Consider the following 144,179-nt stretch of genomic DNA (forward strand, 5'->3'; position numbering starts at 1 on the left):
ACCTTCCTAGGTAGGACTTGGAAAGGCCCAAGCAACGGGATCTTCGCCAAGAGAGACCAATGGACTTCCTAAGTCAATCGAATGGCTCAGGAAAACATCGAGAGACAGGTAAGGAGCAAAGGGACACCCCATGTGGGCTATGCCAACTCTGTCATGAACGACGAGCATGGATCCTAGTCGGACATTTCTGATTAGAGCTCTTCAAACCCCATCACTTGAGTCATTAAGGTAACATTATCAACCCCCAGTATTTCCATATATAATCATTCATACATCGATACATGCATTCATTCCATACACACGTGCCCCCTGGACGATTCTACCCGAATCGACTGGGGGCTCAGGTGCTAAGGCATCGCATATGCGGTTAAATGCATCACAATGCTCTGTGTTGCGTCACAAAGTGGCAGTTGCCTCATTCAACATGAGCAACGACCAACCGAGGTTCAAAGGCTGGCCCACAAAGGGCTTGAGGCCACCTCACGTCAAACAGATCTTGGGGAGAAAACACAGATGAGCCCTAAGCGGCCCTCGCCCAGTCTGCCCTAAAGCAGACAGGGTCATCTCAACCTTCTCATTCGATCCTAAGCCTCTACCAAACCCACAGAATCTCCATCAAGGAGAGGCCAACAGGCCACCTGGGTTGGTCTTTAGAATGACCTAGGCATCTACCGGGTTGTAGGTTAAGGAGCAGTGGAATGTCCTAAGAGGGCTATGCCGACCCCATCATGAATGACTAACCCAGATTTCACTCGATCATACTGAAAGGGTCGAGATGGCGACTAGAGGGGGGGTGAATAGTCCTTTTTAAAACTTAATCACGTTGGCTAACTGAAACAAGTGTGGAATTAAAACTATCGGTCTAGCCAAGACTATACCCCTCTATCTATGTTCACTAGCACCTTGCAAAGATACCAATCAAGCAACAAAGGTGTCGGGCTAGCTAGAGCTCTCCTAACCAATTCTAGAAGCATGGTCACACAAATCGATGCCACTAGTACTTAACCAACAAGGGAGCTCCTACACATGCTAGTAACCAAAAGCACAAAGCCAACTAAGCTCACTAGCAATGCTCAATAACAAGGCAACCAATGCCAAATTAGAGAGCGCAATTACTTAGCTACACAAACTAAGCAATGTGACTAACAAGGTTACACAAACCAAATTGGCCACGCAAAGGGAGCTACTTCTATGCTACACAAGCAAGAAGGTAACTAGTAAGCTACACAAGCTAACTAATTACAAAAGCAACAACACAAGCTTAATATATATGAAAGTAATCGCAAGCTTGTGTAATTGGGATGCAAACCAACAGGAAGAATAAGGTTGACACGATGATTTTTCTCCCGAGGTTCACGGTTTGCCAACATGCTAGTCCCCGTTGTGTTGACCGCTCACTTGGTGGTTCGGCGGCTAACTGGCATCACCCACCAAGCCCGCACGTTGGGTGCCACAAGAACCTACCCCAAAGGTGAGGGTAGCTCAATGACACGCTTTACTAAAGTTGCTCTTCGCGACTCCCGCGGGGCAAGCACAATGCCCCTCACAAGCTCTTCTCCGGAGCACCGCACAAGCTTCTTGCGAGCTTCGATGGAGACCACCACTAAGCCATCTAGGAGGTGGTAACCTCCAAGAGTAACAAACACCACCGGCTTGCAACTCGATCACCTAGTGCTACTCGATGCAACCTCATGATGCAATCGCACTAGAATCGCTCACTCACACAATCGGATGATCACTATCAAGTATGTGTGAGATGGAGGGCTCCTAAGCACTCTCAAGCATGGACACAAAGTCCTCCAAGGTGCTCAGCACCAGCCATGGCCGAAGGCCACTTCTATTTATAGCCCCAAGGGCTAAACTAACTGTTACCCCTTCAGTGGGCAACTGTCGGGTCGACCGGACGCTCCGGTCGTGTTGATCGGACGCTGGACCTCAGTGTCCGGTCACCCAATAACAGCCACGTGTCACTATGTTCAATGGCATTCTTCCGATCCCAACGGTCATCTTCTGACCAGATGCAGCAGCTTCAACTGACCGGACGCAGCAACCCCAGCGTCCAGTCATTTCTAGTAAGGTACCAGACATGACCGGATGCGTCCGATCTCATGTGATCGGACACAGCCCAGCGTCCGGTCACACTCTAGCTTCTGCATCACCATATGTCAGCCTAACCAGACGCACCCTGCCAGCGTCCAGTCACTTTAGTGCCAGTGTCCGGTCAAAGACCGACGCTGCATGCTCTCAGCCACCACTGACCGGACGCAGGACCCCAGCGTCCGGTCACCACGTGACCAGCGTCCGGTGCACTCTGTGAGACCCGGTCTTTTCTGTCTAGGGTGCCAATGGCACCGTCGGACTGTCCACACTCTATGGGTGGACACTCCGCCGGTAGAGTTTCTTCACCAAGTTGATCCACATCAACTTCAACTCCATCTCCTTTGTAAATGTGCCAACACCACCAAGTGTACACCACCATGTGTATGTGTGTTAGCTTTTCACAATCATTTCTCAAAGGATGTTAGCCACTCAACTTGCCACACCACTCGATCCTAGCGACGATGTAAAGTTAGATCACTCGAGTGGCACTAGATGACCGATATGTAAACAAGTTTGCTCCTCTTGATAGTACGGCCATATATCCTAAACCCGGTCATAAACTTCTCTACACACCTATGACCGGTGGAATGAAATGCCCTAGGTTATACCTTTGTCTTGTGCATTCCATTCCATCTCCTCCAATGTCAATGCAACACATGCACCAACACGATCAACAATGATATGATCCACTTCATATCATCACGTGATCATATTGGTTCATCGATCTTGACTTTACTTGCTCTTCACCGTTGCCATCGTCCATCGGTGCCAAGTCTTGCTCAAGCTTCACCGCCATGCGGTCCATCACTCCAAAGCCTTCGACTTGCCCTTCACGCTTGCAACCGGTCCATCAAGCCAAGTCTTGTCTTGATCTTCTCCACCTTGATAATATGACTCAATGTCATGTCTCATGTGCATTTAAGCTCCTTCATCATCACATGTGTGAGCTTTGCAACATCTCCAAACCATTTTCACCTTCATGGCATATGTTGCTCACACACATGTACCTGTGGACTAATCACCTATGTATCTCACATAAACACAATTAGTCCACCTAAGTTGTCACTCAATTACCAAAACCACACAAGGACCTTTCAATCTCCCCCTTTTTGGTAATTGATGATAACTCTACAAAGATATGGAAATTAAGCTCTTTTGGATTCATGTTGCTTGCCCAAGCAATTTTACCATGTGAAAATGATTTTGGATAAGTACCACAAACCCGAAATGGTAGTATTAGCTCCCCCTACATATGTGCTAGAGTAATTAATTTGAAGCTTGCACATATGTATAGATTGAAATTGTGGGAGAGTAATTACTACCGAATGATGCTAAGGTGTATAGAATAAACCTTTGAAGTGTGATACCTATCAGAGTTGCACCTTTAACTTCATCCTTAGCACCATGGTTAGCTAGATGTCACTTGGAAATAAAATCACTAGATACCTCGTGAGATCAACTTTAAAAACAAGGTACTAGCATTACTTGTAAAGCATACCAAGTGTCTAGCTATCATCCTATGCATGCTAGTTATCAAATCATCATTCAAGTTCTATAACTAGTATACACCACACAAGCATGCATTTTGAATTTAAGAACTTATGCAATGCAAGCAAGCACATGAATATGCACATATCAATTGCAATCAATCAAAGTTCATGAGCTTGCTCCCCCTATTTGTGTGCTTCTCTTGCCTAAGAATTTTGATCCTTCTCTTTTCTCCAATGTTGCTCCCTCTTTGTTCATGTCCATGTCCTATCTATTCCCTTTGTACTTATGTTTGTACAATCTCTCCCCCATATCTTTCATATCTTTGTACAATTTCTCCCCCTTTGTCATTAATTTCCATAAAAGATATGCTTCTTATTGATGCAAAGGTATGCACTTTGGGGTAGATGGTTGAGACTTGAATTTTGCATTTTTTATGGACATTACTTGATTGTTGGAATGACACTACTTGTAGATACCATTTACAACTTGTAACTTGTACTACTTGTATCTTATCATTATTTGCATGGGTCATCCATTTTATTGCACTTAAGCTCTTGTAGGTGAGGGATGCATTCTTTATTTGATGATCACTTAAAGTTGAAGATCACTTGTGGAACCATCTTTTGCATGATAGATATCACTTGTATAATTGATACTATATGTAGATGTGATATCATTTGAAATAATTTTCTATTTTGGAACCACTAGTTGGATTTATCAATTTTGATCATTTTCTTGAACATTTGTTATCTTTATGAGTACCACCTATAGGATATCACTTGTGGGTTGATCTAGACATTACTTATGAATTCTTGATGAAATACTTAAGTCTAGATACCACTTGAAACATACAAATTAGATATTGTTGTCTTGTGCTTGTACTCTTATCATTATCATGAGCTTCTTATGTGACTTGAACTAAATTGATTTGCTTAAGCTTTCAAGTCCGGTCTGAACCAATGACAAGCTTCTTCACACCTCATGTAAGGGTTATCTTGCCAATGTTGTACTTGTTACTTGTTTAGCAATTCAAATTGAGTCAAGTACTTGGGTTCACTCGCTCATGAACAGATTCTCATACTAACCACTAGATCAAGTAATCATTCAAACAATAGTGGTAGGCTATGAATTTAAGCATTTCATTTGTTATGCATGATCCTATGAAGCATGTACTATATGCACTATCCACATACTAGTAAGGGATGAAATGATCATGCACATTACAATGATACCTTTGCTATGTTGGAGTAGAGGATAGTCACATAGATTCCAATTTATTACTCCAATAGCAATATGAAGTCCAATTATAAGTTTGGTGAAGACCAATTGATACCATGTTGACTTTCATTCTTCACCCATATGAAATGAATACCACTTGTGATCAAGTGCACTTTCTTGTTGTGGTTGACTTGCTTTATCTTTTGATCTTTGCTTGCATGAGAGCATCAATTTGAGAATACCACTTGAAATATCATGATTAGCTCTCTTTTGGGTGTTGCTTGCTTTTCTTGATCATCCCTTTTGATTGCTTCAACTAAGCATCTCAAATGTTCCTCGGATCACCACTTCCATGTTAGCCTTCCAAGTACCACACTTGGTTTACCTACACATAGGCGGCAAGCCTCTATACTAGGGAGAAGTGACCTCTCTCCAAGAACCATTCTTGACACTCACTTGAAATAACTTGATTGATTGATCCAAGTGATGGACTTAACTTGATGAGTAAACTTGATTCCTTCTTTAAGTCCTTTTCTTTGTTCTTGTTTAAGTTCTTTTCTTTTTACCAAATGATTTCCAATAATCACTAGAACTTACATTTCAACTTCATCTTGAGTTTGATCTTGATCTTCCAATTTAAGTACCAAATATGTCCAAGGTACACTCCACAATCAAATGACCTTGTACTCTTTGCTTGTCATGCTTTTAGATCATCTCAAAACCAAACTTAGGTACCTCAAACACTTGTAAACATGTTTTCAACTTGAGGACCTTGGTTAGTTCATGATCATCCAACTAGGCAAGCTTCAACTCGATTATTTGCAAGTCATCAAATATATCCAATAAATCACCAACAACTTGAAATTTACACTTGTATGTTGTAGCACATTTGGACTTCATTCAATTTGTCATGGCATTGGGATAATGATCATCACTTAGCAATACTTGGCTCAACTACATGATCAACAAGATGAATATCATTTGAACCAAGCCTCCAATGCCGATGGTACCTACAATCAATCATCCACTTTTTGATGGTACCCAAACAAGTTTGGGTCCTCTCAAGTTAGGAGCAACATACTTAGGCAACACCTTAGTATGAGTAGCGGGATGTTTTGCAATTGCAACCAATGAGGTACCATTGCCATCCTTTCTAAGCACATTATTATCAACAATTGAAGTAGGCTTAGAAATATCACCTAGGGGACATGAATGTGCCATGTGTCCCCTTTCTCGGCATGAGTAGCACTTTCTCTTTGCGTGAGCCTTCTCTTCTTTGCTCATGTGGTGCTTCTCATTGCCTTGTCTCTCATGGATTACTTGAGCCTTCTCCTCAAGCTTGGTAGGACACTTAGAGGCAAAATGTCCCATACTTCCACACTTGAAACACTTGATGTGAGCATGATCTTCATTCTTGCTCATCATCTTGGCATCTTGGGTTTGCATTGGATGCCTTGCCTTTCCACCTCTTCTTGTTTTCTTCTTCTTTATCATCAAGTCACCACCATCTTCATGGTTCATCTTGATTTGAACTTGGGGTGTCTTCTCTTGCTCAACTTGTGGCTTTGGTTGAGGCTCCACTTGTTGCTTCACCAATTGCGTGGTTGGGCACATTGAGGTAAGATGACCCCAAGTGCGGCACTTGAAGCACTTGACATGCTTTAGCCTCTCTTCTTCTTTCTTCAACTTGAGCTTTTCTTCATTGGGGCAACCATTTGCAAGATGTCCCACTTCATGACACTTGAAGCACATGAAATGAGAGAGCTTCTCTTGTTCTTGCTTCTTCATCTCTCTTTCATACCTTCTCTTGCCCCATCTTTTGCCCTTGATCTTGCTCTTGTTGAAGCCAATGCCACTTGTGTCATTGCGGCTTTCTTGATGATTGAATTTGCTAGTCTTGAAGCCGACTCCATTCTTGTCATCAAAGTTTCTTTGAGTCTTCAACATATGCTCAAAGGTGACTTGAGAGTTGTAGCACCTCTCTAACTTGTTGCTCAATTTCTTCACTTCATTTTTGAGCTCATTGTTCTCTTTCAAAAGGTTAGTCTCACAAGACATAGAAGTAGAACAAGCATCTATATGTGAAGAGCATGGCATATCTAATAAATCATCACAAGAGGTGGATACATGCTTCTTGCCTACATCACAAGGGTTAGCAACATTTTGCAATTTACCATTTGATCCATGTGATGAGCTCTCATTATTTTTAAGTTTCTTTGTAAACACTTTAATGAGAGAGGCATGCTTTTCTAATAAGTCATCATGAGATGCAAGTAGTGTCTCATGATTCTTATTTAGCTCATCATGTGAAGATTTATAAGCATCAAGTAATTTCTTATGTTCTTCACAAGAGTTCTTTAGAAATGAGTTTTCATTTTCTAAGTTCAATGTTTTAGCTTTCTCATTTTCTAAAGACATGGTCATGCTAGCAAGTCTACTAACAAGCTCATCATATGAATCAACATGATCAACCACATTATCATTTGTTACCTTGGTGTCATCTTGTGACATGAAGCAATGTGGTGATGTAGTTGGAGAGCTTGCAGTAGCATCTTCATCATGGCTTGAGCATGAACCATCATCACCATCAAGTGTGCATGGGGTAGCATCATCACTTGCAACACTTGTGGCATCATCATCAACCTTGGCAAGTGAACTTGTAGTGGATCGATCATCATCATCACTTGACCATGAGGTGGAGCAATCTTTCACAATCACCAAATTGTGATCATGCTCGACACACTCATGCACCTCCTTCTTAGGCTCATCCTCCTTCTTGAATTTGCTATCATCCCATGTGGAGGAATCACCAAAGGTTTCCTTGATGGACTCCCATATCTCACGAGCAGTTCCCTTGATGTTTACTTGTTTCATCAAATCAAAGCTTAAAGCATCCATTAGAAAACAATAAGCATGTGCATCAAATTCATAGAGAACTCTTTGAGCTTTGGTGAGATTTCTATGGTCCAAGACATGGGTGAGACCGCTTGTGACAACCCACCAAAATTTAGGTCCCTTTGCATGAAAATGATCAAGCATGTGATTTTTCCAAAGTGCAAAGTTTGTGCCATAAAAAATGTGTGCCTTACAAACATCTAGCCCATTAGACGCCATCCTCTCGGGTCGGTGAAGACCACAAATGAGAGACCGGGCTCTGATACCAATTGAAAGGGTCGAGATGGCGACTAGAGGGGGGGTGAATAGTCCTTTTTAAAACTTAATCACGTTGGCTAACCGAAACAAGTGCAGAATTAAAACTATCGGTCTAGTCAAGACTACACCCCTCTATCTATGTTCACTAGCACCTTGCAAAGATACTAATCAAGCAACAAAGGTGTCGGGCTAGCTAGAGCTCTCCTAACCAATTCTAGAAGCAAGGTCACATAAACTGATGCCACTAGTACTTAAGCAAACAAGGGAGCTCCTACACATACTAGTAACCAAAAGCACAAAGCCACTAAGCTCACTAGCAATGCTCAATAACAAGGCAACCAATGCCAAATTAGAGAGCGCAATTACTTAGCTACACAAACTAAGCAATGTGACTAACAAGGTTACACAAACCAAATTAGCCACGCAAAGGGAGCTACTTCTATGCTACACAAGCAAGAAGGTAACTAGTAAGCTACACAAGCTAACTAATTACAAAAGCAACAACACAAGCTTAATATATATGAAAGTAATCGCAAGCTTGTGTAACGGGGATGCAAACCAATAGGAAGAACAAGGTTGACACGATGATTTTTCTCCTGAGGTTCACGTGTTTGCCAACACGCTAGTCCCCATTGTGTCGACCGCTCACTTGGTGGTTTGGTGGCTAATTGGCATCACCCACCAAGCCCGCACGTCGGGTGCCGCAAGAACCTACCCTGAAGGTGAGGGTAGCTCAATGATACGCTTTACTAAAGTTGCTCTTCGCGACTCCCGCGGGGCAAGCACAATGCCCCTCACAAGCTCTTCTCCGGAGCACCGCACAAGCTTCTTGCGGGCTTCGACGGAGACCACCACCAAGCCGTCTAGGAGGTGGTAACCTCCAAGAGTAACAAGCACCACCGGCTTGCAACTTGATCACCTAGTGCCACTCGATGCAACCTCACGATGCAATCACACTAGAATCGCTCACTCACACAATCGGATGATCACTATCAAGTATGTGTGAGATGGAGGGCTCCTAAGCACTCTCAAGCATGGACACAAAGTCCCCCAAGGTGCTCAGCACCAGCCATGGCCAAAGGCCACTTCTATTATAGCCCCAAGGGCTAAACTAGCCGTTACCCCTTCACTAGGCAACTGTCGGGTCTACCGGACACTCCGTTCGTTGTTGACCGGACGCTGGACCTCAGCGTCTGTCGCCCAATGACAGCCACATGTCACTGCAATTCAACGGCATTCTTCCGATCTCAACGGGTCATCTTCTGACCGGACGCAGCAGCTTCAACTGACCGGACGTTAGCAACCCCAGCGTCCGGTCGTTTCTAGTAAGGGACTAGACATGACCGACGCGTCCGATCGCACATGATCGGATGTAGCCCAGCGTCCGGTCACACTCTAGTCTTCTGCATCACCGTACGTTAGCCTGACCGAACGCACCCTGCCAGTGTCCGATCACTTCCAGTGCTAGCGTCCGATCGAAGACCGGACGCTGCATGCTCTTGGCCACCACTGACCGGACCAGGACCCCAGCGTCCGGTCACCATGTGACCAGTGTCCGGTGCACTCTGTGAGACCCGGTCTTTTCTGTCTAGGGTGCTAATGGCACCGTTGGGACTATCCGCACTCTATGGGCGGCACTCCGCCGGTGGAGTTTCTTCACCAAGTTGATCCACATCAACTTCAACTCATCTCCTTTGTAAATGTGCCAACACCACCATGTGTATGTGTGTTAGCTTTTCACAATCATTTCTCTAAGGATGTTAGCCACTCAACTTGCCACACCACTCGATCCTAGCGACGATGCAAAGTTAGATCACTCGAGTGGCACTAGTATGACCGATATGCAAACAAGTTTGCTCCTCTTGATAGTACGCCATATATACCTAAACCCGGTCATAAACTTCTCTATACACCTATGACCGGTGGAATGAAATGCCCTAGGTTTATACCTTTGGCCTTGCGCATTCCATTCCATCTCCTCCAATGTCGATGCAACACATGCACCAACACGATCAACAATGATATGATCCACTTCATATCATCACGTGATCATATTGGTTCATCGATCTTGACTTTACTTGCTCTTCACCGTTTGCCATCGTCCATCGGCGCCAAGTCTTGCTCAAGCTTCACGCCATGCGGTCCATCACTCCAAAGCCTTCAGCTTGCCCTTCACGCTTGCAACCGGTCCATCAAGCCAAGTCTTGTCTTGATCTTCTCCACCTTGATAACATGACTCAATGTCATGTCTCATGTGCATTTAAGCTCCTTCATCATCACATGTGTGAGCTTTGCAACATCTCCAAACCATTTTCACCGTCATGGCATATGTTGCTCACACACATGTACCTGTGGACTAATCACCTATGTATCTCACATAAACACAATTAGTCCACCTAAGTTGTCACTCAATTACCAAACCACACAAGGACCTTTCACATACCCGTTAGCGAGCTCACCGAGCACGTCACTCGAGCCCGAGCCATCGAGGCAAGCGACATTAGCTCAGCCCCTCCGATTGTGAGAAATCGAGGACGAGATAACGCAATAAACTCAAACCAACCCCTACCAAGCCCAATGGGACTCACGGGCTCAAGACACCCAAAACGCCTCGGCCACGCTTAGGGTCCATGACTCTGACTCACCCCAAAATCCCTCGGCGCGCCCGACGCCTGGATCCGAGAGTCCGTCTCTTCTGATCCTCTGACACGCCCAACGCTAGGATCCGTGAGTCCGTTTCGATCCCTCGGCTGTGCCCGACGCCAGGATCCATGAGCTCCATCACGTCCAATCCCTAAAAACCACCTTAGTTTGCACATGACACCTTGGTTGATGACTCTGTCTTGACTAAAATGCATGCACACATGCCCGCTGACAAAAAAAACCCAGGCAATCCTACCCGAATCGCCCGGGGGCTCAGGGGCTTACACCCGCGGGTGCGCTCGCGCACACCCACTGACAAAACAAGAACTTCCCCCACTGGCAACACGAAAAAAACCCCAGACGATTCTACCTGAATTGCCTAGGGGCTCGGGGGCTACACCCATGGGTGCGCTCACGCGCATCCACCATCAAGACAAAAAATCCACCAGACGATTCTATCGGAATCGCCCGGGGGCTCAGGGGCCCCTGTTGGGTTCATAAACCCGGGGTCCCTCTTGGACCGGCTTCTTAGCAAAGGCTCAACCCAGCAGGCGACATTACGAATGACTCGCAACTACTAAGCTGGCCCAAAAAACCTAAACGATAGGCCAGAAGGGCGATCCAAATCTCCAATTGGAAGGCCTGGCCGAAGAGGAATGGCGCCTGCTTCCAACTCCGGCCCGCCTCTCCTATCGAAAGAAGAACAGTACTCGCTTCTAACTCTAGCCCGCCTCCAGATGGCCTCTTCGACCAGAAGCCTTAGCCAAAAACACTACTTCTGACTCCGACCCGCTTCTCCGATCAGGGAATGCGTTGAACCCCTGCTTATAGCTCCTCCCCGACTGGCGCAAACAGAGCCAACTGAGACCAACCGACCAGGGATGCCCGCTTGGTAAGGACCATGAAACAGGCGGAGAAAGTAAGGCAGGGCACTCAAGTCAAACCACAATACCAAGGACCATACCCTGCACACCTACAGGACAGTACCCTACGACCTTCCTGGCATGATAGAACCCAAGTAGTATTGTAGGTGCCAACATTTTCCCTACAGTGTTGTGGGCGTCGTCAACTCCCATACCAGACAAACACGGTAAGGCTCCGCCCACATGCCTCTAGGCATCAATAGTGTTGTGGGCACCAGCATTTACTGTACCAGGCGAACATGGTAAAACCTCTTGCATGCCTCTCGTCATCAATAGTATGGCAGGCACCGACGTCTGCCATACCAGAAGAAGACGACATAGCCTCCCACGTGCATCTGACGTTAAACAGTATTCTGGGCGCCTACCATCATCTTTGTACCCGCCGGTGTGGGCAACAAGACTTAGTAGCATACGTACTCTCTCCCTCTCACTTGTAAGGCCATCCCCTTCAACTAAAAAAGGGGATGCGCTCTCTCCCAACAGATAGATCGATCAGTTCACTTACATTGATTCACCCTCTGTAACTTTAGACACTCTAAAGATATATAGAGCACACGCTCGAACACTTATCACATAGTGGAGCTTCTGTCACTCTCGGCCCTTCAGACAAGAGTCCGACCAGACCTCTTGTACCCCCCCCCCATCTTTCTCCCTTTTGTTTGTAACCCACAGCAAACTTCGAGCACCTAGTCTCAGGAATAAAGTCGCTGACCGACTCAAACTAGATGTAGGGCATGTTGCCTGAACCAGTATAAACCCTGTGTCATTGAGTGCTAGGCCACCTCGATCACAACGTACAGCAAAACTACAAATATTTATGTGTTGGTCACTTTTCTGCACCGACACAAAGTTTCATAGGGTAGCCACATCATTTAATTGTGATATGGTTCTATGATTAAATATGGCGTATGAAATTATAGCCTTGCAATAATTGCATACAATTATTTTGTTATCTCACGTAGAAGATCCTGGAGAGCGCATGAAAATGAAACAAAACGGTGGTCTTGTGGAGGTTTCATTGCATTTCATTGTGTAGGTAAAGTGATGGATGGGTTTTAATCCTAAGAGCAAGCAAAATAATGGGCCTATAGCTAAGCTAGCCACAATGTGGAGGAGTGAAGGAGAAGAGACATGAGAGCTTGGCTTTCATGCAAGCAGCAAGCTAGATACAAGAGCCTATGCACTGGTGGACCTAAAGAGCAAGTAGATGTGAGGAGCGAATAGAGAAGAGAATGTGAGACATAGGTAACCAGTAGTGCCATATAATAATAAAAAATATTTTATAGACAAATATAAGGCTTGACTATTAGGGCGTTCGCAACGGTTTGGGGAAATCTCCAGCTGACATGGCAACATGACAGAATAAAAAAGTAGAACCGTGGAGGTGCACAGGTCCCATAGAGGAGAGATACAGAGAGAAAGTTTATGGAAAACTGTGCGAGGCTATCTACTTGGCGGCCGCTGGTGACTTCGTTTTTATGTTCTCTCTCCTCCACGTCATATAAAAAATAATATTAGCTAGATATTAGACAGCTTGTTGGGGACCCCCTTACAACTTGATTTATAGCCACGCACTTGACTCTATTATTGGACTTGCTCTAATAAGAATCTATTTTTCTCTTTTCTCATGAATACCATGCCAACTAAGCAAATTTACTAATGTATCATAGCTTTAAATAAGAACAAACCCATGTGAAACTCCCACAGAGGCTGACCTTAGAGAAAAGGAAGCTATAGTTATTGTATGAGTTAGTTGTTTGATGTCTATCTTATAGACCCATTCTTCGCCTAAAAATAGTCGTTTAGTTGGTTTCAACAATGTTTAAACAGTAAATAAATAAAGACAAATCATGCCATTTAGTCCCTAAATAGTGAATTAAACCATTGGACCATTCCGCCACCAAGGCCATGTCAGTTGTTTCAACAGAGTTGGGAGGTTCATGGTCCGTGGAGATGCAAAGGAGATCAATATAGCGATCATGAGTTGCTCAATGACTAGCAACTCATGTTCAAAGAAGATGAAGAATATGTAGCATACATCAAGATCAAATACCGCATCTTCGAACATACTCGAGCATATGACACAACATTCCTAGTAAACATAGGTATGACTCATGATTTCAAGATAGTTTTGTGGGCTGAGAAAATGTCTAGAAAATTCATGAACAATGCTCACATCTCCTTACTATGCAGTTTTTATGCATGCTCAAAACTTCTGCTATGGGCATTACATTTTGGTTTTTTTTAGAAGATCATTCTATTAATTGGAATAATCTTAGAATGATGATTGGCTTCAATAGTAAGTGTGTAATAGGCTTGGATAGTGTTGTGCCAACTTTTAATAAGAATGGTTTTCCGTTAAAAAATTCTAGGCTAGGCAAACTGATTCAACTTCACCGCGAACACCAATGGCATCCACAACCCCACTCTTCAATTCATGCATCTTAGATTGCAACGACTTTGTTTCCTAGAGCTGATATGAGAACTTTAAGAAATGATGAACTAAAATTGTTGCTTCCCATGGTAAAGAAAACACATGTTTCACCAGTAGAATGCACATGATGCATCAATAAATAGATGTTTCAATAGAATGGGTGCAATCAAATGTACATCTTTGGTCACTCAAATTGTCGATAAACTTGGAGTTTTAGAAAAAGCTTCAATTGAATACCTTCCTACAAACCATGTGTAGCTGGGTGAAGATCACTTCATCCAAGCTCATGTAATAAAAAACTAGATCGATCTCTTGTTATGATTTATCACGCGCGTCTATACAACTAAAATTATTTTGCCTGCACCGGGATATTGGTTGTATAGAGCGTGATCATTAACACTTGTTTTGGAGAAACAAGAGAGGCTGTTTGCATGAGAGTTTTAGGGAGATTGACAAGGAGTATGCCACGAGCTCGAGCCCAATGTGAACTACTACAAGTCTACAACAATAGTAGTAGCAAGCATCGTACCATCCTTCATATGATCAACCATTTGCTAGACAAGCAAGTTGGCAAAAACCAAGCTCATATCTGTTAAGTAATCTACTGCTCCCCTTGTGTGAACGCATGGTAGGGACAAGCGACACCGAAAAGGGCTCCCTACTGTTGCACTATAGCAGCTGCAGGGGTAGGCGCCGAATGGCTCTCCTGCTGCACTGTAGCCACAGTAGGGGCAGGCGCCAAAGTCAGCCATGCTGTCACATCTAGTCACTGTAGCAGCATGGCAGCCTAACATGTCTATGTACTAGGATTAGATGGGTAGAGTTGTATATATAGTTTGCCACTGCAACTCAGTAAAGAGCGAGTTCAATTTTGCCATCTCCTCTGCTTGTGTTGTGTGTGTGTGCTACATTCTCCCTCCTTTCTTCTACCTCTAGCCATAGTGTGTGGTCGGCAATGATAGTGCATGGTTGGCAATGGTGGTGAGTGGTTGACTCACCCGTTCCAGTGATCTAGTGGGCTAACAAGTGGTATCGGAGCCGTACAAGCGTCGTTGTCAGACTAACCGCTAGCGATGACGGACGGTTTGAAAATGGGCGACAATATCGATGCTGCTATGGCTGCCTAGCCATGATAGGAGGTCATTGTGCGCATGGTATGGGAGGTCAGCGGCACCAATTGGTTGACACTGACTCGCAAAAACTATGGCGAGTGGTCGGTGACCATGAAGGTTAAGCTTAGAGCCCGACAGCTCTGGAATGATGTAAACAAGGGCCCCAACAACGAAGAAGATGATATGTCAATGTTGGAGGCTATCATCACTGTTGTACCAGTGGAGTATAGGTAGCCATTGGGGGCGAACAGCTCTGCTAAGGAGGTGTGGGAGGCCATTGCGGCGATATGCATCAGGTCCGACTACGCAAAGAAGGCGATGGCCCAGCTTCTAAAGTAGAAGTACGCCAACCTCAAGTTTAAGGATGGTGAATCAGCGGAGGACTTCTCTCTCTGCCTGTAGATGCTCATCAGCAAGCTAAGGAGCCATGACATCACCATCGACGAAGAAGAGGCGGTCTCCAAGTACGTCCACTCCGTGCTGGCGAAGTACATCTAGATTGCTCTCTCCATAGAGACGATGCTAGACTTGTCCACCCTCACCATTGAGGATGTGACAGGCCATCTGTGGGTGGTGGACGAGCACATGGAGCAGCCCACAGCAACGAAGGACAGCGGTAAGCTGCTGCTGATAGAGGAGGAGTGGGCTGCCTGGAGGAACTCTGGGGAAGCCTCCTCTAGCTGTGGTGGCGATGGCAAGCACCACGGCAAGTCTTCTTCGGAGAAGAAGAAGAAGGTTGACCCCAATGCCTGCCGACGCTGTGGGAAGATGGACCATTGGGCAAAGGAGTACCCAAGTTGGAAATAGGAGAAGAAGGCTGAGGCTCATCTGGCGTAGGCTAATGATGATGATGAGGCCACTCTCCTAATGGCGACATTCTGTGCATTGCACGACGTTGAGGCCAAGGAGAAAGGAGAGGTGATGGCGGTGAAAGAGCTTGGGAAGGCTTTGAAAGCTATCTACCTTGACAAACTGCACGCCCAAGTCCACCTCAGACGTGTGGGTGGCGAATAGGAGCAGCGGTGGTACCTAGACTCCGACGCCAGCAACCACATGACAGGCTCCAAGGAAGCCTTCTCCGAGCTCGATGGCAACGTGACTGGCACGGTGAAGTTCGGTGATGGCTCAAGGGTGGTGATCCGAGGGTGCAGCACCATCATCTTTAGGTGCCCAGACGGCGAGCATCATGTGCTAATAGATGCATATTACATCCCATAGCTGTGTTCAAGCATGATCAGCATTGTCTAGTTGGATGAGCATGGTAGCAAGGTACTGATCAAGGACGGCGTCCTCAAGATTAGGGATCAAGAGCAGTGCCTTCTTGCCAAGGTGAAGAGGTCCTAGAACTGGCTATACCTACTCGACTTGAAGGTGGAGCAGCCGGTGTGCCTGGCAACACGGCACAACGAGGAGCCATGGCTATGGCATGCCCGGTTCAGCCATCTCAGCTTTGACGTGCTTGGTCGGCTAGAGAAGATGGTTCGAGGGCTACCCCACATCAAGCATGGAGGCGAGCTATGTGACAGCTACCTAGCCGGGAAGTAGAGGAGGCTGCCGTTCTCAAAGGTGGCCAGTATCACGTAGTGGACAATCTCGAGCTCGTCCAGGCGATCTCTGTTGGCCAGTCACGCTAGCCACAAATGGTGGTCGATGGTACTTCCTCCTACTCGTGGATGATTGTAGTCACTATATGTGGCTGCAACTCCTGATGAGCAAGGACAAAATAGTGGAGGTGATCAAGAACTTCAAGGCACGTGTGGAGGCGGAGAGTGGCAAAAAGCTGTGCGTGCTAAGGACTGATCATGGCGGTGAATTCACTTCGGTGGAATAAGCTACGTACTACGCGAATCAGGGTGTGATGCAATGCCACACCGCGCCGTATTCGCCATAGCAGAATGGCATGGTGGAGCAGCAGAACCAGACGGTGGTCGACATGGCTCCATCCATGACGAAGGCTAAGAGCATGCCAACAAGGTTTTGGGGTGAGGCGGTGACCACAGCAGTGTTCATCCTCAACCGTGCACCCACCAAGGCCCTAAAGGGCAAGACACCGTTCAAAGCTTGGTATGGGCGCAAGTCGAGCATGTCCTTCCTCTAGATATTCAGTGGCATCAGCCACATCAGTCATACGAAGTTGGTCCTCACCAAGCTGGAGGATAGGAGCACACCGATGGTGCTCCTAGGCTACGTGGAAGGTACCAAGGCATACTAGCTCTACGACCCACACGGAGGCAAGGTGTTTGTCTCGCGCGACGTTGTGTTCGACGAGAAGGCGGCCTAGGACTAGAATAGTCTAGGCATGGGGGAAGCTGGTGGCTTCACCAGCACCTTTGTCGTCGAGCACTTGGTCATCTATGGTGGTGGAGATGCTAGAGAGGAGGTGCCGACCACTCCAGCAATAGAGCCGAGCACTCCTGGGCGGTGCTGACCACTCTAAGAGGGGTGCCGAGCACTCTCAGAGTGGTGCCAAGCGGTCCTATAGTGGTACCGACCACTCCAGGACGAGTGCCGAACACTCCCATAGCAGAGCCGGGAAGTCCTGCATTGATGTCGACCACTCCAAGATTGGAGCTGAGAACTGCAGTGGTGCCGAACACTCTAGGAGTGGTGACAAGTGGTCTAAGAGTAGTGCCGAGCACTGTAGCCAGGGTGCCGAGCACTCCAGGTGCCATGCAGACCACTCCAGCAAAACAGGAAACTCCATCAACGCCGATCAAGTTTGCCTCGCCTCCAAGCAACATCACTGAGTTCATGGATGCCTTCCACGACGGTGAGGAGGTGTGGTTCCACAGGCTAGACAACATCGTCGGTGGCACAGGGCCCTCAGGCCTGGTGGGTAGGCTGCTCAATGACCTAGAGCTACTTCTCGTCAATGCAGAGGAACCACTCACATTCACGCTGGCCAAGCTCGATGCAAATTAGCGACGGGCGATGCTGGAGGAGATGAAAGCGATCGAGGAAAATGAGACTTGGGAGCTCATCGATCCACCTCCAGGAAGTCGTTCGATCGGCCTGAAATGGGTGTACAAGGTCAAGCGGAATGAGCACGGCGCCATTGTTAAGCACAAGGCGTGCCTCGTCGCCCGAGGCTTTGTCCAGCGCGAGGGCATCGACTTCAAGGAAGTTTTTGCGCTGGTAGCATGCATGGAGTCTGTCCAACAGCTTCTGGCTTTGGCAGCAGCGAAGGACTAGCGCGTCCATCACCTGAATGTAAAATCGGCCTTCCTTAATGGCGAGCTGGTGGAGACAGTCTTTGTTAGGCAACCTCTGGGTTTTGTTGTTAAGGGAGCGGAGCATAGGGTGCTCCGACTATGCAAGGTGCTCAACGGGCTGCGGCAGGCCCCACGAGCGTAGAATGCCAAGCTTGACGCCACGCTGGGCGAGCTTGGGTTCACGCGGTGCGCAACCGAGCACGCTCTCTATACACGATGACGGGAGAAGGAGGAGCTTATCATCAGCGTGTATGTGGATGACTTGATCGTCACCGGTGCCCATGCAGAGGACATCGACAGCTTCAAGCACGAGATGGCGGCTCATTTTCAAATGAACGATCTCGGTGCGCTCTCCTACTACATCGGCATCGAGGTGAAACAGGGGAAGGAGGCGCTCATGCTTGGTCAGAGCACGTATGCCTCGAAGTTGTTGGAGCAGAGCGACATGGCTGAGTGCAAGTCGTGCATGACTCCGATGGAGGAGCGGCTGAAGCTGATGAAGGCCAGTACTGTGGCGAAGGAATATGCAACACTCTACTGGAGCATCGTCGGCGGTCTACGCTACCTAGTCCACATGAGGCCGGACATTGTGTTCGCCATGGGCTATGTTAGCCGCTTCATGGAGGATTCCCGAGAGGATCACTGGGCTACGGTGAAGCGGCTGCTGCGCTACGTCAAGGGGATGGTGGATCAGCGGATCGTCTTCCCCAAGACCGGCGAAAGTAGGCTACAGGTCACTGTGTTCAGCGATGTAGACATGGCGGGGGACATCGACGAACGGCAGAGCACCTCTGGCGTGCTCGTCTTCCTCGGGTCGGCTCCAATCTAATGGTTGTCGCTGAAACAGAAGGTAGTGATGCTATCCACATGCGAGACAGAGTACGTGGCGGCGGCCACAGCGGCGTGCTAAGCTGTATGGCTGCAATGGTTGCTGGGCGAGCTGACCAGTGTAGAAGCTCACCCACCAGCACTGATGGTGGACAATTAGCCCGCCATCACCCTCACGAAGAATCTGGTTCTCCACGACCGGAGCAAGCACATCGACATCAAGTTCCACTTTCTTAGGGACTCTATCGATGGAGGGCAGATCGTCATCGAGTTCGTCAAAACTAGTCGGCAACTCGTGGACGATCTCACCAAACCGCTTGGCCGTCTTCATCTCATGGAGCTGAAGAAGATGATCGGCATGGAGGGGGCTAAAAGGTTAGCAGCAGGATTAAGGAAAGAATTGTTAAGTAATCTACTGCTTCCCTTGTGTGAACGCACAACAGGGACAGACGGTGCCGAAAAGGGCTCCCTGTTGTTGCACTGTAGTAGCTACAGGGGCAGGCGCCGAATGGCTCTCATGCCACACTGTAGTCACAGCAGGGGCAGACGCCAAAGTCAGCCATGTTATCACATCTAGTCATTGTAGCAGCATGGTAGCCTGACATGTCTGTGTAATAGGATTAGATGGAGAGAGTTGTATATATAGTTTGCCACTGCAACTCAGTAAAGAACGAGTTCAGTTTTGCCATCTTCTCTACTGAGCTTCGGCCAACGCTAATGCTTGCGCTATGTGTGTGCTCTGTTCTCCCTCCCTCCCTTCTTCTACCTCTAGCCAGGCCCGGCCCTGGGGCAGGGCGAGCGGGGCACACGCTCCAGACCCCTGACGCCAAGGGGCCCATTAGCGGCCAGCAGGTATGTGTCCTGTATACGTATTTTATATAGTTGAGCAGAGGACGTCATAGCACCATCCATCAATACTCGGATATTGCTTGTACTGGTAGATACGTGCTGGTTGCCGACTTGCCCTACTACACTATAATCTATCATTTAATCTTAAAATCTTTAGAACTGAGATTTGGGATCCACGAGTCATTTCTAGTGTTTATTGCAAGATCAACGATTGGCACAGCCAAAGGCCACAGCAAGCCTAATCTTATGAGGATGTTTATGTGATTCATTGAGCGTTTTCTCGTCATTAAGACATTAAGTTGCAGGTTTTTGCTCCGTTGTAAGTTGTTTTTAGTTCGTCTTAAGCCAAACTCTAACAAGCTTACAAATCTGCTAAGTAAAAAATCTACTAAGTATTATTACTACTAGTACCGTGTTTATGTTGAGAGGCCCTGCTTGCCAGTTTCGCTCTAGGTCTGTGAAAACTCAGGACCGGCGCTGCCTCTAGCCATAGTGTGTGATCGACAACGACAGTGCGTGGTCGACAACGGTGGTGAGTGGTTGATTCACCCGTTCCGGTGATCCAGTGGACTAACAATATCAGTCTGATTGGGACCAGACATACCACCCATAGCCCTACGAAGCAGAAGGATCTAACTGAGAGAGTGCGAGTAATGCTCAATGGGCACAACCCATAGGTTCCTCCAACCACCCTTCGGTGGGTTGTGAGTATTCTACGAGTTCAAGTGGATACCCTCCTCACATTGGTGCATGACGCTCCTTTTCGACACGTGGCTACTCCGAGCTCCAGCACGACATCACTCAACTCACACATCAATTGGGTGATCTAACATTAGAATGGAGAAACTTCAGAACATGCTAGATCACTAATATTTCTAATAGCAAATAAGTATCATTAGATTAATTATAAAATACTCGAAATTCCAATATTTTTCTTTACTTTGTTAAACTTAAAAAAGTTCGACCTGTTCTATACCTAGCTAGAATTACCCTCTTTTTGGAACAGGTGAAGTATAAGCTCGAGAGCATGTAGTTGTAAACATCAGGGGCCCGTGCCCTGAGCTTAACCTGAAAAGTCAGCACGTACGTAGGGTGCAATCAAGAAGATTTGAGCGTATAGCATCCCATTCTCGCCAAAACTCTCCTGTCGTCCTGTGCAAAGACTGCACAGTCCAATTAACTCACACACCAGCAAATTCTCCCAGTCCCATCGATCGCGCTGTGCTGTAGACACAGTACCGGGTTGGATTCTGCCATTCTGGCGTTTAAAGGGCCGGGTGGACCCTGGACCGTGGGTGCCCAGTTGCATGCCCACCAGCTCGCCGACGCCGAGTGCACAGTGGCCCCGCAGAAAAATCAAATCCGGCGTGCGTATCACCCCATTGGCCCTGGTGCGTCCAGCCCGCCCCGCGCTGCCGCCAGCCTCACAAACACGACCAAAAAACCCGCGAACCTATGCTACGCGCGCCACCGCGGCTTTACCTGCTGTGACGAGTAACCAGGCCTCCGTCCACGTCGCGCGGCACGGGCAACCACATGTACGCGCGCAGGCTGGAGGCAGCAGGCCACGCTCCCCTCGCGGCCACCATAGGCGCCCCGCGCCCTCCCCCGCCTGGCGACTGGCGACTGGCGATCGCCCTTCCCCCACCTCTTCGGCCTCTACTAATTCCTAACGTGTCCGCCTCGTCCCCCACCTCCTCGTAAGTGCTTGAAGCCAGCAGGCAAGAACAGGTGCTAGCTGCTACACTGCGTACGGCCGGGTTGATCGATCGATCGACGAGCCACCGCGCGCGGCGGTTCTTGGTCGCGTGCATAGTAGCTTGATGGAGATCGGCTGCATGGCGTCATTCAGCGACGTCGAAACGGTGCGCGAAATTGAGGAGGTCGTCGATCAGCAGGCCAAGGCATGCACCGCTGAAGCCGGCGCCTTGGCAGCAGCAACCGTGACGGAAGAGAATGACGAGGCGACGCTGCAGCAGGAGCAGCATGATGGCAAGGCGCCCGTGCTCGATCCCCAAGAGGCATCGGCGCCCGAGCACGCCGCAGCAGTGGCACCGGCGGCACCAGCGGCGCCAGAGGAGCACGCCGCCGCAGAGGCACCGGCAGCACCACCGGCGCCAGAGGAACACGAGGACGAGAAGCAGGACCAGGCCGAGGCGAAGAAGGAAGAGGTGGAGCCGCCCGAGGCGGCGGCGGCGGCAGATGATGAGGACAGCACGCGCGAGAGGCTGAAGCGGCACAGGCGGGAGATGGCGGGGAGGGTGTGGGTCCCGGAGATGTGGGGGCAGGAGAAGCTGCTCAAGGACTGGGTGGACTGCGCCGTCTTCGACCGCCCCATGGTGCCGACGGGGCTGCTCACGGCGCGCCGAGCACTCATCGCCGATTGCTGCACTACACGCCTCCCGGACCGAAGAACGTCGCCGCCGTCGTCCACCGCCAGCTCCAGCCCGCCGCTCCGGGTGCGGAACGGCTGCTCCTGATCGGGTGCTCCTCTCCCTCCTCCAGACCTCCACACTACTACCTCCCATTAGCTAGCTAGCTATCCTGAATCAACAAAGCCATCTTTTTTTGCTCAAATAAGGGGGTCCTTCTTGTTCATTGAGTTGTGATGTGAGAAGGTCTAGTCTTTCTTGTTTAGCGTACTTCTGAATGAACAAGCATGCATGTGAATTACATACGAACTTGATTAGCTTAAACACTGCTAATAATCCTGAGATAATTAAAGATCTGTTTGAATCGATGAATGCAAAGATCTTGTGTTTTTCATCACCCTCTCTTGCTATTGTTGCCATTGCTAACTGTTACTATCGTACGTACGCATGCAGTGGCTTTGGTTTTATTTGTCAGCACATCATACATCGATTAACTGGACAGTACTACGCACACTGTGCTGTGTTTGGTTTGCGAGGAAAAAATATCTAAAGCCAATCTTACGATAATACACTACAGGATTGCCGACTTAGATCGCCATCTTGGATTTAAGTGTGCTTGTTAATTAGGAGTTGTTTGTCATGTCAGGTGATCGAGAGCACATTTCTTGGTGTCGTAACAATGCATGACGTGGTTTCTTGCCGTTCTTTCGTTTCCTCGATCTCCGATCCTTCAGATGAAAATATTCGATCTTGTTGCGTCCGTCTTTGGCTAGCTGTAGCAGTTCATGCATTGTGCATTTCTCTTTTCAAGGAAAACGTGACCACATGCAAGCACCTCGATCATGATACTTGTATATACCTTTGCTTCGAAAAGTTTAAAGAATCATTACTGATGATGTGATATGTTGCCGCCGTTCGATCTATACCATCAATAAGTTGAAGCTAGCCAACTAGCAAGCTACAGGAATCTTTGATGGCAAATATGTGGGTGCTGTGTTTCCGGAAGATGGTGCGTGCACGGTCGATTCGATATGATCGTGGACTAAGGTGTGCCACCAAGTCCTGTCCTCTCCTCACCACTGTACTTTCTAGAGGGTGGAGAGAAAGTAGAATAGCCCCGTAGCTCCAAATTAAGTGTAGTACTCGTGTACGCTTTGCTTGAATTAAGCTGCCGATATATATATATAGTCTTAACTTAGAACTCGGATCTGGACAGTAATGTACACACTAAGTACATAGTGTGTGCCTTTGTGGAGATAGCGTTAGTACATTTATCGACAAATATTTCTAGGATAGATGTGCACACGCTAACTATAACACATGTAGGCAAATTATTTGGTCAATATTGCTAAATACTAACACCAATCTGCATATATAGGACCTAGGATGTTTTTTATAACTCCTATTTTCAGGTCCTATTTTTAAGTTGTTCCTGGATATCATGTATACTATCTTAGTATTTAGTTGGTAAAAGAATGTGTGTGCATACATTCATAGGAGTGATAGTACATGCATCACTACTCTAGATCCATGGATCAGTACCGGATCCAAACCCGATGTCGATATGATCCTGGACTCTATACTAGTAGCTTACGGGTGTGAAGCTCTACGTGCTACCATTGAAGCAAAAAGTATTGAAATGCACGAGTGTTGCACAAATGTGTTTTGTTGATGTTGAATAAATGAAAAACATACACACCAGACGATCTCCATCAAATGAGTCATCGCCAGTAATCTGTGCATTGCCCACGTCACACGGGACCCGCATTAGTTGTTGCCTAAACATGTCCCGGGTCAATATATAGGATCTCAATTATTGTCCAGATCTTAGACTTATGACCCGACAATGAAGCTAGATCACTGCCAGTTATAGGTCGGCGGCAGCGATTATGTGTTATGTAGTAGTGTGTGATTTTTATTTTATTTTTTAAAAAGCATCCACATTAACTCTCAATGTCTAAAAAAACACCAAATTAATTAATTAGAGAAAATAAAATCAATGTCCCCACTTATATGTTAAAAAATGACCCACCACTATCATTATGAAAAAAACGACACATATCTATATTTATTTTTATATCACTTGCAGCGGCAAGGCGTGGACCTCGATCCATCATGGCACAGAGGCCCTGTTCGCTTATCTTATAATCCGTCTTTTTCGATTTGTTTTTTTTTTCAGCCAGAATAGTATTTTTCTCTCACAACAAATCAGCCGGAAGAGAGTTTTGGTTTCTTTTTTCAGCGAAGCGAACGGGGCCGGAGCTAGCACATATTTCTTTTAATTTCTCTCCGTGTACCTGCACATGAAGGCATGTTGGTGTTCGAGTATTATGCTCTGAACGGCAAACCTGCACGAGAGGCTTCACGACACGGCAAGGCGACGTTCCCGTGGTTGTGGCGCATGCATATGGCGACCTGTGACTTCGGGTTCATGCGCGTCGAGTTCTCCTTCTCGGACACGCTCCAGCCACTGGAGGCGGTGACAAGGACAGCGGCGAGACCTGCGGATGGGCTGCCCAGCCAGCCACAGGCCCACAGCCACCCCCGTCCGGACGCGGGCTAGCCCACCTTTTCTCCGACACAAACGGGCCGAATCTGTGAACCGTCCACAGGATAGGATGGTGTTGGCGTGACTTGCAGAGCCCGCCGCCGCATCACGAGCGGACCAGCACCCAGACTCCTCCGGAGCACGCCGCGGCAGCCGGCATGGGCGTGGGACCCGGGTGCCACGCGGGTGGGCACGCCCGCTGGGACGCTGGGCGCTGGCTCGGCGCCACGCCGCCATGGTTAAAGCCGAGAAGAGAACCAGCTTCCGCGCTTCAGTCGCAGCAGTTTCCACTCTAATCCGTATCCCATCCCAATTCCCTAGCTGCCGTGACCGCTCCATTTCTTCCGCACCCATCCCCCGCCGCCTCGCCTGACCAGTGCCCGCGCACCTGCGAGGTAAGCGTGCTCTGCCCTGCTCGTACTATCCGTCTCTTACGCGATACTCACTATGTCCTATATTATCTATCGTTTTCGATTTTCGTGTCACAAATTTAACTCAATTTATAGAAAATACGTATATCTCTAAATAAATTTATTAAAAAACTAGATTTAAAAATCTTTCCAATGATACGTACCACAAATATTAATATTTTGTAATATATATTTTATCAAAGTTGTTTCTCGAGAAACGAAAGCAACAGATATTTTAGAACGGAGGGAGTAAGCGATAAGAAGGTTTCTGGCCTTCTGGGCGAACCGCCGCACCGGATTTTCTGATCTGTGTCATGCACTTCTAGTGTCTATGCGTATTTGAGGTAGTGTCTACATCAATATCCAGGTCAGAACAGCTGGTAAATGTTATTGGTTAGAACTTGGATTCTTTTCTTGATATTTCTACTTTAAGGAAGTGTAGGCCACATATTTATATTTAGGTCTTTTCTGGAAAGAAAAAATCTGATATGCTGCCACATCCTGCTTCAAAACCTGCTGTGTCCACTTTTTAGTGCTTAATTTTAAAACTTATTGCTTTTAGCCATCCAAAAGGTGGCCAGGGGAAGCACAATATGGACTGCATGTATAAGCCAAGCTTCTCTCTCAAAAAAATGATATTTTTTTTAAAAAAAATACTCATTTCTCTTTTCTATAGCGTTACCGGCTAACGTTGCTAGAACTCATCAGTCTCATACAAGCAGATGCTACTGCCTAATTCAGTAGTGCACTAGGGCCTACCTTCAACTGTACACGTTAGTCAGAATAAAGGCCTACTGGTTGCTTAGCAGCACTGTGTAGCTAAGCTATTCTGCACCGTATATGCATTACTGAAAATGTCGTCTGTTCCCCTAGGGTGGCTTGCCGTGGCAAAGCTGGAGCTGCTTTGATGTGGAGTTCATCAGAGCTCGGCAACAATGACATGTTGTGATCTCTTTCTCGGGAAGTTGGGGATAGTCATGTTTAGGTGGTGTGGCTTGGGGGCTTTGGCTGATGTGGCCATGTGGGGGTCGGAGCTGCTTGTCGCTATCGTGACAAGCTTGGCAACGATAACGTGTGGTGCACTTCGTCGGTTGTAGGAAGTGAGCCTACGCGTGGTGCACTTCGTCGGTTGGAGGAAGGGAGCCTAGTTCAACTGGTTGGGTGAGAAGTGTGGCAATGTACTCAACCATCCAGGTTTAAGTCCTGTCTTTATTGAATTTGGGTGTTTATTTTCTCTTGTTAATGAAAAATCACCTAGTTCCTCCTAGGTTGGATCTCTTTTTTTTTCGCTTCGTCGGTTGTGTTGTCGTTGTGTGTTAGTGGGTTGATTGGGTTTGGTCATCTGGACTGGTGTACTTAGGTTTTTGTTGGGTTTTCCTTAATAAACCGTTCATTGTATGCTTGTAGGCCCGGTTTTTCTTATAAACCACCTCTTTTCTACCTATAGTGAATAGCGGGGACTCCTTACTCTCTCCCCTTTTTGGAGGTTGCTTCGGAAAAAAAAGAAAATGTTTATGTTGGGTAGTTGCTCAGAACTTTGTATACAGTTTCAATTCATAGTATGTACTTTGTGACCCGTAATTTTTGCAGTTATATGCTGTTGAAGCTATCAACTATTACTTAGAAACAATAAAACCCCCAATAACTTTTCTGATAGTGAACATGGTAGTTTTGGGGCGTATGTTCTTATTTTTCTAAAAAGTTCCACGGTCATAAACACCTGTTCACAAACATGTTTTTGAGTTCCAACAAAGCTCAGAGTCCCCTTGCTACCCTTATAGAACAGGTCCTTACCTGACTTAAGTTCTCTGACTTGCATAGTTCTCTGAGAGTTGCTGAGTTTCATACGCATGGTGGATGCTAATGTAATATTCACCTCTCGCCGTTCTGATTACGTATTTTACAGGTATCAAACACCCAAAGATGGCAACTTTCACATCCCCAGTTCTCTGCAACTTCATGACCATCGAACAGAAGAGCGCGCCTCTGCTGAACAACAGCACAAAACAGCCCCTGCACCTGAGCTTCCCAGGGACAAGGAGCGTGGCGACATTGCCGGGCTTCAGAGCGAGGCAAGACTTGCGCGTCGCCGCCGTCTACAAGGTGAAGCTCGTCGGCCCCGAACTCCTGCCGCGCTGGTGCGTGCTCCACGTGCGCCAGCAAGGTACTGGAGGGCTCCGTCGACCAGTCGGACCAGTCGTTCCTCGACGACACGCAGGTCGGCGCCGGGTATGCGCTCACCTGCGTCGCGTACCCGACGTCTGACTGCATCATCCGGACGCACAGGGAGGCAGACCTGTACTAGGTAGTCCGGTCCTACGCATGGCATGGATCAACCTTGCACTTCCATTTCCATAGCTCCATTCGGATTCGATCTTGAGTTCTTCAAACTGTGATTCGCACTTGTGCTCTTGTCCTTGCAGCTTAGCTAGAACTAGTACATTCTTAATCGTCATTGTGCAAGTGTAGGTTGTTATGGTATGATTCGTCCTGTGTATTGTTCTCTCTAGATACGAAACGACTAGCGCTCAGACGTCTAGCGCGAGATCTGCGTCCGGACGCCGCTACCCCCGCCTCGCACCTACTCTGTTCTACATGTCCCACCCGCTCCAATTCTGCGCTGCTCGAACGACTCGCCCCACTCATGCCACCATCTCATGCGGGCCCACGTCTTCCAAACATCATCGGCATCGAGAAGAGCAGACACTAAGGCGAGGCAGCAGAAGACGAGGAGGGAGATACAATACCCGATCTATTTTTGAAACATTCAAATGAAACATTTACAACATACGTCTGAAACACTCGTAAAAACACCTGAAAAAGCCATTGCAAAATATATATGCAATATTCAGAGAAAACACATGCAACATATTGTGTGAAACACCTGCAACATTCAGATAAACACACTTGCAACATACGTCTAGAAAAAACATCTGAAAAATTTGGGAACAAAAGCTTGCAACATACGTGTACAACCATTGCAACATCTGCAACATCCTGATCTACTTTTGCAACATCCAAATAAAATACTTGCAGCACAATGAAACACTTGAAACATACTTTTGCAATATGCGTTTCTAGCGCGCATGTCACCTTTCTACTTGGACAAATCACGGAGCTTGATGTCGTCGCGGTGCATGGAGCTCGTCGGCCTAGGTGAACACCTGGACGAGGTACATGAGCACTCCTGGGCGAGCACCTGCTCCGCGGCCTGGGCCAGCACACCCTAGACGTGGCGGGGGATGAAGGCATCACGGAGGATGGCCTCGGCGGCGCGCCGGAGTGGCCTGGCAGGGTCGATGCCTCAGAGGCGGTGGTGTGCTGGTTTGGCCAGCGGTCGAGCGCTAGAGGCGGCAGGCGAATGGATAGGAGCCAGTGAGCGGATAGGAACAAGTACATGGACAAGCTAATTTTTTATTTAGGAACGGAGGAGCGGAGGGGAGGGTCTTGGTCTATTGTCGCGCGGACCACCAACGGTGTGTCCAGCCGCCCGGACGCCCGCTTCCTGACATTAGCGCTATATCTTGGAATTTGCCAAGCCAAGCCCTGTCTCGAAATCAACGGCAGCTCCGTGACCAAGTATCGATCTATCAGTTTCAGTTTTTCATCAACGCAGGCGGCAGGCGTTTGCGTCACCGGTAGTGTTTAGGCCGGGCCAGAGCAATAATTTGGGTGCTACTCTTTTATTTCAAAGAGCACGTTACGCTCTGTTCGGCTTACTCCATATTCAACTTGTTCGGCTTATTTTTTCAGCCGGAACAGTATTTTTCTCTCACAACAATTCAGTCAGAATAGTATTTTTCAGCCAGTTTTCAGTTTCAGCCAAGATTCAGCAAGCCGAACGGAGCGTACATGGACACACTAAAATACACACGCATACATATTTCTATGGACGCCTTCGAGTACGTTGTCTGTTAGGCCAGTTTCAGCGGAGAGTATTATTTCGTTATTTCTAAGACTGACACGTCATATAGAATGAAATAAAATTTAAATGAAAGACACACTATCAATGTAAAGTTTTATTCTATGGTTATATGGATATATTTAGAGAGTTGATAATCATGCCAAGAGAGTTTTATCCCCATGAAACTCAATTATTCTCTCTTTTCATAAAAATGTTGCTATGTCATCAAAAATGCATATGTGGCAGGCTATTAAATGTAAATGAAACTCTTATAAAACTCCCGCTGAGACTGGCCTAATTGAAATGATAATATTGTTAAATCTTTTAATAATTTTGAAAATAAAATACAAGCACATGTGCAATGTCATTAAATTTTATAATAAAGTTGAAAAAAATACAAGTGTCAAGTGAAAAGAACCCAACTAGCCACTGAGCTACACTCGCTATTTGGTTGCTACTCAATAGGAGCTCAAGGACGTGTACCAAAAAGGAAAAAAAAAAGAAAAGTCCTTCGATTCTTGACAAAATGAGAGAGATCATTGGTTAGTAGATCTGACTTATAAAAGCAAGGTTAATACGTCACAGGGATCGATCTTAAACTTTGATATTATGGGTTTGCTAGAACCACGTGTGAATGGTTGTATCAACCATTCAATTTGAGTAACCCTAAAAGAACCATTCAATTTGAGCCCGTGTGTCGCATATGGGTGAATGATTATCATGTGTTAGATCTGTTTTTTTTTAAACATCCAAGGGATGAGATTTAAAGTGCGTAGAAATTAATTAGGTGACATGTAATTATAAATTCTTTCACAGTTTTACTATATAATATATATTAGTTAGATATATTAGAATGTTTTGGGAATTTTCTATATATTTTTTATTTTTATATAAAGCCAAGTCTATTTTTCTGAAGTATGTAAAGATACTTTTATGGTCTTTAAATATTTTATTTAAATTTTTTGTATCCTAATATATCGCTAGAATGTTTTTTGATATTTTAAAAGCTTATTAGACACACTTTTTGTGATATAAAAAGATCTTATGAAGTATTTATCAGACTTCTTTAATAGAAGGGACAAAACTCCTTTCCAAATCACTCTCAAGAAGAGACGTAATTTGAACAGTTGTGAGAGTTAAATGGATAGGACGTCTAATTTTGAAGTTAAGACAAAAAATCAAAACGATAGTTTAGTGACAGAGATTTTTGTTTTTTTGAGCAACATAGTGACACAGATAAAATGAACTTCTTTTTCAAATCTGAATCCCCCTGTAGTTTGCCCTTTTCAGCCCATGAAAAATCCGCCTTTGAAGGCCCAGCCCCAGCAGACCTAATAACGCACAGGAGCAGGCCCGCTCGGCCGCTCTCCCTCCCAATCCCCGCCGCTGCCTCTCCCAATCTCCCGCCGTTTGCGTTCGCTGAATCGGCGGTGGCGGCGCCATCCGCACCTTGCCGCCACCTCGTCGCTCGGCCATACCCCGTCCGCCGCCTCCCACCTGCTCCGTCCCAGCCGGCTGCCGGCCGCAGCCACCGGCCACCGGTGCTCGGCAGTCGGCCGACCCCCAGCCGGATTTCCCCCAGGTGGCAAGCCCCAAGGCCTCCACCCGGCCACCGCCCCAGTCCTCAGGTGTCATCCTTGTACGGGGCATAACGGCTTTATGTTGGTCTAGGGCGCTTTGCTCAGCCCCTCCTATATACTTTTTCTTGACCTACCGGATGATGATCTCGACCGCGTCGTGGCCGAGGTGTTCGGCAGAATGACACGCCGGGAAGTGGCAACCTCGCTGCACCGATCACTTGCCAGGTTCTTCGTGCATGACTACCCAGAGAAATTCCACTCGCTTGTCGCTGCCAAGGCTAGCCATCACAGAGCCCTGGGCTCTACGGACCTCGCGTGTGCCCTGCAGGCGTGCAGGGGGCGAGGCAACCGATGGCCGCTCGTGCTGGAGATCCACGCGACGTCAGTCGTGCGTGGGCTTGGTGCTGACCGCCTTATAGGCAACCTGCTGATTGATTTGTACGCCAAGAATGGGCTCGTGTGGCAGGCAAGGCAGGTGTTCAAGGAGCTTTCTGCGAGGGACCATGTCTCATGGGTTGCCATGCTGTCAGGGTATGCACAGAATGGTCTTGGGAAGGAAGCTTTCAGACTTTACAGCCAGATGCATTGGAGTGCTGTTGTTCCTACGCCGTATGTTCTGTCTAGTGTGCTGAGTGCTTGCACTAAAGGAAAACTTTTTGCACAAGGTCGGATGATCCATGCCCAAGTTTACAAGCAAGCATTCTGTTCGGAGACCTTTGTGGGCAATGCACTTATTGCACTTTACTTAGGATATGGATCCTTTAAGCTAGCAGAAAGGGTATTTTGTGACATGCTGTTCTGTGATAGAGTGACGTTCAATACATTGATCTCAGGACATGCTCAATGTGGACATGGTGAGCGTGCTTTGCAGATTTTTGATGAGATGCAGTTGTCAGGGCTCAGGCCTGATTGTGTGACAGTTGCTAGTTTGCTTGCAGCCTGTGCTTCTGTGGGAGATCTTCAAAAGGGGAAGCAGCTCCATTCGTATTTACTGAAGGCAGGTATGTCTTTTGATTACATAACGGAAGGCTCACTCCTCGATCTGTATGTGAAATGTGGTGACATTGAAACAGCACATGATATCTTCAATTTGGGTGATAGGACAAACGTGGTACTATGGAATTTAATGCTTGTGGCATATGGGCAGATTAGTGATCTAGCAAAATCCTTTGAAATCTTTTGTCAGATGCAAGCTACAGGTATACGCCCCAACCAATTCACCTACCCGTGTATTTTGAGGACTTGCACTTGCAGTGGGCAAATTGAACTTGGAGAGCAGATTCATTCATTAAGCATAAAAAATGGATTCAAATCTGATATGTATGTTAGTGGTGTCTTGATAGATATGTATTCTAAATACGGCTATCTTGATAAAGCTCGAAAAATTCTTGAAATGCTTGATAAAAAAGATGTGGTTTCTTGGACCTCAATGATTGCTGGATATGTGCAGCATGACTTTTGTGAAGAGGCTCTTGCAACATTCAAAGAAATGCAGGACTATGGAGTTTGGCCAGATAACATAGGACTGGCTAGTGCTTCAAGTGCCTGTGCTGGAATCAAAGCAATGCGCCAGGGCCTGCAGATTCATGCTCGGGTTTATGTCTCTGGTTATGCAGCTGATATTTCAATTTGGAACACGTTGGTAAACCTGTATGCAAGATGTGGAAGAAGTGAAGAAGCTTTCTCTTTGTTTCGGGCAATTGAACACAAGGATGAGATCACATGGAATGGATTGATATCTGGTTTTGGGCAAAGTCGTCTTTATGAACAAGCTCTCATGGTATTCATGCAGATGGGTCAAGCAGGTGCCAAGTACAATGTGTTCACATTTGTTTCCTCTATTAGCGCTTTAGCTAACCTTGCAGATATAAAACAAGGAAAACAAGTACATGGTAGAGCTGTTAAGACAGGACATACCTCTGAAACTGAAGTTGCCAATGCTTTGATTTCACTATATGGAAAGTGTGGCAGTATTGAAGATGCCAAGATGATCTTTTCTGAAATGTCACTGAGGAATGAGGTTTCATGGAATACTATCATAACAAGTTGTTCACAGCATGGACGTGGAGTAGAAGCTTTGGATTTATTTGATCAGATGAAGCAAGAAGGTCTGAAACCAAATGATGTCACGTTCATAGGTGTGTTAGCTGCTTGCAGTCATGTGGGTTTGGTTGAGGAAGGCCTTAGTTACTTCAAATCCATGTCTAATGTCTATGGACTTAATCCAACACCTGACCATTTTGCTTGTGTTGTGGATATTCTTGGACGAGCAGGTCAACTTGATCGTGCAAGGAGATTTGTTGATGAAATGCCTATCACTGCTGATGCAATGGTTTGGCGAACACTTCTCAGTGCCTGTAAAGTACACAAGAACATAGAAATTGGGGAGATTGCAGCCAAACATCTCCTGGAGTTAGAGCCCCATGATTCAGCATCGTATGTCCTCCTATCAAATGCATATGCTGTTACTGGCAAGTGGGCCAACAGGGATCAGGTCAGAAAGATGATGAAAGACAAAGGAATTAGAAAAGAACCAGGTCAAAGCTGGATTGAAGTAAAGAATGCAGTTCATGCGTTCTTTGTTGGTGATCGGCTGCACCCCTTATCTGATCAGATATACAAGTTTTTGTTTGAGCTAAATGATAGGTTAGCCAAAATAGGATACAAGCAAGAGAAGCCTAATCTGTTTCATGAAAAAGAGCAAGAGCAGAAAGACCCTACTGCTTTTGTCCATAGTGAGAAGTTAGCTGTTGCATTTGGGTTAATGACTTTGCCTCCTTGTATTCCTCTTCGAGTGATTAAGAACCTTCGTGTGTGTGATGACTGCCACAGTTGGATGAAATTTACCTCTGAAGTCACAAGAAGAGAAATTGTATTAAGAGATGTGTACAGATTTCACCATTTTAACAGTGGCAGCTGTTCATGTGGAGATTACTGGTGAATTGGGCTGTAGTAAAGTATTTACAGCACTTTTTTGATCGGAAATCCCCCCAATACTATTCCTAATGGTTTCCATGTTAAGATATCTGGGACCTACACTTATATCTGCTATTGTGACATGTATATATCTGGAAAGGGATTCGCCATGGCAAAGCCAGCATGTCTAGATAAACATGTACAGCAGTACAGGGCTTTGGAAGAGTCATTCATATCTGTCGCATGAAATTGAGGTTTTCTATCTTTGTGGGTGTCATTATTGTCTCAACTCATTTCTTTAACCATTATAATTTGTCTTGTCCTGAATGTCACCAGCTCTTTGTTCCTTGCAACACTTGCTTGTTTCAGGCACCATTCATTCAGAGTCAAGTGTCTAAGATTCACTGCGTTACATGACATCATCTGTAATCATGACGTGCATAAATTCCCATTGTGGGCATGGATTAAGATACTTGTCAGATTGCAGAAATGCAGATCAATATGCTGTTTACTCACTCGGTCAGGATCCCTTGAAGTGGTAACATTTACAAATTCTGATTTCTGTGCCTTCATGTTCAGAAGTTCTTGTGCTTATTTCAGATTGAAGAGAGTGCAGAAACAGATCTCGGTGGTGATCTTCTTGAACTGAAGAGTGAAATCTGGGTGTGCTCTGCTCTGATCAATTGGTTGCAGAATATGTCATACATGGATATTACGTGTCACATCTGATTTTAAGGACAAAATCGCATGCATAATCCTATGTGTGCTTAGGAATTAGTCACACACATAAGACGACAAATTACAATAGTATCAAGAGACAAATGTTTGTTACATAATGAGTATTGTCAATTATATAGAGACAACTATTTATCATATTAGCGGAACTTAACATTCTAATCATCCGGTGAAACCTCCAAACACCACAGGGACGGTTGACTGGGGGTATATACGCCTAGCACTCCTCAAGAACTTTAATCAAGCTTCATCTTCTGTTACCCATCCGGAATTTTTGTCCAAGTAGTGAAAAGTAAAGCAAGCGTAAGTGCATGTCGTACTTAGCAATTAGCCTGTTCGCTGGTTGGTTTCTGGGCTAATAAGCATGGTTGTTGTTGTTTTGTTGTGAGAGGAAAATACTGTACCATGGCTGATAAGCCAGAAACCAACAAGCGAACAGGCTGAATATAACATGGGGTTTATGAGGCTCAAAACAGGTTGACACTGGTTTACTGCAATTATCTTTTAGTGAGTCATAATTTTTAGCAATTGAGTAGCAACAAGTTTAGCTTAAGCCCCAAATAACCACATGATCATGTAAATAAGATTAATGTGTAGCAAAACAATAATCATAAGTGAGCATCTGCATCATCATTATCATTAGTGTTCATCATCTATTCAGTAAGGAGCCCAGGCCGCTCGTGATCATGAGCATGGCTGATATACCAGTTTTATACTTTGCAGAGTTTGTACACTGAAAGGATCAAGATGCCAAAGAGGGGGTAAATTGGGCTAATGCTAAATTTAATGCAATAATTAAGTTCTACACTTAGTCTACTTCACCCCTCGTGCCTAGAATGTGTTTCTATTTTTCTACCGCACAAAAGTTTTGCACCCTAGGTTCCAATCCTATTCTAGCATAACAATTCTAGGAATGTAAAGACATGAAATAAATTGCTTAAATATAAATTATCAAAGTAAAGAGAGGGAAAAGAACACGGCGATGTTTTCTCGATGTATCGGAGAGTCGCCACTCTCCACTATTCCTCGTTGGAGCACCCGCGTAAGGGTGTAGCTCTTTCTTGATCCGTGTAAGGATCAAGTGCTCTCTACGGGCTAATTCTTTGACACTCCGTCGCGGTGAATCGTCCACAACCGCTCATAACATGACTTTCATCCACAAGCTCTGTCGGATGATCACCAAGCTCCCAATCATCAATAAACCGTCTAGGTGATGGCGATCACCAAGAGTAACAAGCACAAACTCTCACTTGATCAAGACAAGCCTAATGAGAAAGGTGGATGCATACTTGCTACTCTCTATTCACTAATGAGGTCCTTAATCTTGGATTCTCAAATCTCAATCACCTCACTAGGCTCTTGCTCTCCTTTGCACTTTAAAGGTGTTTCTCAGCTGAACAAATAGACAAGAGACCTCCTATGGACGAGTGGAGTAAGTATTTATACCCCTTCATTCAAATCATAATGTTTGGAGACTGAGTCATCACTCTACGGGCTGATCGGACTCACCGATCAGGGTGACCGGACGCTCCAGTCAGTTATGCGCGCTACTATGTCAGAAAGAGCCGTTAAGTTCTGATCGAACTCTAACCAGCATTCGACCAGCACCAACCGGACACGTCCGGACAAGAAAAACCTTGTCTAGAACCTTACTGGAGTTGACCGGACGCAGGCACCCCAGTGTTCGGTCAGTACCCACCGAACACGTTCAATCAAGCAAAAGCCTCTCTGGAGTTGACCAGACGCAGGCACCCCAGCGTCTGGTGCTCCTCCACTCAGCGTCCGGTCAGTACCAGATGACTGCAGTTGATCAAATGAATTGACCGGACTCACCCTCCAGCATCTGGTCATAACCAGACCAGCGTCTGGTCAGTTATTTAACCCTCCATTCACTTCCAACTCGAAATCCTATGTGAATGAAGTTGACTTCAATTGATCTTAGGGCTATCCCTGAGCTACCTAGTGCTAGGTTTGACAAGTGTGCACCACATCTAACCCACTAGACTCACCTAGGTCAAGCTACTAGTTCATACCCCCCTTAATAGTACGACCAAAGGAAAAATAAAGTCATAAACTACTCTAAGTGTCTCTCCAACATTAAACGACACTTAGAACTAGTCCGTCCTTAACCTTGTCATCCATCCTTTGAAAACTGAAATGATTTTCATCGTTAGGGGCATGACCACCATGATTGCCCAATCAATTTTCATTATCATAACCTAACTCAAATTGCCTCTGCAAAACACACGTTAGTCATAGTAATCTCGTGTCGTCATTAATCACCAAAACCCAAGTAGGGCCTAGATGCTTTTAATCTCCCTCTTTTTGGTGATTGATGACAACACAACCTCGAGTATGTAAAAGAGATGAGTGAGGTTTTCAACATGCTTGGTTCATATAAGCTTTTAACAATAAAAACAAAGGGGTTAGACATGCTTATATGATCTAAGCCAACATGGTGTACTCAAAAGATATGAAATAAGCATGAGTACATAAAGTAAAGCTCATTTGAATCGGAGTAAAACGCGGAGCAAAGCAAATGAGTATAACCAAGTGATATGACATATATATATAAATGTAGAGAGCACACGTCTCATAAGTCTCACTAACACATGTATATAATATAATGCATGAAAGTAAACGTGAATGCATGAAGTATCACACACAAAAGACCAAAAGAATCGTATTGAGACTATCTCACACGCTCCCCCTAGATCTAACACTTCCCTTAGATCTAACATACTCGCTCACTCTTCCCTTTTGGCGTTAAGCACCAAAACCTAAGGGTCGGACGATGGGATAGGAGCAGTCGAGTCAGGCACTGAGGTGCGGTGAGAAATCTAGAACTGAGCCGCATCATCCTCTGATCCTAAACTCTAAGCTGTCTAACCCTCGGTAGCTAGAAGTAAAGATGAAACGGTCTGGGTCTACTCAATAACTGGCACGGCCTGTGACTCTGAGGGTGTCACTGTAGGAAGTGGAGCCACAACTGCCGCTGTCACTATCGCTGAAGCCTCAAGTGTAGGAGTGACTATCTGAGGTGGCTCAGATGATGCAATAGACGACAGAATCATCTCAGTAGTCTCGGTAACTAGAGCAGCTGTGCTAGGGACAGGGACTCATAACTCTAGAGGTGTAGGCTACCTTGTAAGCTCACTGAAGGTAACACCGAGATTCCTGGAGACTGGGGTATCCGTCACTAACACTGAAGAACTCTGAGTCGGAGTGAAGCCCGTAACAATGGAAGTAAAGTGAGGACCCTGAGCAGTCACTGGTGAAGCAAACCACTGGGACACCTGCTCTATAGGTGAAGCAAACTAAGTAGTTGGTTGTCCTTGACTCTAAAGCCCAATGGGCTATATAGCTAGAGTCACTAAAGTGGAGGTGGTAGGCTAGCCGATCTGATGTGTAGACTGCTGAGGAGCAACCCTAATAGCAGTGAATACTTGCTGCATGAAGCCAAGTAACTGCTGCTAAATCATAAGCTGCTGCTGCTGCATGGCCTGCTACTGCCTCTAAAACTCATCCTATCGTGCATGAACCTGAGCAAGTGCAGCTACGGTCTCCTGTGCCTAGCATGCCTGGTCCTGCCTCATCCGCTCTAGTATAGCTAGGAGTGTCGGGTCTATCTGCGGTGGTTGTGGTGGAGCGGAGCTAGAGCCACTGGCCTCTTTGTCGTGTGGTCGAGGAGCCATCTATGGAATTGGCTGATAGTCATCATTAGAGCTGTCACTCTGGTCGCTCTCGACCTCATCTGCCTGCTGTGCATCAAGCTGCTCCTCCTCTATCGCTGTAATGGCCCTGATGATCTCATCCTGCTAGGCTGCTGTCTCTGGTACCTCTAGGCATTGGCTTGGCTGGATGAGATCCAATGAAGATCATGACATGATGATGGCGATGCCATGGTGATGATCAAGTGCTTGGACTTGAAAAGAAGAAATAGAAAAACAAAAGGCTCAAGGCAAAGGTATAAATGGTAGGAGCCATTTTGTTTTGGTGATCGAGACACTTAGTGAGTGTGATCACATTTAGGATCGATAGCCGTACTATTAAGAGGGGTGAAACTCGTATCGAAATGCGGTTTGTCAAAGTGCCACTAGATGCTCTAACTCATTGTATATGCATTTAGGATCTAGTGGAGTCCTAACACCCTTGAAAATGTTTGTGAAAATATGCTAACACACATGTGCACAAGGTGATACACTTGGTGGTTGGCACATGTACCACCGGCACCCTAGACACACATGTGCCACCAGTGCCCTAGACAGAAAAGACGAAGGTCACTATAAGTGACCAAATGCTGGTCTCGGTAGGACCGACGCGTCCGGTCAGGTGAAGCATGAAGACGCTAGCATCAGTCTCTGACTGGACGCTAGGTCACTTAGTGACCGAACTATCGGGTACCATAAAACGGGGTACCCCGAGCGTCCACCAAAAGAGTCACTTAAATCCAATCAACAACAAAGCCAGAAGGTAAGCCATGGTTTCATCACCAGCCCCATCGAGACCCACCGGCTCTCCGCCTTGCCTGAGGCCTCGCACGAGAGGTCTCGACACCCTGACGAAATCTCCGCCTCGGGCGAGGCCTCTTGTGAGAGGCCTCGACAAGGATCCCAATCTCCATCTCACCCGAGGCCCCGTGCGTACAGCCTCGAACAGGACAGCTATTCTTCGTATCGCTCGAGGCTGGCTTGTCAATAACCCGTCGCTCCCACCTCGACCAGCCTTCCCGACAGCATGTCGCATCCCATTAATGCGTCAACCACTCCCGCAATCTCAGCCGGACGATGGCTCGACACCACGGAGTGGCTGATGGGACAAGAGGTCGCATCAACGCCATACCGGCTAAGACAAGGCGCAGCGGGGATTACCGGCCACTGTGTTCTAGCACTATGCCCACAATCAGGGCCGGCGCTACGCTGTGCCCCATAACACACGCCCCAAAGACAGCGCGGCATGGGAAGTCTAGCCCGGGCCATCATTGCCTCTGAACCAGCGTACCAGATCGACCACTCCCTCCAGGCCTCGGCACTCTACGTCAGGGCCTTAGCCATCTCGAGATTCACGTCTGCCGAGACCCCCACCACGGTTCGACCTCAGCACCAACCGAGCCTCGGCCTCGCGCGTAGTCAATCCACGGCACCCCGCACGCTGACCGCCGCGCCCGCTTCGAGGCAGCCCTAGAGCTCCCATGATGCACAGGATCGGATGTGACCAGCACGTCGCCCCAACGCTTCAAGGACAGACCACTCCGACGACCATGCCACCACAGGAAAAGGCTATAGGGCTCGGACACACTGCCTCCGTTCACACGACGCCGTATAGTTAGCACATGTACTACCCTTGTCCTCCCTTCAACTATAAAAGGAAAGGACTTGGGCCATTTCTAGAGAGGACACATGCACTCACAAAAACAACACCCTATAACACGCATACACCCGGGCCGCCTGAGAGCAACGTCTCAAGCAGCCCGCATCACTCCATGCCGAGACCTAGGACTAGCTCCCTCTCTCACCCAGCTTGTAACCCCCTACTACAAGCACTTCGGTGCAAGGAATACAAGATCGATCTCTCAGACTGGACGTAGGGCACCAATTGCCTGAACCAGTATAAGCCTTGTGTCTCTTTGCATCACCATCAGGGATGGGGAACACGCAACACAAATTCAATAGTTGGTTGAGGACCCCCCTGGTCTGAAACATCGATAGTTGGCACGCCAGGTAGGGGTCTCTACGTGTCAGTTTTGTCATCCCAACAAGTTCCGGATGGCAGACCCCGTATGACCGCTGTGTCTCAGCACGGTGGTCTGGTTTGGGAGACTGGAGTTCATGTCTCTAGGGCACGAGTACGACATGGTACTCCTCACACCTCGAGCCTCGCCTGCCGATGACGACATCACGCACCGGCAGCCCAGGCACAGGTGGCGCCCGGGCGGCCGCTCTCACCGTGCTCGCCGGGCACAACGCGAGCAGGATCACCCTAATGCTACGTGAACCTAGGGCGACCCGCCACTCTTCGCCGATATCCTACGACCAGCTGTTGGTGCGAGGTCCCTGGTTGGGGACCTATCTAGCCTAAGCCTGGACAAGGGAAAGACGCCGGTGGCACCCGACGATGTCCCGACATCATGCTCCACTCCACCACCCCCTGAGGAGCCAACCCCAGCGGAGCAGAGCCAGGCGACAACACCATCTCCCTACCCCTTCGGGTTGAGAAATGCCACCACCTCTTATGCTTATGTCTACGCTTCCGCTCATGTGGATCTCTCAGGGCACCGCCAACACTTCGCTCTCGACTTCGACACCACCGCGTCGACCCACACCCATGCTGACTCCTCGGAGGAGGACGAGGCATGGGCTAGAGCGGATTTCTCTGACCTCCATGACCACAAAACCATGCGCCGCTTCTTGGCCATAAGTGACTATTGCTTTGGCTACTCCGACTCTGACAATGAAGGTACTTACGATCCCACTCGTGAGTGCTTCCATGTCGGACTTGGGATGCCAAGCATGGGCGACGAGGACGAGGGGGTAGGCAACCGTACTCCGCTTCATCAGGGAACAGGTGATGCCACACCCTCATGAACTGTCCCACTGGTAGCACGGAACGAGAAGCTTGCCCTCGGACAATTTCGATGCCCAGACCTAGAGCAGCTCCGTGAGCTTCAGGCCAAGGTCGAGCAAGATCAACTCCTTCTGCAACAGCTCTAAAACACTCTCGAGTAAGAGCAACAGGGCCGCGGTGACAATGGAGGAGCCCAGCGACGGGCCCACGACATGCACCACCGCATCAACGACGACGAAGGGGACGATCGTCCCCCAATCTTCAATCGTGCTAGCCAAAATGTCGTGGCTGTAGCAATGCTAGTGCGGGCGATGCCTGAGCCCTCTACCATAGAAGGGCGATGGGTTCGCGGCGAGCTTCGGGATCTCCTCGAGACCGCCGTGGTGCAGCAGGCCGAGAGTTCCGCCTCCCGGCGGCATGGAGCCGCCTTGGACCTCCCCTTGGCACCGCATCGGCAGGATAGGGAGGCCTCGGTTCGTCCTGAGCCTGCTCGGGCGCCAATAGCCCACGGGGTCCCCGAGCGGCTCGACCGCCTCGGCAACCAACGCGAGGTGCTGGCAGACCATGAGGTGGTCAGTAGGCGATGACGCCACGATAATGAGGGGCCCGCCCGGGGCTACCATCCACATCGAGGTGGCCGTTATGATAGTGAGGAGGATCACAGTCCCTCTCCTGAACCGCCTGGTCCTCGGGTCTCTAGTAGGGCCATCCACAGCGCTCAGTTCCCAGCCTAGTTTCGACAACTAGCCAACCTCACGAAGTATAGCGGCGAGACCAATCCTAAACTCTAGCTTGCCGATTATCGTTTGGCTTGTCAACTAGGTGGTGCGGACAACGACCTGCTCATCATCCACAACCTCCCCTTGCTCTTGTCAGACTCGGCGCAAGCCTGGCTCAAGCACCTTCCTCCCTCTCAGATCCATGACTGGCACGACTTGGTTAGGATCTTCGTCGGGAATTTCTAGGGCACGTACGTGCGCCTTGGAAACTACTAGAACCTTAAGAGCTATCGCCAGAAACCAGATGAGTCTCTCCGAGACTTCATCCGGTGCTTCTCTAAATAGTGCACCGAGTTGCCCAGCATCGGCGACTCAGAGATCGTCCAGGCTTTCCTCTCTTGCACCACCTGCCGAGACTTGGTCCAAGAATTAGGCCAGAACATGCCGCGCTCGGCTGCCGCGCCCCTCGACATCACCACCAACTTCGCCTCGGGTGAAGAGGCTGTAGGGGCCATCTTCCCCAAGAGCGACACCAAGGGGAAGCGGAGGGATGAGGCCCCTGAGGCCTCGGTTCCCCACCTCCCCAAAAGAAATAAAAAAGATCGCTAGGGGAAGCGGGCCATCCTCGAGGCTGATCTGGTCACGGCCGCAGAACGCAAGAATCCCCAAGGCCCCAGGGGCCTAGGCCCTTCGACAACATGCTTAAGAAACCCTGCCCTTACCACTAGGGCCCAGTAAAGCACGCCCTTGAGGATTGCTCCATGTTGCGGCGTTACTATGCTAGGCTCGGACTCCCCAACGACGACCCCAAGCAGAAAGGTGCCGACGGCCAGGACGATGACAAGGACGATAGGTTCCCCGAGGTACACAATGCCTTCATGATCTTTGGTGGACCCTCGGCGTGCCTTACGATGTGGCAGCGAAAGAGGGAACGCCGAGAGGTCTTCTCGGTCAAGGTGGCCACTCCCCGGTACCTCGATTGGTCTCAGGAGGCAATTACCTTTGATCGAGATGACCACCCCAACCATGTCCCGAATCTTGGACAGTACTTGCTCATCGTCGACCCAATCGTAGGCAACACCTGGCTCACTAAGGTGTTGATGGACGGAGGCAGCGGCCTCAACATCCTCTACGCCAGCACCCTGGAGCTCTTGGAAATCGACCGGTCGAGGCTCCGAGGTGACACCGCACCTTTCCAAGGCATCGTGTCGGGGAAACGCACATGACCCCTTGGGCGCATCGATCTTCCCATTTGCTTCGACACCCCCTCCAACTACCGCAAGGAGGTCCTTACCTTTGAGGTGGTTGGGTTCAGGGGAACCTACCATGCCATCCTGGGGCAGCCGTGCTATGCCAAGTTCATGGCAGTCCCCAACTATACCTACCTCAAGCTCAAGATGCCGAGTCCCAACGGTGTCATCACGATTGAGTCCACGTACGAACATGCATACGACTGCGACATCGAGTGCATCGAGTACACCGAGGCTCTTGCGGAGGCCGAGACCCTCATCGCCAACCTCGACCAACTCGGTGGCGAGGCGCCTAACTCCAAGCATCGTGCAGGGGCGTTCGAGCCCACGGAGGCCATCAAGCTCATCCCGGTCGACCTCGCCTGCCCCGATGACCGGGCGCTAAGGATCAGCGCCACCCTCGACATCAAATAGGAAGTCGTGCTCATCGACTTCCTCCATGCAAATGCCAACATATTCGCATGGAGTCCCTCGGACATGCTGGGCATACCGAGGGAGGTCGCCGAGCATGCCTTGGACATCTGGGCCGGCTCTAGACCGGTGAAGCAATGCCTACGCCGATTTGATGAGGAAAAGCGTAGGGCTGAGGAAGTGCAGAAACTCTTGGTGGCCGGGTTCATCAAGGAAGTGTCCCACCCAGAGTGGTTGGCTAACCCCATGTTAGTTAGGAAGAAAAATGGGAAATAGAGGATGTGTGTAGACTACACCGGTTTGAATAAAGCTTGTCCAAAAGTCCCCTTCCCATTACCTCGAATCGATCAGATCGTTGACTCCACTGTGGGGTGCGAGACCCTGTCTTTCCTCGATGCGTACTCTGGTTACCATCAAATCAAGATGAAAAAGTCTGACCAGCTTGCGACTTCTTTCATCACCCCATTCGGCATGTACTGCTACGTGACTATGCCTTTTGGCCTCAGAAACGCAGGGGCCACGTACTAGCGGTGCATGACCTAGGTCTTTGGCGACCACATTGGGCGAACCGTTGAGGCCTATGATGACGACATCGTGGTCAAGATCAGAAAGGCCGAGGATCTCGTCGACAACTTGAAGATAGCCTTCAAATGCCTTAGAGAGAAGGGCATCAAGCTCAATCTCGAGAAGTGTGTGTTTGGGGTCCCCTGAGGCATGCTCTTGGGATTCATAGTCTCAGAACGCGGCATCGAAGCCAACCTAGAGAAGGTCTCGGCCGTAACCAGCATGGGACCAATCAGAGACCTTAAGGGAGTGCAGAGGGTCATGGGATGCCTTGCCGCCCTGAGCCACTTCATCTCGTGCCTCGGCGAAAAAGGCTTGCCTCTGTACCAACTCTTGAGAAAATCCAAGCGCTTTTCTTGGACCCCCGAGGCCGAAGAAGCCCTCGACAGGCTCAAAGCACTGCTCACCAATCCTCCCATCCTAGTACCACCGGCCAGGGATGAGGCCCTCTTACTCTATGTCGCCGCAACGACCCAAGTGGTCAGCGCTGCCATAGTAGTAGAAAGGTAGGAAGAGGGGCATGCTCTACCCACCCAATGACCTATTTACTTCATCAGCAAAGTGCTCTCTGAGACCAAAACACGCCACCCCCACATCCAGAAGCTGGTCTATGCCGTAGTCCTGGCCTAGCGCAAGCTGCGTCACTACTTCGAGTCCCACCCAGTGACCGTGGTATCATCTTTCCCCTTGGGAGAGATAGTCCATAACTGGGAAGCCTCAGGCAGGATAGCCAACTAGGCCATCGAGCTTATGGGGGAAGCCTTGTCTTTTGTGCCTCGAAAAGCGATTAAGTCTTAGGTCTTGGCTAATTTTGTGGCTGAGTGGGCCGACACCCAATTACCACCTGCTCAAGTCCAGACAGAACGCTGGACCATGTACTTCGATGGGTCTCTGACGAAGACCGGGGTAGGCACAAGTCTCCTCTTCATCTTGCCCCTCGGAGTACACATGCGCTACATGGTGCGGCTCCACTTCGCCACCTCCAACAACGCAGTCGAGTACGAGGCCCTTGTCAACGGCTTACAAGTCGCCATCGAACTTGGGGTACGGCATCTTGACGTCTAGGGCGACTCGTAGCTCGTCGTCGATCAGGTCATGAAGGAGTCAAACTGCCTCGACCCCAAAATGGAGGCGTATTGCTAGTTGGTACACCACCTAGAAGATAAGTTCGATGGTCTCGAACTAAACCACATCATGTGGAAGTACAACGAGGCCGCCGACGAACTGGCAAAGATGGCCTTGGCACGGGCTCTGGTCCCCCCGAACATCTTTGCTAGGGACCTCCACAAACCTTCCATTGACCACATCTTGGTAGCAGAGGAGGGCCTACCTGTCGAACCCACGACAGGGCTCGATGCCCCCTCCGCTGCCAAGACTCTCTCGACCAAGCCCGAGGTCATGGAAGTTAACACCGAGCCTCCCCAGACCGACCAAGACGTGGACTGGCAAATCCCATTCCTTGATTGGCTTGATCGGGGGGAGCTTCCTAGTGATAGGACCGAAGCCCGACGGCTTGCGCGCCGAGCCAAGACTTACGTCCTCTACAATGACAAATTGTACAGGCGAAGTCCCTCCGGTGTCCTCCAATGATGCATCACCGCCGAGGCAGGCCGAGCCCTGCTTTGGGACTTGCACGCAGGGGCCTGCGGGCACCATACGGTGCCTCGGACGCTCATAGGAAACACTTTCTGCCAAGGGTTCTACTGGCCGACGGCGGTTGCCGACACCACCAAGCTAGTACGCTCCTACGAAGGATGCCAGTACTATGCTCGGCAGACACATCTCTCAGCCCTGGCCCTCCAAACCATCCCCATCACATGGTCGTTCGCCGTGTGGGGGCTCGACATGGTCGGGCCTCTGCAAAAGGCCCCTGGGGGCTACACCCATCTACCAGTAGCAATCGACAAGTTCTCCAAATGGATCGAGGCTCGTCCGATCAATCAAATCAAATCCGAGCAAGCAATGTTGTTCTTCACTGACATTATCCACAGGTTTGGGGTCCCTAACACCATCATCACCGACAATGGGACACAGTTCACCGACAAAAAATTCTTGATGTTCTACGATGGCCACCACATCCGTGTGGCCTGGTCGACCATAGGACACCCAAGGACCAACGACCAAGTAGAGCATGCCAACGGCATGATCCTACAAGGCCTCAAGCCATGAATTTACAACCGGTTGAAGAAGTTTGGCAAGAAATGGCTCGCCGAACTCCCATCGGTCATCTAGAGCCTGAGGAACACTCCAAGCCGAGCCACAGGGTTCACGCCTTTCTTCCTGGTCTATGGGGTCGAGGCCATCCTCCCCACTAACTTGGAATATGGTTCCCCAAGGCTATAGGCCTATAACGAACACAGCAACCGCACCACCCGAGAGGATGCCCTCGACCAACTGGAGGAAGCCCGAGACATCGCGCTGCTGCACTTAGCTAAATACCAGCAAACCCTATGGCGCTATCAGGCCTGGTGTATCCGAAAACAAGACTTGAAGGTAGGCGACCTAGTGTTGAGGCTGGCGCAGAGCAACAAGGGTCGCCACAAGCTGACCCCACCAAGGGAAGGACCGTACATCATCGCCCAAGTGCTGAAGCCCGGAACCTACAAGCTAGCCAATGAGAAGGGTGAAATCTTCACCAACGCTTGGAATATAGAACAGTTACGTCGCTTTTACCCTTAAAGTTCCAAGCATTGTATATATTGTTTTTTGGAATACAATTGAAAAACGTTCTTTAGTTGTTCTAATTTTTCGAGAAACCCCCCCCCCTGAGCCTATCGTTGGTCTTGGCAATACGATGACACTGTAAGGGAGACTTGGCTCTACCTCCGTAGAACCGAATCTCCCTCGGGGGCTAGATGGGGGATTCCCCCTAAGTACCATGCACCATTTTTTAGTCGTTTTTTGAAAAAATTCCTATGCCAAACCCTCTAGCACGCTCTGACGAATCGGTTGCGGAAAACCCAAGGACCAAAAGCCCATCTCAGGGCTAGAAGGCTGGTAGAGTCGCGAGATGGCCTAAGCCTCCGAGCTACGGCGCTCCCTCACCACCTTTCGCCTAGGGGACGGCTTAGGCTCCAAGGAGGTTTTTTGCAAAGAAATCAGATCGGAGACAACAAGAGGGCAGAGGCTCAGAAATACAAGACAAGCAATTGAAGAAACATGAGTACTTTAAAAAAAAGGCCTCGGCGGCCACAAGCGTTACAATACAAAGTTAATTCCTACTCTATTTACATGGCCGCTTGGGCCTAGGTCAGGGCTCAGGACCTCCGGCATCAGCAGACGGCGGGGGAGGGACCACCTCCTCTTCAAACAATGTTGCCAGCGCTATGCCAGGACCTTCCGCCGCCTCCAACAACTTCGTCACCACCTCGTCGGCCTCATCGTCATCATCGGGCAAGACATAGCCATCACTGATGGCTTGGAGGTCAACACCGATGTAGTGCGAGGCGATGATGGCCAGTGCGCGCTTGATGCCCGTATGCAGCGCTCCTTGGAGCCGCTCACACACTTGACCGCTCAGCGCAATCAGACGGCTCCCAAGGGAGCTACCTGACTGAACCCCCTCGACCACCAGGGCCTCGCAGGCGGCACGGGCAGCACCCTTCAGCGCGTCGTGCTCCCTGATCTCAGTCTCGAGCACCGTCTGCACTGCAATGGAAGCCTCAGCGGCATGGGTGACCTCCGCCTTCGACTCTGCACCACAGGAAACGGAATGGGGTTGAATGAGAGGAAAAACAAGCCAAATAAGGACGGAAGCCTACGAAACTCACCCTTGGCCTTCAGCTCCTAGCATCGGGCCTTGACCCGAGAGGCCTTGGCCTTCTCCTTCAGGCACTAGGCCTCGACCTAAGAAGCCTCGGCCACCCTGGAAGCTTCACTCCCCAGCTCTGCATCACACCACGAAGTTAGTAAGCGAACATAAGAAAAAGCGAATAAAACGAGGGAACTAGGACTCACCCTCGGCCTTTCCCCTCCAAACCACAGCCTCAGTTCGTGAGGCCTCAGCCGCTGCAAGGGCCTCATCCAAAGCGCCTTTCATCAGCTGGTGCGCACTCTGTTCTGCTCCTAGCTGCCTAGCAAGAGCCTTGCCCGCGGCCGTGGCTTCTTTGGCTCGAGACCTGAAGGCATCCCGATCACTGGCCATGTGGGTGAGCTCCTCCTCCAACTCCTTGACCCGCGCTGCCAGAGGGGCGAGCTGCTCCTAAGCCATGGCCGCCTCAACCTTCTTGTCAGCACAATGAAGGCGGAGGTCCTCCACCTCTGCGCTCCGTGCCGACAGGAGCTCGTTGGCGCTGGCAAGAAGGCCTTTCTACCGCTGAAGCTGGTCCCAGACATCCCTCTCCTACCGGAGAAAGACTGACTTCCCAAGGGACCGGGTCTCGTGCTCCTAGGAGAAACAGAACAGGGGGTCAATCCCTACAAAGAAAACTCAGAAAAAGACCACCGCATGAGAAAAGAAAGCACGAACCTGGGCGACTCTAGGCAAATCGTTGGCCACCACGGACAGCGCCGTTCATAGTGACCGCTCTGCCAGCTGGCGATACTGCTCGAACGTGTCCCAGCGACTGCCCTCGGTCGCATCCTCAAGGGCAAATAGAGGCTCTACCCCAAGGTATTCCTAGCTCTGCCATAGGACACGCGGGTGATCCCACCCGCGGGGCTCGGGTCGTACTCGCACAAGGGCCGAGCTTCCCTCACCCGGCGTTAGAACCGGCTGTTCCACGACACCGGCCACCTCGGCGCCGGCCATCTCCTGCGCCCGGGAAGTATCATCGGAGGAGATCGAAAGAACTTCCACCTCCCGGGCGCTCTCCCACAACGACGGCGGGCCTTGAACGAAGGGTGCCGCCGAGGCCTCCGCGGCCCCTATCTCCACTTCCTGGGCTGATAGCCTCGCCACAATCACGTCAGCCTCGGTGGTCCCGGGGGCTCCAGCCTCCGCCATCATGGCCTCGGTGGTCCCGAGGGCTCCGGCCCCCACCACCGTGGCCTCGGTGGTCCCGAGGGCTCCGGCCCCCACCACCGTGGCCTCGGCGGTCGTGGGGGCTCTGATGCCCACCGCAGCGGCCTCGATGGTCCTGGGAGCTATGGCCTCCGTCGCCTCAGCCTATGAAACCATGGGGACCTCGATCCCGGTGACCTCTGCTAGCAAGGGAACCTCGGCCCCATCTGACCCATGGGCCTCGCCATCATGGGGCGGAGGCGCTCCCTCCCCTGCCTGTGTCAGGGCCGCCCTGGCAGCCCCTCCTTGGGTGGCCGGCTCCTTTAGGTCGGCCCTCGCCGACGCCACGCCACGTTGCAGGGTGGCTTGCGCCTCCGCCACCCAGTGGGCGGTGGAGCTAGGGTTAACCTTGAGCGCTTTTAGGGGCGCCAAGGTAGGCACCTCCGCAGGCCACTTTCGGCTAAGGACAAAGTGTTTACAAGGTCAGCACAAGACAAAAGAACGGATGGAAAGCACTACAACTCCACCAAAAATACACCTACCTCGAGTGGGGCGGCAACCGCTTCGCCATGGTGACCCTTGTCCGTACAGGTGGTGGCGGCAGTAGAGGCACAGCCTCTGTGTCCATTGGCGCCGAATGGTCCTCGACGGACCCCGACGCCCCCTCGGTCCTTTGTGGGGGCAGTTGCATCGCCCCCGCCGCCACCTGCTCCACCGCTGCCGCTGGGCCCACCGGGCTGACAGCACACTTGCCCAACGCTCGCTCCTCGGGCGTGTTGGCCTCGGCCTCGAGGTGGGCAACCGCCGACCCCGGGGCAGCTCCTCCTCCTCATGGGAGTGCTAGGCTGCTTGCCAATGCCCCGGGCACCGCCTCCCCTACGTCAGGGAGATGGTCTAGGGGACCCCGCCCCGTCTCGCCCTCATCATCCTCGTCCGAGGCATCCATCGATATCGACGGCGATGGGGACTCCTCCAACGGCAGACCATCCTTCCTTTGCTGGCAGCGGTGCTTGTCTAGTTCCTCGCACGCGAGGATCTTCTTCATGCGCTTCGCCGCCTTGGCGTCCTTCCGCTTTTTCTGCGCCTCGGCGTGTGCCTGGTTGATCGCCCACCGCCTCGCGTCCTCGGGAACGGGTGGTGGAGAGGCACGCACGTCCCTCATCCCTTGTAGGAGCGGTGAATAAGGGAATGAGAATTAAGGAGAAACGGAGAAGGCTCGAGGGCTACAGCGGCGCGCGACTTACCAGCGAGAGGAACCCCCACAACGGGCGCATCGCGATGGGGGTTAGGTTGCCGCCCCTCAGCTTTGCCTCCACCGTCTCCCCCACCCGGCGAAGAATTTCCTCGTTGGAAAGGGCAGAGGAGGACATCCGGATGCCCTCATTTGGCTCACCCGGCCTCATCTCGAACAGGCGCCGTCGTCGAGCCATCAGCGGTAGCACCCTTCGGCTATGGAAGGCAGCCATGACCACGGCCGCAGTAAGGCCACGACTCTGTAGCCTCTCTAGCCCCTCTAGAAGCGGCTGCAGCTTGGGCTGATCCTCCCTTAGGACGCCGTACTTCCACCTCTCTGGCCGCTCCCCACAATCCACCCAGTGTAGGGGTAAGTCCTCCATCATCGTTGCGAAGATAGAACTAGCTCATGTACCATCGACGATTGGATGACGCGAGCTGGGCCGAGATGTAGAGGTGCTGGTGGTCCTGACGCACTTGGAGAGTGCAGCCGCCGGCCCTCACCGCTTTCCTCGTGCCCGACATGCCCATTGGCTTAGTGGTGTGCCTCGCGCGGAATAGATGGAGCCACAACTCCCAATGGGGAGCAATCCCCAAGTACCCCTCGCAGACAGTGATGAAGATGGCCACCTGTGCGATGGAGTTGGGGTTGAAGTTGTGGAGCTCCACGCCATAGTAGTGTGGGAGCGCCCGCATGAACCGATCCACCGGAACGCCAAGGCCACGCTCATGAAAGGAGACAAAGCTCACAACGTAGCCGTCATGAGGCCTCGGCTCCAGCTCGCCTGATGGAGCGATCCACTCCAGCCTATTGGGGTCTGTCACTGGACAAAGGAGTCCACCGTCGATGAGCGACTGGAGCATCTCCACGGTGACATCTAATGGATCCCAAGGGTCTACCTCGATGACAATGATGTCGCCAGCCATGAGTGCGGTGGAGGGTTCGGATGCGGCGGTGAGTCTCTCTCTCTCTCTGGCTTGCCCTTCTCCCTTCTTCTTCCTATCGCCCGCTGCTCTAGCGACGGCTCGATGGGGGCAGAACTAACGCAGGAAAGGTAAGGTAAGGAGGGGCGAGGCTCGTTGCGTATTTATATAGGGTAAAGGCGAAATGGATGGGCGATGAAATCGGGGAAGTTTCCCCTAGATCCAGTGCGGTTAACCTCGATCTAATTTTACCGCCCACATGCCCACCTTTTTCTCATTAATTACAGGAATAGTTATGTCCCATCCACCACGTCGCGCCCGACCGCTGCGGCAGCAGGCATCGTTCCGTCTCCCCAGAAAACCGCCTCAAAAGGCGTGCCAGACGTTGCCGAGCTGATGGAGGAGATATCCCCCCCCCCCCGCCCTATTCCTTTCAGATGAAGAAACCGGGCTCTGAGCCTATTACGGTCTAGGGGTTCGAAGGCTGGGCCCCTAGGGGTTTCGATAGCTGCCCCAGGACAATAGAGTCAGGGATGACTATGGGCGAGCCCACACGAGGCCAAGGCCCAAGTAAGCGAAATGCTTGGGATGCCCTAAGTCGTGTCCGAGACCGGTAGGGAGGTCTCCGAATGGGATCCCACCGTAGGGAGGTGCCGAGCCACCGAGGCCTAGCGAACGGCCTCGGCACCCACTAGAGAAACCCTCTGGTACCCTTGGTGTGCGTCTCTGGACCACTAGCCGTCCCCTAGCAAATGGGGCACGGGCCTCCACTCGGACTTACCTGATAACAACTCACCGGAAGTGCCAACGCTCGTGCCCACCGAGGGTGGCCTGGCACATTCCACCCCTCCTTCTGAGCAAAAAGGAAGCGTGAGGGTCGTACAAAAAGCCTGGGGAACCCCTGATGGACCTCTTGCTCCGTGCAGAGGCTAGGGGGCTCTTCCTGCAACCTTGCCGAGACCTAGCGACCCCGGCTCGCACTTGAGGGGGCTCAGCAAAACAACCCCTCCTTCCGAGCGAAAAGGAAGCGCGAGGGTCACACAAAAAGCTAGGGGAGCTCCTGACGGCCATCTCACTCCATGTAGAGGCTAGGGAGCCCTTCCTGCAGATATGCCGAGACCCTACAACCTAGGCTCACACCCAAAGGGGCCTCGGCAAACAAACCCTCACACGCGAGGGGCGTACAAAAAGCTAGGGGAACTCCCGACGGCCCTCTCGCTCTGTGCAGAGGCTAGGGGGCTCTTTCTACAACCTTGCCAAGACCTAGCGGCCCAGGCTCGCACCCGAATGGGCTTGGCAAAACAACCCCTTCGTCTGAACAAAAAGGATATGTGAGGGTCGAACAAAAAAGCCAGGGGGCCCCTGATCGTCCTCTCGCTCTGGGCGGAGGCTCGGGGGCTCCTCCTGCACCCAAGACAAAGACAAACGACCTAAGCCCACGCTAGAAGTTTTGCTACAAACACGATAAAGGGCATTGAGCCCGTTACGGTCTAGGGGTTCGAAGGCTGGGCCCCCTGAGGTTTCGATAGCCGCCCCAGGGCAACAGAGTCAGGGACGACTATGGGCGAGCCCATGTATGGCCAAGGCCTGAGCAAACAATCACTCGGGGCATCCTAAGTTGTGTCTAAGACTGGCAGGGAGGTCTCTGAATGGGATCCCACCGTAGGGAGGCACCGAGCCACTGGGGCCCAGCGAATGGCCTTGGCACCCACTAGAGAAACCCTTTGGTACCCTTGGAGTGCGTCTTTGGACCACTAGCCATCCCCTAGCGAACGGGGCATAGGCCTCCACTCGGACTTACCCGATAACAGCTCACCAGAAGTGCCACTGCTCGTGCCCACCGAGGGTAGCCTGGCACATTCCACCCCTCCTTCTGAGCGAAAAGGAAGCATGAGGGTCATGCAAAAAGTCAGGGGCACCCTTGATCGCCCTCTTGCTTGGTGCAGAGGCTTAGGGGCTCTCCCTGCAACCTCGTCGAAACCCCGTGACCCGAACTCGCACTTGTGGGCTCAGCAAATACGATAAAAACTCCTCACTCAAACATGAAAAAAGCCCCTAGAGGAGTAAAATCCACTCCTCTAGGGCCTCAGGGCTACACCCGGTCGGTGCGCTCGCGCGCACCCACCGAAACCTCAAGAAGTGAGACACAATCCCTATAGGAGCAGCTGCAATCCGAGTCTCGACAAACCCTTAGGGAGAGTGCACGCACCCCCCCTAAGGCTCGAAGGCTACTGTCGGGTATCATAAAATGGGGTACCCCAAGCGTCCACCAAAAGAGTCACTTAAATCCTGTCAACAACAAAGCCAGAAGGTAAGCCATGTTTTCATCACCAGCCCCATCGAGACCCACCGGCTCTCCGCCTCGCCTGAGGCCTCGCACGGGAGGTCTCGACACCCTGACAAAATCTCCGCCTCGCGCGAGGCCTCTCGCGAGAGGCCTCGGCAAGGATCCCAATCTCCGTCTCGCCCGAGGCCCTGTGCGTACAGCCTCGAATAGGACAGCTATTCTCCGTATCGCTCAAGGCTGGCTTGTCAATAACCCATCTCTCCCGCCTCGACTAGCCTTCCCGACAGCATGTCGCGTCCCATTAATGCATCAACCACTCCCGTAATCTCAGCCGAACGATGGCTCGACACCACGGAGTGGCCGATGGGACAAGAGGTCGCATCAATGCCATACCGGCTAAGACAAGGCACGCGCAGGGATTACCGGCCACTGTGTTCTAGTACTGTGCCCACAATCAGGGCTGGTGCTATGCTGTGCCCCGTAACACACGCCCCAAAGATAGCGCGGCATGGGAAGTCTGGCCCGGGCCATCATTGCCTCCGAACCAGCGTACCAGATCGACCGCTCCCTCTGGGCCTCGACACTCTACGTCAGGGCCTCGGCCATCTCAAGATTCACGTCTACCGAGACCCCCACCATGGTTCAGCCTCGGCACCAACCGAGCCTCAGCCTCGTGCATAGTCAATCCACGGCAATCGAGGCAGCCCTAGAGCTCCCATGATGTATAGGATTGGATGTGACTAGCACGTCGCCCCAGTGCTTCAAGGATGGACCACTCCGACGACCACGCCGCCATAGGAAAAGGCTATAGGGCTCGGACATGCCGCCTCCATTCGCACGACGCCGTATAGTTAGCACACGTACTACCCTTGTCCTCCCTTCAACTATAAAAGGAAAGGACTTGGGCCATTTCTAGAGAGGACATAGGCACTCACAAAAACAACACCCTACAACACGCATACACCCAGGCCACCGGAGAGCAACGTCTCAAGTAGCCCGCATCACTCCACGCCGAGACCTGGGACTAGCTCCCTCTCTCACCCAGCTTGTAACCCCCTACTACAAGCACTTCAGTGCAAGGAATACAAGATCGATCTCTCAGACTGGACATAGGGCACCAATTGCCTAAACCAGTATAAGCCTTGTGTCTCTTTGCATCACCATCTAGGATTGGGAACACGCAGCACAAATTCACTAGTTGGTTGAGGACCCCCCAGTCTGAAACACCGACACGAACGCTGGAAGGTCGCGTCTGGTCTTGCTGACATGGCAGCGCATAGGGGAGTCACCGTGTGACCGGACGCTGGGTGTGTCCGATCAAGCATGACTGGACACGTCCGGTTGTGAAAAGTCATCTCTGGATGCTTACTAGAAACGACCAGACGCTGGGGTTCAGCGTCCGGTCACTTTGATCTGTTGTGTCTGATCATCACTTGACCGTTGAGATCGGGCAATCGACATTTGAAGAGAGGGGACACGTGGCACGCATCGTGTGACCGAACACTGAAGTCCAGCGTCTGGTCAATATGACCAGAGCATCCGGTCACCCCGGGTTGTGCCCAGTAAAGGGGTACAACGGCTCTATTTCATGGGGGCTTCTATTTAAGCCCCATGGCTAGCTCAAGCTCACTCTCTTGGCCATTTATATTGACATATCAACCTTGTGAGCTTAGCCAAAGCCCTCTCATTCATCTCGATCATTGATTCATCATCTTTATGAGATTAGGAGAGAATCTAAGTGCATTGCTTGAGTGTTTGCATCTAGAGACACTTGGTGTTCGTGTTTCGCTATGGGATTCGCTTGTTAGTCTTGGTGGTTGCCGCTACCTAGACGGCTTGGAGGAGCAAGGATCATCGAGCGGAGGTTGGTGATTTATCTCTAGCTCCGATCGTGGTGATTGTGAGGGGTTCTTGACCTTTCCCCGGTGGAGAGCCAAAAGGTACTCTAGTAGATTGCTCATGGCTTGTGTGATCCTCATCTTGTGTTGGTTGTGTGGCACCCTATTGAGGGTTTGGCATGTGATGCCAATTAGCGCGTGAACCTCCAAGTGAATGAATCGCCACAACGAGGATTAGCTTGCCAATAAGCAGGTGAACCTCGGTAAAAAATCATTTTGTCATCATTTGATTCCGAGGTGATTGGTCTTCATTGTTATTCATTCTTGTGATTGATTGGCTCCTTCCTCGACACGGCGGTATAATCTTCTTGCTCACTCTCTTTACATTAGCGCAAACTAGTTGTCAAGCTCTTTAGTGTAGCTAGTTGTGAGAGCTTGTTAGTTTGGTTAGTGTGGCTCTTTAGTTAGCCTTTGAGAGCACACTAACTTAGTGTAGTGACATAGCTATTGTGTGGATAAAAACTATGTCAACTAGAATTATGGTAGATGGCTTGCAATTTTAGTAGGCTAGTGCAACACTTACATCGCCTCATATTTGTCTAACCGGTTTGCTAAGTGTTGTTGTAGAATTTTTTATTATGCTGTTCACCCCCCTCTAGCCATTAGGACCTTTCAAGTGGTATGAGAGCCGAGGTCACTGTGATTTAAGGCTTAACAACATTCGGTGTAAAAATGGCTCAAATCAATAACACCAAGAAGCCACCTCAATTTGGTGGCACAAATTATCTGTATTGGAAATCAAAGATGACCACACATATCAAATCAATCAATAGAAAAGTGTGGAAGGTGGTAGAAACCAAAATTGAGATTGGTGATCCGGAGAATCCCACCACGGACGAAGAAGTGCTTCTCCAAAACAATGACATTGCTCTAAGTGCCATTCATGAAGCAATTGATGAGAGAACATTTGAGCAAATCAAGAATATTGATATGGCTCATGAGGCTTGGAAGAAGTTGGAAGAATCATTTGAGGGCACTCAAGCTGTGAAGGGTGCAAAGGCATATATTCTCAAAGAGAAGTTTGCAAGCTTCAAGATGAAGGAGGATGAGAGTGTGCCAGAGATGTTTCATAGGCTTCAAGTGCTTGTCAATGATCTCAAAGCACTTGGAGAAGAGGTGAAGGACAAGGACTTCTCCCACAAGTTCTTGAGAGGCTTGCCTTTAAGATTTGACATATTAGTCACTATTCTAGTGAGGAGTGGTTTGGACACTATGACACCAAACCAAGTGTTGGGAGATATAATGATTGATGATACATCTAGTAGTGATGGTTTGACTTGTGATGCCTCACTAATGGTTGAGAATGAGAACCTCAAGAAGGAGGTCAATAAGCTCACTCACACCTTGGCTAAGGCCTATGGTGGTGAGGACCACTTGCTTATGTGCTTAGGTAGCCAAAGAGCTTTGTTTTACAAAGAGGGATTGGGCTATATCCCCAAGAAAGGCAAGGCAGCCTTTGCTCCTCACAAGACTAGTTTTGTGAAGAACAATGGTTGGTTTTGCACTAGTTGTAAGCAAGTTGGTCATGTAGAGCAAAAGTGCATAAACAAGAAGTCACAAGCTAATGTATCCTCCATTAAGCTTGATTCTTTCTATGTGCTTACTAAAGGTACAAATGGTGTGAAGGCTAAGTTCATTGGTAAACCATGGATGGGCTCAAAGAAGAAAGCCATTTGGGTGCCAAAGAGCTTGGTCACTAACCTTCAATGACCCAAGCAAGTTTGGGTACCTAAAAAGAATTGATCTTCTTTTGTAGGTCAATTACAAAGCCGGAGGAAGACATTGGGTTCTTGATAGTGGGTGCACTCAACACATGACCGGTGATGCAAGAATGTTCAACTCAATCAACACCAATGGCAATGATGGTTATGATAGTATCACATTTGGTGACAATGGCAAAGGCAAGGTCAAGGGGCTTGGTAAGATTGCAATATCCAATGACATGAGCATTTCCAATGTGTTGCTAGTAGAGAGCTTGAATTTCAACTTGCTATCCGTGGCTCAATTGTGTGATCTTGGATTCAAATGCATATTTGGGGTAGATGATGTAGAGATCATAAGTGTAGATGGCTCTAATTTGATCTTCAAAGGCTTTAGATATGAGAATCTATACTTGGTTGATTTCAATGCTAGTGAAGCTAGATTATCTACATGCTTGTTCACTAAGTCTAGCATGGGTTGGTTATGGCATAGAAGGCTTGGTCATGTTGGAATGAAACAATTGAATAGATTGGTTAAGCATGACTTGGTTAGAGGCTTGAAAGATATTGTGTTTGAAAAGGATAAGCTTTGTAGCTCTTGTCAAGCCGGCAAACAAGTTGAAAACACCCATCCTAAGAAAAGCATGATGAGCACTAGTAAAGCATTTGAGTTATTACACATGGACTTATTTGGACCAACACAATACACTAGCATCGGTGGTAACAAATATGGCTTTGTGATAGTGGATGATTACACTAGATACATATGGGTATTCTTTCTAGTGGACAAAAGTGATGTGTTTGCAACATTCAAATCATTTGTCAAAGGCATTCACAATGAGTTTGAAACAACCATCAAGAGAGTTAGAAGTGACAATGGTAGTGAGTTCAAGAACACTAGAATTGATGAGTTGTGTGATGAATTTGGAATTAGACATCAATTCTCATCCAAGTACACTCTATAATCAAATGGCCTTATTGAGAGGAAGAATAGAACACTTATTGATATGGCAAGGTCTATGCTTAGTGAGTACAATGTGAGTCAATCTTTTTGGGCCGAAGCTATCAATATGGCTTGCTATTGTAGCAACCACCTCTATTATAATCCATGGAAAGAGAAGACACCATATGAGCTCTTGAATGGTAGAAAGCCCAACATTGCATGTTTTTGGATCTTTGGTTGCAAATGCTATATCTTTAAGAAAGGCACTAGATTGGACAAGTTTGATAAGAAATGTGATGAATGATTCCTACTTGGTTATTCCACCTCAAGCAAAGCATATATAGTTTGGAATTTGGATAGTGGCACTCTTGAGGAAGTTCATGATGTTGAATTTGATGAAACCAAGGGTTCACAAGTAGAGAATGAGAACTTGGAAGATGTTAGAGGCATTCAACTTTCAAATACCATGAAGAACATGGATGTTGGTGAATTGAGACCTAGGCAAGTGAATGATGATGAAGATGATCAAGTACAAGTGCTCTCTAACTTAAATGTGCAAGATGATACAAATCAAGCTAGTACAAGTGGCTCTCATGATAATGAACAAGATCAAGTGGCTAGTACATTATCTCAACCTAATGATCATGCAAGTGCAAGCAATCAAGTTTCAATCCTCCAACCAACCAATGTTACAAGGGATCTTCCATTGGACACTATCATTGGTGATATTTTAAGAGGTGTGCAAACTAGATCAAGATTGGCTTCATTTTGTGAGCACTTCTCATTTGTGTCATCCATTGAACCAAAGAAGATAGATGAAGCATTGAAAGATGTTGATTGGGTGAATGCTATGCATGAAGAATTGAATAACTTCACAAGAAATCAAGTATGGGAATTAGTAGAGAGACCAAAGGGACACAATGTGATTGGAACCAAATGGGTCTTTAGAAACAAGCAAGATCAAGATGGGATAGTAGTAAGGAACAAAGCAAGATTGGTAGCACAAGGCTATACACAAGTTGAAGGTCTTGACTTTAGAGAAACATATGCCCTGATTGCTAGATTGGAAGCAATTAGAATCTTGCTAGCCTATGCTTGTACCCACAACATCAAGCTCTATCAAATGGATGTTAAGAGTGCATTTCTCAATGGTTACATCAATGAAGAAGTATATATTGAGCAACCTCCTGGTTTTGAAGATGATAAGAAGCCCGACCATGTGTATAAGTTGAAGAAGGCATTGTATGGCTTGAAGCAAGCACCTAGAGCATGGTATGAGAGATTGAGGGACTTCCTACTCTCTAAAGGGTTCATGATGGGCAAGGTTGACACCACTCTTTTTATCAAGAAGATTGGAAAAGATCTATTTGTATTGCAAATCTATGTTGATAACATCATATTTGGATCAACCAATCAAGACTTTTGTGATGAGTTTGGAAAGATGATGGCTAATGAGTTTGAGATGTCCATGATTGGAGATTTAAGTTACTTCCTTGGTCTTCAAATCAAACAATTGAAGAATGGTACATTTGTGAGTCAAGGCAAGTATATCAAGGACATGATCAAGAAGTTTGGCATGAGTGATAGCAAAGCTATTAGCACACCAATGGGAACAAATGGCAACTTGGATAGTGATGCAAGTGGCAATATGGTGGATCAAAAATTGTATCAGTCTATGATTGGAAGCCTACTTTATGTGACCGCATCAAGGCCGGATGTCATATTTAGTGTATGCATGTGTGCAAGATTTCAAGCCTCACCAAGAGAAAGTCATTTGAAGGCTACAAAGAGAATATTGAGGTACTTGAAGCATACACAAAATATTGGTTTGTGGTATCCCAAAGGAGCAAAGTTTGAGCTAGTTGGTTACTCCGACTCAGATTATGTGGAATGCAAGGTTGAAAGGAAGAGCACCTCGGGCACATGTCAATTATTAGGAAGATCACTTATTTCATGGACATCAAAGAAGCAAAATAGTGTTTCATTATCAACCGCCAAAGCCGAATACATATCCGTCGGTAGTTGTTGTGCACAAATACTTTGGATGAAGGCCACTTTGAGTGACTTTGGAATCAAGTTCAAGAAAGTGCCATTGCTATGTGACAATGAGAGTGCAATCAAGTTGACCAACAATCTAGTTCAACATGCAAGAACAAAGCACATTGATGTCCGCCACCATTTCATAAGAGATCACTAACAAAAAGGGGACATTTGCATTGAGAGTGTTGGCACCGAAGATCAACTTGCCGATATATTCACCAAGCCATTTTGTTTTGGTGATCAAGACACTTAGTGTGTGTAATCACATTTAGGATCGATAGCTGTACTATTAAGAGGGGTGAAACTCATATCAAAATGCGGTTATCAAAGTGCCACTAGATACTCTAACTCATTGCATATGCATTTAGGATCTAGTGGAGTGCTAACACCCTTGAAAATGTTTGAGAAAATATGCTAACACATGTGCACAAGGTGATACACTTGGTGATTGGCACATTTGAGCAAGGGTAAGAGATTTCACCGGCGCCCTAGACAGAAAAGACGGAGGTCACACTGTAAGTGACCGGACGCTGGTCTCGGTAGGACCGATGCGTCCGGTCAGTGGAAGCTACGAAGTTGCTGGCGTCAGTCTCTGACCGGACGCTAAAGGGGTGCATCCGGTCCTACTGACATGGCAGCACATAGGGGAGTCGCCGTGTGACCGAACGTTGGGTGTGTCCGGTCGAGCATGACCGAACGCGTCCGGTCATGAAAAGTCATCTCTAGATGCTTACTAGAAATGATCGGACACTAGGGTTCAATGTCCGGTCACTTTGAGCTGCTACGTCCGATCATCACTTGACCATTGAGATCGGTCGATCAACATTTGAAGAGAGGGGACACGTGGCACGCATCGCATGACTGGACGCTGAGGTCCAGCGTCCGGTCATGCCGTGTTATGCCCAGTGAAGGGGTACAACGGCTCTATTTCCTAGAGGCTTCTATTTAAGCCCCATGGCTGGCTCAAGCTCACTCTCATGGCCATTTACATTGACATAGCAACCTTGTGAGCTTAGCCAAAGCCCTCCCATTCATCTCCATCATTGATTCATCATCTTTGTCAGATTGGGAGAGAATCCAAGTGCATTACTTAAGTGTTTGCATCTAGAGGCACTTGGTGTTTGTGTTTCGCTGCGGGATTCGCTTGTTACTCTTGGTGGTTGCCACCACTTAGACGGCTTGGAGCAACGAGGATCGTTGAGCGGAGGGTGGTGATTGTCTCCGGCTCTGATCGTGGTGATTGTGAGGGGTTCTTGACCTTTCCCCAATGGAGAGCCAAAAGATACTCTAGTGGATTGCTTGTGGCTTGTGTGATCCTCATCTTGTGTTGGTTGTGCGGCACCCTATTGAGGGTTTTGCATGTGATGCCAATTAGCTCATGAACCTCTAAGTGAGTGAATCGCCACAACGAGGAGTAGCTTGCTGGCAAGCAAGTGAACCTCGGTAAAAAATCATTGTGATCATCATTTGATTCCGAGGTGATTGGTCTTCATTGATATTGATTCTTGTGATTGATTGGTTCACTCCTCGACACAGTAGTATAACTATCTTGCTCTCACTCTTTACATTACCGCAAACTAGTTATCAAGCTCTTTAGTGTAGCTAGTTGTGAGAGCTTGTTGGTTTGGTTAGTGTGGCTCTTTAGTTAGTCTTTGAGAGCACACTAATTTAGTGTAATGCCATAGCTATTGTGTGGTTAAGACAATAGAAACTAAAATTGTGGTAGGTGGCTTGCATTTTTAGTAGGCTAGCGCAACACTTGCTTCACCTCATAACTATCTAACCATTTTGTTAAGTGTTGTTGTAGATTTTTAATAGGCTATTCACCCCCCTCTAGCCATTAGGACCTTTCACTCTCCTTTGAGCAATCCAAGGTAAAAGATGATTGGCATGGCATACATCCTTGATAAGGACATGTTTAGTGCATCTAGACATCTTTTGCATTTAATAGGCTCATTCATGAAAATCAAATGAATTTGATGATTGTGTGGTACCACTATTGCTTCTATGCTTGACTTGATCTAGTGGTAGCATATGACATGTTTGTGGGCTTGTAAACCTAGTGTTTGATCTAGAAAATGAGCTCTAAGTGTTTAACTCAACATGGTACAAGATAACCCTTATTTGAAGGTGTGAAGAAGCTTGTCCTTGGATCAAACCGAGTTAAATATCTTTGGCAAATGATCTAGATTGAACCAAATTTGTGAAAATGATCCTCATCCCATTGATTAACATTGACATTCTCAACCTATCTACATTTTGAACCTTTATAGTCATTGATGACAAAGGGGGAGAAGTCGTGTACAAAGATAGTAAAAAGACAACAAAGGGGGAGAATTTGACATAGGGGGAGAAATATGACAAAGGAAGGGGGAGAAATATGACAAAGAAAGGGGATCAATTAAAATTTTGAGCACACTAGTAGGGGGAGGAAGCTCATGAACTTGTATGGTGCATTTGAATGTGCATTTCATATGTTTGCTTGCATGGCACAAGTTTTAAATTTCAATATTCATGCTTGTTTGGTGTATGCTAGTTATAGGTTTGAACAATGAAATGAAAATCTAGCATGCATAGATTATCTAGTGATTTCATTTCCAAGTGTTTCCAAGTGGTATCAAGCTAACCATGGTGCTAAGGATGATATAATGGTGCACTTCGATTGGTATCACGCTTCAAAGGTCCATCTTTTATACCTTAGCATCATTTGGTAGACATTGTCTCCTATATTTCCTATTTAAGCATATGTGCAAGCTACAATCCAAACTCTTAGCACACATGTAGGGGGAGCAATTGCTACCATTTGGAGTTCATGAAACTTGTCCATATCATTTTACACATAGTAAATATGCTTGGTAAGCAACATGGATTCAATTGAATTTCAATTCATATCTTTGTGAAAGGGTTGTCATCAATTACCAAAAAGGGGGAGATTGAAAGCTCTAGTTTGGTTTTGGTGAATTGATGAAACCCAAAGTGCTAACCTATTTTATCAAGTGATCATGAGATAGGTAGCACATTCCAAGTGGTGAAGCAAATGAAGATCATGACATGATGATGGCGATGCCATGGTGATGATCAAGTGATTGGACTTGAAAAGAAGAAAGAGAAAAACAAAAGGCTTAAGGCAAAGGTATAAATGGTAGGAGCCATTTTGTTTTGGTGATCGAGACACTTAGTGAGTGTGATCACATTTAGGATTGATAGCCATACTATTAAGAGGGGTGAAACTCGTATCGAAATGCGGTTGTCAAAGTGCCACTAGATGCTCTAACTCAGTGTATATGCATTTAGGATCTAGTGGAGTCCTAACACCCTTAAAAATGTTTGTGAAAATATGCTAACACACTTGTGCACAAGGTGATACACTTGGTGGTTGGCACATGTGCCATCGGTGCCCTAGACAGAAAAGACGAAGGTCACTGTAAGTGACCAGACACTGGTCTTGGTAGGACCGATGCATCTGGTCAGGTGAAGCATCAAGACGCTAGCGTCGGTCTATGACCGGATGCTGGGTCACTTAGTGACCGGACGCTGTAAGGTCACATCTGGTCCTACTGACATGGCAGCGCATAGGGGAGTCGCCGTGTGTCTGGTCGAGCATGACCGGACACGTCCGGTCGTGAAAAGTATTCTCTGGATGCTTACTGGAAATGACCGGACGCTGGGGTTCAGCGTCCGGTCACTTTGAGCTGTTGTGTCCGGTCATCACTTGACCGTTGAGATCGGGCGATCAACATTTGAAGAGAGGGGACACATGGCATGCATCGCATGATCGAACACTGAAGTCTAGCGTCCGGTCAATATGACCGGAGCGTCCAGTCACCCCGTGTTGTGCCCAGTGATGGGGTATAATGGCTCTATTTCGTGGGGGGATTCTATTTAAGCCCCATGGCTAGCTCAAGCTCACTCTCTTGGCCATTTGTATTAACATAGCAACCTTGTCAGCTTAGCCAAAGCCCTCTCATTCATCTCGATCATTGATTCATCATCTTTGTGAGATTGGGAGAGAATCCAAGTGCATTGCTTGAGTGTTTGCATCTAGAGACATTTGGTGTTCATGTTTTGCTGTAGGATTCGCTTGTTACTCTTGGTGGTTGTCGCCACCTAAATGGCTTGGAGCAGCAAGGATCATCGAGCGAAGGTTGGTGATTGTCTCCGACTCCGATCGTGGTGATTGTGAGGGGTTCTTGACCTTTCCCCGACGGAGAGCCAAAAGGTACTCTAGTGGATTGCTCGTGGCTTATGTGATCCTCATCTTATGTTGGTTGTACGGCACCCTATTGTGGGTTTAGCGTGTGATGCCAATTAGCGCGTGAACCTCCAAGTGAGTGAATCACCACAACGAGAACTAGCTTGCCGGTAAGCAAGTGAACCTCGGTAAAAAATCATTGTGTCGTCATTTGATTCTAAGGTGATTGGTCTTCATTGTTATTCATTCTTGTGATTGATTGGCTCCATCCTCGACATAGTGGTATAATCTTCTTGCTCACTCTCTTTATATTACCGCAAACTAGTTGTCAAGCTCTTTATTATAGCTAGTTGTGAGAGCTTGTTAGTTTGGTTAGTGTGGCTCTTTAGTTAGCCTTTGAGAGCACACTAACTTAGTGTAGTGACATAGCTATTGTGTGGATAGAAACTATATCAACTAGAATTATGGTAGGTGGCTTGCAATTTTAATAGGCTAGCGCAACACTTGCTTCGCCTCATGTTTGTCTAACCGGTTTGCTAAGTGTTGTTGTAGAAATTTTTATTAGGCTATTCACCCCCCCTCTAGCCGTTAGGACCTTTCATGAGATCTATAGGTGGCACAAGTCTGTTGTGAGGGCATCTCGGAGGCTCTATCTATCCATAGCATATCTTGTGAAGGCGAATGGGTGACTCTGGAATCTTCAGTATCTCTCTAACCCTCAAGCTCTAGAGCCTATAGTCATGGCCTCTGAAAGCAAAGTGAATAAATCTGTGCCTCAGGTCAATCCACAAAGAGGAGTAGAACTCATGGACCCATGATGGAGCATAGCAACCTGTCCATCCAAGAAGATCTGCCAACCCTGGCAGATAAGAGAGATGAGGATGAATCTGCTCGCCTGCAGCTACAACTAAAGACTCTATGGAGCAGACCCACTGAGATCTAAAAGCAGCACCGCTGTTGAGATAAGGTTGATAGAAATCCTCCTACAACACAGTGTAGAATTGCTCTGATACACGCTCATCCCATCTCGGTGAAAACCAGTCCTCAAACTAAACGAAACATAGATGTTGCACCTGTCTATCTGTGGCTGCCCTCGGGTCAAGGTGAACCACCGAAGGTGGACCCTATGGTCTAGGAGGTGGACGAGATCCCTACCTCTGTGTCTAAGGCCTCGGTGACACCTAAGTGCGTGTGCGACTGGAGCGTCAAAGCTGTGGCTATGCTGCCTGCTCTACCTCTTCAACCTACTCTCCCTGCTGAGCATCCTCTGTCTACTCTACCGACTATGTCTGCTACTTAGTCTCCCCCTGAGTCCAACTCTCCTCTAAAGAAACAAGCCATCCTACAAGCATGACATCCTAGGTGGACTACCAAAACTAGCCTTAATCCTCTCAACAACGACCCTCTGAGCCAGTGACAACTGGTTGCCTATACAAACACCACTACCAGCTCCACCTCTCTCTGCATACTCTACAGCGGCTACCACTACTACTACCCTCTCTGCCTCAACATCATCTAACTTCCACTTCTTCTTTGTAGTCTTTTTCGCCTTTCCCTTTTGCTGAGTAGTTAGGTGAGGCGGAGGCCTTGGATTCTCATCACCAGGACCACCTCTGGCATTCTTGCAACATGCCATCTCTAAAGTTGACGAGAATCACTGCCACTTACAAGAACCAACTGCCAACTGACACTTGTAAGGCTTGGCCTCAATCCATACTCACAGGCTTGGACCCGAGTAAAACTGCCATTGTCTAATCAACCACAAGAGCACCGACTCGCTACATGATGGAATAGATGGGAAATATAAATAATCACTATATTCATCTAGAGGTGAGAAACCCTAAGAAGCAAACAGTAGATAAGAAATTGAAAGCGATAACTTGCTACCTAATGAAATCTAATGATCCAGTGACCGACAAGCAAAGGAGAGGATCATAGGGCACCACTCGGGATTGATAATGTTATGCCAAGGGTTAGGGTTGGGCGATGCAAAGTGGTGCGGCGGCCGAGGAGGTGGCGCAGTGGATGGCGGCGTAGGCGAGACCCGTCTGGTGGCGTGACACAGGCGGCTTGGGTCCTCAGGCTACACGATGGTAGGGGCCGTGGCAGCGCAAAGAGAGCAAGGCAGCGTGAACACTATGGTGTGGACGCGGTGCGGAGGTGGCGTGGGTGCAGGCACGACGGTCGAAGCACAGGCGTGAGCACAGCAGTGGAGGCACTGGCGTGGGCACAGGCACGATGGCTGAGATGAGCGGGCACAGCGGTGCAGGCATGGGCAGGCAGAGCAGAGCAGCGTGGTGGCGGAAGCGGGTTAGGGCACAATGGCATGATGAACAGGGTACGAAAAGGAAAATTATTTATGGTAGACCCCATGTGACTGAGAAGAAAAGGAATTTGAGACCCACTCAGATTCAACTGACCAGACACACTGGTGGCAACGACCGGACGCTGTCACCCAAAGTCCAGTCGAGAACAGAGAGGTCCAAAACCCCTCAAGTCATGACCGGACGCATCTGATTACCCCTAACCAGACACAGAACAGAGTCCGGTCAATCCTGACATCTTCTCCTTTGTTTGACCGGACGTAGGTCCTTCTTCACACCAGACGCTGGAGGAACACTGTTCAGCGTCCGGTCACTTCTGTACTACATCTATTCACCTCCTATGAACTGACCGGACACTGGAAGTAGAGTCCGATGCAGCGTCCGATCACCATTCTTTGGCAAATCTTCAAAGTTCCTTCACGCTGCCTTATCCCAGTCAAGTCCCAATTTCAATAAGACACAAATAAACATCAATTGGGGCTTATGTGAGAGACCTCTCTCAAACTCTCAAATATTTCAAAGTATTTTGCCTTAGGCTATAATTTTTTTAAGAAAATATGCAATAAAAGGGACGAGGAGCAACATGTGGCCACACAATAGGGTTTAGAATCAATAGAAGCCTCAAATGCTTTCCCTATTTGTGGAAAAACACAGCGGGTGCTCAAAAGATAACCGAAAAGAAACGACAAAGCAACACACATGCACATGCAATGCTATACTTGAAAGTAAGTCTAGATGCTTGTCAAGTTTGATCCAAGGTTAAGCTTCTTCACACTCTTTTCGGTGGTTATCTTAACCATGTTAGACAAGCCCTAAGTGCATTACTAAAAATTAAACATGTTTTATATTACAATGCAATGCAAGGGACAACACAAGCTCATTTTTTAGTGAAATTACTAAAATCAAGCACATTGAACTCATTCCTCAACTGACAAAATGTAGCCTCATCTAGCGGTTTAGTGAAGATATCCACCAATTGATCCTTGGTCCTTACACCTTCTAGTGATATATCATTTTTAGCAACATTATGTCTAAGAAAATGATGGCGAATATCTATGTGCTTGGTGCGAGAGTGTTCAACCAGATTATTAGCAAGCTTTACTGTGCTCTCATTGTCACACAAGAGAGGTACCTTTTCTAGAACTACACCATAGTCTAGCAAAGTTTGCTTCATGTAAAGAATTTGTGCACAATAAGCACCCACGGCAATATACCATACTTCGGCGGTGGACAATGCTACACTATTTTGCTTCTTGGAGGTCCAAGAAACTAGTGATCTACCAAGCAAATGGCACCCTCCGGATGTGTTTTTTCTATTAATTTTGCAACCGACATAATCCAAATCAGAATAGCCAACTAGTTGAAATCTAGCTCCTTTAGGATACCAAAGGCCAATGTTTGGTGTGTGCTTAAGGTACCTAAGGATTCTTTTAACAGCAACCATGTGAGCCTCCTTAGGATTAGCTTGAAATCTAGCACACATACACACACTAAACATGATGTCGGGCCAAGATGCGGTCAAATATAATAAACTACCAATCATAGAACGGTAGAGAGTTTAATCAACCAATTTACCTCCCTCATCTAGGTCGAGATGTCCATTAGATGGCATAGGTGTCTTGATTGGCTTATATTCATCCATTTTGAACCTCTTGAGAAGGTCCTTGGTATACTTTTCTTGAGAGATGAAAATTCCTTCTCTCATTTGCTTGACTAGAAAACCAAGAAAGAATGTAAGCTCTCCAATCATAGACATCTCGAACTCCTTTGACATCAATTCACCAAACTCTTTGCAATAATCTTCATTTGATGAGCCAAATATGATATCATCCACATATACTTGACAAATGAAGATCTCTCAATCAAGCTTCTTGGTGAATAGTGTGGTATTGACCTTTCTAATGGTGAAGCCCTTCTTAATGAGGAAATCCTGAAGGCACTCATACCAAGCTCTTGGGGCTTGCTTAAGCCCATATAGCGCCCTGGACAACCTATAGACATGATTAGGATATCTAGGGTCTTCAAACCCGGGAGGTTGATCAACATAGACTAGTTCATTTATGAAACCATTTAAAAATGCACTTTTAACATCCATTTGATATAATTTTATTTCATGATGCGATGCATATGCAAGGAGGATACGAATGGCTTCAAGTCTTGCAACCGGTGCAAAAGTCTCTCCAAAATCCAACCCTTCAACTTGAGAGAACCCCTTTGCAACTAGTCTTGCCTTGTTCCTCACAACAATGCCTTGATCATCTTGCTTGTTGCAGAATGTCCACTTTGTTCCAATGACTCTTGCACCTTGTGGTTGCTCTTCAAGTGTCCAAACTTCATTGTGGGTGAAGTTGTTCAACTCTTCATGCATGGCATTTATCCAATCCAAATCTTGAAGAGCTTCTTCTACATTTTTAGGCTCAATGCAAGAAACAAATGAGTGATGTTCAATAAATGAAGCAAGTTTTTAAGAGTGAGTCATTACACCCTTTGAAGGACTCCCTATGATGAGATCTTGTGGATGTGCTTGTAGTAGGGGTGAATTTCTTCTATCAACCACTTGAGGGGAAGGTTGTGGAGCATCAACATCTTGAGCTTGTGCCACCATTTGATCATGGGAGACGTGAGTATCATCATTTTCTACTCTCCCATCTTTATCATCATCTTGTGGCACAATCGATGAAGAGGGTGGATCAATCACTTGTACATCATCTCCATCATCTTTGGACTTGATGTCTTCAACCAGAATGATCTTCATGGCCTGCCTCAATGGTTCATCACCTACATCATCAAGATTCTCATGTGCTCTTTGGGAGCCATTAGATTCATCAAATTCCACATCATATGTTTCTTTAATCAAGCCAGTGTCATGATTAAATACTCGATATGCTTTGGATTTTAAAGAGTAACCAACAAGAAAGCCAATATCATAATGTCTTTAAAACTTCCCTAGGTGTTGCCGCTTCTTGTAGATATAGCATTTGCAACCAAACACCCAAAAGAATGATACATCTGGCTTCTTCCCATTAAGCAATCTGGAGGAATCTGGATGAATTATGGATGAATCTAGAGGAATTTGTGAGAGAAAAACACTGTTTCAGATGAAAAAAGAAGCGGATCAAGCTAGGTTTAAGGGCACGCGAATGGGGCCAAGGAGTATTGCCAAGAAACTTTTGAAGAAATATATGGTTGGATGCATAGCAAGCGGTGTTGATAGCTTCCGCCCATAGAGCTTCGGGTGTATTGTACTCATCAAGCATTGTTCTTGCAAGGGTGAAAAGTGTCCGGTTCTTTCTCTCTACCACACCTTTTATTGAGGAGTGTATGTTGCGGAGACCTCATGCTTGATCCCAACTTCATCACAATATGCTTTAATATTTGTGTTGTCAAATTCTTTTTCATTGTCATTTCTTATCTTCTTGAGCTTCATTTCAAATTTATTTTGTGCTCTCTTGGCAAACTTCTTAAAACATGTGGCCACTTCGGTCTTGTCATGAAGGAAGAACACCTAAGTATATCTAGAGTAGTCATCAACTGTCACAAGACAATAGAGATTGCCTCCCAAACTCTTATAAGTTGTAGGTCCAAATAGATCCATGTGGAGAAGCTCTAGTACTCTTGTTGTTGACATGTAAGCTTTGGTTGGATGAGTGTTAGCTACTTGCTTGCCGGCTTGACATGCACTACAAAGCTTGTCCTTCTCAAATTTCACATCCTTCAAACCTCTCACCAATTCATTCTTCATTAGCTTCTTGAGTGAGCTCATCCCAACATGTACAAGTCTTCTATGCCATAACCACCTAAGTGATGTTTTGGTGAATAAGCATGTCTTCAAGTTTACATCTTCAGAGGTGAAATCCACTAGATATAGGTTGTTGTATCTAAGGCCCTTGAATATAACTTGATCATCATCTTTCTTTGACACAACCACTTCCTTCTTAGTAAACAAACATTGAAAGCCAAGATCACACAATTGACCAATGGATAGCAAGTTAAAACTCAATGAAGCAACATATAGCACATTTGATATTGCAACTTTACCCAATCCTTGAACTTTGCCCTTTGAATTATCACCAAATGTAATTCTTTCTTGGCCATCTACTTCTTCATCTAGTGAGGTGAACATACGAGGATCACCGGTCATATGTTGAGTGCAACCACTATCAATGACCTAATGACTTCCACCGGTCTTGTAGTTCACCTACACACAAGAGATCAAGCTTGTTATTTAGGGACCCAAACTTGATGAAGGCCCTTGACTTTCTCAACTAGTGACTTTGCAACCCAAATTTGCTTAGGCCTACTATTGTTGGGTGGACCTAAGAATATGACTTTTATTTTTCCACTAGAATTCTTTCTAAGCATATAGTGAGCATCGAAGGCAAAGGGTCTAGCATGCTTGGGCAAGGGTTGTGGTGGTGGAGTTTGACACTCATGAGCAAAGTGACCTTCTTGTCCACACTCAAAACATCTCTTTGGCTTAGGCTATGACTTGTATTGTTGTTGATGTTGAGCTTAAGCTTTCTTCTCTTGATTTGCCAAGTACCCAATACCACTTCTATCCATCTTCATCATGGTGTTCATGAGTAACTCACTTTGGAGATATTTGCCTCTTGTGAACTTGCTCAAACCGGTCTTAAGATGTTGTTTCTCCAACTTGAGCTTCTTGTTTTCTTCTCTAAGTTCATCATGATTTTTCTCCATCTTGAGTCTCTTATTCTCTTCTTTGAGCATCTCGTTCTCAAGAGCCATATCATAATCTTTGTCAAGATTCTCTACCACAATTGTGTTGGTAGTTGATAGCTTTTCAAGATCTTTCTTGAGCTTTTCTTTCTCATTCTTGAGCTTGACATAATCATCATAGTTGTCGGACTCAACCACTTTCTTGCCTTTGCTACTAGAACCTTGCTCAATGCTCTCAACAATCAATTCATCACATGATGTGGCTATATCAATCTTAACAACATTGTTAGTAGCATCATGTGACTTATTGGATAATAACTCATGAGAAAGAACAAGATTGTCATGATTAATCTTAAGATTGGTGTACTCTTCTTTTAACAAATTGTAACTAGTGATAAGCTCATTATGTATCCCCTCAAGTTTATCATGTTTTTCTCTAAGCTCCTTTTTAGAGGTTTTGAGTTCCTTGAGTTTGGATGACACAATTTTATTTTCTTCTCTAAGCTCAACACTAGCTTTTTTGGCTATGTCATACTTTGCTAAGAGTGAGTCCTTCTCAAGTTCTAGCTTTTCATTTTTAGCTCTTATCTTTCTAATGATTTGTGTATTAGTTTAGCAACTTGACAAGATTATCATAAGAAGGTGATTCAAATTCTTCATCACTATCACTACCACTTTCATCATTTCTAGAATTATCATCACCACTACTATCATCATCCTTTTGTACCTTTCATTCACCCTTGGCCATAAGGCATAGGTGTGTAGAGGATGATGGCGGCGGTGTCGATGAAGATAGTGAAGAACAAATCACAAAAGCAATCACCTTCTCCTTCTCATTCTCACTTTCATCATCGGATGAGCCACTTGATGATTCAATGTCTGTGAGCCAATCACCAACAATGTATGCCTTGCCATTCTTCTTCTTCTTGTAAAATTCCTTTTTCTTGTCATCCTTCTTCTTGTATGGCTTGTTCTTCTTCTTCTCATTGTCATCTTCATCACTTGAGTCATCTTTCTTACCCTTGTACTTGTCTTTCTTGGGTTTGGGGCATTGATGAGCTAGATGACTAAGTTCTCCACAATTATAGCAATCCATTTCGGAGATGGGCTTCCTTCTACTACTAGTCAAGAATTTCTTCTTCTTGCCATCAAACTAGATGTCATTCTTGTTTAGCTTCTTGAGCATCTTGGCGGTTCTTCTCACCATGAGAGCAAGACTTGCATCATCAATCTCATCATCACTTAAGCTATCATGATCAACTCTTGCTTTGCCCTCTTCTCTTGGCTAGCCTTGAATGCCAAATCTTTCTTCTTGGTGGAAGAAGAGCCATCTTGTGGAGTGATGTGCATTGATCTTCCCCAATATTTGAGTTGGTGTAGCGGCGAAAAGATCACCTAGATGAAGCACCATCACAATATGCCCATACTTGTCAATAGGGAGGACACTTAAGATCTTTCTCACAACATCGGATGGTTGCATTTGTATGAGTCCAAGCCCATTGACTTCCTCTACAAGAATATTCAAGCATGAGTACATCTCATTGGCACTTTCTCTAGGAAGCATCTCAAATGAATTAAGCTTTTTCATCACAAGATGATAGCGTTCCTCATGCTCACTCTTTGTTTCCTCATGGAGCGGACAAATATCCGACCATAGTGTATGGGCATCTTTGTGGTTCCGCACACGGTTGAAGACATCCTTGCAAAGGCCTCTAAAGAGAGTGTTTCTAGCCTTTACATTCCACTTCTCGTAGTTAACCTCATCGCCTTGAGGGTTGGCGGGATCCTTAGGTTTTGGGAAGTCTTGTGAGGCAGTTCTAAGAACTCCAACATCTAAAGCCTCTAGGTAAGCCTCCATGCGAATTTTCCAATAAGGAAAATCATCTTCCTCAAAGATAGGAGGGGGTCCATCCCATGGGACATCTTGCTCTAGGCGGTTAAGCCTAATTTAGGGAGCACGAGGCTCTGATACCAATTGAAAGGATCAAGATGCCCAAGAGGGAGGTGAATTAGGCTAATTCTAATTAAGTCCTACACTTAACCCACTCCACCCCTTGTGCCTAGAATGTGTTTCTATTTTTTTACCACACAAAAGTTTTACACCCTAGGTTCCAATTCTACTCTAGCATAGCAATTCTAGAAATGTAAAGACATGAAATGAAATGCTTAAATATAAATGCTCAAAGTAAAGAGAGGAAAAGGAACACGATGATGTTTTCCCGAGGTATCGAAGAGTCGCCACTCTCCACTATTCCTCATTGGAGCACCCGCGCAAGGGTGTAACTCCCCCTTGATCTGTGCAAGGATCAAGTGCTCTCTATAGGCTGATTCTTTGACACTCTATCATGGTGAATCGCCCACAACTGCTCACAACATGACATGGGTCATCCACAAGCTCCGTCGGATGATCACCAAGCTCCCAATCACCACTAAGTCATCTAGGTGATGGCGATCACCAAGAGTAACAAGCACAAACTCTCACTTGACCAAGACAAGCCTAATGAGAAAGGTAGATACACACTTGCTACTCTCTATTCACTAATGAGATCCTTAATCTTGGATTCTCAAATCTCAATCACCTCACTAGGCTCTTGCTCTCCCTTGCACGTCAAAGGTGTTTCTCAGCTGAACAAATGAAAAAGAGACCTCCTATGGACGAGTGGAGTAAGCATTTATACCCCCTCATTCAACTCATAACGTTTGGAGGCTGAGTCATCACTCTGTTGGCTGACCGGACGCACTGGTCAGGGTGACTGGACGCACCGGTCAGGTTGACCGGACGTGCTAGTCAGTTATGCCCGCCACTGTGTCAGAAAGAGCTATTTAGTTTTGATCGGACTTAGACCAGCGTCCGGTCAGCACCAACCGGACGTGTCCGGTCAAGAAAAACCCTTTCTGGAACCTTACTGGAGTTGACCAGACGTAGGCACCCCAGCATCTGGTCAGTACCCATCGGACGCATCCAGTCAAGCAAAAGCCTCTCTAGAACCTCTCTGGAGTTGACTGGGCGCAGGCACCCCAGTGTCCGGTGCTCCTCCACTCAGCGTTCGGTCAGTACCAGACGACTACAGTTGATCAAATGAACTGATCGAAGTCACCCTCTAGCGTCCAATCACAACCAGACCACCGTCCGATCAGTCATTTGACCCTCCATTCACTTCCAACTCGAAATCCTTTGTGAATGAAGTTGACTCCAATTGATCTTAGGGCTATTTCTGAGCTACCTATTGCTAGGTTTGACATGTATGCACCACACCTAACTCACTAGACTCATCTAGGCCAAGCTACTAGTCCATACCCCTCTTAATAGTACGGCCAAAGGAAAAACAAAGTCCTAAACTACTCTAAGTGTCTCTCCAACATCAAACGACACTTAGAACTAGTATGTCCTTAACCTTGTCGTCCATCCTTTGAAAACTGAAACAATTTCCATCTTCAGGGGCATGACAACCATGATTTCCTAATCATTTTCCATTACCATGACCTAACTCAAATTGCCTCTACAAAACACACGTTTGTCATAGTAATCTCGTGCCGTCATTAATCACCGAAACCCAACTAGGGCCTAGATGCTTTCATACACTTTCACCATGAGCCATGATTTACCCTTTCACCCGACGTGGCCAACCTCTTGACCCACTTCTAAGGAAGGTCGGTAGGTTTTACTATGAAGTCTTTCGAAGGTTCGTCTAACAAGTGTAGCCCGCTAGGTTTCCCCATCAATAAGCATGAACTCTCCTCCAAGGGGTGACTAACAAAAATACAAAGAAACCAAAGTGCATCCTCTTGGCAGGAACACACAGATCAGAGCCCCTCTTGCGCCTTTCGGTAAGCTACTACGAGCTAGAAAAGGTCCTCATACTTGACTAAAGCCAGAGCCCTATAGCACTCATGGTTGTACTGTAAGTCCCGAGGGAATCCACTTACAGATAAGTCCTTAAGGAGGGGAATCTAGAGCACCATAAAGGCAATGCTCTAGCCCCCTTATTCCATGTTGCTAAAAATTATATTTTTAATATTTATTGCATATCCCACAGATCATGGTTATTTAATTTGAGCACTAGCAAAATGCTACCCAATGCAATTATTCCATAGGTATCAAGGTATAAGTTATCAACAACTAGGATATCATTATGGGTAACAAGGTAGACACATGCATCATGTATTAAGTGATTAAAGGTGAATGGGTAACAAGGATGATCCCATGCTATACTTGCCTTTTACACTTACTTTCCACTCAAGACAACTGCTCATATAACTTCTACAATCCTCTCTTCTGCAGCTTTCGGCCCTAGCGCTCACGTACAACTCTTCTTCTGCTCATAGATCGTAGCACATTAACAATCATACAAGCAAACAAATAGAGACAACTAAAAACAGTACACCACACGAGACGAAAAAATGTACTAGGCGCTACGGTCGCCGGGTCACAAGAAACACCGATAACAGAACTATCGTTAAAAGAAACAACTATCAGGAGTTTATATTAATAAAAGAGAAACCTACGTACTTGGTTTATTTTAATTAATCAAAACAATGTGAAGGTTATTAATTTAGATTAGTCAAATCATATTTAACTTAAAAGTGAATTAAAACTAATCATGTTTTATTTATAAACACTATTGCATATTATTTATTAAGAAAGTTAAACTTTATCTTTGCAAAAGTAATAAACATGTAAGAGCATCTAACCAACTTGTAAATGGTGTGTTTTAAACTAAGAAAATTGTGAATTAGAAACACATTTGTTCTAGCAATTAATCATGTTAAAGTTTGTATATAAACATTGGAGTATAAACCTACGTTGCTTTTAAGGCCCCGTTCGCTTGGAGGAATCTAGAGAAATTTATTAAAGAAAATCCGTCGTAAACAGTAGATTTCAGCCATGAATAGTAGATTTATGGCACCAGCAGAACGCAGCCTAATTAGTAACCCAATTGCATAAATCATTAATCAAATTAATATTTTACTTAATAAAATCACAATTGTGTGGCATGAACTACGGCATAGAGCGCGTCGATACAAATTTAGCGAAACTTGAATGGAGCGAAACGGAATTAAAACCAATAAACTATCGGTAATCTCGTCTGGTGGCAAAACGGTAAATAACTACATCTTCTGCCTTGCTTCATTCATCTTCACCAGGAACGTGTGCATCCACGCGCAGAACCTGCTACATCGGTGCACGCAGGAGAGGAGGGGGGGCTCGGCCGGCGACCTTGGTATGGCCGGCCTGGGGCAGCCGACGGCGCGGAGGCGCTCGCCCACGGCCAGGCGCTGGGCCTGCGGGGAGGTCACACCGGCCCGCGCGGTGGTGACCGAACGGCCACCAGGGGCGGCGCGGTGGAGCTTCGGTGGAACTCGACGATGCAGCCAAGGATCACCGCCGGGAAGCGGTCTGGCGGGTGCGGTGGGTTATTTCGATCCCAAAGGAGGAAAAACGAGGGGGGGGGGGGGGGGGGGGGGGGGGGGGGGGGGGGGGGGGGGGGTTGGCGGCAGTGGTGGCTCGGAACGGGAAATCGGGAGCTCGAGGTGAGCCCGTCAATGGCGGCGGCGGCGGCGATGCAGGAGCTGGGAGCGGGATAGAAGGCTCAGCGAGGGTAGAGGTGGATGCCGCATGAGTGTGCGGTGCCAGGGGTTATAGGGGGAGAAGAAGAGGAGGGGCCGGGTCGCGGAGCTCGGGCTCACGCCGTCAATGGTGGCCGCGCCTTTGGTGTGCACGAGAAGGGCGGATCGAGGCGGACCGTGTCGGTGAGGGCGGAGCGGGCGACCGGGTAGGCGCGGCTTGGTCCGCGCGGGTGGCTCGGGTGGAGCTGGGGACGCGGAGGGGGCTCGGCCGCGCGGCTTGCCGGCAATGGCGGAGAGATGCGCTGACCGGAGGTTGGGGATTATGAGTCGGTCCCGCTGGTCGGTGAGAGGAGTGGAGGGTCCCACCTGTCATTGAAACAGAGAGAGAGGAGGCGGGTGGTCTGCTGGCTGCTGGCTGTCTTGGGCCCTTGCCCAGCCGAGATAGGGGAGGGGAGCAGGAGAGGGAGGCTGGGCCGGCCAGATTCGGCCCAGAGAGAGGGAGGGAGAACTTTATTCTTTTTCAAATTTTGTGAAAGCATTTTGGGTTTCAAATTCAAAACTTTTTAAACTAAAACAGTTTCGAAACTATTTTAGAGCATTTATGAGTTTTGGAAATAAAAATTTGAACTTGTTTTCAAATAAAACTTACATCATTTTATAAATGGAGCAAAAAATCTAGTCGCATCTAAATCGAATTTTGATAAATCATTTTTCACTCGATAAAATTAAATGCAAAGGCATGAGTGCAACAAACAAATATCATTAACTTTATGAAAATTTTATATATCTATATTTTCTCACTTTATATAAATCTTGGGTAATTTTAGAAAATTTATTAAAGCCTCTATTTTATTTAGTGTTTTCTACGCACGACCCAAAATGAAAATTTTGGGGTGTGACGTTATGGCTTGCTGCAGTTTGCTCTCCTCGTGTAACTTGGTGTTTTGATGATGAGAGCAGTTTTTTATGGCCATTATCTTGTGGAAAAATAATATTTGGAAGTTAATACAAGGTACTACGTTCTGTAGCTCTTCTCAATTCTCATGCTGAATGTCGATCCATTATTTCTGTGGCACCTGGAACACTAATGTTTTCAGTTTCATTCAAAGATCTGATATATAACGTCCATAAGAGTTTTCATTAAAAAAACGTCCATAAGAGTACAAAAGCAATGCTGTTTTTTTTTTCTTTCTCCTCGACATTTAATGTGGAGTACCTCTAACATAACATCAGTCATGGATTTCTTTGATTTGTGGAGCAGGTAGTTGTAATGGAGACATACATGCTTCAGAAATTTTGCTGCACTTATTCTGTCATTCTGACATCCAGAGGTATTGTGGTCAGGGCCTTGTTTAGATTGCAAGTTTTTTCATTCTCTCTACATCACATCAAATCTTTGGACACATGCATGATGTATTAAATATAGATAAAAAAATAACTAATTACACAGTTTGATTGTAAATTACGAGACGAATCTTTTGCGCCTAGTTAGGCCATGATTGGACAATAATTGTCAAATACAAATGAAAGTGTTATAGTGCCAAATACTGATTCCTAACCTCAATCTAAACAAGACCTAGATTATTATGCTATTAGCCTATTAGTATTACCATTTGCCTTCAAGGTAATAGTATTGTGGTGAGAATATAATGCTTGAGAACTGATAGATCTGCTGGGTTGCCCCCGGATAGCTTCTAGTTGTCTTTTACTTTTATTCGTATTGCTTATGCAAGCATTTTTAGCACGATTAGTCTGTCCTTTTAATGTCTGTGTCTTTCCAAAGTAGCCTGAGTCATTAGGATAGGGCCATGGGAATTCTAGTGGAGATGACAAGAGATCCACGTAAAACCTTTCCTGCAAAAATGGAAAAGCTTGTTCACTACTGTGGTCCTAAAATCATGATATGTGTCATGCACTTCTAGTGTCTACATCCATATCCAGATCAGAACAGCAAATGTTATTGGTTGGAACTTGGTTTCTTTTCTTGATCAGGTGATTGACTGTGATACCACTATTTGTACTTTAAGGAAGTGTAGGCCATAGATTTGTTGGTCCCGAGATCTTCCGCACGGGTGAGCCCACCGTTCACCGTTGTTGCCGACCACACACTACGGCTTGAGATAGAAGAGGGAGGGAGAACAGTGCGTGCACGCACACACAGCACAAGCACCAGCATTGGCCGGAGCTCTGCAGAGGAGATGGTAAAACTGAACTCTCTCACTTCGCTGAGTCGCAGTTGGAAGCTATATATATAACTCTACCCATCTAATCCTAGCGCACAGACATGTCAGGCTCCATGCTACTACAGTGACTAGATGTGACAGCAGGACTGACTTTGGCTCCTGCCCTTGTTGTGGCTACAGTGCGACAGAGGAGCTTTTCGGCGTCTGCCCCTGCCACGGCTACAGTACAGCAGCAGGGGAGCCCTTTCGACGCCTACCCCTACCGCGCGTATAGAGGGAGAGCAGCAGATTACTTTACAATTCTTCCCCTAATCCTACTGCTAACCCTAGAACCTCCACCATACCGATCATCTTCTTCAGCTCCGTGAACCGAAGACGGCCGGGTGGCTTGGTGAGGACGTCAACGAGTTGCCGACCGGTTTCGACGAACTCGATGACGATCTGTCCTCCATTGACACAGTCTCTGAGGAAGTGGAACTTGAGGTCGATGTGCTTGCTCCGGTCGTGGAGAACCAGATTCTTCGCGAGGATGATGGCGGACTGGTTGTTCACCATCAGTGCTAGTGGGTAAGCTTCCACACAGGTCAGCTCCCCCCAGCGGCCGGCACAACCACATAGCTTGGCACGCCGCTGTGGCCGCCGCCACATACTCTACCTCACACGTGGACAGTGCCACCACCTTCTATTTCAGCGACAGCCATGAGATTGGAGCCGACCCGAGGAAGACGAGCATGCAGAGGTGCTCCGTCGTCTATCAATGTCCCCTGCCATGTCTGCATCGCTGAACACAGTGAACTGCAGCCCACTTCCGTCGGTCTTGGGGAAGACGATCCCCTGATCCACCGTCCCCTTGACGTAGCGCAGCAGCCGCTTCACCACGGCCCAGTGATCCTCTCGGGGATCCTCCATAAAGCGGCTGACGTAGCTCACAGCGACCGCAATGTCCGACCTCGTGTGGACTAGGTAGCGTAGACCGCCGACGATGCTTTGGTAGAGTGTTGCATCTACCTTCGCTGTGGTACTGGCCTTCATTAGCTTTAGTCGCTCCTCCATCAGAGTTACGCATGGCTTGCACTCAGCCATGCCGCTCCGCTTCAACAGCTTTGAGGCGTACACGCTCTGACCGAGCGTGAGCTCCTCCTTTCCCTATCTCACCTCGATGCCGAGGTAGTAGGAGAGCGCACCGAGATTGCTCATTCAAAAATGAGCCGCCATCTCGCGCTTGAAACTATCGATGCCCTCCGCACATGCGACGGTGACGATCAAGTCATCCACATACACGCCGACGACGAGCTCCTCCTTCCCCCATCACCGCATGTAGAGCACGTGCTCGGTTGCACACCGCGTGAACCCAAGCTCACCCAGCGTGGCGTCAAGCTTGGCGCTCCATGCTTGCGGGGCCTGCCACAGCCCATAGAGCACCTTGCGCAGTCAGAGCACCCTATGCTCCGCTTCCTTGACGGTGAAACCCGAAGGTTGCCTAATGAAGACCGTCTCCGCCAGCTCACCGTTGAGGAAGGTCAATTTTATGAATAGGTGATGGACGCGCCAGTCCTTCGCTGCTGCCAAAGCCAGCAGCAGTCGAATAGACTCCATGCGTGCTACCGACGCAAACACTTCCTCAAAGTCGATGCCCTCGCGCTGGACGAAGCCTCGAGCGACGAGGCGCACCTTGTTCTTGACAACGGCGCCATGCTCGTCCCGCTTGACCTTGTACACCCACTTTAGGCCAATCGGATGGCATCCTGAAGGTGGATCGACGAGCTCCCAAGTCTTGTTTTCCTCGATCGCCTTCATCTCCTCTAGCATCGCCTGTCGCCAATTTGCATCGTGCTCGGCCAGCGTGACGTGGGTGGTTCCTCTACACTGATGATAACCAGCTTTGGGTCATTGAGCAGCTGACCCGCCAGGCCTAAGGACCCTGTGTCACCGACAATGTCGTCCAGCTTGTGGAACTGCACCTCCTCACTATCATGGAAGGCATCCACGAACTCAGTGATGTCGCTTGGAGGTGAGGCAAACTCGATCGGCATCGATGGAGTCCCATGTTCTGCCAGAGTGGTCGGCATAGCACCTGGAGTGCTCGGCACCCCGACTGCAGTGCTTAGCACTACTCCTTGACCGCTCGTCAACACTCCTGGAGTGGTCAGCACCACTGTAGGAGTACTCGTACCCATCTTTGAGTGGTCGGCACCACTGCAAGAACTCTCGGCTCCGCTACGGGAGCATTCGACACCTGTCCTGGAGTGGTCGGCACCACTACAGGACTACTCGACATCGCTACGGGAGCATTTGGCACCTGTCCTAGAGTGGTCGGCACCACCGTAGGACCACTTGGCACCGCTACGAGAGCGTTCGGCACCCGTCCTAGAGTGGTCGGCACCACTGCAGGACCGCTCAGCACCGCTACAGGAGCGTTCGGCACCCGTCCTAGAGTGGTCGACACTACTACAGAACCACTCGGCACCACTCCTGAAGTGCTTGGCACCCCTCCTGGAGTGCTCGGCATCACCCCAGGAATGCTCGGCTCTGTTGTTGGAGTGGTCGACATCTCTTCTCCAGCGTCTCCACCACCGTGGATGACCAAGTGCTCGATGACAAAGGTGCTGGTGAAGCCGTCAGCTTCCCCTGTTCTCGGACTGTCCCAGTCCCAAGCCGCCTTCTCGTCGAACACGACGTCGCGTGAGACAACCACTTTGCCTCCGCATGGGTTGTAGAGCTGGTACGCCTTGGTACCTTCCTCGTAGCCTAGGAGCACCATCGGTGTGCTCCTGTCCTACAGCTTGGTGAGAACCGGCTTTGTCTTCCTAATGTGGCTGATGCAGCCGAATGTCCGGAGGAAGGACACGCTCGGCTTGCGCCCATACCAAGCTTCAAATAGCGTCTTGCCCTTTAGGGCCTTGGTGGGCACGCGGTTGAGGATGAACACCACCATTGTCACGGTCTCACCCCAGAACCTTGCCAACATGCTCTTGGCCTTCATCATGGATTGAGCCATGCCGACCACCATCTGGTTCCGCCACTCCACCACGCCATTTTGCTATGGTGAGTACACTGCGGTGTGGTGTCGCACCACACCCTGATCCACGCAGTACGCAGTGAACTCCATCGAAGTGAATTTGTCGCCACGATCAGTCCGCAGCATGCGCAGCTTCTTGCCGCTCTCCGCCTTCGCGTGCGCCTTGAACTTCTTGATCACCTCCGTCGCCTCGTCCTTGCTCGTCAGGAGTTGTAGCAACATATAGCGACTGCAATCATTCACGAGCAGTAGGAAGTACCACCGACCACCGTTTGTGGCTGGTGTGATTGGCCCACAGAGATCACCGTGGATGAGCTCGAGAGCATCTGCCGTGCGATACTTGGCCGCCTTTGGGAATGGCAGCCTCCTCTGCTTCCCGGCCAGGCAGCTGTCACATAGCTCGCCTATGTGCTTGATGTGGGGTAGCCCTCAGACCATCTTCTCCAACTGACCGAGCACGTTGAAGCTGATATGGCCGAACCGGGCATGCCACAGCCATAGCTCCTCGGTGTGCCGTGTTTCCAGGCACACTGGCTGCTCCACCTTTAAGTCGAGCAGGTATAGCTAGTTCTAGGACCTCTTCACCTTGGCAAGAAGCCGCTGCTCCGGTCCCTGATCCTGAGGACGTCATCCTTGATCAGTACCTCGCTGCCACGCTCATCCAGTTGACTAATGATGATGATGCTTGAACGTAGTTGCGGGATGTAATATACATCCGTCAGCACGCAGTGCTCGTCGTTGTGGCATCTGAAGATGATGGTGCCACGCCCTTGGATCGCCACCCTTGAGCCGTCACCGAACTTCACCATGCCGGTCACGTTGCCGTCGAGCTCAGAGAAGGCTGCCTTGGAGCCCGTCATGTGGTTGCTGGCACCGGAGTCTAGGTACCACCGCTGCTCTTGCTCGCCGCCCACACGTCCGAGGTGGACTTGGGCGTGCGGTTCATCAAGGTTGACAGCTTTCAGAGCTTTGCCGTGCCCTTCCACCACCATCACCTCTCCCTTCTTCTTGGCCTCAACGTCGTGCAGTGCACAAAACGTGGCCATCAGGAGAGTGGCCTTATCATCCTCATCAGCCTGCGCTAAATGAGCCTCAGCCTTCTTTGCGTGGTTGGAGCCGACGCACATCGCTACAATGGACTCCCACGCCTCCTTAGCAGAGTTCTTCATCCTTAACGGCTCCATATACTCCGCTGGCACAACAGCGAGGATAGCCTCCAACGCTGCCATGTCGTCTTCTTCGTTGTCGGTGCCCTTGTCAATGGCATTACAAAGCCGTCAGGCTCTGAGCTTGACCTTCATGGTCACCGCCTACTCGCCATAGTTGGTGCGAGTTAGCGCCGGTCAACTGGTGCCACTGACCTCCCGCACCATGCGCACGACGACCTCCTATCATGGCTGGGTAGCCACAGCAGCACTGCTGCTGTTGCCCATCTCCAAACCGTCCGTCATCGCCAGCGGTTAGTCTGGTGACGACGCTTGTACGGCTTTGATACCACTTGTTGGCCATGAGATCTTCTGCACAGGTGAGACGACCGCTCACCGTCGTTGCCGACCACACACTACGGCTTGAGGTAGAAGAGGGAGGGAGAACAGAGCGCGCGCACACAGCACAAGCACCAGCGGTGGCCGAAGCTCTGTAGAGGAGATGGTAAAACTGAACTCTCTCACTTCACTGAGTTGCAGTGGAAAGCTATATATACAACTCTACCAATGTAATCCTAATGCACAGACATGCCAGGCTGCCATGCTACTACAGTGACTAGATGTGACAGCTGGCTGACTTTGGCGTCTGTCCCTGTTGTGGCTACAGTGCGGCACAGGAGCCTTTCGGCGTGCCTGCCCCTGCTGCAGCTACAGTGCTGCAGCAAGGGAGCCCTTTTGACGCCTGTCCCTGCCGCGCGTATAGAAGGAGAGCAACAGATTACTTTACAAGATTTAGGTCATTGCTGGAAAGAAAAATCTGATACGCTACCATATCCTGTTTCAAAACCTGCTGTGTCCACTTTTTAGGTCTCGTTCGCTGATCTGAAACTTGGCTGAAACTGGCTGAAAAACACCGTTTCGGCTGAATTGTTGTGACAGAAAAACACTGTTCCGGCTAAAAAAAGAAGCCGAACAAGCCATTTTTAAGACAAGCAAACGGGGCTTTAGTGCTTAATTTTTAAAATTTATTGCTTTTAGCCATCCGAAAAGTGGCTAGGCGAAGCGTAATATGGATTGTGTGGATAAGCCAAACTTCTCTTAAAAATGATAATTTTTTAAAAGACCTGTCAGAAAGGTTTGTTTCTCTTTTCTACGGTGCTAGCGGCTAACATTACTAGGACTCATTATCTCATACAAGCAGATGCTACTGCCTAATTCAGTAGCGCACTAGCGCTTGCCTTCAGCTGTACACGTTAGCCAGAAAGGCCTATTTGATTGCTTAGCTGCACTGTATTGTTAAGTGATTCAGCACCACATATGCATTAGCAAAAATGTTTATGTTGGGTAGTTGCTCAGGACTTTGTATACTGTTTCAGTTCCAAGTATATACTTTGTGACCCATATTTTTTGCCATGCTGTTGAAGCTATCAGATACTCCATCCATTCCAAATTGTAAATTGTTGTCTTTTCTAGATACGTAGTTTACTAGTTTTTGCTATGTATCTAGATATAATGTATTTGTACGCAGCAAAAGCTACATACCGAGAAAAGCATGGTGGATGTTAAATTGTTAATGCAATATTCACCTCTCGCCGTTCTGATTATGAACTTTAAAGGTCTCATACACCCGACCCTAAGATGGTAGACAACACTGGTACAGAGACGGCCTTTACTTCCGATGGAGAACCCCCTCTAGTCCCGGTTCCCCACCCAGGAGCAAGCATCCGGGACTAAAGGGGGGTCCTTTAGTCCCGGGTCAGAAACCGGGACTAAAGGGGACCTTTAGTCCCGGTGGGTAACACCAACCGGGACTAAAGGTGCCTCCTGACATGCCACGAGGCCGGCACCCAACCGGGACTAAAGGTTATTTTTTTTCTTTTTTCTTTTCTTTTCATTTTTTTGTTTTCTTTTCAAAATAGGTTTTCGAAGTCGTATTAGTATGTTTCGGTTCAAGCACAATGAACGTATTAAATGACACAATTCAAGCATAGAACTATATATATATATATATATATATATATATATATATATATATATATATATATATATATATATATATATATATATATATACATGCATGCATGCATACGTGTATTTTACAGTTGTTGTGATATAACAATTTTTCACTTATCCTCTAGCTTGGCTTCTATGGTAGTGTTGGGTCGAAGTAGAACTCGTCCTTGGAATCGATGACCTGGTCATTACAAAAACCGGCTATAGACTCTTGAATTGCTTTGATCTAGTCTTGTCGTATGACCTTTTCCTCCAACCATCGAGCCTACAGGTTTGAATTAAAGGAAAATAAATTAATATACATATATATATAAAGACATAGTAACACAATCAATAATAATAATTAAATGAATATATAGTGTATTTTTAACGTACTTTGAGTCTCTCTGTAGGAGTTCATTGGGAGAGCTCCTTGATAAACTTGCAAACATATTAACCACAGTAGTTGTTCCCTTGTTCCTGCCTCAGACACCACTTTATGAGAAAAAGATTTATCATCCAATCTGGTGATCCGGTGAAAGCTATATGTTTAATTAATAAAGATGATGCGATTTAGGGGACTTACTTTCAAAGGGATTACATTCAGTGGCGCTTTGCATTTTTCCATATGTTGCTTCTCAATAAAGGTTTTCCAAACACTACCCAATAAAAAATTTGCCATGTCATCAGATATAGTTAATCATCATGTTTGTGTGTATATATAGTTGCTAGAGATACCAAAATTACCTCTGGATAATATCTATCATATCTTGGTAGTCTTGTTGTGGTTTTCTCATCGAGTCATAGATTATCAAGTGACTTTTCACCAGATCGATGTCCATCAATATCCAGTGATTGCTGCATGTGTTTATAGGATATAACGCATAACACTCATTAATTAACTAGAATCAACATATGAGCCATTAAGGATGATTGACATTATTAACACTCACTTGAACTTGTAGGGAAAGAGTATATCCTTCTTGTGGCGTTGGTTCACTAAGAAGTTCATGAGGTTACTCTCTGACTCAGACTTCCAATTAGGCTTTGGAGTAATTGGGTCTTTGAATACTATATGGGGATCAACAAAACCAATTTCACTGCAGCCTTTCTTTCTTCACTCTGTCATTGTAAATCTGCATATATATAGTACTTGTTAGGATAATTTATATGCATATACACACATATGATGAGTTTAATAATAGATCGAAAGAATTATTACTTACAGACAATAGCAGCTAATGATAACTTTGTCCAGAGAGGTCAGGTGGCATAGTTGATGAAATTATGCAAAGTCAACATACATAACATCATCGCCACGGAACCAATGTTCGTCTCTAATTCTGACACCAATGCAGAAGTATCCACCGGTAGATGCCTGCATGTACCACTTATTTAGCAGGTATATTTGCGTCCCTAGATCACCTAAGGCTTGAGGGTTGTATAGACTCTGGCCTAGTACAAATTTTTTTCTTCCAAATATCAACCTCCGCCGCACTCTCAATGTTTCCATCACCAAACATATGGTAAAGGTCGAGACCAGTCTTTTCAATAAATTCACCAAGGTGATCCAAATCGATATCCGGAGGTATGTTTGTCTGATGCATTAATCCTAAATTCGAACCATATTCATTACCAACAACTAGCGGAGGGACTGATTAGTGCGATTGTTGTCCGAGTTGTGCAACTCCTTTCCCTGCCCGCTTCTTTTTCTGTGCCGCCTCAATTGACTTGGTGAGAGTACGATCATAGTCCGTTAACGTTGCTTTGGACGACTTACGAGATTTCCGCTGTTGTTGCTGGTAAGATGCCACCTTTTTTCTTAGAATATCTGGAGCTACGAAGAAGTACGGTTTCTCCAGGTTACTCCTTGCTTCTTGATCCTTTTAAGTTTGTCATAGAATATGGACATATCTTTTTTATATGCATCAGTTACTTCTTCCTTCTCTTCAGATATTATTTTGGAAATAGCCCTTGGTTTCACGGTGGCTTTCTTTGCCGGCGGGGCTGGTTCTTTGTTTGCGAGGCTGGCCTCTTGCTAGTACTTGGCTTCTTGGTAGGTGGGGATGGGGGAGGCGTTGGAGACCTCCTTAGAGGTGGTGGCAGCGGCGTTGGAGACCTCCTTAGAGGTGGCGGCTGTGGCATTGGAGACCTCCTTGGAGATGGTGTGGATGCAGCCTCGTCTTCCAACACATTGTTATCGTACAGAGCACTATGATGATCTGGCGATTGAACAATTGGACTTAGGTTGGGGGAGGATCTGCTACAAAAAAAGGAATGATATATTATTATGAGCAGATTGTTAATTATTTAAGCCAATATAAATTAATGATGTAGTATTTTCATCTGCACCTATGGTGAGGTAGTTCAGGAGGAGGTGGAGGCGACATCCCGGGAATGATGATGTAGCGCTTGCGCCATAGAATGAATGTCTTCTCTGCTTCTCCGAGAGTCTTCTCGCCATCACCTCCAGTAATGTCAAGAGGCAAATCACTAAAACCTTTTTCAACTTTATCTACCGAGATGGTAGCATATCCTTCTTGGATTATATTCCCATGAATCCTTAGTGTCTTGGTTCGGTCGATAGGATTAACAAGACCGATAGCCACCTTGATTGTGGAATTCCCCTTCAGAATGTGTAGCTCACACGATGTATAAGGTTCAATGATGTCATCCACAGGGAAGCGCAGTCCTGTGTCCCCTTGATTTGGTATCTCCGTGGAAGCGCAGCTACTTTTCAACTGAACAGATTGGCTAATGTTGATTCCTAGCTCTGATGCCTGCTTGCTTGCACTCACTGCTATTTGTACTTGCCTTCTGATTTCCTCCTGCATTCTCGCTTCAAGGTTTTTTCCCCGCTCCTATGCTTCACGCACCGCTTCCTCCAACCTCTGGAGCCGTTGTGCCTCTTCTTCCTTCTTTCTCTGGCGGCTTTTGTAGGAAGGTCTGTCCTGAGGGAGTCCATGCTCCCATGAGACACTTCCTTTGCCTCTAGTTCGGCCACCGTGTTCAATAGTCCCGATGGCGTATGTCAGTTCATCCTTCTCTCTGTTGGGCCTAAACGCACCACTAGCAGTAGCTCTCTGAGCATAAAACAATCTTTCTGCTGCTTCTTGCAGTCTTGCGCCATAAACGCACTACCCTGTCTCCTGGTCCAGTGTTCTTCCATGAGCGAAAAACCAATTCTTTGCACGCTCTTTCTACTCGAGTGATTCTGGTGTGATACCCTTGGCAAGAAGGTCTGCTTCCATTTTGTTCCACTTCTTAATGGCAGTCGGGTAGCCACCTGATCCTAAGTTATGGTGGTATGTCTTCTGTTGGGCATTACGTTGGTTCTTTATCACCCAACTCGCACCCTCTTCCGACGTCTTGTACTGTACAAACTCATCCCAATAGGGCCTCTGCTTTGAGATCGGGCATGGGACAGTAAAATCTGGTGCTATGTTCTTCTTCACATACGTCGTGTATAGGTGTTTCTTCCAAGTCTGAAACTGGGTGGCCATCTTCTTCATTGCCCAATCCCTAACTCGCTCCTTTAATTCATCACCATCTATTATATCATCATAACCATCTGTTTGGAGTGTGAAATGTTCTAAGACATCATTCCAAATTAATGTCTTGTCACGATCAAAGACAAAACTGATATGAGGAGCATTGGTCTTCTTCTTCCATTCGCGGGTACTGATCGGGAGCCGGTCCCATACAAGGTAACCACAGTGGTGCATGAATTTCGTTTTATTTGCCCCCCCCGGTTCGCCTATATCCACAATGAACTCTAAGATGATGAAGCAGCCCTCCAATGGCTTTTTGGGACCTCGAACATTTTTACTCTTCGTTGTAGTTGTTGATGTCGATCCAGAGGGCTACAAAACATAAACATTATTTTTAATGTCATGAGCACACATAACACATATGATAATATAAATAGCTAATAATAAAAAATATGTACTTGGCCAATATGTTGTTGCTCATTTTGTTCAAGAGCTAAGTACTGACTCCCATCATCCGCATCCTCTTGCACGTTATTTTTAGCACCATCATCGCCGGCAACTTGAGTGCTAGTGTTGATCAAATTCATCATCAACTCCTCCTCATCCATGTTTCTCGGGTCGGCCATCTAGCTTCAAAAAACAAAACCAATATATAGTACGTCAAATCTTTGCTTACATGCGTAAAATCTATGAACAATATGCATTATTAAATCTTGCCCCTCAGTCACGGACGCAATTCGCCACACTAGGGCGAACTGCGTTGGTACTAGGGCGAATTAGGGCTATACGTAAATGGCCGAGGGCGAATTGCGTCGGTGACTAGGGCGAACCATGTCGGTGACATCAACAACGCGATTCGCCCTAGTCATCAACGCAATTCGCCCTAGTGTGATTGTTTAGCGTTAACGATAACGATAATATGAATGTTGATCCACTAGGCCACGAGAGAGGGCAGTGTGACGAGAGTGGCGGTGCTCCACTCCGTCGTATATATGTTTGTACACATAGGTGAACGAGGGTGGCGGTGCTCCGCCGTATAAACCCTAAACCCTAGGGCGAACGAGGGCAGCGGTGCTCTGCCGTATAAACCCTAACGAGGGCGGTGGTGCTCTGCCGTATAAACCCTAAACGTTGTGGAGCTAGCCAAGGAGTGAACTTCTTCTTAGCGACCGTGTCGCATGTCGTGGACGACTGCCTCAGCATTGTGCAGCTTCTTAGTGACGGCACCATGACGCGCTCTGCGGAGTACTCCGCGCTCCCTCTCCAGGGCGAGGTGCCATCCAACCTGCCCGTCCAGTGGAAGGACGTCGTCTACAACGCCGCGCACGCGCTCCGCCTTCGCATGTACAGGCCCACCGACGACAACACGACGACGGCCAATAATAAGCTGCCGGTGCTCGTCTACTTCCACGGCGGTGGCTTTTGCCTGTGCAGCTTCGAGCTGCCCCACTTCCATGTCGGCGCGCTTAGGCTCGCCACGGAGCTCCCAGCGCTCATGCTCTCCACTGACTACCGCCTGGCACCCGAGCATCGCCTCCCCGCGATGCACCGCGACGCCGAGGTCGTCCTGTCGTGGCTCCGTGCCCAGGCTGAGACCGACCCGTGGCTAGCCAATGACTCGACTGACCAGGGCAGGGTGTTCATCTGCGGCGACTCGGCCGGCGGCAACATCGCGCACCACGTCACCGTCCAATACGGCAGCGGGCAGCTCGCCCTCGACCCCATCATCCGGATCGCCATGTGCGTCCTGCTCTGGCCCTTCTTCGTCGCCGAGGAGAGGACGACATCTGAGACGGCCGGCCTTGTTGACGAACATGGCATGATGCTGTTCGACCAGGCGTGGCGCCTGGCGCTACCCGTCGGCACGACCCGATGGCCAACCTGTTTGGGCCAGACAGCGTCCCGCTGGACGACGTCGCCTTCCCACCACTGCTCATCGTGGACCTAGACTAGGACGTGCTGCACGACCGCATATAGGACTATGCCGCTAGGTTGACGTCGATGGGAAAGCCGGTCGAACTTGCCGTGTTGCCGTGTTTAGAGGGGGCTAGGGCCACGGGTTCTTCATCTTCGACCCGGAATGAGAAAGCCGAGAGAACTCACCTCACGAATGCGGAGATGCGCGCGGTGGAGGGCTCATCGGCGCGAGGTGGGGTGGCGACCGGCGGCGACACGAGGAAGAAGAGGAGAAAGGGCGGTTGTTCGACGAGGAAGAAGAGGAGGGGATCGATCTGCGCCAGGCACTGGCACTTATATACCAGGGAGATTTACTCCCGGTGCCAACCACCAGCCAGGAGTAAAGGTCCTTTACTCCCGGTGCGTGTTACTAACTGGGAGTATTACTCCCGGTTGGTAACACGCATCGGGAGTAAAGGGTTTTTTTTTGCGGGCCACGAAACTGCAGCCCACCTTTACTCCCGGGTGGGCTTCCCACCCGGGAGTAAATGTGGGCTGCAGTTTCGTTTCCCGCATGTTTTGAGCAAATTTTTTTAATAAAATGCAATAGTCTTGTTAAATACATAGTAAATTAAATAAAAGGCATAAATTTTTTTTGTTAAAAATATGGATTTTTTTTCTTTATTGCACATAGGAAAAATCTATAGCCTAACTTTTTTTATTTTTTGTTATAATTATAAAACATAATGTAACTAATATTTATTATTTCGTTAATGCAAAAATGTAGTGTTTAATTAAAATTATTAAAACTATTGGTTTTGGACAGGAAATTTGTTTTCACATCATTTTAACGTTAATATTTTAATTTTTCATCACTCAATATCCTAATTTAACTTTTCGAGAGAGAAATCCCACCAAATTAAACATTGATTTAATTTGAAACACGACATAATAAACATCTGAATTCACAATTATTACATAATATCTCAAACACACACTACATTAAATCACTATATCATCAAGTGGGCACAGCAGTGAACTTCTTCTTTACGTATGTCCCTTGGTTATGATCGCGTTGTAACCATGAAGTGTCCTCATCATTTACCAAGATGCTAGGGTCTTTGTTCACTTTGATGGGCAGAATTCGGTCATCCTTTTCATAGTCTTCTGACATGTCTGACTTGTCCTCAATTCCCACGATGACTCTTTTCCCTAAAAGAACTATGTGGCGCTTTGGCTCTTTGGTTGAGTCATTATCGTTTTTCCCTCTTTTTGGTTTGGTAGACATATCATTGACATAGAACACCTGATTCACATCTTTGGCAAGGACGAATGATTCGTCTTTGTACCCAATATTACTAAGGTCTACTGTTGTCATTCCATACTCGTTGTCTACTGTTACCCCGCCTCCGATCACCTTGACCCATTGGCACTTGAACAATGGGATCTTCAAAGTAGGTGCATATTCTAGTTCCCATATTTCATCTATGCGGCCATAATATGTCTGCTTATTCCCATTCGGGTCTGTGGCATCTATACGGACACCACTATTTTGGTTGGTACTCCTTTTATCTTGGGCTACTGTGTAGAATATGTTCCCATTTATCTCGTACCCTTTGTATGTGACAATATGCCATGATGGTTGCATAGCCAATAAATACAGTTGCTCATGGATGCTCTCATCACCTTGACATTTTTTTCACAACCAACCGCCGAAAGTTTCTATGTGCTTACGCGTAATCCAAGCTTCAGTCTTCCCTGGAAACTCGGATCGTAAGAGATCCTTGTGTGTCTCAATATACGGATCTACCAAAGAGGAGTTCTGTAGAACTGTGTAGTGCGCTTTATTGAAATAATCATCCTTCGTACCAATATATGTTTTCCTCCCTAGTGTCCCCTTTCCGCTTAATCTCCCCTCATGTCTCGATTCAGGAACACCAATCGAGTTAAGGTCGGGAATAAAGTCAACACATAACTCAATGACCTCTTCTGTTCCATAGCCCTTGGTGATGCTTCCTTCTAGGCGAGCATGGTTGTGAACATATTTCTTCAGTACTCCTATGAATCTCTCTAAGGGGAACATGTTGTGTAGGAACACAGGACCGAGAATAAAAATCTCCTTGACTAGGTGAACTAGGAGGTGTGTCATGATATCAAAGAAGGAAGGAGGGAACACCAACTCAAAGCTGATGAGATATTAAACCACATCATTCTGTAGTTTAGCTAGATCAGTTGGATCAATTGCCTTCTGAGAAATTACATTGAGGAATGCATATAGCTTCACGGTGGCTAGACGTACATTTGGAGGTAGAATTCCTCTTAATGCAACTGGAAGTAATTGCGTCATGAGAACGTGACAGTCATGGGACTTTAAGTTACAGAATTTCTTCTCTGGAACATTTATAATACCCTTTATATTCGAGGAGAATCCAGATGGTACCTTGATGTTGTTTAAGCATTCAAACATGATTTCCTTCTCCTCTTTGCTTAGAGTGTAGCTAGCAGGACATAGGTAATGGCATCCATCATCTGTGTTCTCTGGATGTAGGTTGTCTCTTTCTCTCAAACAAGGCAGGTCTTGTCGTGCTTCAAATGTGTCCTTAGGCTTTCCATACACACTCATGAAGCCTAGCAGGTTCACACAAAGATTCTTCGTCAGGTGCATCACGTCGATCGAGCTGTGGGCCTCTAGGACTTGCTAATAGGGTAGGTCCCAAAATATAGACTTCTTCTTCTACATGGGTGCGTGACCGTTAGCGTCGTTCGGAACAGGTTGGCTGCCATGTCCTTTTCCAAAGACGACTTTCACATCATTGACCATATCGAGTACATCCTCACCAGTTCGGTTGCGAGGCTTGGTCAGGTGGTCTGCCTTCCCTTTAAAATGCTTGCATTTCTTTCTTACGGGGTGATTTGCAGGAAGAAATCGACGATGGCCAAGGTACACGACCTTTCGATATTTTTTCAAGAATACACCTCTAATATCACCGAAACAGTGTGTGCATGCATTATATCCCTTGTTTGACTGTCCTGAAAGATTACTTAGAGCAGGCCAATCATTGATTGTTACGAACAACAATGCTCTCATATCAAAGTGTTTCTGTTTGTACTCATCCCACACATGTACACCTTCTTTATTCCACAAAATGAGAAGTTTGTCAATAAGTGGTCTTAGGTACACATCGATGTCATTGCCAGGTTGCTTCGGGCCTTGGATGAGCACAGGCATCATAATGAACTTCCGCTTCATGCATAACCAAGGAGGAAGGTTGTAGATACTTAGAGTAACAGGCCAAGTGCTATGACTACTATTCTGCTTTCCAAAAGGATTGATACCATCTGTACTTAAAGCAAACCTTAAGTTTCTTACGTCATTTGCAAACTCTGGGAATTTTCTGTCGATTGCTCTCCACTGGGACCCATCAGCAGGGTGTCTCAACATATTGTCTACCTTACGGTCTTCTTTGTGCCATCGCAATAATTTTGCATGTTCTTTATTTCTAAACATACGTTTCAAGCGTGGTATTATAGGAGCATACCACAACCTTGGCAGGGATTTTCTTCCGCGGACGTTCGCCCTCAACATCACCAGGGTCATCTCGCCTGATCTTATGCCGTGATGCATGGCATACCGGGCATGCATCTAATTTCTCGTACTCTTTGCCACGGTACAGGATGCAGTCATTAGGACATGCATGTATCTTCTCGATTTCAAGCCCCATAGGACAGACAACTTGTTTTGCTTCGTAGGTAGTGGCGGGCAATTCATTGTCCTTCAGAAGCATCTTTTTTTGGATTTTTAGTAACTCTCCAAATCCCTTGTCAGATACACCATTCTTTGCCTTCCATTGCAGCAATTCTAGTGTGGTTCCCAACTTTTTCTGCCCTGCATCACAAGTTAGGTACAACAATTTCTTGTGATCTTCTAACATCCGCTTGAACTTTATCTTCTCCTTTTCACTTTCACATTCTCTTTGTGCGTCACGAATGACCTGACAAAGCTCATCAGCAGGCTCATCTTCTACGGCTACCTCTTCTTTAGCTTCTCCCATTGCAGTATCATTGAAGCACGCACCATTGGGAATAATATCATTGTCGTCCCATTGTTCTTCTTCACCTTCTTCCATTACAACGCCGGTTTCTCCGTGCTTCGTTCAACAAATATAGTTTGGCATGAAACCCGACTTGAATAAGTGTGAATGAAGAGTCCTTGAACAAGGATATTCTACCGTATTCTTACATATGGCACATGTGCAGCACATGAAACCGTCGTGTTTGTTTGCCTCGGCCGCACGTAACAAAGAATGCACGCCGTCAATGAACTCTTGGGAGCGGCGATCAGCATTGTACATCCAATGCCGGCTCATCTGTATTACATGACATAAATACCATATTACAACCTAGATCATAATTAATTATTTATACAACATGCGTGCCACCACAAAAGGTACAAATTTATGAAAGCATTGCTACAATGTAGACAATCCCAACTACCACTAAAAGAACTAAAGCTAAAATACATTTTAGGAGCATAAGGATTTCGCGACCAATCTCAACTAAAACAGACAGATCCCTCGATTATGCAACATCTTTAGACTTCTTTGGCTGGATCACTGCCTCATTAGCCGCCATATCTGCCTGTTGTGAAAGATATTTTTGCATGAGTTCAACATACTCTTCCTCCCAGTAGAAGCCTGAACATCGTCCACTGCCATCCCACTGAAATTAAAACAAAAAATTAGAACTTTAATCACAACCATCATAAAAATAGGTATAAACTAACCATAATCATAAAATACGATAAAATAACTCACATTGCGATCTGGATACTTGTAGAAGATACGACCATTGTTGGGACCCTCTTTCTTCACTCGGTACTCCATCACAATCTTCGTCTCATCACGACACTTGCCGCATGGAATGAGAGGGAGGCCCGGCCTAAGTCGCTTTGGAAACCCATAAGAGTCCGAGGACCCGGAAGCAGTTGCCATCTACTCTCTATACTCATTTTTTAATACACTATAAATTTCTTATTTTATAAACAAATAAAATTAAAAAACTATAAAATTATCTATATCTCTAAATAATGAAGTGTGCTATGCATGCTAGAAATAAAAAGTGAATACTAATTTTAAATACATACTTTAACCTTTCTTCATCCAAATATGCAAACTATAAGTTATTTTGAGCTCAAATTGTTTACAAATAAAAAAAAGCACCATAAAAAGAATATATATATAGTGAACAATATGAGATAAGCCAATGATGAAAAATGAGAGTATGAGATTGGTAACCTTTACAACTGAAGAATCGACGGAGGAATTAAAGAAATCGACGGAGAAATCGAAGAATGGATGGAGGAACAATGGAGGGAGCAAGCAAGAACACTAGTGCAGTGAGCTTGAAAATGTGTTGAGCTCGGGCTCAGGGAAGAAGAAGGAGACGGCCAGGATATAAAGGGAGACCTTTAGTCACGGTTGGTGGCTCCAACCGGGACTAAAGGTAACTTTGCAACCCCCGGCGCAGCCACGGCCCGGGAGTAGACCTTTACTCCCGGTTAGAGGCACCAACCGGGAGTAAAAGTCTACCTTTAGTCCCGGTTGATGATTCCAACCGGGACTAAAGGTCCCTGCCACCTCTGTCTGGCGCAGTAGCCGTTGGGCAGGGACCTTTAGTCCCGGTTGGTGGCTCCAACCGGGACTAAAGGTCTCTCTAGTCCCGGGCACAAAGAATACTGGGACTAGAGTCCATTTTAGCTGAGGATCAAAGATGTGTTTTCTACTGGTGCAACTTCCACATCTCCGGTTCTGTGCAACTTCATGACCATCGAACAGAAGAACGCGCCTCTGCTGAACAAGAGCACAAAATGGCCCCTGCACCTGAGCTTCCCTAGCGCTGGTGCATGCTCCACATGCGCCGGCAAAGTACCGGAGGGCTCCGTAGTCCAGTAGGAACAGTCGTTCCTGGACGACACGCCGCAGGTCGGTGACAGGTATGCGCTCACCTGTCGACCTGCGCTGCGTACCTGACGTCCGATTGCGTCATCCAGACGCACAGGGAGGCGGGAGGCGGACCTATACTAGCGTGGTCCCGTGCATGGATCAACCTTGCACTTTCATTCAGATTCGATCTTGAGTTATCTGTTATCGACACTGTCATTAGCACACGTTATTGTGGTTGCAGCTTGCTTGAACTAGTGCATTCTTAATCGTCGTCCAGATAATTTGGCATGATGACCAAATCCAGGTTCTTGTGCTATGATTCTTCCCGTGCTTTGTTATCTCTGGTCTCTGGATATCACGGGATCCACTAAGCCCTGTCCTGAAATCAACGGCAGCTAGGTGCCGCTAGCATCTATCTGTCAGTTTCAGGCTTTCAGCTTCTCACTGCCGTTCCGGGCTTCCGCCTTCCGGTGACGTCCACTGGAAAGAAACAGTCAAACATTTTTTTTTATCCAACAGTCAAACAGATGGGAGCTTTCAGCAATGCTGCCGCGGCCAATGCAGGCGGCACCGGCAAGGTTTACGTCGCCGAAAGGCCTTTCCGTAGTCACCGGCTCGTCTGGAAAACCTGGGCGCCTTTGAGGGTGAGGATATTTCTCTGGCTGGCTCTCAGACGCCGTCACTGGACTGCGGATAGGCGTGCTAGGCACGGCCTCGAAGCTAGAGAGACCTGTTTCCTCTGCGATCAAGACCAGGAGACAATCGACCATATCATCGCAGTGTGACCGTTCACAAGGGAGCTTTGGCACCACATCCTACAAGCTCTTGGTCTTCAGTTACCTGCAGGGACAGCATCTTTCTCTTGCCTGGTGGCGACGCATCAAGTCACTCGCCAATGGACAGCGTCGAAAAGGTCTCGATACGCTATTTGCTTTGGTCTCTTGGCAGGTTTGGAAAGAGCGTAACCCCAGATGCTTCCGCGACGCCTCGGCAACAATCGTCGAGTTGCTCCAGCTCATCAAGATGGAGGCCGACCGATGGATTGAAGCGGGCGCCGCTGGTCTTGCAGAACTAGCTAGGGGATAGCTATGCATAGTGTCTGCTATGTCGTTGTCGTTTCAATCATGTAGTCCGGCCCAGATGTGCAGCCGGCTACGCCGGCAAAACCTTGTATTTCATTTCGCTTCCTTTTTAATGAAAATGATGCGCAGATCTCCTGCGCATTCGAGAAAAAAACGTCGCCGAAAGGCCGGCCGGCGGCCGGGCCGGCGAGCGCAATAATTTGGATGCTGGTCGACAGGAACCGGAGGACGTGTCACATGAAATGAAAGCTAAAAAACAAAAAAGGTCCTGTGATCTTGACAAAACGAGGAAATGGCGGTTGCTGCTGGAGACATGAGGATTCGCACTTTTTTTCTCTCTCTCTAGACTCGGAATTTCGATGTGGCCTTTTGGCTGGTATTTGTTGGTTGGTTGGTTGGTTGAAAATAATGCCATTGCACGACGGCTTTGCTTGCATGTACGAGTGGATTCGCGTGTATCTGATGAACCAGAACATTCGATCAGCGTTAGGTGTGACTGATCGACCGTCTGAAACTCTCAATGGGCACACGAAAAGCGATGAAACAGGAGATGATGAACTGGATGAAGGCGATTTGTAGCGTAATGGTGCCAAATACACAAGAAAGGGGTACGATTCAGGTGTCGTCCACTTGTAGCTTTGCCAGATTGCTAGGTCCCATACTCAGATGAGTCACGTAACTCGTAAGACGTTACTGATTGCTCGTTTGGATTCTTGGAGGATGAACACTGTAGCCATATTTGGGCTAGTGACAATTTGAGTACTTCGCTCAAATTTTTGTTGACCGCATTACTAGTTTTTTAGGAAACAGGAGAGATCCCCTACTAGTTTTTTTGCATCTAGTTATTTCTCCTCTCGTTTTGGTTGATAATTAATGTACACCCCCCCCCCCCCCCCTCCCTAATTTTTCATCTAACTTGCCACTTCTTCTACTATTTAAAAGCTAAAATATACCCTCAAATCTAAATCTTAACTACCCAATCTACTTTCATGAATATTTAAATGGACATATGTTATACATACAAGTGATTCTTTCATTCATCTTTTTTTTTCTCGGAATGTCCTCTGTGTCCCGTATGTGATCCGGAGCCACAATCGGTTGACATACGAGTTAGAACAACTTGTATATAGGAGTCTAATTCCAAGACATGCCAAGTGACGGTATGCAGTTCGATCACAAGAACGTTGAAATAGATCTCGACCGTTGAATAACTCTCCGAGCCATAAATTATCGAAATGACCATGCAACAAATTTATATGTTTCGCTGCAACGTATGGGCACACTTGCTAGTTTCTTATAATAAAGCAATATTACTTTACATATATAATTCTTGATATGAAAATTCAATATATTGAGAAATGGTTGAGTGGTTTGTTAGTCCAGACTCGTGGTAGGATCTTATACATATCTACATCGATAGTGAAATTTTGTATTCCAAAATCAGCTACTTTCTTGTAGTATACATTTCATAGCATTTTGGAACCACTAGTAGAGAACCGAGCTTTACTCCCGGTGGAGAACCCCCTCTAGTCCCGGTTCCCCACCCGGGAGCAAGCATCCGGGACTAAAGGGGGGTCCTTTAGTCCCGGGTCAGGAACCAGGACTAAAGGAGGACCTTTAGTCCCGGTGGGTAACACCAACCGGGACTAAAGGTGCCTCCTGACATGCCACGAGGGCCGACACCTTTAGTCCCGGTTGGTAATACGAACCGGGACTAAAGGTTTTTTTCTTTTTTTCTTTTCTTTTCATTTTTTTGTTTTCTTTTCAAAATAGGTTTTCGAAGTCGTATTGTACGCTGCTAATTATACATTTATACGCGCATATAGTATGTTTCGGTTCAAGCACAATGAACGTATTAAATCACACAATTCAAACATAGAAATATATATATATATATATGCATTATATATATATTTACATGCATGCATGCATATGTGTATTTTACATTATATTATTTCATGTGCATATATTATAAAAGATTGCATTATAGTTGTTGTGACATAACAAGTTTCCTCTCATCCTCTAGCTTGGCTTCAATGGCAGTGTTGGGTCGAAGTAGAACTCGCCCTTGGAATCGATGACCTGCTCATTAAAAAATCCGGCTATAGACTCTTGAATTGCTTTGATTTGGTCTTGCCGTATGACCTTTTCCTCTAATCATCGAGTCTACATGTTTGAATTAAAGGAAAATAAATTAATATATGTACATATATATATATAAAGACATAGTAACACAATCAATAATAATAATTAAATGAATATATAGTGTATTTTTAACGTACTTTGAGTCTCTCTGTAGGAGTTCTTTGGGAGAGCACCTTGATAAACTTGCAAACATAGTAACCACAGTAGTTGTTCCCCTGTTCCTGCCTCAGACACCACTTTACGAGAAAAAGATTTGTCATCCAATCTGGTGATCCGGTGAAAGCTATATGTTTAATTAATAAAGATGATGCGATTTAGGGGACTTACTTTCAAAGGGATTACATTCAGTGGCGCTTTGCATTTTTCCATGTGTTGCTTCTCAATAAAGGTTTTCCAAACACTGCCCAATAAAAAATTTGCCACATCATCAGATATAGTTAATCATCATGTTTGTGTGTATATATAGTTGCTAGAGATCCCGAAATTACCTCTGGATAATATCTATCATATCTTGGTAGTCTTGTTGTGGTTTTCTCATCGAGTCATAGATTATCAAGTGACTTTTCACCAGATCGATGTCCATCAATATCCAGTGATTGCTGCATGTGTTTATAGGATATAACGCATAACACTCATTAATTAACTAGAATCAACATATGAGCCATTAAGGCTATGATCGACATGATTAACACTCACTTGAAGTTATAGGGAAAGAGTATATCCTTCTTGTGGCGTTGGTTCACTAAGAAGTTTATGATGTTACTCTCTAACTCAGACTTCCAATTAGTCTTTGGAGTAATTAGGTCTTTGAATACTATATGGGGATCAACAAAACCAATTTCATTGCAGCCTTCCTTTCTGAGCTCTGTCATTGTAAATCTGCATATATATAGTACTTGTTAGGATAATTTATATGCATATACACACATATGATGAGTTTAATAATAGATCGAAAGAATTATTACTTACAGGCAATAGCAGCTAATGATAACTTTGTCTAGAGAGGTCAGGTGGCATAGTTGATGAAATTCTGCAAAGTCAACATACATAACATCATCGCCACGGAACCAATGTTCGTCTCTAATTCTGACACCAACGCAGAAGTCTCCACTGGTAGACGCCTGCATGTAACACTTGTTTAGCAGGTACATTTGCGTCCCCAGATCAGATAAGGCTTGAGGGTTGTATAGACTCTGGCCTAGTACAAATTTTTTCTTCCAAATATCAACCTCCGCCGCACTCTCAATGTTTCCATCACCAAACATCTGGTAAAGGTCGAGACCAGTCTCATCAAGAAATTCACCAAGGTGATCCAAATCGACATCCGGAGGTATGTTTGCCTGATGCATTAATCCTAAATTCGAACCATATTCATTACCAATAACTAGCGGGGGGATTGATTGGTGCGCTTGTTGTCCGAGTTGGGCAACTCCTTTCCCTACCCGCTTCTTTTTCTGTGCCGCCTCAATTGACTTGGTGAGAGTGCGGTCATAGTCTGATAACGTTGATTTGGACGGCTTACGAGATTCCCGTTGTTGTTGCTGGTAAGAAGTCACCTTTTTTCTTAGAATATCTGGAGCTACGAAGAAGTACGGTTTCTCCGGGTTTCTCCTTGCTTCTTGATTCATTTTAAGTTTGTCATAGAATCTAGACATGTCTTTTTTATATGCATCAGTTCCTTCTTCCTTCTCTTCAGATATTATTTTGGGAATAGCCCTTGGTTTCACGGTGGCTTTCTTTGCAGGCGGGAACTGGTTCTTCGTTTGAGGGGCTGGCCTCTTGCTAGGCTTCTTGGTAGGCGGGGGTGGGGGAGGCATTGGAGACCTCCTTGGAGGTGTTGGCAGCGGCGTTGGAGACCTCCTTGGAGGTGGCGGCTACGGCGTTGGAGACCTCCTTGGAGATGGTGTGGATGCAGCCTCGTCTTCCAACACAATGTCATCGTACAGAGCACTATGATGATCTGGCGATTGAACAATTAGATTTAGGTTGGGGGAGGATCTGCTACAAAAAAAGGAATGACATATTATTATGAGTAGATTGTTAATTATTTAAGCCAATACACATTAATGATGTAGTGTTTTCATCCGCACGTACCTATGGTGAGGTAGTTCAGGAGGTGGTGGAGCCGACATCCCTGGAATGATGATGTAGCGCTTGCGCCATAGAATGAATGTCTTCTCCGCTTCTCCTAGAGTCTTCTCGCCATCACCTCCAGGAATGTCAAGAGGCAAATCACTAAAACCTTTTTTAGCTTTATCTACCGAGATGGTAGCATATCCTTCTTGGATTATATTCCCATGAATCCTTGGTGTCTTGGTTCGATCGATAGGATTAACAAGACCGATAGCCACCTTGATTGTGGAATTCTCCTTCGGAATGTGTAGCTCACACGTTGTACAAGGTTCAGTGACGTCATCCATAGGGAAGCGCAGTCCTGTGTCCCCTTGATTTGGTATCTCCGTGGAAGCGCTGCTGCTTTTCAACTGAATAGATTGGCTAATGTTGATTCCTGGCTCTGATGCCTGCTTGCTTGCACTCACTGCTATTTGCACTTGCCTTCTGATTTCCTCCTGCATTCTCGCTTCAAGGTTTTTTTCCCGCTCCTGTGCTTCACGCACCGCTTCCACCAACCTCTGGAGCCGCTGTGCCTCTTCTTCCTTCTTTCTCTGGCGACTTCTGTAGGAAGGTCTGTCCTGAGGGAATCCATGCTCCCACGAGACACTTCCTTTGCCTCTAGTTCGGCCACCATGTTCAATAGTCCCGATGGCGTATGTCAGCTCATCCTTCTCTCTGTTGGGCCTGAACGCACCACTAGCAGTAGCTCTCTGAGCATAAAATAATCTTTCTGCTACTTCTTGCAGTCTTGCGCCATAAACACACTTCCTTGTCTCCTGGTCTAGTGTTCCCCCATGAGCGAAAAACCAATTCTTTGCGCGTTCTCCCCACTCGAGTGATTCTGGTCTGATACCCTTGGCAAGAAGGTCTGCTTCCATTTTGTTCCACTTCTTAGTAGCAGTCGGGTAGCCACCTGATCCCAAGGTATGGTGGTATGTCTTCTGTTGGGCATTACGTTGGTTCTTTATCACCCGACTCACACCCTCTTCCGAAGTCTTGTACTGTACAAACTCATCCTAATAGGGCCTCTGCTTTGAGATCGGGCCTGGGACAGTAAAATCTGGTGCTATGTTCTTCTTGACATACGTCGTGTATAGGTATTTCTTCCAAGTCTGAAACTGGGTGGCCATCTTCTTCATTGCCCAATCCCTAACTCGCTCCTTCAATTCATCACCATCTATTATATCATCATAACCATCTGTTTGGAGCGTGAAATGTACCAAGACATCATTCCAAATTAACGCCTTGTCACGATCGGAGACAAAACTGATATGAGGAGCATTGGTCTTCTTCTTCCATTCACGGGTACTAATCAGGAGCCGGTCCCATACAAGGTAACCACAGTGGTGCACAAATTTTATTTTATTCGGCCCCCTCGGTTCTCCTGTATCCACATTGAACTCTGAGATGATGAAGCGACCCTCCAATGGCTTTTTGGGACCTCGAACATTTTTACTCTTCGTTGTAGTTGTTGATGTCGATCCAGAGGGCTACAAAACATAAACATTATTTTTAATGTCATGAGCACACATAAGACATATGATAATATATATAGCTAATAATAAAAAATATATACTTGGCCAATATGTTGTTGCTCATTTTGTTCAAGAGCTAAGTACTGACTCCCGTCATCTGCATCCTCTTGCACGTTATTTTTAGCACCATCATCGCCGGCAACTTGAGTGCCAGTGTTGATCAAATTCATCATCAACTCCTCCTCATCCATATTTCTCAGGTCGGCCATCTAGCTTCAAAAAACAAAACCAATATATAGTACGTCAAATCTTTGCTTATTACATGCGTAAAATCTACGAACAATATGCATTATTAAATCTTGTCCCTCGGTCACAGATGCAATTCGCCACACTAGGACGAACTACATCGGTACTAGGGCGAATTAGGGCTATACATAAATGGCCGAGGGCAAATTGCGTCGGTGACTAGGGCGAACCACGTCGGTGACATCAACAGCGCGGTTTGCCCTGGTGTGATTGTTTAGCATTAACGATAACGATAATACGAATGTTGATCAACTAGGCCACGAGAAAGGGCGGTGTGACAAGAGTGGCGGTGCTCCACTCCGCCGTATATATGTCTGTACACATGGGTGAACGAGGGCGGCGGTGCTCCGCCGTATACATAGAAACGCATGGACGAAATGCATATGAATACAAATGACGTATATATACGTGTCGGCGCGGTGGCCGGTGTGCTGACGACGATGACGTGAGGCGGGCCGGCGTGCTGACGACGACGACGACGTGAGGCGGGCCGGGGCGGTGTCGGTGCGTGATTGTCTGTAGCCATGCATGCAAGTCCAACCAAAACTGCTAACATCATCACATATGATATTTTTGATAAACTAAAAAACGCTTAGTTTACAAACTGGGTATCAAAATTGAGTTCCTATTTGACCATTATATATCCTACAACAAATCCTTCAAAAAAAAGACCCTACATGAATATATTTGGATAAAATTTTGTTAACAAACATTGATCTATGAAGATAGAAAAAATTCTTCTATTGAAACTGCATCTTGGAATAAAGGCATATCATATAGTGATGAATATATGGCGGTTGATGGGCTGGATCATTTTCAGCTTTAGTGACAACGACAATGGTTGCCATCCTGAGGAGTTTGTAACGAAAGTTCATTAGCGGATGGTTCGTAGCGTTGTTTCCAAATAATATATAGCGTGTTTATTATACAAGCCATGGATTTACATCGATCTAATTAATTTCTAAAGTAATTTCATTGGTGGTCCTTAATTAAACTTGTCATGAGTTCAGGTCCCAGTGGTCTTAAAATGTATTTTTGTACCATAAAATGCAGTTTTTAACACTCTAATTAAACTTGCTAATTTATCCATATAATATCCAAATATTCAAAACTTGCGTTAAGATATGTTTTTTATTTAAAATCATTTAGAGTTCCAAATATTCATTTTTAGTTCCTAGATTTTGTGATTCAAAATTTGGAATTTTCAATCGACCTCGAGCGTTGACATGGCTTACACCAAAGTTGTAGTTTTCGACGTGATCTATAACTCGGCAGTGGAGGGCTCGGACGAATGTACAAAGAGATCGACGAATATATCACCTCGATCGAGCTCGGCAGTGTGGAGGGCCTCGGGCGCGGTGGGGCAACGCGCGGAGGAGGCTGCGGTGGAGGGCCACGGGCGCGTGCGGAGGAGGGGCACGGGCGCGCGCGGTGGAGGCCGCACGAGGAAGAAGAGGGCGGCGCCGGTGTCACGGAAGGCGAACGGACGCGGCGCGAGGAAGAAGAGGGCGGCGGTGTTCGACGAGGAAGAAGACGAGCGGATCGATCTGCGCCAGGCGCTGGAGGTTATATACCAGAGAGAATTACTTCCGGTGCCAGCCACCAACCAGGAGTAAAAACCCTTTACTCCCGGTGCGTATTACCAACCGGGAGTAAAGGTACCTTTACTCCCGGTGCGTGTTACCAACCGGGAGTAAAGGTATACCTTTACTCCCGGTTGGTAACACGCACCGGGAGTAAAGGGTTTTTTTGGCGGGCCACGAAACTGCAGCCCACCTTTACTCCCGGGTGGGCTTTCCACCCAGGAGTAAAGGTGGCCTGCAGTTTCGTTTCCCGCCTGTTTTAAGCAATAGTCTTGTTAAATACAATAGAAATGTAATAGTTTTTGTTAAATACATAGTAAATTAAATAAAAGGCATAAAATTATTTTGTTAAAAATATGAATTTTCTTTTTGTTTATTGCACATAGGAAAAATCTATAACCTAACTTTTTTTATTTTTTGTTAGAATTATAAAACATAATGTAACTAATATTTGTTATTTCGTTAATGCAAAAATGTAGTGTTTAATTAAAATTATTAAAACTATTGGTTTTGGATAGGAAATTTGTTTTCACGTCATTTTAACGTTAATATTTTAATTTTTCATCACTCAGTATCCTAATTTACCTTTTTGAGAGAGAAATCCCACCAAATCAAACATTGATTTAATTTGAAACATGACATAATAAACATCTGAATTCACAATTATTACATAATATCTCAAACACACACTATATTAAATCACTATATCATCAAGTGGGCACAGCAGTGAACTTCTTGTTTACGTATGTCCCTTGGTTATGATCGCTTCGTAACCATGGAGTGTCCTCATCATTTACCAAGATGCTAGGGTCTTTGTTCACTTTGAAGGGCGGAATTCGGTCATCCTTTTTATATTCTTCTGACATGTCCGACTTGTCCTCAATTCCCACGATGACTCTTTTCCCTGAAAAAACTATGTGGCGCTTTGGCTCTTTGGTTGAGTCATTATCGTTTTTCCCTCTTTTTGGTTTAGTAGACATATCATTGACATAGAACACCTGATTCACATCCTTGGCAAGAACGAATGGTTCGTCTTTGTACCCAATATTACTAAGGTCTACTATTGTCATTCCATACTTGTTGTCTACTGTTACCCCGCCTCCGGTCACCTTGACCCATTGGCACTTGAACAATGGGATCTTCAAAGTAGGTGCATATTCTAGTTCCCATATTTCATCTATGCGTCCATAATATGTCTGCTTATTCCCATTCGGGTCTGTGGCATCTATGCGGACACCACTGTTTTGGTTGGTACTCCTTTTATCTTGGGCTACTGTGTAGAATATGTTCCCATTTATCTCGTACCCTTTGTATGTGATGATATGCCATGATGGTTGCATAGCCAATAAATACAGTTGCTCATAGATGCTCTCATCACCTTGACATTTTTTTTGCAACCAACCGCCGAAAGTTTCCATGTGCTTATGCGTAATCTAAGCTTCAGTCTTCCCTAGAAACTCGGATCGTAAGAGATCCTTGTGTGTCTCAATATACGGATCTACCAAAGAGGAGTTCTGTAGAACTGTGTAGTACGCTTTATTGAAATAATCATCATCCGTACCAATATATGTTTTCCTCCCTAGTGTCCCCTTTCCGCTTAGTCTCCCCTCATGTCTCGATTCAGGAACACCAATTGAGTCAAGGTCGGGAATAAAGTCAACACAGAACTCAATGACCTCTTCTGTTTCATAGCCCTTAGCGATGCTTCCTTCTGGGCGAGCATGGTTGTGAACATATTTCTTCAGGACTCCCATGAATCTCTCTAAGGGGAACATGTTGTGTAGGAACACAGGACCGAGAGTGAAAATCTCCTTGACTAGGTGAACTAGGAGGTGTGTCATAATATCAAAGAAGGAAGGAGGGAACACCAACTCAAAGCTGACAAGACATTGAACCACATCATTCTATAGTTTAGCTAGATCAGTTGGATCAATTGCCTTATGAGAAATTGCATTAAGGAATGCACATAGCTTCATGGTGGCTAGACGTACATTTGGAGGTAGAATTCCTCTTAATGCAACTGGAAGTAATTGCGTCATGAGAACGTGACAGTCATGGGACTTTAAGTTACAGAATTTCTTCTCTAGCACATTTATAATACTCTTTATATTCGAGGAGAATCCATATGGTACCTTGATATTGTTTAAGCATTCAAACATGATTTCCTTCTCCTCTTTGCTTAGAGTGTAGCTAGCAGGACGTAAGTAATGGCGTCCATCATCTGTCTTCTCTGGATGCAGGTTGTCTCTTTCTCTCAAACAACGTAGGTCCTGTCATGCTTCAAATGTATCCTTAGGCTTTCCATACACACCCATAAAGCCTAGCAGGTTCACACAAAGATTCTTCGTCAGGTGCATCACGTCGATCGAGCTACGGACCTCCAGGACTTACCAATAGGGTAGGTCCCAAAATATGGACTTTTTTCTTCCACATGGGTGCGTGACCGTTAGCGTCTTTCGGAATAGGTTGGCTTCCATGTCCTTTTCCAAAGACGACTTTCACATCATTGACCATATCGAGTACATCCTCACCGGTTCGGTTGTGAGGCTTGGTCAGGTGGTCTGCCTTCCCTTTAAAATGCTTGCCTTTCTTTCTTACAGGGTGATTTGCAGGAAGAAATCAACGATGGCCAAGGTACACGACCTTTCGACATTTTTTCAAGAATACACCTCTAATATCACCGAAGCAGTGTGTGCATGCATTATATCCCTTGTTTGACTGTCCTGAAAGATTACTTAGAGCAGGCCAATCATTGATTGTTACGAACAACAATGCTCATAGATCAAAGTGTTCCTGTTTGTACTCATCACACACACGTACACCTTCTTTATTCCACAAAATGAGAAGTTCATCAATAAGTGGTCTCAGGTACACATCGATGTCATTGCCAGGTTGCTTCGGGCCTTGGATGAGCACAGGCATTATAATGAACTTCCGCTTCATGCATAACCAAGGAGGAATGTTGTAGATACTTAGAGTAACAGGCCAAGTGCTATGACTACTGTTCTGCTCTCCAAAAGGATTGATACCATCTGTACTTAAAGCAAACCTTAAGTTTCTTGCGTCATTTGCAAACTCTGGGAATTCTCTATCGATTGCTCTCCACTGGGACCCCATCAGCAGGGTGTCTCAACATATTGTCTACCTTACGGTCTTCTTTGTGCCATCGTAACAATTTTGCATGTTCTTTGTTTCTGAACAGACGTTTCAAGCGTGGTATTATAGGAGCATACCACATAACCTTGGCAGGGATTTTCTTACGCGGACGTTCGCCCTCAACATCACCAGGGTCATCTCGCCTGATCTTATACCCGCGACGCATGGCATACCGGGCATGCATCCAATTTCTCGTACTCTTTGCCACGGTATAGGATGCAGTCATTAGGACATGCATGTATCTTCGCTATTTCTAGCCCCATAGGACAGACAAACTGTTTTTGCTTCGTAGGTAGTGGCGGGCAATTCATTGTACTTCGGAAGCATCTTTTTTTGGATTTTTAGTAACTCTCCAATCCCTTGTCAGATACACCATTCTTTGCCTTCCATTACAGCAATTCTAGTGTGGTTCCCAACTTTTTCTGCCCTGCATCATAAGTTGGGTACAACAATTTCTTATGATCTTCTAGCATCCGCTCGAACTTGATCTTCTCCTTTTTCACTTTCACATTCTCTTTGTGCATCACGAATGACCTGACAAAGATCATTAGCCGGCTCATCTTCTGCGGCTACCTCTTCTTCAGCTTCTCCCATTGCAGTATCATTGAAGCACGCACCATCAGGAATAATATCATTGTCGTCCCATTGTTCTTCTTCACCTTCTTCCATTACAACACCGGTTCTCCGTGCTTTGTCCAACAAATATAGTTGGCATGAAACCCCGACTTGAACAAGTGTGAATGAAGAGTCCTTGAGCAAGGATATTCCACCGTATTCTTACATATGGCACATGGGCAGCACATGAAACCGTCGCGTTTGTTTGCCTCGCGCCGCACGTAACAAAGAATGCACGCCGTCAATGAACCCTTGGGAGCGGCGATCAGCATTATACATCCAATGACGGCTCATCTGCATTACATGACATAAATATCATATTAAAACCTAGATCATAATTAATTATTTATACAACATGCGTGCCACCACAAAAGATACAAATTTATAAAAGCATCGCTACAATGTAGACAATCTCAACTACTACTAAAAGAACTAAAGCTAAATACATTCAGGAGCACAAGGATTTCGCGACCAATCTCAACTAAAACAGACAGATCCCCCGATTGTGCAACATCTTTGGGCTTCTTCGGCTGGATCACTGCCTCATTAGCCGCCGTATCTGCCTGTTGTGCAAGATATTTTTGCACGAGTTCAACATACTCTTCCTCCCAGTAGAAGCCTGAACATCGTCCACTGCCATCCCACTGAAATTAAAACAAAAAATTAGAACTTTAATCACAACCATCATGAAAATAGGTATAAACTAACCATAATCATTAAATACGATAAAATAACTCACATTGCGATCCGGACACTTGTAGAAGATACGATCCTTGTTGGGACCCTCCTTCTTCACTCGGTACTCCATCACAATCTTCGTCTCATCACGACACTTGCCGCATGGAATGAGAGGAAGGCCCGGCCTAAGTCGCTTTGGAAACCCATGAGAGGCCGAGGACCCGGAAGCAGTTGCCATCTACTCTCTATACTCATTTTTTAATACACTATAAATTTCTCCTTTTATAAACAAATAAAATTAACAAACTATAAAATTATCTAGCTCCTCCTTGACGTCCGTTACCGCTCGGCAGAGAACATGCTCGCCGAAATGAACACGGTCCACTAGTTCAACTAGTACGGATTTTCTATAATTTTCTAACTATTTTCTAAGTTTTTCATTTCATAAAAAGTTAAAATAAAAAGTACGGTGATTGACAGACTACTGCGACGATATCGGGACATGTGAATAAATAACCATCCGTACTAGTTGAACTTGCTTACGTGATCATCTCGGCGAGCATTTCTCCACCGGACGGCACCGTACTTGGTCAAGGAAGAGCTCCGATTCTACGAGGAAGGGAACACGGTCTCCCACGACCGTTGTCGCTCTCCCTCGTAGAATCAAAGCTCCTCCTTGATGTCCGTTACCGCTCGACAGAGAACATGCTTGCCGAGCTGAACACGGTCCGCAAGTTCAACTAGTACGGATTTTCTATAATTTTCTAACTATTTTCTAAGTTTTTATTTATATATACTACGTTTAGGTACGGTGATTGACAGACTACTGCGACGATATCGGGACATGTGAATAAATAACCATCCGTACTAGTTGACCTTGCTTACGTGATCAGCTCGGCGAGCATTTCTCCACCGGACGGCACCGTACTTGGTCAAGGAAGAGCTCCGATTCTACGAGGAAGGGAACACGGTCTTCCACGACCGTTGTCGCTCTCCCTCGTAGAATCAAAGCTCCTCCTTGACGTCCGTTACCGCTCGGCAGAGAACATCCTCGCCGACCTGAACACGGTCCGCAAGTTCAACTAGTAAGGATTTGCTATAATTTTCTAACTATTTTCTAACTTTATATTTATATATACTTTAACCTTCTTTCATGTAAATATGCAAGCTTGAAGTGATTTTGAGCTCAAATTGCTTACAAATGAAAAAAACCACAATAAAGAACCATAAATATATATAGTGAACAAAATGGCATAAGAAAATGGTAAAAAATGAGAGTATGAGATTGGTAACCTTTACAACTGAAGAAATCGACGCGCTTGCGCCATAGAATGAATGTCTTCTCTGCTTCTCCGAGAGTCTTCTCGCCATCACCTCCAGGAATGTCAAGAGGCAAATCACTAAAACCTTTTTCAACTTTATCTACCGAGATGGTAGCATATCCTTCTTGGATTATATTCCCATGAATCCTTGTGTCTTGGTTGGTCGATAGGATTAACAAGACCGATAGCCACCTTGATTGTGGAATTCCCCTTCGAATGTGTAGCTCACACGATGTACAAGGTTCAGTGTCATCCACAGGGAAGCGCAGTCCTGTGTCCCCTTGATTTGGTATCTCCGTGGAAGCGCAGCTACTTTTCAACTGAACAGATTGGCTAATGTTGATTCCTGCTCTGATGCCTGCTTGCTTGCACTCACTGCTATTTGTACTTGCCTTCTGATTTCCTCCTGCATTCTCGCTTCAAGGTTTTTTCCCGCTCCTATGCTTCACGCACCGCTTCCTCCAACCTCTGGAGCCGTGTGCCTCTTCTTCCTTCTTTCTCTGGCGGCTTTGTAGGAAGGTCTGTCCTGAGGGAATCCATGCTCCCATGAGACACTTCCTTTGCCTCTAGTTCGGCCACCGTGTTCAATAGTCCCGATGGCGTATGTCAGTTCATCCTTCTCTCTGTTGGGCCTAACGCACCACTAGCAGTAGCTCTCTGAGCATAAAACAATCTTTCTGCTGCTTCTTGCAGTCTTGCGCCATAAACGCACTTCCCTGTCTCCTGGTCCAGTGTTCCCATGAGCGAAAAACCAATTCTTTGCACGCTCTCTACTCGAGTGATTCTGGTGTGATACCCTTGGCAAGAAGGTCTGCTTCCATTTTGTTCCACTTCTTAATGGCAGTCGGGTAGCCACCTGATCCTAAGTTATGGTGGTATGTCTTCTGTTGGGCATTACGTTGGTTCTTTATCACCCACTCGCACCCTCTTCCGACGTCTTGTACTGTACAAACTCATCCCAATAGGGCCTCTGCTTTGAGATCGGGCTGGGACAGTAAAATCTGGTGCTATGTTCTTCTTGACATACGTCGTGTATAGGTGTTTCTTCCAAGTCTGAAACTGGGTGGCCATCTTCTTCATTGCCCAATCCCTAACTCGCTCCTTTAATTCATCACCATCTATTATATCATCATAACCATCTGTTTGGAGTGAAATGTTCCAAGACATCATTCCAAATTAATGTCTTGTCACGATCAAAAACTGATATGAGGAGCATTGGTCTTCTTCTTCCATTCGCGGGTACTGATCGGGAGCCGGTCCCATACAAGGTAACCACAGTGGTGCATGAATTTCGTTTTATGCCCCCCCGGTTCGCCTGTATCCACATGAACTCTAGATGATGAAGCAGCCCTCCAATGGCTTTTTGGGACCTCGAACATTTTTACTCTTCGTTGTAGTTGTTGATGTCGATCCAGAGGGCTACAAAACATAAACATTATTTTTAATGTCATGAGCACACATAACATATGATAATATAAATAGCTAATAATAAAAAATATACTTGGCCAATATGTTGTTGCTCATTTTGTTCAAGAGCTAAGTACTGACTCCCATCATCCGCATCCTCTTGCACGTTATTTTTAGCACCATCATCGCCGGCAACTTGAGTGCCAGTGTTGATCAAATTCATCATCAACTCCTCCTCATCCATGTTTCTCGGGTCGGCCATCTAGCTTCAAAAAACAAAACCAATATATAGTACGTCAAATCTTTGCTTACATGCGTAAAATCTATGAACAATATGCATTATTAAATCTTGCCCCTCGTCACGGACGCAATTCGCCACACTAGGGCGAACTGCGTTGGTACTAGGGCGAATTAGGGCTATACGTAAATGGCCGAGGGCGAATTGCGTCGGTGACTAGGGCGAACCATGTCGGTGACATCAACAACGCGATTCGCCCTAGTCATCAACGCAATTCGCCCTAGTGTGATTGTTTAGCGTTAACGATAACGATAATATGAATGTTGATCCTAGGCCACGAGAGAGGGCAGTGTGACGAGAGTGGCGGTGCTCCACTCCGTCGTATATATGTTTGTACACATAGGTGAACGAGGGTGGCGGTGCTCCGCCGTATAAACCCTAAACCCTAGGGCGAACGAGGGCAGCGGTGCTCTGCCGTATAAACCCTAACGAGGGCGGTGGTGCTCTGCCGTATAAACCCTAAACGTTGTGGAGCTAGCCAAGGAGTGAACTTCTTCTTAGCGACCGTGTCGCATGTCGTGGACGACTGCCTCAGCATTGTGCAGCTTCTTAGTGACGGCACCATGACGCGCTCTGCGGAGTACTCCGCTCCCTCTCCAGGGCGAGGTGCCATCCAACCTGCCCGTCCAGTGGAAGGACGTCGTCTACAACGCCGCGCACGCGCTCCGCCTTCGCATGTACAGGCCCACCGACGACAACACGACGACGGCCAATAATAAGCTGCCGGTGCTCGTCTACTTCCACGGCGGTGGCTTTTGCCTGTGCAGCTTCGAGCTGCCCCACTTCCATGTCGGCGCGCTTAGGCTCGCCACGGAGCTCCCAGCGCTCATGCTCTCCACTGACTACCGCCTGGCACCCGAGCATCGCCTCCCCGCGATGCACCGCGACGCCGAGGTCGTCCTGTCGTGGCTCCGTGCCCAGGCTGAGACCGACCCGTGGCTAGCCATGACTCGACTGACCAGGGCAGGGTGTTCATCTGCGGCGACTCGGCCGGCGGCAACATCGCGCACCACGTCACCGTCCAATACGGCAGCGGGCAGCTCGCCCTCGACCCCATCATCCGGATCGCCATGTGCGTCCTGCTCTGGCCCTTCTTCGTCGCCGAGGAGAACGACATCTGAGACGGCCGGCCTTGTTGACGAACATGGCATGATGCTGTTCGACCAGGCGTGGCGCCTGGCGCTACCCGTCGGCACGACCCGATGGCCAACCTGTTTGGGCCAGACAGCGTCCCGCTGGACGACGTCGCCTTCCCACCACTGCTCATCGTGGACCTAGACTAGGACGTGCTGCACGACCGCATATAGGACTATGCCGCTAGGTTGACGTCGATGGAAAGAAGCCGGTCGAACTTGCCGTGTTGCCGTGTTTAGAGGGGGCTAGGGCCACGGGTTCTTCATCTTCGACCCGGAATGAGAAAGCCGAGAGAACTCACCTCACGAATGCGGAGATGCGCGCGGTGGAGGGCTCATCGGCGCGAGGTGGGGTGGCGACCGGCGCGACACGAGGAAGAAGAGGAGAAAGGGCGGTTGTTCGACGAGGAAGAAGAGGAGGGGATCGATCTGCGCCAGGCACTGGCACTTATATACCAGGGAGATTTACTCCCGGTGCCAACCACCAGCCAGGAGTAAAGGTCCTTACTACTCCCGGTGCGTGTTACTAACTGGGAGTATTACTCCCGGTTGGTAACACGCATCGGGAGTAAAGGGTTTTTTTTTTGCGGGCCACGAAACTGCAGCCCACCTTTACTCCGGGTGGGCTTCCCCCCGGGAGTAAATGTGGGCTGCAGTTTCGTTTCCCGCATGTTTTGAGCAAATTTTTTTATAAAATGCAATAGTCTTGTTAAATACATAGTAAATTAAATAAAAGGCATAAATTTTTTTTGTTAAAAATATGGATTTTTTTTCTTTATTGCACATAGGAAAAATCTATAGCCTAACTTTTTTTATTTTTTGTTATAATTATAAAACATAATGTAACTAATATTTATTATTTCGTTAATGCAAAAATGTAGTGTTTAATTAAAATTATTAAAACTATTGGTTTGGACAGGAAATTTGTGTTTTCACATCAACTTTTTAACGTTAATATTTTAATTTTTCATCACTCAGTATCCTAATTTACCTTTTGAGAGAGAAATCCCACCAAATCAAACATTGATTTAATTTGAAACATGACATAATAAACATCTGAATTCACAATTATTACATAATATCTCAAACACACACTACATTAAATCACTATATCATCAAGTGGGCACAGCAGTGAACTTCTTCTTTACGTATGTCCCTTGGTTATGATCGCTTCGTAACCATGGAGTGTCCTCATCATTTACCAAGATGCTAGGGTCTTTGTTCACTTTGAAGGGCGGAATTCGGTCATCCTTTTCATATCTTCTGACATGTCCGACTTGTCCTCAATTCCCACGATGACTCTTTTCCCTGAAAGAACTATGTGGCGCTTTGGCTCTTTGGTTGAGTCATTATCGTTTTTCCCTCTTTTTGGTTTGGTAGACATATCATTGACATAGAACACCTGATTCACATCCTTGGCAAGGACGAATGGTTCGTCTTTGTACCCAATATTACTAAGGTCTACTGTTGTCATTCCATACTCGTTGTCTACTGTTACCCCGCCTCCGGTCACCTTGACCCATTGGCACTTGAACAATGGGATCTTCAAAGTAGGTGCATATTCTAGTTCCCATATTTCATCTATGCGTCCATAATATGTCTGCTTATTCCCATTCGGGTCTGTGGCATCTATGCGGACACCACTTTTTGGTTGGTACTCCTTTTATCTTGGGCTACTGTGTAGAATATGTTCCCATTTATCTCGTACCCTTTGTATGTGACAATATGCCATGATGGTTGCATAGCCAATAAATACAGTTGCTCATGGATGCTCTCATCACCTTGACATTTTTTCACAACCAACCGCCGAAAGTTTCTATGTGCTACGCGTAATCCAAGCTTCAGTCTTCCCTGGAAACTCGGATCGTAAGAGATCCTTGTGTGTCTCAATTACGGATCTACCAAAGAGGAGTTCTGTAGAACTGTGTAGTGCGCTTTATTGAAATAATCATCCTTCGTACCAATATATGTTTTCCTCCCTAGTGTCCCCTTTCCGCTTAATCTCCCCTCATGTCTCGATTCAGGAACACCAATCGAGTTAAGGTCGGGAATAAAGTCAACACATAACTCAATGACCTCTTCTGTTCCATAGCCCTTGTGATGCTTCCTTCTAGGCGAGCATGGTTGTGAACATATTTCTTCAGTACTCCTATGAATCTCTCTAAGGGGAACATGTTGTGTAGGAACACAGGACCGAGAATAAAAATCTCCTTGACTAGGTGAACTAGGAGGTGTGTCATGATATCAAAGAAGGAAGGAGGGAACACCAACTCAAAGCTGATGAGATATTAAACCACATCATTCTGTAGTTTAGCTAGTATTCAGTTGGATCAATTGCCTTCTGAGAAATTACATTGAGGAATGCATATAGCTTCACGGTGGCTTAGACGTACATTTGGAGGTAGAATTCCTCTTAATGCAACTGGAAGTAATTGCGTCATGAGAACGTGACAGTCATTGGACTTCTACGTTACAGAATTCTTCTCTGGAAACATTTATAATACCCTTTATATTCGAGGAGAATCCAGATGGTACCTTGATGTTGTTTAAGCATTCAAACATGATTTCCTTCTCCTCTTTGCTTAGAGTGTAGCTAGCAGGACATAGGTAATGGCATCCATCATCTGTGTTCTCTGGATGTAGGTTGTCTCTTTCTCTCAAACAAGGCAGGTCTTGTCGTGCTTCAAATGTGTCCTTAGGCTTTCCATACACACTCATGAAGCCTAGCAGGTTCACACAAAGATTCTTCGTCAGGTGCATTCACGTCGATCGAGCTGTGGGCCTCTAGGAACTTGCTAATAGGGTAGGTCCCAAAATATAGACTTCTTCTTTCTACATGGGTGCGTGACCGTTAGCGTCGTTCGGAACAGGTTGGCTGCCATGTCCTTTCCAAAGACGACTTTCACATCATTGACCATATCGAGTACAATCCTCACCAGTTCGGTTGCGAGGCTTGGTCAGGTGGTCTGCCTTCCCTTTAAAATGCTTGCATTTCTTTCTTACGGGTGATTTGCAGGAAGAAATCGACGATGGCCAAGGTACACGACCTTTCGATATTTTTTCAAGATTACACCTCTAATATCACCGAAACAGTGTGTGCATGCATTATATCCCTTGTTTGACTGTCCTGAAAGATTACTTAGAGCAGGCCAATCATGATTGTTACGAACAACAATGCTCTCATATCAAAGTGTTTCTGTTTGTACTCATCCCACACATGTAACACCTTCTTTATTCCACAAAATGAGAAGTTTGTCAATAAGTGGTCTTAGGTACACATCGATGTCATTGCCAGGTTGCTTCGGGCCTTGGATGAGCACAGGCATCAATAATGAACTTCCGCTTCATGATAACCAAGGAGAAGGTGTAGATACTTAGAGTAACAGGCCAAGTGCTATGACTACTATTCTGCTTTCCAAAGGATTGATACCATCTGTACTTAAAGCAAACCTGTAAGTTTCTTACGTCATTTGCAAACTCTGGGAATTTTCTGTCGATTGCTCTCCACTGGGACCCATCAGCAGGGTGTCTCAACATATTGTCTACCTTACGGTCTTCTTTGTGCCATCGCAATAATTTGCATGTTCTTTATTCTAAACATACGTTTCAAGCGTGGTATATAGGAGCATACCACAACCTTGGCAGGGATTTTCCTTCCGCGGACGTTCGCCCTCAACATCACCAGGGTCATCTCGCCTGATCTTATGCCGTGATGCATGGCATACCGGGCATGCATCTAATTTCTCGTACTCTTTGCCACGGTACAGGATGCAGTCATTAGGACATGCATGTATCTTCTCGATTTCAAGCCCCATAGGACAGACAACCTTGTTTTGCTTCGTAGGTAGTGGCGGGCAATTCATTGTCCTTCAGAAGCATCTTTTTTTGGATTTTTAGTAACTCTCCAAATCCCTTGTCAGATACACCATTCTTTGCCTTCCATTGCAGCAATTCTAGTGTGGTTCCCAACTTTTTCTGCCCTGCATCACAAGTTAGGTACAACAATTTCTTGTGATCTTCTAACATCCGCTTGAACTTTATCTTCTCCTTTTCACTTTCACATTCTCTTTGTGCGTCACGAATGACCTGACAAAGCTCATCAGCAGGCTCATCTTCTACGGCTACCTCTTCTTTAGCTTCTCCCATTGCAGTATCATTGAAGCACGCACCATTGGAATAATATCATTGTCGTCCCATTGTTCTTCTTCACCTTCTTCCATTACAACGCCGGTTTCTCCGTGCTTCGTTCAACAAATATAGTTTGGCATGAAACCCGACTTGAATAAGTGTGAATGAAGAGTCCTTGAACAAGGATATTCTACCGTATTCTTACATATGCACATGTGCAGCACATGAAACCGTCGTGTTTGTTTGCCTCGGCCGCACGTAACAAAGAATGCACGCCGTCAATGAACTCTTGGAGCGGCGATCAGCATTGTACATCCAATGCCGGCTCATCTGTATTACATGACATAAATACCATATTACAACCTAGATCATAATTAATTATTTATACAACATGCGTGCCACCCCAAAAGGTACAAAATTATGAAAGCATTGCTACAATGTAGACAATCCCAACTACCACTAAAAGAACTAAAGCTAAAATACATTTTAGGAGCATAAGGATTTCGCGACCAATCTCAACTAAAACAGACAGATCCCTCGATTATGCAACATCTTTAGACTTCTTTGGCTGGATCACTGCCTCATTAGCCGCCATATCTGCCTGTTGTGAAAGATATTTTGCATGAGTTCAACATACTCTTCCTCCCAGTAGAAGCCTGAACATCGTCCACTGCCATCCCACTGAAATTAAAACAAAAAATTAGAACTTTAATCACAACCATCATAAAAATAGGTATAAACTAACCATAATCATAAAATACGATAAAATAACTCACATTGCGATCTGGATACTTGTAGAAGATACGACCATTGTTGGGACCCTCTTTCTTCACTCGGTACTCCATCACAATCTTCGTCTCATCACGACACTTGCCGCATGGAATGAGAGGGAGGCCCGGCCTAAGTCGCTTTGGAAACCCATAAGAGTCCGAGGACCCGGAAGCAGTTGCCATCTACTCTCTATACTCATTTTTAATACACTATAAATTTCTTATTTTATAAACAAATAAAATTAAAAAACTATAAAATTATCTATATCTCTAAATAATGAAGTGTGCTATGCATGCTAGAAATAAAAAGTGAATACTAATTTAAATACATACTTTAACCTTTCTTCATCCAAATATGCAAACTATAAGTTATTTTGAGCTCAAATTGTTTACAAATAAAAAAAGCACCATAAAAAGAATATATATATAGTGAACAATATGAGATAAGCCAATGATGAAAAATGAGAGTATGAGATTGGTAACCTTTACAACTGAAGAATCGACGGAGGAATTAAAGAAATCGACGGAGAAATCGAAGAATGGATGGAGGAACAATGGAGGGAGCAAGCAAGAACACTAGTGCAGTGAGCTTGAAAATGTGTTGAGCTCGGGCTCAGGGAAGAAGAAGGAGACGGCCAGGATATAAAGGGAGACCTTTAGTCACGGTTGGTGGCTCCAACCGGGACTAAAGGTAACTTTGCAACCCCCGGCGCAGCCACGGCCCGGGAGTAGACCTTTACTCCCGGTTAGAGGCACCAACCGGGAGTAAAAGTCTACCTTTAGTCCCGGTTGATGATTCCAACCGGGACTAAAGGTCCCTGCCACCTCTGTCTGGCGCAGTAGCCGTTGGGCAGGGACCTTTAGTCCCGGTTGGTGGCTCCAACCGGGACTAAAGGTCTCTCTAGTCCCGGGCACAAAGAATACTGGGACTAGAGTCCATTTTAGCTGAGGATCAAAGATGTGTTTTCTACTGGTGCAACTTCCACATCTCCGGTTCTGTGCAACTTCATGACCATCGAACAGAAGAACGCGCCTCTGCTGAACAAGAGCACAAAATGGCCCCTGCACCTGAGCTTCCCTAGCGCTGGTGCATGCTCCACATGCGCCGGCAAAGTACCGGAGGGCTCCGTAGTCCAGTAGGAACAGTCGTTCCTGGACGACACGCCGCAGGTCGGTGACAGGTATGCGCTCACCTGTCGACCTGCGCTGCGTACCTGACGTCCGATTGCGTCATCCAGACGCACAGGGAGGCGGGAGGCGGACCTATACTAGCGTGGTCCCGTGCATGGATCAACCTTGCACTTTCATTCAGATTCGATCTTGAGTTATCTGTTATCGACACTGTCATTAGCACACGTTATTGTGGTTGCAGCTTGCTTGAACTAGTGCATTCTTAATCGTCGTCCAGATAATTTGGCATGATGACCAAATCCAGGTTCTTGTGCTATGATTCTTCCCGTGCTTTGTTATCTCTGGTCTCTGGATATCACGGGATCCACTAAGCCCTGTCCTGAAATCAACGGCAGCTAGGTGCCGCTAGCATCTATCTGTCAGTTTCAGGCTTTCAGCTTCTCACTGCCGTTCCGGGCTTCCGCCTTCCGGTGACGTCCACTGGAAAGAAACAGTCAAACATTTTTTTTATCCAACAGTCAAACAGATGGGAGCTTTCAGCAATGCTGCCGCGGCCAATGCAGGCGGCACCGGCAAGGTTTACGTCGCCGAAAGGCCTTTCCGTAGTCACCGGCTCGTCTGGAAAACCTGGGCGCCTTTGAGGGTGAGGATATTTCTCTGGCTGGCTCTCAGACGCCGTCACTGGACTGCGGATAGGCGTGCTAGGCACGGCCTCGAAGCTAGAGAGACCTGTTTCCTCTGCGATCAAGACCAGGAGACAATCGACCATATCATCGCAGTGTGACCGTTCACAAGGGAGCTTTGGCACCACATCCTACAAGCTCTTGGTCTTCAGTTACCTGCAGGGACAGCATCTTTCTCTTGCCTGGTGGCGACGCATCAAGTCACTCGCCAATGGACAGCGTCGAAAAGGTCTCGATACGCTATTTGCTTTGGTCTCTTGGCAGGTTTGGAAAGAGCGTAACCCCAGATGCTTCCGCGACGCCTCGGCAACAATCGTCGAGTTGCTCCAGCTCATCAAGATGGAGGCCGACCGATGGATTGAAGCGGGCGCCGCTGGTCTTGCAGAACTAGCTAGGGGATAGCTATGCATAGTGTCTGCTATGTCGTTGTCGTTTCAATCATGTAGTCCGGCCCAGATGTGCAGCCGGCTACGCCGGCAAAACCTTGTATTTCATTTCGCTTCCTTTTTAATGAAAATGATGCGCAGATCTCCTGCGCATTCGAGAAAAAAACGTCGCCGAAAGGCCGGCCGGCGGCCGGGCCGGCGAGCGCAATAATTTGGATGCTGGTCGACAGGAACCGGAGGACGTGTCACATGAAATGAAAGCTAAAAAACAAAAAAGGTCCTGTGATCTTGACAAAACGAGGAAATGGCGGTTGCTGCTGGAGACATGAGGATTCGCACTTTTTTTCTCTCTCTCTAGACTCGGAATTTCGATGTGGCCTTTTGGCTGGTATTTGTTGGTTGGTTGGTTGGTTGAAAATAATGCCATTGCACGACGGCTTTGCTTGCATGTACGAGTGGATTCGCGTGTATCTGATGAACCAGAACATTCGATCAGCGTTAGGTGTGACTGATCGACCGTCTGAAACTCTCAATGGGCACACGAAAAGCGATGAAACAGGAGATGATGAACTGGATGAAGGCGATTTGTAGCGTAATGGTGCCAAATACACAAGAAAGGGGTACGATTCAGGTGTCGTCCACTTGTAGCTTTGCCAGATTGCTAGGTCCCATACTCAGATGAGTCACGTAACTCGTAAGACGTTACTGATTGCTCGTTTGGATTCTTGGAGGATGAACACTGTAGCCATATTTGGGCTAGTGACAATTTGAGTACTTCGCTCAAATTTTTGTTGACCGCATTACTAGTTTTTTAGGAAACAGGAGAGATCCCCTACTAGTTTTTTTGCATCTAGTTATTTCTCCTCTCGTTTTGGTTGATAATTAATGTACACCCCCCCCCCCCCCCCTCCCTAATTTTTCATCTAACTTGCCACTTCTTCTACTATTTAAAAGCTAAAATATACCCTCAAATCTAAATCTTAACTACCCAATCTACTTTCATGAATATTTAAATGGACATATGTTATACATACAAGTGATTCTTTCATTCATCTTTTTTTTTCTCGGAATGTCCTCTGTGTCCCGTATGTGATCCGGAGCCACAATCGGTTGACATACGAGTTAGAACAACTTGTATATAGGAGTCTAATTCCAAGACATGCCAAGTGACGGTATGCAGTTCGATCACAAGAACGTTGAAATAGATCTCGACCGTTGAATAACTCTCCGAGCCATAAATTATCGAAATGACCATGCAACAAATTTATATGTTTCGCTGCAACGTATGGGCACACTTGCTAGTTTCTTATAATAAAGCAATATTACTTTACATATATAATTCTTGATATGAAAATTCAATATATTGAGAAATGGTTGAGTGGTTTGTTAGTCCAGACTCGTGGTAGGATCTTATACATATCTACATCGATAGTGAAATTTTGTATTCCAAAATCAGCTACTTTCTTGTAGTATACATTTCATAGCATTTTGGAACCACTAGTAGAGAACCGAGCTTTACTCCCGGTGGAGAACCCCCTCTAGTCCCGGTTCCCCACCCGGGAGCAAGCATCCGGGACTAAAGGGGGGTCCTTTAGTCCCGGGTCAGGAACCAGGACTAAAGGAGGACCTTTAGTCCCGGTGGGTAACACCAACCGGGACTAAAGGTGCCTCCTGACATGCCACGAGGGCCGACACCTTTAGTCCCGGTTGGTAATACGAACCGGGACTAAAGGTTTTTTTTCTTTTTTTCTTTTCTTTTCATTTTTTTGTTTTCTTTTCAAAATAGGTTTTCGAAGTCGTATTGTACGCTGCTAATTATACATTTATACGCGCATATAGTATGTTTCGGTTCAAGCACAATGAACGTATTAAATCACACAATTCAAACATAGAAATATATATATATATATATGCATTATATATATATTTACATGCATGCATGCATATGTGTATTTTACATTATATTATTTCATGTGCATATATTATAAAAGATTGCATTATAGTTGTTGTGACATAACAAGTTTCCTCTCATCCTCTAGCTTGGCTTCAATGGCAGTGTTGGGTCGAAGTAGAACTCGCCCTTGGAATCGATGACCTGCTCATTAAAAAATCCGGCTATAGACTCTTGAATTGCTTTGATTTGGTCTTGCCGTATGACCTTTTCCTCTAATCATCGAGTCTACATGTTTGAATTAAAGGAAAATAAATTAATATATGTACATATATATATATAAAGACATAGTAACACAATCAATAATAATAATTAAATGAATATATAGTGTATTTTTAACGTACTTTGAGTCTCTCTGTAGGAGTTCTTTGGGAGAGCACCTTGATAAACTTGCAAACATAGTAACCACAGTAGTTGTTCCCCTGTTCCTGCCTCAGACACCACTTTACGAGAAAAAGATTTGTCATCCAATCTGGTGATCCGGTGAAAGCTATATGTTTAATTAATAAAGATGATGCGATTTAGGGGACTTACTTTCAAAGGGATTACATTCAGTGGCGCTTTGCATTTTTCCATGTGTTGCTTCTCAATAAAGGTTTTCCAAACACTGCCCAATAAAAAATTTGCCACATCATCAGATATAGTTAATCATCATGTTTGTGTGTATATATAGTTGCTAGAGATCCCGAAATTACCTCTGGATAATATCTATCATATCTTGGTAGTCTTGTTGTGGTTTTCTCATCGAGTCATAGATTATCAAGTGACTTTTCACCAGATCGATGTCCATCAATATCCAGTGATTGCTGCATGTGTTTATAGGATATAACGCATAACACTCATTAATTAACTAGAATCAACATATGAGCCATTAAGGCTATGATCGACATGATTAACACTCACTTGAAGTTATAGGGAAAGAGTATATCCTTCTTGTGGCGTTGGTTCACTAAGAAGTTTATGATGTTACTCTCTAACTCAGACTTCCAATTAGTCTTTGGAGTAATTAGGTCTTTGAATACTATATGGGGATCAACAAAACCAATTTCATTGCAGCCTTCCTTTCTGAGCTCTGTCATTGTAAATCTGCATATATATAGTACTTGTTAGGATAATTTATATGCATATACACACATATGATGAGTTTAATAATAGATCGAAAGAATTATTACTTACAGGCAATAGCAGCTAATGATAACTTTGTCTAGAGAGGTCAGGTGGCATAGTTGATGAAATTCTGCAAAGTCAACATACATAACATCATCGCCACGGAACCAATGTTCGTCTCTAATTCTGACACCAACGCAGAAGTCTCCACTGGTAGACGCCTGCATGTAACACTTGTTTAGCAGGTACATTTGCGTCCCCAGATCAGATAAGGCTTGAGGGTTGTATAGACTCTGGCCTAGTACAAATTTTTTCTTCCAAATATCAACCTCCGCCGCACTCTCAATGTTTCCATCACCAAACATCTGGTAAAGGTCGAGACCAGTCTCATCAAGAAATTCACCAAGGTGATCCAAATCGACATCCGGAGGTATGTTTGCCTGATGCATTAATCCTAAATTCGAACCATATTCATTACCAATAACTAGCGGGGGGATTGATTGGTGCGCTTGTTGTCCGAGTTGGGCAACTCCTTTCCCTACCCGCTTCTTTTTCTGTGCCGCCTCAATTGACTTGGTGAGAGTGCGGTCATAGTCTGATAACGTTGATTTGGACGGCTTACGAGATTCCCGTTGTTGTTGCTGGTAAGAAGTCACCTTTTTTCTTAGAATATCTGGAGCTACGAAGAAGTACGGTTTCTCCGGGTTTCTCCTTGCTTCTTGATTCATTTTAAGTTTGTCATAGAATCTAGACATGTCTTTTTTATATGCATCAGTTCCTTCTTCCTTCTCTTCAGATATTATTTTGGGAATAGCCCTTGGTTTCACGGTGGCTTTCTTTGCAGGCGGGAACTGGTTCTTCGTTTGAGGGGCTGGCCTCTTGCTAGGCTTCTTGGTAGGCGGGGGTGGGGGAGGCATTGGAGACCTCCTTGGAGGTGTTGGCAGCGGCGTTGGAGACCTCCTTGGAGGTGGCGGCTACGGCGTTGGAGACCTCCTTGGAGATGGTGTGGATGCAGCCTCGTCTTCCAACACAATGTCATCGTACAGAGCACTATGATGATCTGGCGATTGAACAATTAGATTTAGGTTGGGGGAGGATCTGCTACAAAAAAAGGAATGACATATTATTATGAGTAGATTGTTAATTATTTAAGCCAATACACATTAATGATGTAGTGTTTTCATCCGCACGTACCTATGGTGAGGTAGTTCAGGAGGTGGTGGAGCCGACATCCCTGGAATGATGATGTAGCGCTTGCGCCATAGAATGAATGTCTTCTCCGCTTCTCCTAGAGTCTTCTCGCCATCACCTCCAGGAATGTCAAGAGGCAAATCACTAAAACCTTTTTAGCTTTATCTACCGAGATGGTAGCATATCCTTCTTGGATTATATTCCCATGAATCCTTGGTGTCTTGGTTCGATCGATAGGATTAACAAGACCGATAGCCACCTTGATTGTGGAATTCTCCTTCGGAATGTGTAGCTCACACGTTGTACAAGGTTCAGTGACGTCATCCATAGGGAAGCGCAGTCCTGTGTCCCCTTGATTTGGTATCTCCGTGGAAGCGCTGCTGCTTTTCAACTGAATAGATTGGCTAATGTTGATTCCTGGCTCTGATGCCTGCTTGCTTGCACTCACTGCTATTTGCACTTGCCTTCTGATTTCCTCCTGCATTCTCGCTTCAAGGTTTTTTTCCCGCTCCTGTGCTTCACGCACCGCTTCCACCAACCTCTGGAGCCGCTGTGCCTCTTCTTCCTTCTTTCTCTGGCGACTTCTGTAGGAAGGTCTGTCCTGAGGGAATCCATGCTCCCACGAGACACTTCCTTTGCCTCTAGTTCGGCCACCATGTTCAATAGTCCCGATGGCGTATGTCAGCTCATCCTTCTCTCTGTTGGGCCTGAACGCACCACTAGCAGTAGCTCTCTGAGCATAAAATAATCTTTCTGCTACTTCTTGCAGTCTTGCGCCATAAACACACTTCCTTGTCTCCTGGTCTAGTGTTCCCCCATGAGCGAAAAACCAATTCTTTGCGCGTTCTCCCCACTCGAGTGATTCTGGTCTGATACCCTTGGCAAGAAGGTCTGCTTCCATTTTGTTCCACTTCTTAGTAGCAGTCGGGTAGCCACCTGATCCCAAGGTATGGTGGTATGTCTTCTGTTGGGCATTACGTTGGTTCTTTATCACCCGACTCACACCCTCTTCCGAAGTCTTGTACTGTACAAACTCATCCTAATAGGGCCTCTGCTTTGAGATCGGGCCTGGGACAGTAAAATCTGGTGCTATGTTCTTCTTGACATACGTCGTGTATAGGTATTTCTTCCAAGTCTGAAACTGGGTGGCCATCTTCTTCATTGCCCAATCCCTAACTCGCTCCTTCAATTCATCACCATCTATTATATCATCATAACCATCTGTTTGGAGCGTGAAATGTACCAAGACATCATTCCAAATTAACGCCTTGTCACGATCGGAGACAAAACTGATATGAGGAGCATTGGTCTTCTTCTTCCATTCACGGGTACTAATCAGGAGCCGGTCCCATACAAGGTAACCACAGTGGTGCACAAATTTTATTTTATTCGGCCCCCTCGGTTCTCCTGTATCCACATTGAACTCTGAGATGATGAAGCGACCCTCCAATGGCTTTTTGGGACCTCGAACATTTTTACTCTTCGTTGTAGTTGTTGATGTCGATCCAGAGGGCTACAAAACATAAACATTATTTTTAATGTCATGAGCACACATAAGACATATGATAATATATATAGCTAATAATAAAAAATATATACTTGGCCAATATGTTGTTGCTCATTTTGTTCAAGAGCTAAGTACTGACTCCCGTCATCTGCATCCTCTTGCACGTTATTTTTAGCACCATCATCGCCGGCAACTTGAGTGCCAGTGTTGATCAAATTCATCATCAACTCCTCCTCATCCATATTTCTCAGGTCGGCCATCTAGCTTCAAAAAACAAAACCAATATATAGTACGTCAAATCTTTGCTTATTACATGCGTAAAATCTACGAACAATATGCATTATTAAATCTTGTCCCTCGGTCACAGATGCAATTCGCCACACTAGGACGAACTACATCGGTACTAGGGCGAATTAGGGCTATACATAAATGGCCGAGGGCAAATTGCGTCGGTGACTAGGGCGAACCACGTCGGTGACATCAACAGCGCGGTTTGCCCTGGTGTGATTGTTTAGCATTAACGATAACGATAATACGAATGTTGATCAACTAGGCCACGAGAAAGGGCGGTGTGACAAGAGTGGCGGTGCTCCACTCCGCCGTATATATGTCTGTACACATGGGTGAACGAGGGCGGCGGTGCTCCGCCGTATACATAGAAACGCATGGACGAAATGCATATGAATACAAATGACGTATATATACGTGTCGGCGCGGTGGCCGGTGTGCTGACGACGATGACGTGAGGCGGGCCGGCGTGCTGACGACGACGACGACGTGAGGCGGGCCGGGGCGGTGTCGGTGCGTGATTGTCTGTAGCCATGCATGCAAGTCCAACCAAAACTGCTAACATCATCACATATGATATTTTTGATAAACTAAAAAACGCTTAGTTTACAAACTGGGTATCAAAATTGAGTTCCTATTTGACCATTATATATCCTACAACAAATCCTTCAAAAAAAAGACCCTACATGAATATATTTGGATAAAATTTTGTTAACAAACATTGATCTATGAAGATAGAAAAAATTCTTCTATTGAAACTGCATCTTGGAATAAAGGCATATCATATAGTGATGAATATATGGCGGTTGATGGGCTGGATCATTTTCAGCTTTAGTGACAACGACAATGGTTGCCATCCTGAGGAGTTTGTAACGAAAGTTCATTAGCGGATGGTTCGTAGCGTTGTTTCCAAATAATATATAGCGTGTTTATTATACAAGCCATGGATTTACATCGATCTAATTAATTTCTAAAGTAATTTCATTGGTGGTCCTTAATTAAACTTGTCATGAGTTCAGGTCCCAGTGGTCTTAAAATGTATTTTTGTACCATAAAATGCAGTTTTTAACACTCTAATTAAACTTGCTAATTTATCCATATAATATCCAAATATTCAAAACTTGCGTTAAGATATGTTTTTTATTTAAAATCATTTAGAGTTCCAAATATTCATTTTTAGTTCCTAGATTTTGTGATTCAAAATTTGGAATTTTCAATCGACCTCGAGCGTTGACATGGCTTACACCAAAGTTGTAGTTTTCGACGTGATCTATAACTCGGCAGTGGAGGGCTCGGACGAATGTACAAAGAGATCGACGAATATATCACCTCGATCGAGCTCGGCAGTGTGGAGGGCCTCGGGCGCGGTGGGGCAACGCGCGGAGGAGGCTGCGGTGGAGGGCCACGGGCGCGTGCGGAGGAGGGGCACGGGCGCGCGCGGTGGAGGCCGCACGAGGAAGAAGAGGGCGGCGCCGGTGTCACGGAAGGCGAACGGACGCGGCGCGAGGAAGAAGAGGGCGGCGGTGTTCGACGAGGAAGAAGACGAGCGGATCGATCTGCGCCAGGCGCTGGAGGTTATATACCAGAGAGAATTACTTCCGGTGCCAGCCACCAACCAGGAGTAAAAACCCTTTACTCCCGGTGCGTATTACCAACCGGGAGTAAAGGTACCTTTACTCCCGGTGCGTGTTACCAACCGGGAGTAAAGGTATACCTTTACTCCCGGTTGGTAACACGCACCGGGAGTAAAGGGTTTTTTTGGCGGGCCACGAAACTGCAGCCCACCTTTACTCCCGGGTGGGCTTTCCACCCAGGAGTAAAGGTGGCCTGCAGTTTCGTTTCCCGCCTGTTTTAAGCAATAGTCTTGTTAAATACAATAGAAATGTAATAGTTTTTGTTAAATACATAGTAAATTAAATAAAAGGCATAAAATTATTTTGTTAAAAATATGAATTTTCTTTTTGTTTATTGCACATAGGAAAAATCTATAACCTAACTTTTTTTATTTTTTGTTAGAATTATAAAACATAATGTAACTAATATTTGTTATTTCGTTAATGCAAAAATGTAGTGTTTAATTAAAATTATTAAAACTATTGGTTTTGGATAGGAAATTTGTTTTCACGTCATTTTAACGTTAATATTTTAATTTTTCATCACTCAGTATCCTAATTTACCTTTTTGAGAGAGAAATCCCACCAAATCAAACATTGATTTAATTTGAAACATGACATAATAAACATCTGAATTCACAATTATTACATAATATCTCAAACACACACTATATTAAATCACTATATCATCAAGTGGGCACAGCAGTGAACTTCTTGTTTACGTATGTCCCTTGGTTATGATCGCTTCGTAACCATGGAGTGTCCTCATCATTTACCAAGATGCTAGGGTCTTTGTTCACTTTGAAGGGCGGAATTCGGTCATCCTTTTATATTCTTCTGACATGTCCGACTTGTCCTCAATTCCCACGATGACTCTTTTCCCTGAAAAAACTATGTGGCGCTTTGGCTCTTTGGTTGAGTCATTATCGTTTTTCCCTCTTTTTGGTTTAGTAGACATATCATTGACATAGAACACCTGATTCACATCCTTGGCAAGAACGAATGGTTCGTCTTTGTACCCAATATTACTAAGGTCTACTATTGTCATTCCATACTTGTTGTCTACTGTTACCCCGCCTCCGGTCACCTTGACCCATTGGCACTTGAACAATGGGATCTTCAAAGTAGGTGCATATTCTAGTTCCCATATTTCATCTATGCGTCCATAATATGTCTGCTTATTCCCATTCGGGTCTGTGGCATCTATGCGGACACCACTGTTTTGGTTGGTACTCCTTTTATCTTGGGCTACTGTGTAGAATATGTTCCCATTTATCTCGTACCCTTTGTATGTGATGATATGCCATGATGGTTGCATAGCCAATAAATACAGTTGCTCATAGATGCTCTCATCACCTTGACATTTTTTTTGCAACCAACCGCCGAAAGTTTCCATGTGCTTATGCGTAATCTAAGCTTCAGTCTTCCCTAGAAACTCGGATCGTAAGAGATCCTTGTGTGTCTCAATATACGGATCTACCAAAGAGGAGTTCTGTAGAACTGTGTAGTACGCTTTATTGAAATAATCATCATCCGTACCAATATATGTTTTCCTCCCTAGTGTCCCCTTTCCGCTTAGTCTCCCCTCATGTCTCGATTCAGGAACACCAATTGAGTCAAGGTCGGGAATAAAGTCAACACAGAACTCAATGACCTCTTCTGTTTCATAGCCCTTAGCGATGCTTCCTTCTGGGCGAGCATGGTTGTGAACATATTTCTTCAGGACTCCCATGAATCTCTCTAAGGGGAACATGTTGTGTAGGAACACAGGACCGAGAGTGAAAATCTCCTTGACTAGGTGAACTAGGAGGTGTGTCATAATATCAAAGAAGGAAGGAGGGAACACCAACTCAAAGCTGACAAGACATTGAACCACATCATTCTATAGTTTAGCTAGATCAGTTGGATCAATTGCCTTATGAGAAATTGCATTAAGGAATGCACATAGCTTCATGGTGGCTAGACGTACATTTGGAGGTAGAATTCCTCTTAATGCAACTGGAAGTAATTGCGTCATGAGAACGTGACAGTCATGGGACTTTAAGTTACAGAATTTCTTCTCTAGCACATTTATAATACTCTTTATATTCGAGGAGAATCCATATGGTACCTTGATATTGTTTAAGCATTCAAACATGATTTCCTTCTCCTCTTTGCTTAGAGTGTAGCTAGCAGGACGTAAGTAATGGCGTCCATCATCTGTCTTCTCTGGATGCAGGTTGTCTCTTTCTCTCAAACAACGTAGGTCCTGTCATGCTTCAAATGTATCCTTAGGCTTTCCATACACACCCATAAAGCCTAGCAGGTTCACACAAAGATTCTTCGTCAGGTGCATCACGTCGATCGAGCTACGGACCTCCAGGACTTACCAATAGGGTAGGTCCCAAAATATGGACTTTTTCTTCCACATGGGTGCGTGACCGTTAGCGTCTTTCGGAATAGGTTGGCTTCCATGTCCTTTTCCAAAGACGACTTTCACATCATTGACCATATCGAGTACATCCTCACCGGTTCGGTTGTGAGGCTTGGTCAGGTGGTCTGCCTTCCCTTTAAAATGCTTGCCTTTCTTTCTTACAGGGTGATTTGCAGGAAGAAATCAACGATGGCCAAGGTACACGACCTTTCGACATTTTTTCAAGAATACACCTCTAATATCACCGAAGCAGTGTGTGCATGCATTATATCCCTTGTTTGACTGTCCTGAAAGATTACTTAGAGCAGGCCAATCATTGATTGTTACGAACAACAATGCTCATAGATCAAAGTGTTCCTGTTTGTACTCATCACACACACGTACACCTTCTTTATTCCACAAAATGAGAAGTTCATCAATAAGTGGTCTCAGGTACACATCGATGTCATTGCCAGGTTGCTTCGGGCCTTGGATGAGCACAGGCATTATAATGAACTTCCGCTTCATGCATAACCAAGGAGGAATGTTGTAGATACTTAGAGTAACAGGCCAAGTGCTATGACTACTGTTCTGCTCTCCAAAAGGATTGATACCATCTGTACTTAAAGCAAACCTTAAGTTTCTTGCGTCATTTGCAAACTCTGGGAATTCTCTATCGATTGCTCTCCACTGGGACCCCATCAGCAGGGTGTCTCAACATATTGTCTACCTTACGGTCTTCTTTGTGCCATCGTAACAATTTTGCATGTTCTTTGTTTCTGAACAGACGTTTCAAGCGTGGTATTATAGGAGCATACCACATAACCTTGGCAGGGATTTTCTTACGCGGACGTTCGCCCTCAACATCACCAGGGTCATCTCGCCTGATCTTATACCGCGACGCATGGCATACCGGGCATGCATCCAATTTCTCGTACTCTTTGCCACGGTATAGGATGCAGTCATTAGGACATGCATGTATCTTCGCTATTTCTAGCCCCATAGGACAGACAACTTGTTTTTGCTTCGTAGGTAGTGGCGGGCAATTCATTGTACTTCGGAAGCATCTTTTTTTGGATTTTTAGTAACTCTCCAAATCCCTTGTCAGATACACCATTCTTTGCCTTCCATTACAGCAATTCTAGTGTGGTTCCCAACTTTTTCTGCCCTGCATCATAAGTTGGGTACAACAATTTCTTATGATCTTCTAGCATCCGCTCGAACTTGATCTTCTCCTTTTTCACTTTCACATTCTCTTTGTGCATCACGAATGACCTGACAAAGATCATTAGCCGGCTCATCTTCTGCGGCTACCTCTTCTTCAGCTTCTCCCATTGCAGTATCATTGAAGCACGCACCATCAGGAATAATATCATTGTCGTCCCATTGTTCTTCTTCACCTTCTTCCATTACAACACCGGTTTCTCCGTGCTTTGTCCAACAAATATAGTTTGGCATGAAACCCGACTTGAACAAGTGTGAATGAAGAGTCCTTGAGCAAGGATATTCCACCGTATTCTTACATATGGCACATGGGCAGCACATGAAACCGTCGCGTTTGTTTGCCTCGGCCGCACGTAACAAAGAATGCACGCCGTCAATGAACCCTTGGGAGCGGCGATCAGCATTATACATCCAATGACGGCTCATCTGCATTACATGACATAAATATCATATTAAAACCTAGATCATAATTAATTATTTATACAACATGCGTGCCACCACAAAAGATACAAATTTATAAAAGCATCGCTACAATGTAGACAATCTCAACTACTACTAAAAGAACTAAAGCTAAAATACATTTCAGGAGCACAAGGATTTCGCGACCAATCTCAACTAAAACAGACAGATCCCCCGATTATGCAACATCTTTGGGCTTCTTCGGCTGGATCACTGCCTCATTAGCCGCCGTATCTGCCTGTTGTGCAAGATATTTTTGCACGAGTTCAACATACTCTTCCTCCCAGTAGAAGCCTGAACATCGTCCACTGCCATCCCACTGAAATTAAAACAAAAAATTAGAACTTTAATCACAACCATCATGAAAATAGGTATAAACTAACCATAATCATTAAATACGATAAAATAACTCACATTGCGATCCGGACACTTGTAGAAGATACGATCCTTGTTGGGACCCTCCTTCTTCACTCGGTACTCCATCACAATCTTCGTCTCATCACGACACTTGCCGCATGGAATGAGAGGAAGGCCCGGCCTAAGTCGCTTTGGAAACCCATGAGAGGCCGAGGACCCGGAAGCAGTTGTCATCTACTCTCTATACTCATTTTTTAATACACTATAAATTTCTCCTTTTATAAACAAATAAAATTAACAAACTATAAAATTATCTAGCTCCTCCTTGACGTCCGTTACCGCTCGGCAGAGAACATGCTCGTCGAAATGAACACGGTCCACTAGTTCAACTAGTACGGATTTTCTATAATTTTCTAACTATTTTCTAAGTTTTTCATTTCATAAAAAGTTAAAATAAAAAGTACGGTGATTGACAGACTACTGCGACGATATCGGGACATGTGAATAAATAACCATCCGTACTAGTTGAACTTGCTTACGTGATCATCTCGGCGAGCATTTCTCCACCGGACGGCACCGTACTTGGACAAGGAAGAGCTCCGATTCTACGAGAAAGGGAACACGGTCTCCCACGACCGTTGTCGCTCTCCCTCATAGAATCAAAGCTCCTCCTTGATGTCCGTTACCGCTCGACAGAGAACATGCTTGCCGAGCTGAACACGGTCCGCAAGTTCAACTAGTACGGATTTTCTATAATTTTCTAACTATTTTCTAAGTTTTTATTTATATATACTACGTTTAGGTACGGTGATTGACAGACTACTGCGACGATATCGGGACATGTGAATAAATAATCATCCGTACTAGTTGACCTTGCTTACGTGATCAGCTCGGCGAGCATTTCTCCACCGGACGGCACCGTACTTGGTCAAGGAAGAGCTCCGATTCTACGAGGAAGGGAACACGGTCTTCCACGACCGTTGTCGCTCTCCCTCGTAGAATCAAAGCTCCTCCTTGACGTCCGTTACCGCTCGGCAGAGAACATCCTCGCCGACCTGGACACGGTCCGCAAGTTCAACTAGTAAGGATTTGCTATAATTTTCTAACTATTTTCTAACTTTATATTTATATATACTTTAACCTTCTTTCATGTAAATATGCAAGCTTGAAGTGATTTTGAGCTCAAATTGCTTACAAATGAAAAAACCACAATAAAGAACCATAAATATATATAGTGAACAAAATGGCATAAGAAAATGGTAAAAAATGAGAGTATGAGATTGGTAACCTTTACAACTGAAGAATCGACGGAGGAATCGAAGAAATCGATGGAGGAATCGAAGAATGGATGGAGGAACAATGGAGGGAGGGAGGAAGCAAGAACACTACTGCAGTGAGCTTCAAAATGTGCTGAGCTCGGGCTCGGGGAGGAAGGAGGAGGCGGCCGATTTATAAAGGGAGAACATTTAGTTCCGGTTGATGGATCCAACCGGGACTAAAGGTAACTTTCCAACCCCGGGCGCAGCCACGGCCCGGGAGTAGACCTTTACTCCCGGTTGGAGCCACCAACCGGGAGTAAAAGTATACCTTTAGTCCCGGTTGGTGGCTCCAACCGGGACTAAAGGTCCCTGCCACCTCTGTCTGGCGCAGTAGCCGTTGGGCAGGGATCTTTAGTCCCGGTTGGATCCACCAACCGGGACTAAAGGTATCTCTAGTCCCGGACGCAAAAAATCCCGGGACTAGAGCCCATTTTGACCGAGAATCAAATGTCTGTTCTCTACTGGTGAACCTGCTTTTGGCTTCATCTTTCTACTCTCTCAAATGGCAGTTTGTCTTGTTTTAATAATGGGATAAAAAAAAGGATTGGTTTTCCAACCAAATAATTTACATTTTTTTTTCCTGCGTTACACAAATTAACTTTTTCACGTTACATCTGAAATCAGTTTTTTCTTTTACCGTTCGTAGCAGTTTTTCACGTATCTATTTGCGGCGCTGCCGCCGCTTATTTATCTCTGCGCAAACAATGCGGTCAGGAGGAGGAGGGGTGGCGGTGATAGGGGAAGCTGGATCCATGCATGCAGGGACCAGGTGAGGCCGAATGCGAGTCTGACGCGCACACGCAGCGGTTGGGCAGCGGGCCCAGTCCACGTGCCGCCTCGTCGGCGCGGCGTCACGCGCAGCAGCAGGCAGACACCCAGCCGACCCGAGTCGCGCAGGTCGCCACCGCCCCATCACCCCGCACCGACCCGACGCGCCTGACTGTCTGCCCGCTGCCCTGCCCTGCCTCGACGTGCCGTCGTGGTCCCATGCTCCTCCGGTCCTCCCCGACGCGCACGCGCAGGGCTCAGATTCCGGCAGCGGGGCGGCGCCAGGTGCAGGGGGCGTAGGCGCATGCATCAGTACACACCCCACGGCCGCCGCCACGCGCCAGGATCATCCAGGGTCGGCCAGCGACCGCTCGCTCGGACGACGTCACGAAACGCCTCTGCTGCTTTCGACTTTGCGTAGACGTAGACGCCTGCGCATGGCCTCCGCCGGCACCCCTGAAAATAGGGGCAGGCAGCAAGTCTCACGCCGCGTCCCGCTTTGAGAAACGAGAACACCCGTCTCAACAACAACCCCATGGAATGGAATGGGCACGGGATGACGAGGAGACACGCTACAGCACGCGCGACGGGTGGTGCAGCACCGGACACCGGACAGGGCCTGAGGCGGAGGGCATGGTCGGTGGGGATCTGAGCGGACACGCGTCCAGCCACGGGAGCGCACGCGCATGTACAACGCACTGGGTATAGGAGCTGTCATCACTGATCCAATACGAACAGAAACCTATAAGAAAAATCCAAAATCCAATCTAAACCTAATTCAAAATAAATGTCAAACCTTTTTAAAAAAAAAATCGAAGTCCAACCAATAAGTGGATCTAGTTTAGCAATAACAAATTTAGTAAGGCTACATGCGATCGAACCCGTTTTTTAAACCCAGACTCTGAATTAAAAACACTGTGGCCAATTTACATCCAAAATGGAAAGAAACCTAATAACTCTACTAAATTCAATCTAATAGTATCCATGAATAATCCCCATCCATTCTAACGTACGTCTAGCCTAGGTCTCTGATACAAACACATACTTTTGAAGCTTCTTTCTCGAAAATCTGAAGCTTGTCGCATCCATAGCCCTTGTTTTGACGCACTTTTATCACGAAATGTTGAGATTCCAAATTGCTCTAAGTTAATTCATACGAAAAATAAGAAAATTCAGCTCCATACGCGCGCGGTACGCCCCATAGTACTGGGTGACAAATTTTAAGATTGGTTCCGAGTAGCTGCTCCGTTGCTCCCTGGCCACGCGCCAGGCCGTCACGGTCTGTTTCACATCAAGCTTCCCCCCGCACGCCTGGGCTTCCTCCCTCCACGCGGTTTCCCTTTTCGTTCCCGCGCGCCTGCCTGCCTGGCTGGCGCAGCCCTCGCTCTCCACGGCCGCGCGCACGCGGGACGGCGGGAGACGGGACGCGAGTACGCGGCACGGCGCGGCGTAGCGAACAGCTGTGGCTAGCGCAGGCACACGGCTTGTCAGTTGTCGCCTGCTCAGTCACTGCCATGTCCCATCCCAGCCGAGCCACTGCATCATATAAATACAGACAACCCGAGGCCGCCCGCGCGCTCCCTCCAGACACAAGCAAAGCAAGCACGCAACGCAACAAGGAGGCGCTCATCGATCTAAGAGCTAGGCTCCGCCATCGACGCACGCAGGCGTCCTCGACTCGCTTGGTTTGGTTCCTCGCCGCGCGCGGCCTCGTCGTCGGGCGACGACCGCTCTCGGCATTCTTTCTATCTGATTACTGCGGATTGGAGGCGGCTTCGGAGCTCGCGGACGGAGCCGTCGTTCATGGCCGTGGCGGAGCGGTTCGGACCTCGGCGGCCGCCGTCGTCTCGCTTCTTCTTCGTCACGGTGCTCCTCGTCCTGCTGACAGGTGAGCCTAGCTCGCAACCTGTTGTGTGTTTCCGATTCCTGTACCCCATCGCCAGTTTGTGTGAGAGCTTTTATTTCCCTTGTATGTAGCTCCAGTTTCCCCTCCCCCCCCCCCCCCCCCCCCCCCCCCCCCCCCCACACACACACACACACACACACACACACGAAATCTAAGGTCTTAATTGTGGGATCGAGACCAATATCTTGGAATTCGTCTTGGGGCTCCGTTACATGTTCCAAAAGAAAGTGGAGTTGAATTGTCTTTTATTTTCTTCCTGACATTTTAATTTGTATGAGGCTCTGAATGGCCTGAATTTGAACTGCACTAGTCTGCAGGTCGAGTTGGTTGCCATTTACGTACTCCCATTGAATTGTTTCGTGCTAGCCTCCTATTTTGTTTCTTTCTCAAGTGTTTTTTTTTTAATCTCACGTACCTACTCCATTGCATTGTCTACCTAGTAGTAGTGTATCAATATAATCTTGACATGTTTAGTTTAATGATGGTACTTCTTCATGTTACTTTTTATTCTATTTACTTAAATGTATATATTTTGGTATTTCACAAGTATTCTGTTCCAATACTTGGCCTCACCAGGGAATAAATTGTTCATGACGCATGCAGCATCTATTCTTCTTCTTTTGTGAGTTGTTACAGTACTATACAACGGTAGTATTATAAGATCATACGTTATTGCGAAATGGTGGTTAATAGGCGTACTTGCTGATGAGATTATCTTATCTAAGCTTAACCGATATGTAGCTAGTGTGTGAGATCACATGGCCCCGAAGTGCTTCAGGACGTAACGCAGGCCGCCCACTAAGACGGCATCTCCCAAATCTCGATTCTAATCGATCGGAGTTCCTTTTTATTTACCTAAGAAATGGACCAATTTGCTGCCTTTTCGGCCCAGTTTGACGTGCATCTGATCTGGTTCTGAGCTGTCACAACTTTTGGCTTAAAGTTTTCCTCTGGAAGGATGGTTTGCTTCGTCCCTAGTCGCCAGCTAAATGTGATGGGCTTTTTGATCAGTCGTGGCCATTTGAATACAGATAAAATAAGGAGGTGTTTGACGACGTTGGTGGTATTTTATCGGGCTGATTCTCGATATGATTCCCCAATCACATGACCACATGTGGACCACGCACAACTCATCGGATCCTCTGCATGCATATACTAGTAGTTAACTGTGTACGATTTTGTCCCGCAAAGATGCAGCTAGCCTAGATTTATTTGATTGTTTATTTTTTTTTCAATTTTGAGCCACTGACGACCTAGCTTGAACGATCGTGTGACTGACGCTTGCATTGCACTGCAGATGGCGCCGGAGTGGAATGGAGGAGAGCAGAAGGCGTGTCGATCGGCATCAACTACGGGCAGATCGGGGACAACCTCCCCTCCCCGTCGAGGGTGTCTAACCTGCTCCGATCGATGCAGGTGAGCAAGGTGAAGCTGTACGACGCGGACCCGACCGTGCTCTCCGCGTTCCTCGACACGGACGTGGAGTTCGTGGTGGGCATCGGCAACGAGAACGTGTCGGCGATGGCGGCGGACCCGTCCGCGGCGCGGGCGTGGGTGCAGCGCCACGTGCAGCCGTACCTCGCCAGCGGCACCCGCATCACCTGCATCACCGTCGGCAACGAGGTGCTCAAGGGCAACGACACGGCGCTCAAGGCCGCCCTCCTCCCCGCCATGCAGTCCGTGTACGCCGCCCTTACCGCGCTGGGCCTGCAGGGCGCCGTGAACGTCACCACGGCGCACTCCCTGGACATCATGGGCACCTCCTACCCGCCCTCCGCGGGGGCGTTCGCGCCCGACGCCGTGCCCTACGTGCAGCCGCTGCTGGGGTTCCTGTCCATGGCCAGGTCCCCGTTCCTCATCAACTGCTACCCGTACTTCGCGTACAAGGCGGACCCGGGCAACGTGCCGCTGGAGTACGTCCTGTTCCAGCCCAACGCCGGCGTCACCGACGCCAACACCAGGCTCAACTACGACAACATGCTGTACGCCCAGGTGGACTCGGTGTACGCCGCGATCCAGGCGCTGGGGCACACCGACGTCGACGTCAAGATCTCCGAGACCGGGTGGCCGTCCAGAGGCGACCCCGACGAGGCGGGCGCCACGCCGGAGTACGCCGGCACGTACATCGGGAACCTCCTGCAGAGGATCGAGATGAAGCAGGGCACGCCGCTGAGGCCGTCGGTGCCCATCGACGTCTACGTCTTCGCCCTCTTCAATGAGAACCTCAAGCCCGGGCCGGCCTCCGAGCGGAACTACGGCCTGTTCTACCCTGACGGCACGCCGGTGTACAATGTCGGCCTGCGGGGCTACCTTCCACCCATGGATTTTTCACGAGGCACCCGCCGAAAGGTACGATACGATCCCTTGGTCGAGTTCGGCAAATTGGTTACAAGCTTTCTGCATGTGATGCGCAGATTAACTGATTAGGTTAGTATATGGATGGATGAAGAAGTCTAATTCTTGGTTGTGCACACCTCTGCCTGCTCATTCCCATCACGTTGCTTTCATTCTTTTTCACATGATAGTGAGTTAGTGACACTGGCTCTGCACTAATGGTCAAAAAAGTGACCTTTCAAAGAAAAGAAAAAAAAAACGGTCAAAAAAGAGGATGTTGATGCATCTGCATTGCCGGGCAAAGTTTCCATACCATACCATCTGTACTCTCTTTTGCAAATTAACTGGGTATCACTTGTGGTGTTCTGCAGGCGGTTCGTTTGTTTGCCTTCATCCTCATAGCCATTGCATCGATCACTCTCAGCATATCCTGAGAGCATATACAGTTGACCATTGTGGTAATGCTAATGAAGAAAGCGCGGAGGAGATTGAGGATCTCTTGCAAGTTGCAACTAGGATTCCAGTAGCAGATATAACAAGGTAAGAGCCTTATCCTGGACCAAGATCGTAATGAAATGAAATTGTCACAAAATTAGGCTATGAGGCTGTTTTTATGTTGGTAGCAAAAAAACAAAAACTTCTGTTACCATGAATACTACTTTTACATAGTGGCTTTTTTTGCTGGCCTTATTCTTTATTACATAGTGTCCTTGCTAAGAATAATTTCTGAAACCTGATTTGGCATGTCATGGGAAGAATAGAAATGGTCTTGTACGACGCCACAAGCTCTTGTGAACTAATGAATTTTAGCTTCTATGTTGGACAAAACTAGCGATTTAGTCAAGCTTGAACAACCATTTGGTAGGAGCATAAGCTTGTAGAAATCTTATTGATTCTTTTCACCTATATATGCAGTAATGCAGTCCTCGGAGAACTAACTAAGTTGACATGTTCCATCAGGGAAGCTTTAGAAGCAGGAAATTGTCTCGGACTTACACGGCCAGCCGAAACAGTTGAAGTGATTTTGATGGCATCCAGTAACCAAAACTGGCTCCACACTGATACTGAAGTAGAACTAACTGAAGATTGGGGACGATATGCGGCCAATGCACTCATTGTTAGATATAGAATTTTCTATTTCATTTATTCTGGAGATGTCTTCTTTATGCAACTCATCAGCAACTGTATATTTGTATATCGGTCAGACAGACAGGAAATAAATTCAGGTCAAGGCTGGCAATTTTTACTATTTTTTTAATCTCTAATTGTTCTTTTGTTTTTTTTTCTTTACGAACTCTGACAACACTTTGATGAACATAACAACGGTGTGCCACAAGAGCAGCAGCAATCTTGTCTGAACATGGAGCTCCACTTCAAACTTTTAGAAAAAAGCAACGACTCTAGACCTCCGCTTTGAACATGGAGACAGAGACGTGAACCCTTCACGCAACTTAGGGCATGTTTGGATCACTGGTCCATGTATGGAGACAGAGCGAAGCATTGCCCATGTTACATAAAACCCGCATTCATTGTTTTCCACCGGCTGTTTTAGGTACTTCCCCTCCATTTCGACAACCTTGAATGGGACTTGCGTCCCACCGATATGTCTTCTTTAGACACTGTACAACATTAAAAGGAGAAACATTAGAAAGCGGTATGTGTGATTAGAAAATAATATGTTATTAGGATCGCTTACTAATTCAACACTGCCACCAGTGCATCCAGATGATGAAATGGTTTTTTCTTCGAGTCCCACACCTCGATCAGATTTTTAGCAAGATTGACACAAATGAAGACGAAATGGTTGCTGCAATCACAGAATCCTAATTATCGAATAATCTTAACAAAAAAAGAAGCATAAAATTAAAAGCCGAGAACACATGCTCGCAGTTGTAGGCTAGAAGTATGTGGGTTTTGTTCTTCATCTTGAACTCATCGAAAACAACAATCAATCTCTCTTTCAGGTCTTCCACGCCACATCCATGGAGGCCTAAACATGTCTTCTCATTGACTCGCAAGGAGTTCAAGAAGCTTATGTTATCCCATTTGCTTTTTAGTATGCAAAATTTTGCTATACACCTACATAAAATCATGAAAAGTGCTCAAAAGTTAACAATTTGTGTCTTGAGAGAGTAGTTAATTATAATATCGTGCGTGTAGGGTACTTACATAGTCCACAGCGTCAACATTTGTGAATCGAGAGAGCATTTCTGGTATAGCTGGAACAAGCACTCTCACTCGACATCGAACTTCTCTTTTTCAGGATAATGAAAAACATGTGGCGAACGGATAATAATCTTAAAACCAAAGTCCTCCGTCTCTGTTGCTTGAGCCATGTAATATTCATGCAACTGGCGCATATATGTTGTCAAATTTTTATACTCGTCATCGAGAACTAAAACATTGCCCCTTTCATACTTTATTGCCAGTGTTCTCGTTCCTTGTACATCATAATAGATGTCCGCAGCCTCTTCTATGGTTAATTTGGAGTTGTCTTCGATGTACTTCTGTATCTTACTTAAATCTTCGTTGTGTATTTCTTTGGCTCTTATTGTAGCGTACTGATTCTATATTTGTCTTTCGAATTCGGACTTCAACAAACACTGAGGCAGTGAGGCACAGAGATTGAAGAAACTAACACAATCTTTCTTCGAGATGCGTGCTGTAAATTTTTCTTTCATCAAGTTTGTAACGCTGCCACTGAACGGCCTTTTGTTTTTTATTGGTCCACTTTGGGAGCATTAGCGACCGAATCCAAGGACCTTTTTCTGTGACTGCGAGGATGCCTTTAATCTTGTTTTGGGCTAAGGTGGAGGAGAAGGAGGAGGATGACAACGAGAATTCTGTTTTCCCGAGGCTGATGAAGACGAAGGAGGAGGAGAAGGAGGAGTCTTCTCTTTTCTCGGGGCTGATGAAGATGAAGTCGGACGAGGAGGAATAGAAGGAGACCTCTGTCTTCTCAGGGGTGATAACAAGGGATGAGAAGGGGGGTGATCTCTGTTGAGAGATGGTGAGTGATCATCGTAGGTGGACGAAGACTCGCAGTCGTTCTCATCATCAAAGGATAATTGGTGGTCAAGCTTAATGAAGCACTTGCGCCAGGCCATTTGAGAGCCCTTGTTATGACCAAGTTTCGACCTGTCTTCTGCTGCGGGGTACTCAATGTGTATCTTGTTATACTTCTTATCAAGTATTCTATCAATGGTGACGTGAGCGTAGCCCTATGGAATTAGGCGGCCATTAATGGCCCCGTCTTCCACAGGCCAGACCTGGTCGAGCGCCACCTTGTCCTTTGTCCATTCCTGATGGATGTATAACTTGATATTAATGGGTTTAGTGATGCCGTCCACCAGATGAGGCACATTCGCATCTTCTTCGTTGAGCGGGATCGATCCGCAGCTGCTGTGACCCCTCAACTGTGGGCTAAAGGCAGTAGGAGTAGGGTTTTGTGGTACTCCTGACCCCTTGGACAGCAAAATTTACTGGACTCATGCTTCAACAATCGTCTCAATCCATGCGTCCATTCCGTCTTCCATCTCTTTTAGTCGCCTCAAACACTCTGCCTCCTGTTCCGCTCTACCCCTCGAGCGGCTCCGGTAAGTGTGAGATTCTTCGGAGAATGCTAGCTTCTAAGGAACAACACCGATTCCTCAAGTGCGACCAGGGTGCTTCTTGGTTCTAAGTGCTTGGGTGAGCATATCTTTCTCCCTATTAGAAGTGCGAGTCCCTTGCCTCACCTCCTCAGTTACCTAGGAGATCCTTTGGATGAGTTCGCTCATGCGTGAATTTGTGGAGCTAAAGCTCTCGTCCTCGACGTGGCGTACATTCCTCCCCATACAGTATATTACCGATCTTGACTCCCAATGGGTGGTCTCAACCTAAACTCTTTCCTCGGCAAGGCGATCCATCTTTTCAGGTTCTACTTTAAATTCTGGCATCTTTTTGGCATAGCCACGAGAGCCGAGATGATGAGGATTCATCGCTTTCTACGCGTTTTCCTTATTCTTCCTGCTTAGTTCTAAGTACTCCTCAGATAACCTGTATTCCTTGAATTCCTGTCAGAAGTCCTTCTGTTTGCTAAACTGTCCACCATTAAAATCCGGCTCTTTATTTTGGAGGACAAAATGCTTGTACAATGTCCACTTGAAATTCTTAAAGCATGTCCCTATGATTTCTTTTGCTTTTTTCTTGACTACCTCCTTGTCATACTCCGTTGGGAAAGTAAAATACTCTGGGATCTTAATATCCCATATGTAATACTTCTCACTTTCGGGAACCCTCCACGTGTCATTATCTTCCCCAATCCACTTCTTGTATCTAATCAGGATGAAGTCCCTTACAAGTAACCCGAGGATAGTCTTATATTTGGTCAAAGCTATAGGCGGTGAGAGTAGATCCCTGAATTCATCAAACTCAGAGATGTGCTAGTGTGCATTCCTACCAACAGGAAGCTTTGACATGCCTTGCTTGGATCTAGCCTTCCTACTACCCGAACCCTTTAGCTTCTCGGATGGTGGAGGCTCCTGCTAGAGACTTCAAGTAAGCTATGACCCTCTCAATTGATTAGTCATGTGGCTACATAGTCACATGGTACCAAAGTTACCTAGCCATCTTGGTCATTTTGGCCTAGCTCGAGCAGGCCGGACGGGGTCCATGGCTGCTCGTTCTCATCGTCCTGATTGACACAGTCACCGTTTGTCAGATCATGTGACTCTCTCGTCCCAGCGATATCAGCCGCTTCTTGTTGCCGATCTGTTCTTCGGCGATGGGGTAACAGGCGACAACGAGTCATGGCTATGACACGATCGTGGTTAGTTTTGGCTATGGACAACTACTAGGATACAACATCAACAAAACCATCACGAGATAACACATGCTGCTATAAATTAATACATGTACTGCAATTTTACACCTTCTATATTACACCAAGCGACTTTGATTTAACTGTCGTACTTGAATTCTGGTGCATGTTAACTGGGCAACAAATTTTAACAAACTATTACTTCTAATTCACA

General features: G+C 46.6%; 7 protein-coding genes and 2 pseudogenes across 11 annotated transcripts; 7 read left to right on the forward strand and 2 right to left on the reverse strand.

Moving 5' to 3' along the window:
- The first annotated feature begins 18,599 nt into the window (after positions 1–18,599).
- On the forward strand, positions 18,600–19,115 carry LOC136491822 (uncharacterized mitochondrial protein AtMg00810-like). The gene has a single exon (XM_066488049.1). It carries the CDS (start codon positions 18,600–18,602, stop codon positions 19,113–19,115), a length of 516 nt encoding a protein of 171 aa, XP_066344146.1.
- Positions 19,116–21,485: 2,370 nt separating this feature from the next.
- Positions 21,486–22,659, forward strand: LOC136493667 (uncharacterized). The gene has a single exon (XM_066489767.1). It carries the CDS (start codon positions 21,787–21,789, stop codon positions 22,441–22,443), a length of 657 nt encoding a protein of 218 aa, XP_066345864.1. The 5' UTR covers positions 21,486–21,786; the 3' UTR covers positions 22,444–22,659.
- Positions 22,660–26,942: 4,283 nt separating this feature from the next.
- LOC136491146 (ferredoxin-3, chloroplastic-like) lies at positions 26,943–27,715 on the forward strand (annotated as a pseudogene).
- Positions 27,716–30,605: 2,890 nt separating this feature from the next.
- On the forward strand, positions 30,606–34,690 carry LOC136493300 (pentatricopeptide repeat-containing protein At4g13650-like). Of its 3 annotated transcripts, none has more exons than XM_066489367.1 (3): positions 30,606–33,960; positions 34,063–34,212; positions 34,294–34,690. In XM_066489367.1, the coding sequence occupies exon 1, from the start codon at positions 30,956–30,958 to the stop codon at positions 33,716–33,718; it is 2,763 nt and encodes a 920-aa protein (XP_066345464.1). In that variant the 5' UTR covers positions 30,606–30,955; the 3' UTR covers positions 33,719–33,960; positions 34,063–34,212; positions 34,294–34,690. The 3 variants fall into 3 exon arrangements, with proteins under 3 accessions (XP_066345464.1, XP_066345465.1, XP_066345463.1); XM_066489368.1 differs by having other exon boundaries at positions 30,606–31,631; positions 31,716–34,212; XM_066489366.1 differs by having other exon boundaries at positions 30,606–34,212.
- A 15,017-nt stretch (positions 34,691–49,707) lies between these two features.
- Positions 49,708–79,405, reverse strand: LOC136491823 (uncharacterized). Its single transcript, XM_066488050.1, has 4 exons — positions 79,195–79,405; positions 71,923–72,092; positions 71,012–71,261; positions 49,708–50,042 (listed from the first exon to the last, which is right to left on the reverse strand). Exons 1-4 carry the CDS (start codon positions 79,403–79,405, stop codon positions 49,708–49,710), a joined length of 966 nt encoding a protein of 321 aa, XP_066344147.1.
- A 132-nt stretch (positions 79,406–79,537) lies between these two features.
- Positions 79,538–79,933, reverse strand: LOC136491825 (uncharacterized mitochondrial protein AtMg00810-like). Its single transcript, XM_066488051.1, has one exon. The coding sequence runs from the start codon at positions 79,931–79,933 to the stop codon at positions 79,538–79,540; it is 396 nt and encodes a 131-aa protein (XP_066344148.1).
- Positions 79,934–89,289: 9,356 nt separating this feature from the next.
- LOC136491826 (carboxylesterase 15-like) lies at positions 89,290–97,734 on the forward strand (annotated as a pseudogene).
- Positions 97,735–112,017: 14,283 nt separating this feature from the next.
- Positions 112,018–113,638, forward strand: LOC136491827 (carboxylesterase 15-like). The gene is made up of 3 exons (XM_066488052.1): positions 112,018–112,080; positions 113,118–113,411; positions 113,480–113,638. The coding sequence occupies exons 1-3, from the start codon at positions 112,018–112,020 to the stop codon at positions 113,636–113,638; spliced, it is 516 nt and encodes a 171-aa protein (XP_066344149.1).
- Positions 113,639–136,484: 22,846 nt separating this feature from the next.
- On the forward strand, positions 136,485–140,413 carry LOC136493006 (glucan endo-1,3-beta-glucosidase 14-like). 3 transcript variants are annotated; one of them, XR_010768283.1, is made up of 4 exons: positions 136,485–136,812; positions 138,128–139,179; positions 139,536–139,704; positions 140,080–140,413. XR_010768283.1 is itself a non-coding variant. In XM_066489032.1 (3 exons), exons 1-3 carry the CDS (start codon positions 136,728–136,730, stop codon positions 139,596–139,598), a joined length of 1,200 nt encoding a protein of 399 aa, XP_066345129.1. In that variant the 5' UTR covers positions 136,485–136,727; the 3' UTR covers positions 139,599–140,413. The 3 variants fall into 3 exon arrangements, 1 of the variants encoding a protein (XP_066345129.1); XR_010768282.1 differs by having other exon boundaries at positions 140,125–140,413; XM_066489032.1 differs by having other exon boundaries at positions 139,536–140,413.
- Positions 140,414–144,179: the final 3,766 nt, after the last annotated feature.

This window comes from Miscanthus floridulus, chromosome 11 (assembly GCF_019320115.1).
Source record: "Miscanthus floridulus cultivar M001 chromosome 11, ASM1932011v1, whole genome shotgun sequence".
In the NCBI taxonomy this organism is placed as follows: Eukaryota; Viridiplantae; Streptophyta; class Magnoliopsida; order Poales; family Poaceae; genus Miscanthus; species Miscanthus floridulus.

Bases quoted from the DNA above. Each gene is read 5' to 3' on its own strand.
- LOC136493667 (XM_066489767.1), top strand. From the start codon at position 21,787: ATGGAGATCGGCTGCATGGCGTCATTCAGCGACGTCGAAACGGTGCGC.
- LOC136491823 (XM_066488050.1), bottom strand. From the start codon at position 79,405: ATGGTGAACAACCAGTCCGCCATCATCCTCGCGAAGAATCTGGTTCTC. The intron at 72,093-79,194 runs GTATGGTGGAGG...CAAGTGATGAAG, and splicing joins GGAGCTGAAGAAGATGATCG to ATGACAATGAGAAGAAGAAG. The intron at 50,043-71,011 runs GTGAGTTACTCA...CGCTCCTACAAG, and splicing joins AAGAGGCAAATATCTCCAAA to GGATGAGGGACGTGCGTGCC.
- LOC136491825 (XM_066488051.1), bottom strand. From the start codon at position 79,933: ATGGCTGAGTGCAAGCCATGCGTAACTCTGATGGAGGAGCGACTAAAG.
- LOC136493300 (XM_066489366.1), top strand. From the start codon at position 30,956: ATGACACGCCGGGAAGTGGCAACCTCGCTGCACCGATCACTTGCCAGG.
- LOC136493006 (XM_066489032.1), top strand. From the start codon at position 136,728: ATGGCCGTGGCGGAGCGGTTCGGACCTCGGCGGCCGCCGTCGTCTCGC. The intron at 136,813-138,127 runs GTGAGCCTAGCT...ATTGCACTGCAG, and splicing joins GCTCCTCGTCCTGCTGACAG to ATGGCGCCGGAGTGGAATGG. The intron at 139,180-139,535 runs GTACGATACGAT...GGTGTTCTGCAG, and splicing joins CACGAGGCACCCGCCGAAAG to GCGGTTCGTTTGTTTGCCTT.
- LOC136491827 (XM_066488052.1), top strand. From the start codon at position 112,018: ATGAGGAGCATTGGTCTTCTTCTTCCATTCGCGGGTACTGATCGGGAG. The intron at 112,081-113,117 runs GTAACCACAGTG...CTCCCTCTCCAG, and splicing joins GGGAGCCGGTCCCATACAAG to GGCGAGGTGCCATCCAACCT. The intron at 113,412-113,479 runs GTCGTCCTGTCG...TCGACTGACCAG, and splicing joins CGATGCACCGCGACGCCGAG to GGCAGGGTGTTCATCTGCGG.
- LOC136491822 (XM_066488049.1), top strand. From the start codon at position 18,600: ATGGCGGCTCATTTTCAAATGAACGATCTCGGTGCGCTCTCCTACTAC.